The sequence below is a fragment of the Tachysurus vachellii genome, chromosome 7 (assembly GCF_030014155.1).
Source record: "Tachysurus vachellii isolate PV-2020 chromosome 7, HZAU_Pvac_v1, whole genome shotgun sequence".
Taxonomy (NCBI): Eukaryota; Metazoa; Chordata; class Actinopteri; order Siluriformes; family Bagridae; genus Tachysurus; species Tachysurus vachellii.
This window is the reverse complement of record NC_083466.1, coordinates 11,034,997-11,179,175: the sequence shown is the minus strand read 5'-3', so window position 1 is coordinate 11,179,175 and position 144,179 is coordinate 11,034,997. Positions and strand designations below refer to the sequence as shown.

At 38.2% G+C, this 144,179-nt stretch overlaps 9 protein-coding genes across 17 annotated transcripts in view; 8 read left to right on the top strand and 1 right to left on the bottom strand.

Moving 5' to 3' along the window:
- The window catches only part of eml3 (EMAP like 3), a 34,072-nt gene extending 14,686 nt beyond the window's left edge, over positions 1–19,386 (top strand). For both annotated transcript variants that reach the window (XM_060874269.1, XM_060874268.1), the window contains 20 exons: positions 1,521–1,637; positions 2,473–2,501; positions 4,150–4,179; positions 5,960–6,080; positions 6,187–6,336; positions 7,826–7,895; positions 8,193–8,303; positions 8,412–8,507; positions 10,105–10,239; positions 12,074–12,212; positions 12,466–12,617; positions 12,808–12,933; positions 14,623–14,754; positions 14,850–14,917; positions 16,016–16,104; positions 16,563–16,660; positions 16,817–16,904; positions 18,046–18,144; positions 18,237–18,367; positions 18,748–19,386. In XM_060874269.1, the coding sequence (XP_060730252.1) occupies positions 1,521–1,637; positions 2,473–2,501; positions 4,150–4,179; positions 5,960–6,080; positions 6,187–6,336; positions 7,826–7,895; positions 8,193–8,303; positions 8,412–8,507; positions 10,105–10,239; positions 12,074–12,212; positions 12,466–12,617; positions 12,808–12,933; positions 14,623–14,754; positions 14,850–14,917; positions 16,016–16,104; positions 16,563–16,660; positions 16,817–16,904; positions 18,046–18,144; positions 18,237–18,367; positions 18,748–18,978 (2,212 nt within the window). In that variant the 3' untranslated portion in view covers positions 18,979–19,386. The remainder of the gene's footprint in view (positions 1–1,520; positions 1,638–2,472; positions 2,502–4,149; positions 4,180–5,959; positions 6,081–6,186; positions 6,337–7,825; positions 7,896–8,192; positions 8,304–8,411; positions 8,508–10,104; positions 10,240–12,073; positions 12,213–12,465; positions 12,618–12,807; positions 12,934–14,622; positions 14,755–14,849; positions 14,918–16,015; positions 16,105–16,562; positions 16,661–16,816; positions 16,905–18,045; positions 18,145–18,236; positions 18,368–18,747) is intronic.
- A 5,010-nt stretch (positions 19,387–24,396) lies between these two features.
- On the top strand, positions 24,397–40,016 carry mta2 (metastasis associated 1 family, member 2). Of its 3 annotated transcripts, none has more exons than XM_060874264.1 (18): positions 24,399–24,824; positions 28,740–28,807; positions 29,427–29,520; positions 32,450–32,567; positions 33,291–33,354; positions 34,063–34,180; positions 34,275–34,377; positions 35,183–35,282; positions 35,405–35,593; positions 35,727–35,801; positions 35,922–35,980; positions 36,241–36,341; positions 36,777–36,916; positions 37,006–37,234; positions 37,526–37,615; positions 37,702–37,820; positions 37,940–38,085; positions 38,226–40,016. In XM_060874264.1, exons 1-18 carry the CDS (start codon positions 24,797–24,799, stop codon positions 38,377–38,379), a joined length of 1,995 nt encoding a protein of 664 aa, XP_060730247.1. In that variant the 5' UTR covers positions 24,399–24,796; the 3' UTR covers positions 38,380–40,016. The 3 variants fall into 3 exon arrangements, with proteins under 3 accessions (XP_060730250.1, XP_060730247.1, XP_060730249.1); XM_060874266.1 differs by having other exon boundaries at positions 24,401–24,824; positions 37,943–38,085; XM_060874267.1 differs by lacking the exons at positions 37,526–37,615; positions 37,702–37,820; positions 37,940–38,085 and having other exon boundaries at positions 24,397–24,824; positions 38,226–38,365.
- Positions 40,017–41,167: 1,151 nt separating this feature from the next.
- On the top strand, positions 41,168–43,027 carry cth1 (cysteine three histidine 1). The gene is made up of 2 exons (XM_060873437.1): positions 41,168–41,355; positions 41,703–43,027. The coding sequence occupies exons 1-2, from the start codon at positions 41,344–41,346 to the stop codon at positions 42,642–42,644; spliced, it is 954 nt and encodes a 317-aa protein (XP_060729420.1). The 5' UTR covers positions 41,168–41,343; the 3' UTR covers positions 42,645–43,027.
- Positions 43,028–43,329: 302 nt separating this feature from the next.
- On the top strand, positions 43,330–50,348 carry taf6l (TAF6-like RNA polymerase II, p300/CBP-associated factor (PCAF)-associated factor). Its single transcript, XM_060874263.1, has 11 exons — positions 43,330–43,868; positions 43,978–44,064; positions 44,842–44,992; positions 45,073–45,123; positions 45,244–45,338; positions 45,421–45,495; positions 46,159–46,379; positions 47,321–47,453; positions 47,533–47,661; positions 48,814–49,304; positions 49,756–50,348. The coding sequence occupies exons 1-11, from the start codon at positions 43,719–43,721 to the stop codon at positions 50,093–50,095; spliced, it is 1,923 nt and encodes a 640-aa protein (XP_060730246.1). The 5' UTR covers positions 43,330–43,718; the 3' UTR covers positions 50,096–50,348.
- A 465-nt stretch (positions 50,349–50,813) lies between these two features.
- kcnk7 (potassium channel, subfamily K, member 7) lies at positions 50,814–54,115 on the top strand. The gene is made up of 3 exons (XM_060873436.1): positions 50,814–51,147; positions 52,845–53,240; positions 53,781–54,115. Exons 1-3 carry the CDS (start codon positions 50,814–50,816, stop codon positions 54,113–54,115), a joined length of 1,065 nt encoding a protein of 354 aa, XP_060729419.1.
- Positions 54,116–60,550: 6,435 nt separating this feature from the next.
- On the top strand, positions 60,551–99,448 carry ehbp1l1a (EH domain binding protein 1-like 1a). Of its 6 annotated transcripts, XM_060874259.1 has the most exons (28): positions 60,551–61,085; positions 69,659–69,716; positions 71,214–71,309; positions 71,464–71,517; positions 72,329–72,507; positions 73,031–73,167; positions 73,682–73,756; positions 79,902–79,961; positions 80,041–80,182; positions 82,088–82,453; positions 82,644–84,923; positions 85,024–85,092; positions 86,079–88,735; positions 88,815–88,857; positions 89,178–89,366; positions 89,935–90,429; positions 90,801–92,198; positions 92,456–92,684; positions 92,779–92,933; positions 93,030–93,078; positions 93,987–94,532; positions 95,095–95,146; positions 95,364–95,401; positions 95,523–95,634; positions 96,077–96,176; positions 96,308–96,381; positions 97,567–97,681; positions 97,853–99,448. In XM_060874259.1, exons 1-28 carry the CDS (start codon positions 60,982–60,984, stop codon positions 97,941–97,943), a joined length of 9,963 nt encoding a protein of 3,320 aa, XP_060730242.1. In that variant the 5' UTR covers positions 60,551–60,981; the 3' UTR covers positions 97,944–99,448. The 6 variants fall into 6 exon arrangements, with proteins under 6 accessions (XP_060730242.1, XP_060730243.1, XP_060730241.1 ...); XM_060874260.1 differs by lacking the exon at positions 73,682–73,756 and having other exon boundaries at positions 60,555–61,085; XM_060874258.1 differs by lacking the exons at positions 60,551–61,085; positions 69,659–69,716; positions 71,214–71,309; ... (2 more) ...; positions 73,031–73,167; positions 73,682–73,756 and adding exons at positions 76,862–77,119; positions 77,406–77,981 and having other exon boundaries at positions 89,196–89,366.
- Positions 99,449–103,446: 3,998 nt separating this feature from the next.
- si:ch73-40a2.1 (tyrosine-protein kinase receptor TYRO3) lies at positions 103,447–114,260 on the top strand. Its single transcript, XM_060874254.1, has 15 exons — positions 103,447–103,683; positions 104,077–104,138; positions 104,233–104,845; positions 106,298–106,453; positions 106,582–106,908; positions 107,158–107,311; positions 107,497–107,588; positions 107,773–107,877; positions 109,581–109,661; positions 110,630–110,722; positions 111,599–111,720; positions 111,866–111,975; positions 112,071–112,230; positions 112,314–112,447; positions 113,385–114,260. The coding sequence occupies exons 1-15, from the start codon at positions 103,596–103,598 to the stop codon at positions 113,680–113,682; spliced, it is 2,595 nt and encodes an 864-aa protein (XP_060730237.1). The 5' UTR covers positions 103,447–103,595; the 3' UTR covers positions 113,683–114,260.
- A 2,568-nt stretch (positions 114,261–116,828) lies between these two features.
- Positions 116,829–124,754, top strand: rab1ba (zRAB1B, member RAS oncogene family a). Its single transcript, XM_060874256.1, has 6 exons — positions 116,829–117,147; positions 119,410–119,482; positions 120,305–120,400; positions 120,821–120,916; positions 121,623–121,754; positions 121,886–124,754. Exons 1-6 carry the CDS (start codon positions 117,134–117,136, stop codon positions 122,078–122,080), a joined length of 606 nt encoding a protein of 201 aa, XP_060730239.1. The 5' UTR covers positions 116,829–117,133; the 3' UTR covers positions 122,081–124,754.
- Positions 124,755–125,903: 1,149 nt separating this feature from the next.
- peli3 (pellino E3 ubiquitin protein ligase family member 3) lies at positions 125,904–142,199 on the bottom strand. Its single transcript, XM_060874253.1, has 7 exons — positions 141,760–142,199; positions 134,059–134,260; positions 131,080–131,209; positions 129,890–129,991; positions 128,256–128,483; positions 126,788–126,976; positions 125,904–126,636 (listed from the first exon to the last, which is right to left on the bottom strand). Exons 2-7 carry the CDS (start codon positions 134,229–134,231, stop codon positions 126,058–126,060), a joined length of 1,401 nt encoding a protein of 466 aa, XP_060730236.1. The 5' UTR covers positions 134,232–134,260; positions 141,760–142,199; the 3' UTR covers positions 125,904–126,057.
- Between the last annotated feature and the right edge of the window lie 1,980 nt (positions 142,200–144,179).

Below are 144,179 nucleotides of genomic sequence, written 5' to 3'. Positions count from 1 at the left end.
AATGAGTTTGCAGCAACATTTGCATCTTGGACAGACTTCTGCAAAAGTGGTGTAGACTTTTGTAGAACCTGAAAACACTTGGGAATGTCTGCATGCTAACCTAATCACACTCAGAATATCTAATCAACTGTATTTGATCAATTCTTTGATTATATTTTCTGCCCTGTGTATGTGCATGGTGTTTTCTGGGTAATCTTTCTCTGAATGCATTTGAAATCATATGTGTGTGTGTGTTTGTGTGTGTGTATAGGGAAGATCTTTAGACTATCAAGAAAGCATGAGTTTTTCTCTGTAATTATTTACCCTGGGAAATCAACACAACGCAACACAATGAAATCTTTGAAAACAGATTTACACAGAGCAAGTACTTTAGCATTATTCACTGTAAATAAAAAAGAATTTCAGCTTCAAAGGTTTGCTTTGTACAATAGGCTGCATGCACTTCAGTATGTCGTGCAATCAGACGCATTAGACGTTTGCCGTTAGGTATTTTTTTAAAGAGATCACGATGGCCAGTTCTAAGACTGTTTATGATGAGGAATCTATGGATAATCGATATAAGGCTTGGGTCTCTTGACAGTGTTGAGAGATGTGTGTGTGAAAATTTAGTGGAAAATGTGACTATTTGAGACCTCAGTGTAGACTGACGCCAAAGGGCAGATCAAGATTTAGCTACAGAACATAGAGCAGGTGAGCTCATCGCTTCACAGTGCAACAATACAAAAGAAAGGAGGAGATAAATAGAGAGGTAAAACAAGGTGAAGCGGAGCAGGCAGTGTATTATGGGTGTATCAAAAGAAAAAAGGAGAAAGAAAAGAAAATATGCTGATGTGCAATGCTGTGATCTCTACCTATAGATAATTAACCCCAACAGCCTTGTAAACTGTAAACTGAAGTGTAGATTGCGGTTCCAAACGTAAGACAAACTCAGCAGTAATAAATAACTAGTATAATAATAGTAAATTACATTTTGGATAGCTTAAAAAACGCCTTTTGAGTGTGATGGACAGGAGTCAGAGCTCCATCAACAAAGTTTCACTTCTCTGTTTAGCCAGGAGTATGGTTGTTTCCTGTTTCGTATTTTTTAAATTGGAGTACTGTATGAGACGTAGAGGAACCGGAAATGGGGTGTGTGTGTCAGAGGAAACAACAGTTCAGATTCACTCACCCACACACAGCATTAAGTGTCTTCAAACACACCTACGTTTACTGAAACCGAGCAAATGCTTGTCAGTGTTAAGCTCCTCTTTTGTGTTAGAGGGAGTAGTTTAAACCATAAGCACCCTAGGGTTTGGGTTGGTGGTGTGTGGTCTGTATGTGTGTTTGTCTGTGTGTGTCTGTGTGTTGGGTTGATTCACTAGTTAAATAAAAAAAAAATCTTTTGCTTTGAAATAAATTCCTTTCAAATTCAGTGAATGCTTTAAATTCGTATAGCTTTTGAGAATGAGCCTATGCACCGAATATCAGAAATGATTCCTGCCCTTTATATCAGGTGTCATATAGATTCTTGTTGTGTCCAGGGAACGGAGGAACAGTGAAAAAGTAGGAAAGGACATGCAGGACAAAACCAAACAGCGAATGCCCAAAAAAGCAGCATCGTCTACCAACCTGCTGACCAGATCTCCGAGTCTAGAGGGGTGAGAGGGTTTACGTTCTTCTTTCAGCATCGACTGTTTCTTTTACAAACATGGACCATTTCCAAGTACTGTAATTAGCCTCAGGGTAATAGTAGGTCCTCTTGGCAGTGCTTCGAAAAACCCACGTTTGCTTCATGTTGCACTGAAAGAAACAGGCATGGATTGTACAAATCCGGCTATTTTGTGTGTTTCTATTGTTTTATGTGTTCAGTACACCGATGGGATATAATCATGTTCTTCAGCGCTGAGCTCCCAGCTTTAAGTAAAACTTATATGGATGTTGTGGTGGAACTATTGAATAAACCATGAGGAAAATGTGTACTCATAGAGAAAACCAGTTCCTTATCTCACACTGAGAATGTAGGATTCTAATTATAACTAATTATTGTTCATGAGTGAATTCATCCAGGTATCATAATTACATGGTATGTGCTTACAACAAACAAAAGGTAAAATAAATACATTAATTAATTAAATAACAAGGTTTTATTTCTGGATCAAACTTAGAGTATATATTAGAGAAAAGGAACTTGTTGAAAACCTCCACTTGGATTACTCGTGGATTTGAAAAGATGCAAAACTATAAAAAGTGAAGTAGGTGTAGCTGTAAACATATTAACTTTACATCATCTTCTTTATCTCACTCTGTGCAAATATCACACCGTCCTAACCTTGAGCCTGTTAGATTTTAGCGTGTGGTGACATGAAACAAAAGATTCCCACAGACTTTTTAAATGACGTGCAAGTCGTATTGCACAACTGAAAATTTCCCTGGACAACTGACAGTATTCTTCTTCTTTTTTTTTGTTCTTGTTTGCTTCTTTCTTTTTAATAGGCGAGCAAAAGACCTTCTCTCCAACACAGGTAATAAAACATCTCTTTCCTCACATTCTCATAAACACTGCAGTGAAACACAGTCACACTGTTTGCCTGCTCGGGTCCCGGTCCAAACTGCAATCAAAGCCATTCCAAATATTCACACATAGTAGATACACAAGTTCAACGTTACTACAGTATGTGTCTGTAGAAAAATATATGAACCTCCCTGCTTTCTTATACTTAAGTGAGAAATTGAGGTTGATGAAGAAAAAAAAATCATTCGAGAACTGTTTCATCCTGTTTCATTTAAAAACGGTGTACATATTTCTCTGACTGATATATCAGCCCCAAATGAATTTTCACAGCAGTGTTTCTTGGCAAATCAAACAAAGGAAACGCTTTATGGATTTAAAAATACAGAACAGACCCCAGTCCTCCACAAGAGTTTTGAATCTTAATGCTGCACTACAGTGAAAACAATGAAACGAAAACTTTTCATAGTTTGGTGTTAAAAATTCTGCATCTCGTGAACAGGAATCGCTCATAATCTCATCTTCAGGAGTAAAAAGTTCTTTGCCCTGGCAATGCTTAAAAAAAACCACCAGGGAGTTTCATCTTGATCTGAAAGAAACTCTGTGTGTGATGAATTTCTTACACAATACGATCACGATTTTCCACCGTAAAAGAGAAAAAAAAAAACAATTGCGCCTTAGATGTCTAGTTCTTTTATTTCTCATTATTCCCATGGGAACACGAAGCGTAGACGTAGACATGCGTGCGTATATTCACATGCACACAGACACAGGAGAGCTCGTTAGTGTTACGTGCTCCGGCTGGAAGTTCGCTCAGCGTGGTTAGTTGCATTACCACACGATTGTAAACTTTCTGACAAGAATGATAAATGTCTTCTTTTCTCTGCTACAAGAACTAGAAACTCATGGGAAATGTTTATGTTTTTGTTTTTTTTTGCTCCTCACTATTTTCGAATGCATCAGGTCATCTTGGTCTGTTGTCTGTATCCTGAAATGCATGTAGAGTAAATAAAGAGTCAGTAAACCAGCAAACTCAGGACTGATGTTTTTATTGGATTCCTTAAACATTGACACTGGACTGGTTTCTCCAAATACACTAAGCACAGTTTCAGATTATGGCATGCTATTTATACGGATTCTCTTTTTTTTGGCTATTTTATTTGTTTTGTTTGTTTTTTTGTTTAACTGAAAATCTAATTTTAGGCTTGGATGAAGCTGGTCAATTTTGTGGCTGTCATGAACAGTGTAAGAAAAGCGTACACTAACGACCCATGAGTTTCATTATTTACAAAATCTCTTTTCTGTACTTCACTTCCTTTTTGCAAACTGTTGTAAAATGCCATGTATTCTGTGATCCATCCAAACAGATTAGCATCAACGGGGTGACTCAAAGCTAGCCGACACTGCCAAGTGCGAGAGCGGTTTTTGGCTTTTCACTTTGTATTGTCATAACATTGCACTGGACACCGATGCCCTGATTTCTTAAGCATTCTAATGAGCGTTGAGGTTGAAACCAAATTCTTTTTCTTTCTCTATGAAATGAGTAAGGCCGGTGTCGGTGGGTGGGGTGTGGGGGTGTGATCTGGTTCATGGTTGAAATCAGGTGGCTGACAGATCGTGAGCTATAGACTTATGTTTATCTGTGTATTTCTCCCTTACAGGATCCCAGGGCTCAAGAAGGGGAACACAGGGTAGGTGTCACTATTCTGCAGTTTACAATTATACACAGATTTAGTACCAGCATGGAGCAATTACAAGCACCAGTGAAACAGAAGAATAGAAAGGATTGGATAGTATATAGTATCATGTTGTAGCATTAACAGTCTTCAATAACTCAACAAATACATAATCAAATACAAAAACAAGTACATCATCAAGTCACATCACCACTGGTAAGTGTTCAGAAAGGAAGTGCACACCACTGCACTAGATTAATGCAGTGCTAAAACAAAATTAGATGACAATCGGCCATGCAGATGCCAAGAAAACATACCGATGATTGTGCAATCACATGGTGCACACAAGGAAGTATTCCTATAAAATCTAACTAACAGACATTGGCACCCAGGAGTCTGAGTGGTAATAATCAACTGTCTGGAAAAGTTGAAAAAGAAACTCTGGCAGTTTGACTAGCTCGGTGTGTATTTTGGCAGAGGGATGCTGATCAAACCAAAATGGATTTTAAAGAAGATTAGAGTCCCTAAAAAAATGGTCAAGCTTTATCTAATCTCTAACAATCTAGCTGACATTTGAATGCAGTTTTTTATTAAGCTTGACAAAAGTAGGATAGCTATTTTCAAAGCTGTTGAAGCTAATTAATATAAGGGTTTTAATTCCAGGGTTCAATTCTTCTTCAATCGTATTCACTAGCATGTTAGGCAAACATCTTAACATTAGGCTATTATATACCATAAACCAAATTTGTGAGCCAGCGGTAGCTCAGTGGTTGAAATGTTAGACTGATAATTGGATGGTTTTGAGTTCAAATCCCAAGATCACCAAGCTGCCATTGCTAGGACCCTGAGGAAGGCTCTCAGTCAACTCTCAGTTGTCTAAAATTAGATAAACATGTGTCACTCTGATTAAGGGCATCTGCTGAATGCCATTAATGTGAAGGCTCACTCGTCATGACTGCCTTTCTGTTTTCATCCAACAAAAATCAAGTAGATTCTGCTTTTAAAATATTTCATATACATGTGTACTGAATATCAGCATTCATATTCAGATTTTAAGTCAAAATTTACATTCATGAGGCAGTGTATTCTTTGTTATGTCTGCTGATGATGTCACTAACGCTACTGTAGTGATGGCTTCAGTGTAAACATACTGTAGGGTGATGTGTTGTTGTACTACAGGTAAACTCCACTCCGGAACGCCAATCGTCCAAACAAATAAGTGGACTGCAACTAACTGTTGTATAATAGACAGTATAGCCTTCATGTAAGATGTTATAAATTCTACACTATAATACTATTGAGTGACTCATAAAGCCAGGATCTCCAGACAAAGCAAAAACATAAGCCAAACAAAAACTCAGATGGTTTGTAAGAATTTAAACATCTTGATTAATCCAAATTTTGTTGATCTAATAGGACTCAATATTCTGCATCTGGATTAGATCTCAGATCATGATCATATCGACAACATGATAAATTGATCCAACTTTTCTGACATCATTTCTTAGAATGTGAGGCCTTTTATAAGACTAACTTACTCTGCTTTCCTTTTCACTTTAGCAAGTAGTTAAATTCTGTGTTCAACGTTTTCTTTTTTATATAATTAATATAGTTATACTGTATATATGTTTTTGCCCCATATATTATGTATAGCCCCAGATAAATATTAATTAAAATGTAAACGTTATTATTTTTATTCTGTATTTTTGTTGTCATTGTTAAAAGTGCAATACAAATAAAATTGTACTGAATGTCAGCGTTTTATTTGACTATAACCTGTTTAATGGGATCCTAGGCCAGTCAATCAAAATGTTCATCCGTGGACGGCCGATCACCATGTACATTCCCTCAAACATCCAAAACTACGAAGAACTTAAGATGGACCTTCCTTCTGAGAAGCTCGAACTGGACTGGGTGTATCCATTTTCAATTATGGTCCTGCGCCATCTTAAGAATTTCTTTTATGTTTTAATAATGTTCATTACATTGTAATCCAAATGAAATTCCTTGACCTGCTTCTAGCTATGGATATCGAGGACGTGACTGTAGGGGGAACTTGTACATGCTTCCGTCGGGGGAGGCAGTGTATTTTATAGCCTGTGTAGTAGTTCTTTACCACGTCAGTAGACAAACGCAGCGGTATTACCATAAACACACGGACTGTGTGCGATGGTGAGTATATAACATGCACATTAACAACTTAAAGAAATTTACATCTTGCTAGAAGATGAAACATTCACTATGATATGATATATGATAAAATCAGACATAATAAACACAGTTTACTATTAAAATGAATCTTTAAGCCATTCCCTTGCACACTGGCTGAAAAACCTCAATATCAACTTTGGCTCCTGAGAAACTCGCATATGTAGAGATAGGAGAGTTTTTGAATTTTACGACATCTGGAAGGTGTTTTTGGATTTTGTTCAAAATGGTGACAGTGAAGAGACTTTCAGTATCTAGCTAACCTATAATAAGAAATGTGTGGGCCTATAGTGAGGAATACACACCATACACTGCTACGTGGGTGTTTTTTTATGCCTAGGAAATCTACACTCTGAACTATTAAATATGTTGATGTTGAAATATTTGTTAGATCTTTAGCACTTCTGGAGCTAATTTACATTCTGTATTTTCATTGTTCTTGCGAGTAGTTTGCTGTGTGCTGCGTCGACATCACAGGGAGACATCACTAGTGCAGTTACAATAACATTTAACAGGAGAACAGTTTTCAGATAACCGAAGCATAAGGACTAACAGTCAGGTTTCTCTGTTTGATCCTATTAGAGTGAGATCTTTTTAGATTTTTTTTTCTTCTCTTTCACCATTTTCCAATATAATTTCCATTTTAAAGCAACATAGCAGTAGTGGAGACAGCAAACAAAGAGAGTCAATGTTCTCAATGTTCCGGAATGCACTGTGTTTATCTATATTACACAGTTGCACTGAGGTTTAGCAGAGCAGAGCATTGTCTTAGCTAGTTAAATCTGTGCCATTCAAATTAGATGTGGACAACAGGATGTCCTCATTCAACTAAAAACAAATGCACGTACTATTCGTCAACACATAAGATATCTGTAATAATCCTCAATAATCCTTAAATTGTAGTAATCCTCAGTTATAATTTCATTTTATGAATTGCTGTCTTACTAAAAGTTGAGATTGCACAAGAGAAAGTGAAGGCAGTAGGTCAGGATGCTCAGGACATTTTTGCTTTGGCCGGTGTTTTGATTCATGTTTTAAATAATTCAAATGATGTAAATGATAACTGTGGCTGAATATGAAATACTTTTATCCAGAGGTGGGAGTAAGTCACACATGCGCAAGTCACAAGTAAGTCTCAAGTCATGAATGTCAAGTCAAAGTCATTTTTAATATTTGTCAATATTTGTCTCAAATTTGCGACTTAAGTCGGACTCGAGTCAAGTCATATGACTCGAGTCCCCCATCTCTGCTTTTATCAGACGCATCTGCTGTAATCTACCTCATCAGACAATGATTTCTCATGGATAGTTTACTGAGGCAATAAAAGTTTTACTGGAACTCATGCCTCAAGAAAAAGGGTCTAGCGACGACCTCGTACATGCCATTCAGGGTAGATTTTTCTTTAGTAGGATAGTTTAATTGAATTTCTCTTGTGGTCTGTCTTGCCTTGTAGTCTTGCAGTCCATCCAAACAAAGTGCTTATAGCATCTGGACAGACGGCAGGTGTGGATAAAGATGGCAAGGTATGTTTGGAGTGAGGCAACTGAAACCTATCACATAGTTCCCATCACCCCGCGCACATCACCCTCTGTTGTATCCTGTTTCGCTCTGTAATTTAGTGTATCCTTGTCTAGCTTCTGTTTGTTGCTTTGCCGTCCATCTTGCTGTCCATGTTTCATTACAATTTGTACGTAAACTGCCTTTGTATCCCTCTCCTCTGCAACTTTGAACTGAACTGCAACAGTTTCTTAATATGCTACATATTCCAGTACGCTTACTTCCTCCAGTCTCAGAAGTATGTATCTGTGTTCTCTCACCAGCCTTTACAGCCGTTCGTCCACATCTGGGACTCCACTACGCTGACGACGCTGCAGCAGATCGGACTGGGGACGTTCGAGAGAGGTGTCGGATCAGTAGCCTTCTCGAGCGCGGTACGTATAGCATAGCAGTCATAAAGTACATACGGCACAGCGAGATGATAGACGTGAATATTTTGATACTCTGTCAGGACATAATTATTGTTGAATGTTTTGGCACAGGACGCTGGGACATTTCTGTGTGTGATTGATGATTCCAATGAACACATGCTGTCAGTCTGGGACTGGAACAAAAACAGCAAAATTGTTGAAGTAAAGGTATGTACATGCCAAGTCAACACCCACATCACATTCACAGTGTTGTGTTTTTCATATTAAATGTTCACATGATCACCTTTCAGTTATTTTCAAGGAATGTCCTAATCATTCTCTTAGCTTTTATGTCAACACTTTTTATTTCAATCTTGTTAGTCATCAATATTTCAAGTTCTCTTTAAGTGAGGAGTGTTTATTTCTTTGTAATATCATATTATCATTTGTTTGACAACTTTTTCTCCTCTAATAGTAAATTAGTCAGTTAAATATACAGACAGCAACTTTCAGCTTCCCTTTCTCACTCCTGTCCATATATATCTGGCACAGATGTAGAAAAACCTCTCTCAGCTACTTCATTCATCTCAGAGATCTTTGACTTCCACAACAACCGTTCCATTGCAGGTACCATGGCAACGGTGTAAATATTTAAGACGTGGTAGTGAGTGAAGGAGTATAGGGGTTTACAGGAGTGGGCTAATTTTTCTTCGTTGCTTTATTTGTAGTAGTTTGTTGGAGTTGTTGGAGTGTCCTTAGAAGAATGGAGCCATTTGTCTTGATCTCCCTGCTCACTGGATGATTTTACAAGTTAGAAGACGTGATTTAGTATCTCGGTGGAACCAGGGTATACATACAAGTCTTGAAAGCTTGTTCAATTTCTGGTTGAAGATCCGTTTGTGAAGGATGGTTGTAATTATTCAGCTATTCAGGCGGAAGCTTCAGAAGGGTTGTTAGCAGTGACATGGACAGTTTAATTAGACCTCCTTTCTGGATGCACAAGAAATCTACAGTGAGAATAAAATGGATTCTCAGGGAAAGACTCCATCCTCAAGGGTATTCTTTAGACATGGCAGAACACAACGAAGTACTACGAACTACATTTACTTTGCAAAGTATTTGTGCTGGGAATAAAAGATAATTGTGCCTAAGCACATTTTCAGGTCATATAAGGGCAGTCTGAAAGGTCGGCATTATAAAGTAATACCGACAGGCCATTTTTACAATGTCTCTGCGCAACAAAAGAATACGCGTCTCCAAAAAAAATCAACAAAAGGGTGGAAGAGATGCACTTTTAATCCACACCAAGGTCATGAGAGACATGACTAATGCCTATAAAATGTTGGCCTCTGTTTTTTGTTCATGAACTTAAATAAAACTCCATAAAAAAAGCACTACCACTTTCTATAAATGCATTTCATTCATTCATTCATTCCTTCATTCATTCATCTTTTGTCATCTTCTTGGTCATGGTGGATCTTGATTCTATCACCAGCAGGTTAGAGCTGTGAATGTTTTAGAGCCAAACACAGAACAGATGAACACAATCAGGTAACAAAGCAATGAATGAAAAGGGGCGGAGACAAGATTTAAACAGGAACAAAGGCACAAGGCAAACACAAAATCAACACTAACCACATGACATGACAGCAGTGGTTAAGTTATGGGACTTCACAACAATGAGAAACTATAGCAAAAAAAACAACTATACGTTTTTTTCCACGATGCTCTGTATTATGTCACATTTTTACATTAACATTATTGTACATGTAACTGGAAATCTGGCTTTCATGTTTATATGTATGTTGTACCCTGTGATTCCCAGAGCACTAATGAGACAGTGTTCGCGGTGGAGTTCAACCCTGCAGACACCAATAACATCATCACTTGTGGGAAGTCGCATGTTTACTTTTGGACTCTGAGTGCTGGAACACTGACCAAGAAACAGGGCATCTTTGGAGTGAGTGCTGCTACATTTGATATATTCTACTTCAGGATTAATACATGAATGGGCATGCTGTTACAGGAAAGGTATTAATAAAAAAATGATGCGAGGCGATCTGAAGAAAGTGACTGGCTGCAATAGTATTATTATTTACAACAGCACGTGTTACAAGTGTTTTGTTCCTCTTGGAATTTGCACCTGTTCTGTGGTGTCTATGTTAAGCACTGAATTTCTTTATCATGTCACAGTCCACATTGGTGCTTAACGGCTCACTTGAAAGTAGACACAAAGCACTTTAAGAATATGAAGTTTTTTTTTAGAAGTATTTCTGTTTTTTTTCCACACAATTGTTTCTATCTTCTAAGTAAACGCTGATATTAAATTCATTTCTGCTCTCTGAGATGTTCATAAGCATCAAAAATTTGAAGGTGTTATTTTCAACCTCTAAAATTCAGAGAAAGGTTAACAACCTAACAGAGGTAAAAACATCTGACACGAAATTACGTGTACTGACGTTTACTGCTAGCTTTTTTATAAAGATTTGCGGCCATAAAAAAAAGTCATCTGTTTATACTAATAAGTAGATTTCCATTCATGTCAATATACTGGTTAAAAGGGCTAAATAATTACATATCAGTTTTTGCTTTTTAGTTATGTTTAACGTTGTGGACGTCGGATCCTGTCGTGATCAATGTCTATATTCATTCACTCACCAGGCGCTTGTTTTTATTCTGTTTTAGTTAATGAATGTAGCTAGATCAATAACTGGGAAACTCTCTCACAAAGCTCTCTGTCCTGAAGACTTTCCCATGTAACATTGACCCTAGAACGTTATGTAAATTTTCATAAAACAACATTTTTTTTTAGAAAAACACCCTAGCAGCAGTCAAAATCCTTTTTTAATCTTCGCCTAACTTGATTCTAGAGAAATAATAACGTGTTAGAATGTGCACATTAATAGAAACCTGTGAATGTTAATGCACTTAAATGAATAAATTATGGTTTCTATAGCAACAGCTCAAGCACAGGGACTTGTGCAACAGAGAGTCTGTGTAAATTAGGACTAATAATAAAAAACATGTTGTTGCTTAAGAAAGTGTCTCTTAATCGTTTATACGAGAAAGCTGTGAGGGAGTCAGTTGCTACTCTCTCAGTAGCAGTTACGCTTTATATTTTCTCTGTGTAATGACATTTTGGGCGTTTGCATTTTGTTTCTGTGTGTGTGTGTGTGTGTGAGAGAGAGAGAGAGAGAGAGAGAGAGAGAGAGAGAGAGAGGGAAGATAGACAGAAATAGGGAGGGAGAAAATAAGAGATACAGAGTGAAAGGAACTGAGAGAAAGAGGGAGAGAGAGACAAACAGACAGATGGGTGGAGAGAGAAAGCGAGAAAAACAGACAAAGAAAGACAGACAGAGGCAGAGAGGGAGAGAAAAAGCGCGAGAGAGAGAGAGAGAAGAATGAGTGTGTGAGTGAGCGGTAGAGTGGAAGGCTGTTAAGGGAACAACTGTTTATTCAGGCTATAACATAACAGGGAACAGGAACTTGTCTCTTGAATGCTCTACAACATTAATTATATCCATAAACTCATAAAACGTTCAACGTATGATAAATGAATGAAGCATTCATGTAATCACTGACAGATTGTTGTGGAATATGCAGAATGATGTGATTTTTATATGAAAATAATGCCTCACCCCAGTATGCATGATTTTTTACTTGTTTGCATTGAACAGAAGCAAAAGAAATCACAGTTCTGTGGTATAATAAATAAATAATGTTAATAATGGAGTTGAGATAATGACGTATGCTGTATAATTTAACTTGATTTGTGTTCTCGTTTTGTCTTACAGAAATATAAGAAGCCCAAGTTCATCATGTGTTTTGTGTTCAGCTTAACGGGGGATGTGTTAACAGGGGATTCCGAAGGTAATATCCTGACATGGGGCAAATCAGCAGCTGACATCAAGACACTGGGCAAAGGTGCAAAAGGTATACATTTCTGTCATCGTATTTATCGACATTTTTATCATCAGCCCATGGGGCAGGATCTCTAGCAGGTTGGAGCATGTACAGTAGCACTTATTGTCTAGGCAATGACTGTTTGGACAGGAAAATTCGAAGTTAATTAATGACAGGAAAAATATCTCATGTCTTATTAAAGCAGAACAGTAGTAAAGCACAAAGATCTGAAACATTTGTCTCATTCTCTTTGACATGTTCGAACTCCTCTCTGTCTTTGCAGAGACGTTTCAGATTATGAAGCAGACCCGAGCGCATGAAGGCAGCGTCTTTTCCTTGTGTGTCCTGCAGGGAGGTGGTCTGCTCAGCGGCGGTGGGAAAGACCGCAGGATCATCCGCTGGAGTGCGGACCTAGCACCCGAGAGGGAGTGTGAGGTGAGATGTGTGTGTGTTCTTATGTGTGTGTATGTGTATGTGTCTTCTGGGTAAGAGACAGACTCCTAGAGAGACACACACACACATAAAGAGAAAGATACACACAAAGACAGAGAAACAGAGATATAGAGAGACACACAGACAGAGACCTTGACACTGACACTAAAAGTTGCCCTCATGATCTGTCCAGATTCCAGAGAAGTTTGGAGCAGTCCGTACCATTGCAGACGTGGACGGAGAGGAACTGCTTGTCGGAACGACCCGGAATGCCATACTCCGAGGCACATTTTCAGATGGGTTTGTGGCCATAGTCCAGGTGAGATATGATGATCACATGGCAGCTCTGGCAAACTTTTTTTCCCTAAGGAAGCCATGATGAGGAAATGTGTAATAGATTTTTCAGATTTGTTCCATGGGAACTAGAACAAGTACATCTTCTCATCAGTCTGTCCAGCCTTAACATTTTACACATGTTATGATTGAGACATCTGAACTATTATTTGAACTCATGTTTGGATGTCTGGTCATGTGTTGTTTTTTTTAATAAGCTACATACGTCTGTATTTTATCCTGTATTCTGAAGGACATACAGAGAATTCTACAGTAAATGCACAATTCAGTGTAATAATCTGATGTCACGAGTCAGTCAGAGATGAGTCATGAGGCAGTCAGTGTGCATTTTTGATTTTTTTCATTATATTGCTTTGTTCACTCATTTATTCATCTTCTGTAAGGAATTTAGTTTGAATCACTTCTTGTTTTGGTTTCAGAGCAAATACCATGAAGCCAGTCCATATCAGGACACCACAAACACTCACATACTGTACAGACACAATTTGTTTCTTACCGATGGGCAATTTATCATAACCAATCCAGTAAACATTATATAGCGCATACATAATTTACATTTACATTTACGGGCATTTCAGATGCCCTTATCCAGCGTGACTAAAAGAAGTGCTTGTGAAGTCTCTATCAATGATTGCACCATGATACTGGTTCACTAGGTCAAAGACTAAGAATAACATCAGTCTAAAACTTTGTTGGAAGGCAATGCAGCAAGAAGAGCGCACAATTTTTTTTTTCATAAAACAAAAGTATTCCTTTTTTTAATAATTTTTTTCTTTTTATTATTTTTTCGTGCTAGTTTAAGTATTTCAGGTAAGTGTAAGATTGACAAGTGTTTACATGTCGTTTGTGACTCAGCTGTTCAGATATCTAGGTGAAGTATTTTTATATCGCAAGATTGATCCATGAATAAACAAAAAATATGGAAGTATTTTACTATACACACTTCTGAGAAAACTGTATATATGTCTCACAAGTACAAAGCATTAGACGAGAGATTTGCTAATTCAGATCCTGATGATGCCACAGCCATTCATGGAGAGTAAGAGTAATTCGCCTGTCGATCAGTGTGACACTAAGCGAGGGCAGAAAGCGTGTTCTTCATATTGTGCTGAGTTACCCTGTGGTGACTGGCTTGACATGACTCATGAAAGCATGTTAGACTTCATCCTCTCTTCTTGGCTCTCTGCATGTGACGTTAACATGTCTAAATCTGGTGTTCACATACTACACTACACAAATCATAGAGGTACGTGATTAATTGTGGTGTGAAACAGCTGCATTAGTAATACCAATAAATCAGCTGTTACAGGATGATGACATGACATGAGTGTTTATTATCCAAGATAATGAATCACTTTAAGTATACACAGCATGGCCAGTGTTCAAGTTTTTAAACAGTGTGGCTGTGAGGATTTGTGGTCACTCAGCTACAAGAATATTAGTGATGTTGGGTGAGGAAGTCTGGGCTGCAGTTAGTGTTCCAGTTCATCCCAAAGGTGTTCAGTAGGGATGAGAGGTCAGGAAAACCCGAGTTCTTCTACTCCAATCTTGGCAAACTCACTTTGTGTTTTTCTGTTTAAGTGGCAGATTCATTTTATTTAATTTTCCATGGTAAAGTTTACATTCACGATAAATTTGCTCTTTGGTTTCTCAGGGTCATGTAGATGAGATGTGGGGTCTGGCCACACACCCCTCGCAAAACATCTTTCTCACTTGCGGTAATGACAAACAGGTGTGTATGTGGAACGCTGAAGAACACAGCCTGGGCTGGTGCACCACTCTAGAGGTAAAAGAGCAAAAACAGATATGGCTTCATACAGAAATCAGGACAAAGGTCTGTTATGTAGACGTTTATCAACATTCCTCACTGTTGTGCTTTAGGAGTCGGGACTATGTGCTGATTTCTGTCCCAACGGATCTGTTGTTTCTGTCGGACTGAGCACCGGAAGGTAAAGTGGCATTTTACTTCATGTATGTCTCTGTTTATAAGCCAATAGAAATAAAGAACAATTTAGTAAAAAAAAAAAAAAAATCATTTTTGGAAATATTTACATATTAAAAATTATGTGGAGTTGGATTATCAGTTCATATTGGACAAGAAATGAATGTTTAAAACAAGGTCATAAATCCCAAGGTCTCTATAGAAGGCATTTAATTATATATATATATATATATATATATATATATATATATATATATATATATATATATATATATATATATATACATACATATATATATAAATATTTAGTTATAAATGCTGGGAATGTAAACGAGAACCTGGCACGTACTGTAGATTCATGCTCTCTAGGAACGTACAAAGATTCTGCCGTTTGAAGAAATGACTACAAAGAGGACAGTTAATCAACAGTAAATATTTTTCTGTACAGGTTATTTGTACCAATTCTCTAATATAAACTCCTACACACTTGTGTCTGAGTTTGCCCATAAACATTTCTGCAGATTTCAGGTTAATACCAGTTCAAGCATGACATCATTTATACTGTTATCACAAAGCTTTCTCCTCCATCAAAGGAAAGATGTACAAGACAGTAGTGAGAGCAGCTATGTATGTGTTGGAGACTGTAGCAGTGAGGAAAAGACATGAGGCAGAGATGGAGGTAGCAGAGATGAGGATGTTGAGGTTCTCTTTAGGAGTGACGAGGATGTACACGATTAGGAACGAGCACATCAGAGGGACAGCTCAGGTTGGCTGTTTTGAGGACAAGGTCAGAGAGGCTGGATTGAGATGGTTTTATTGGTAGAAGGATGTTGGAGATGGAGCTGGCAGATAAGAGGTCAAGATGAAGGCCAAAGAGGAGATATGTGGATGTGTTAAATGAGGACATGAAGTTAATTAGTGCAAGAGTAGAGGATGCTGGGAATAGAGTTAGGTGGAAACAGATGATTCGCTGTGGGTACCCTAACGGGAAAAGCCAAAAGGAGTAGAAGAAGAAGAAGACAAATCTTTCTCCACCAAATAATTTATGTAATCAATCTGTAATATGAATGTAATAAATTAACCACCATTACTATATGTGCTGCAGGTGGCTGGTGCTGGATCTGAAGAACCAAGAAGTGGTGTCTGATTTGACTGATGGAAACGAGCAGCTCTCTGTCATGAGATACTCACCAGGTCAGATCCCAAGGCCTAAACCCTTGCTTGAGTCGTGTTCGAGCCATTATACATCCTTTGTAAATATTCGTATTGTGGATATCCGTATTGTGATGTTATATAAAGTTATAAAGTTTGTTACTGCTTGGTTTAAGTTTAAGCCAGGAATCAAAACGGAGTATAATGACTCGGATAAGTTGAACGGATAGTATTTAATTCGAGTGCTTTTATATGATGTAATTTCCATCTAAACTTGTACAAATGGCAGAATATGCCATATAATTGTACATATAAGATGAAGTAAACGTAAGGATATTGCAGAGCCTGTTAAGTATCTATTTAATGCAAAGAAGGAGAGGATAAAATATCAATACAGTCAGAATTAATCATACAATAATGTCATACATACTATGTTTGACCTGCGAGTACTGTATGTTTTCTTTTTGCCTTTATTATTGACATCGCTTTTCTCTTCACAGATGGCAGCTTTTTGGCTGTTGGTTCCCATGACAACTTCATTTATATTTACAGCGTGACAGAGGGGGGTCGGCGCTACACACGCTTCGGAAAGTGCACGGTAAGCCAAGCATGCTGGAGCAGATGTGTCTGCACTTGTGAGTCTTTTATTTTGTTCTGGTGTATTTAACCATGTGCAATTTTCAGTGACATTTACATCATAACAATTAATGTAAACAGTCATTACTAAGCTTTTCCACTCTCTTTACCCTGTCAGGGTCATTCCAGTTTTATCACACATCTTGACTGGTCCAAGGATGGGAAGTATATCATGTCTAATTCAGGAGATTATGAAATCCTTTACTGTAAGTCAAATTTCTGTCCATCATGTAAAGAAATTGTTCTTAATCTTTATCATCTTTTTTTGTTTGTTTTTATTTCTGCCTCAATGCTGAATTCGAATTCACATTTTATGCTCTTTTAAAACTTGTCTGCAAAGCTTTTAACAGAAAGCTGTTCCTCATCTGCCACAGACACCTTAACATCTGAGACAGATGATCCTTGTACGCTCCTAAATGTTCTCCTGACTTTAGTTGCCAGTTATTAAACATAACATCTTGATGCATTTTCCCAGGCAGTAAAGAGACACCAAAACCTTCAGAATAAATAAATTCTCCAGCATTTTTTAAACTAATCTGTTTCTGCTGCATCTGTAGATGTATGTGTGATTACCATGAACAAGCCTTCAACATGTTTACTAGACTGAGGGGAAAAAACTCTTCAGTGGAAGTGAATGAGCAGGTGGTGAATTATTAAAATAAACAGTTTGTGTGTGATTCCGTGTTTGTAGAACGCTTTCTAAAGTGGTCAGTGAAAGTTATTTGTAAATTCGGGGTTTGCATGATATAATTTATCTTTATAGACAGTTGTGTAGATCGACTCAGTTGTGCAGATGCTCATTAGATGATCTTCTTGACCGACCAGAATTTTTTGTATTGCTTTGATGCATTATTGTGTAAGATTAGTCTTCTCTCTCTCTCTTGCTCTCTCTCTCTACCCTCTCTCTTTCTCTCTCTCTCGCTCTCTCTCTTTCCCTCTCTCTTCCCACTCTTTCTCGTTCTCCCTCTCTCTCTCCTTCTCTCTCTCTCTCTCTCTCTCTCTCTCTCTCTCTCTCTCTCTCTATACCCTCTCTCTTTCTCTCTCTGTCCCTCTCTCTCTTCCCTGAGCTGCAAGTCAGTTTTCCCCAAAAAAAAATTGCCACATTAAAATGCATTGTTGTTTTGATCATGTTCATCATCCAAGCTACTCTACAAGAAAGGAATGAAATAAATTATTTACAAAATACAGAAATTAAAAAAATGCAAACTGCACATTTAATTTGAGTAATTTTTTTTTTTTTTTTTTTTTGACTGATTAAAATTAACGTGCACTTGAAAATCCCAGCGCTTGTATACATGCAGCATGTCTCAGGCTACACAAATTTAACAGAGCTTGTTTTTAACACAGGGGACATTGCTGGAGGCTGTAAATTGCTGCGAAATCGCTTTGAGAGTAAGGATCGCGAGTGGGCTTCCTATACCTGCGTTTTGGGCTTCCATGTCATGGGTGAGACAGACTCACTAAAAAATGCTTAAGGTATGTTTCTGTTGATGTTATCGAATTCTTTTGAATATGTTTTGGTGTCATGTTTTCTTTAGGTGTGTGGCTGGAGGGTTCAGATGGAACAGACATCAACGCTCTGTGTCGCTCTAACAGTGAAAGACTGGTAGCAGTGGCTGATGATTTCTGCAAAGTTCACTTATTCCAGTATCCGTGCCCTAAACTGAAGGTTAGTGCAAAAGAAATAACACAGCATAATATCTTTGAATCTTTTCAGTCATAGATTGGAATTAAAAGCAAAAGTTGGCTGACACTGGAATCTGTTTAAAGCTGCCAAACTGCTAGTCAAGTGGTGAACTTTGTGGGTCTCAAAGCAGTCTGTCTGTGTATCTTTATTAGACCAAGATTTTCCTGGAAATCGGGCCACATGTACTATAATTACAGTCTAGTCTAAACAGCTTCAGTGTAAAAATAACATTCTAAATAAATAAGCCCTGGATATCTATTAGTGGTAATATTCTTCTAAATTCAATTGAATTTCTTCCATCTTTTTCTCTCGTATTTTTTTATGGCATTTTTTCTGATGCTTCTGATTTTTTTCTTTTTTAGGCACCCAGCCACAAGTATGACGGTCACGGCAGTCACGTGACAAACGTCCGCTTCACTCACAATGACAGTCACCTCCTCTCACTGGGTGGAAAAGACACATGTATCCTCCAATGGCGAGTTAGAAGGGGCGGGGCTGGGGACAACAAGGACCACCCAACGTCTACACTTCCTCCCTCCTCTTCTGCTGGCTGTCCAGAACCAGGAAGCCAAACTGAGAAGGGGATAGAATGAACAGAGAGGGGAAAAAAGACAGTGAAAAGAGAATATCAGGTTGCACAAAGTTTGACTGTGCTGAAAATCTCCTCAAGTTCTTCTGACCAACAGAGAGTGACATGATGGAGTTTTTACCAGGTTTACGTCTTATACTATGCAAATTCTATAGAAAGGTGGACCAAGACTTCTCTTTCTGTATTCTGATATTAAAATGTCAACAAATGATTTATTGATTAATGTGGCTTTACAGGGCATCATCTCAAAAGAGAAAGTTATTCAAAAAGAAGTGTTCCATTTATTATTCTTATCATAGTACATGTTTACATTACTGAACTCTTTCTCCTGTTGATTTCCTATGCAGCTTTATAACTTACTAAAGATGTTTGTGTCTTTACACTATTAAACATAAATCATTTGTCTGTGTAATAGTGACTAACTGAAGTATAACCGTTGCATTTTTTTTTCTCACTTTTTGGCATGAATATGGAAGAGCAGGAAGCATTGTCACCTCACAGCTCCAGGGACCTGGAGAACGGGTCATTATTGAGTTTGGGTTACTGTCTGTGTAGAACTGTACATATTCCTTCAGGTACTCTAGCTTCATCCTACCTCCTTAAAATACATGCATGCAGTTGAATTGAACATGTGCGTGCATGTTTTCATGGCATTCCATCCAGGGATTATTCCAGTCTCACGTACAATGTTGCCAGGAAGAAATAGTTGCTGAAGATGAATGAATGGATTTAGTTACTGTACTAAAACACAGTCCCAGCTTGCCTTCTTTGGTGTTAGCCATCCATCCATACATCGATTTTCTCTATCACAAGACACACTGGTGACAACCCGTCACATTGGCCAATCTCACACACTCACACACTAGGAACAGTTTAGAGATGCCAGTCATCTGACAAAGAATGTCTTTGGACTGAGGGAGGAAACCCCAGACGAATGGGGAGAACATACACACTGCACACAGAGGAAAATTAACCCCCAACCCCAGAGGTGTGAGGCAAACGTGTTAATCACTAGACCATTGTTCCCCCACCTAACTTGTTATATTATTGTTTACAATGTACAAGTTACAACAGTTTACAACAGCACTGAATACACCACTGTGCATTATCATTTAAATGTCAGAATGATACCAAATTGTATCATCGCTCAATAATTGTATTATTCCTAAGTTGACAAATTACTCTTATGAACAACCAAAAACGAATACTTTTGGAAAAGACTATATTGAAAATTCAGGACCCAAATTAGAAACTCAACAAAATTAATTATACCTGTGATTTCCAATTAGTCTAATTATGTGAGCATGGGTATGAAATGTCCTGTGACACATCAGAATTTTCTAAAATTTGGACGTACAGTATGTGCTGGGTCCGTCTGCATGTCTGTATAATGGAAACGAATTCGCAAAGGAACTGAAAAATCTGTGACACTTCAATAAAATGGAAAAGTATACAGGGAAATCTGTGCCTAAAAACAAAAAAATCTTTTTAGTAACGAAACAAGGCATAGTACCACTTATCAGAGTCACAGTGGCCATCCTCTTGAAATGATTCCATGGAGAGTATGCTACTTTCACAATTTAGCTCTGAAAAACAGACCTCAAGTGCTTCAGACTCGGAACAGGGGGTTCAGGGGTTCTGTGACAGCACAGACAGTAGGAAGGACATTGCATAACGGTAAGGTCTATGGGCCTTGCTTGTTCTTTGGTACAAAGCTGCAAAATTAGTCTTTGCTAAAGAACATGACAGGAAACCTGATATCAGGAGCATAAACTTTGGTCAGATAAGAGCAAGATGGTTATGTTTGACTGTAGACTCCCACAATGAATGCATAGACCTGTGCATATATAAATACGGGATGACAAGATGGCTCCCAGTCTTCAAAATCTTACAAGAAGAGGATTATTCTAGAAGGACAGCGATCCAAAGCACATTGCCAAAATTACACAAGACAACGTGAAAACTATGAGCTGGCCAAGTATGTTGCCTGACTTGAATGCAAAAGTATTTTAAAGAGCAGCATAACCCTTCCAGCAAAGAGCAGCTGAAAAAACTTGTCTCTGAAGAAAGACAGAACATCTCTCCAGAAAATTGTGCAACACTCTTTTACTCAATGCCAAGAAGGATTGAGTCTGTTGTTGAAAATAAAGGTGGACATACAAAGTATTGAAAAAGTAAAAGACTTAAAAGATCTCACTAATGAAAGGTGTTCTGATTTTTTCTGCTTTAAGTGCAATACAAGAACTAATGCAGTTACTGTAATATGGCACCATTTTGAAGTATTAAAAATGTATATGATTTTGTAGTAATAATGATAAGGAGCAATAATAATAATAATACTAATAATAATGTTCAGAATCAGATTCAGAATCAGAATCAGGTTTATTGGCCAAGTGTGTTGACACACACACGGAATTTTGTTCCAGCTGTTTGTGAATCTCAAAAGTACAGACATAAATAACATTATACTATACAAGACAGATAATACAGACTATACAAGAAAATACAGACTATACAAGAAAATGCCGATGTCATACTACTACTACTAATAATAATAACAATAATAATAATAACAATAACAATCCAAAACAACAACAACAACAACAATAATAATAATAATAATAATAATAATAATAATAATAATAATAATAATAAAATCAGGAAACAAGTGTAATTAACAAAGTAAAAGTCCTGCTATTGCACCCATATGAGGCGTCATAGCTAACAGTACTTCTGGATCATGTACTGATATAATTATCATGAAAATTGTGAAACAGCTTTGTGTAATCAAATGTAAGATTATTTAGTAGGTCTTAATGGCAACCAAACAGAAAAGAAATTAGGTGGAAATGCTCATTATTATTGCTATCATTTTGAAAGGGAGTCATTTTAAAGATCCCTCTGCTGTATGTTAGGAGAATTGCAGTATGGATATAAACATTTCTACTTGACTTGCCTACGGTATCTGTTAAAAATACATATACTCATGAACTTGGTTTTGTTTTATTATATTTATTTTTTTGGTTTGTTAAACCCTTTTTTGGTAAAACTCACTACCCAGTGCATCTCAGTCACAGCCACTTATCTTTATATTATTCAAAGCTTAAAAACACCCTTTAGCCTTTACACATAGCCCTTTAACTGATTTAAGCAACTTTAATGTTATTTTCACAAAGTGTTTAATGTATTTCATCAGCACATATTTTCAGAATGTGACCAAAATTCCCTTTGTATTTAATTGAAGAAACAGAAATGGTTCTGTACAAACAGAACAACAATGAGCTGTTTATGGATCATAAATTTACCAAACAAACATATATAATATAATATAAAAAGTTTAGATATTCAAGTGACTTGTTGGAAGTTTAATTATAACAGCAAATTGTATATTCAATATTATTATATGGGCAATAAATTGGGTGAAAGAAATCATCAGCATGTGGTCAAAGATGGTCAATGTGACTTTTCAACCAAAAGGGGGCAGTGTGCCATTAAGTTCGCTTCATAGCGTGTTTTTCCTACAGTAAATGGCTACTTAAATGTGGTATTTATATGCTATAAGCTATTCAGGTGAATATATCAGACATAGAGTTATGGAACAATGTCACATCCTCTTGAAATGAAGACAGAATGAAGCAGATTTATCCAGATTCATCCAATTCACCTCTATTTATTTACATGTTTTTTATTTACATACGTTTACAGGTTTATTATTTACATTAGAGTTTATGCTAATTTTTTTTCTTTCTAACATTTCTGTTTGAATTTTTCAGACATTGCCTTTCTGTATAGGTTTCTGTCTGTTCAGTGACACGTTGAAATATATATTTTTCACAGTGAAATAAATATTTTATTTTAACAACATTAAAAAGATTAGATTTTATTCTTATAAGTAGGCCAATTTAATAAGAGCGGCACCATGTTGCAGCAAGTCTCTGGTTCTCTTGTGACTGTGCTTAGGTGTCTGTGCTGTTCCACCCATGTGCATGAGGTTTTATCTGGGTTCTCTGGTTTTTTCCCACTGCCCTAAAAGTTTCAGCTAGTCAGACTGACTATACTAGACTGTGCATATGTGTGAATGAGTGTGTTAATATCTGTGTGCATGGTGCCTGTAATGGACAAATGTATCATAACTGGTAGAGAGAGTGTTCATTGCTTTGAGTGAATAATCCTTTACTAATCCCTAATGAAAAAAGGTTATATTAACAGGGTAGTAAGAACACAATGTCTGAGAGGGTATATAAGTAATTAACTACACTGTACATCAGGCAGTGATTTTGTTAGTATAAGTAGAGTAGAAATAAAATGGTAGTAACATGATATTTAACATAAATGGGTTCATCAGCTGTGCAAATAAATACAGACGTTTGTGAAGATGTATTCAGATCCTGAAAATACTGAAAACATTACACTGTTTAACACCAACCACATGTGCATAAAATTGATGGATAATTATATTTTTAATTGCAACTGAAATCTGATGACAGAAAACATAAGGTTAGAAAAAGAAAGAAAAATAAGGATGACAAAAATACAATAGATAAAGATTTGCACATAAAAACAGGGTGCACACTTGCTTATTGTTTAATGATTATGATTACAACACTTCCAGTGTTGAGGGTTCAATGCCATCTCTAAATTGAATCTCATACATATATATATACTGTACGTATACGTTTATATATATATATATATATATATATATATATATATATATATATATATATATATATATATATATATATATATATATAAAATAAATAGATATTTATATATCATTCTGTCTTCATTTCAAGAGGATGGCCGATGGCCACTGTGACATTGTTCCATAACTCTATGTCTGATATATTCACCTGAATAGCTTATAGCATATAAATACCATATTTAAGTAGCCATTTACTGTGTACTCCTCTGTTGGTTTTCTTGCCAGTCCACATAGTTGTATCTGACTGCCATCTTGACTGCCAAATAGATATTTATTATATATACACATTATAATTATCTATTAAAAATAAATAAATATATACGTATATATACGTGTATATATATATATATATATATATATATATATATATATATATATATATATATGTGTGTGTTTGTGTGTGTGTGTGTGTGTGTGTGTGTGTGTGTGTGTCTGTTTTCTATTTATTTTTTTATTTCTATAGTTAGTTACTTAGATAGAGAAAGTATATTAAAGCCTATTACAAAAAAATAATAATTGCTTTTTTTGTGTGGAGAAATTAGCACACTTATAGCACCCAGTTACACCATCTCACACACAGTGTAGACCGGGAGCTCGAGCCCATGTTGACTTTCTGTCTGCTCCGAATATCGCTCGTGCGCGTTAGACGAACTCCCGCGCGTGACGTAGGGATTCCGAAGATGACGTTGGCGCCGAGGAGGAGGGGGGAGGGTTGGTTGGTGAGGAAGAGGAGGATGAAGCTGGAGCGGAGGATGGGAGGAAGAGTGGCGTGAGACATACAGGCTGGCTGCCGAGGACCTCGCGTACATGCGCGCGCGCGTGTGTGTGTATGTGTAAACCCGTGAGTGACTCGGACTTTGGAGGGACTTCATTAACGGACCGACACAAAGAGACGCGTTTGAAACGTCCTGTATGCGCGCTGTAACGGAAAGTTGAAACTTTTCGGCGCCGCCACAGCTCGCGCTGCCGTGTGCCGGTCCCGGCTTTGTCTCTACACAGCGGAGCGCGACGATACACCGACATCCGCTGGGTGTTTAATCACGCAAGAAGGGAAGCCGTTCGCGTGGAGGCGAGAGAGTGAGAGAGAGAGAGAGAGAGAGAGAGAGAGAGAGAGAGAATGGCGGCCAACATGTACCGCGTCGGGGGTGAGTGATTTCATATAAGCGCCTGTAGAAATGTAGCTTTTCTGTACCAGGCTAATGCGGCTAGCGCGACCAGGCTGGCTGATTAATAGTTAACTGTAGGATTCGTTAGCCTAAATGCTAACTAGCCTGTTAGCGCGTTTTGTCAGTTGATGGGTATCTTAGCTAGCATGTTGTATTTCCGCCTTCTCTACAATGGCCGGCTTAGTTATTAGCATGTTTAGCTGCGGCTAAAGCAGGCTGCTGGAATAACACGTAAAAGTTTTGCAGACAGCCGAACTGAAGTTTGTGAAGACGTTAAACGGTTTTCTCTGCGTTTCTGAGACTCTCGTTTACTTTTACTGGGTCAAACGAGCGGGAGGTTTTTACTTTTCTGTAGCCATCGTCTGCAAGAAGATCACAATTAGCCAATTAGCTGAACGAGAGAGTAAACGGAATCGAGTGAGAGAGACGTGAGAGAAACGTGAAGTGTTTGATTCACACGTTAGTTAGTGTGTCGATTCTTTTCGGTTAGTATTTTGTTAGCTTTGCACAGTGTTATATGATCTCTACTATGTGTATAAACTCAGATTTAGACTGTAGGATTATGCCTCTTGCTGTTATTCTGGATATTCCGAAACCTGGTTTGTTTTTAATGATGAGTGATTTGTTTTAAAAAAAAAAGACCAAAGGGCAGAAATGTGGACGATCCTAACTGAGGAAAGGTTCTCAGTGATTGATGAGACGTGATGAGACGTGTGTTGTGCTGCTGGTCCTGTGGGAGCTGATGAAGTTGTTGACAGCCTTCAAAATCTCTTCTTCTCTTCTCCAAACAGGCTGCAGGTTTGCTTACTTACACCGGAGAGTTAATGTCAAATGCTTTCTTTCTGACAGAATCTTGTGTCCTGAATACAGAGATTAGAGAAGCCCAGGGTAAGATCGGTGTAAGGAGTCGTGCGGTGTGTGATGGAGTTTATTCAGCTCTATGATTAGTCTGCTGTGTTAAAGGTTGAGGTTGCTTTCTCCATCTGCAACGATCCTCCTTCACTGTAAAAAGCCACCGTTCCCTCCTGTATTCAACGAGGAAGAAGATACGATGGTGGTTTTGTTACAGTTGTAGGAAAGCTCCATGAGGAGCTTAATCAAACCAGCTGCTCTTTCATTCATGAGGATTTGAAAACTTCATTCATGCTCTGTTATGAAAGGAAAACTCAGCGTGGATGACTGAATGTTGGTATCTACGTATTTGGGTCAGGATTGAAAATAAACGTAGGCATAAGTTTGAATGGAGTTGAACCTCTCGCACTTAAGTCACTTCTGCCTGCTTCCTCTCTCCTTCCTCTGTGACTTGAGCTTCACAGATATGTGTGTTACAGCTCAGGGCTGCCAGCTGTATGTTATGTCCTGTTTGAAGCTCATCATGAGTCTCAAGCCAGATGTGTTGCAAAGTAAATCTTGTGCCACGCAGACTGAGACTGACTGCATACCCTGTTGTACGAGCCGCTTCTTATGTCACCCGAGTGCTCGTTCTCCCCGAGCATCCTAACACACGTGAGACGGGGTAGTGCCAACCCTTACATGCACATTTACAGTATTTAGGGTTGTAGGTGCTGTTTGAAAAGAAACACCAATCAAAGCTGATGTGATGCATAATACTGTTTAATTAGCTACTAATATTGAATATTAATTAAAAACATTGCTTGTAAATAATATGTAAGGATTGTCGCAGCGTGTGAGGTACATGTTTGACATTGTGCTGCTTAATATATAACGTCTATCAGCCTTACCTAATTTTTGAGCAGTGTTTGCTTGTTACTGTTACATTTTTTTATTGGACAAATCCAGCCAGCAAAATGTTGTTTAAGCATCAATTATTTTTGTACTTTATTTTTATTCGAGAAGCAAATGTCAGAAGTAGGATGTAAGGATTTGTTCCGATCAATATAGATTAACATGCAAAACAAAATGCTCACAGCTACTCGAGCTGTTCAACAAATCAGCTTGCAGTATTTTGGGAAGTGACCATGAGATCAAATACTGTTTTAAAAATGGCCTGGACAAGAAGTTATTTTTCATTAATGATACATCCGTGTGTGATCGTCTTTCCTGCAATGTTACCAACAATCGTAACAAACAAAAACAATCAAGAGGGTTATACACCATAAACTGTACTATAAGGGAAATATCACAATCATAGGTATAAAGTAAAGTTATAAAGGTGGTTGCATGCATTACTATGTTGACACTGCAGCACTTTATCAAGTTTAATGTAGGCTGTATATTGACTTTGAGGCACCTTCTTTGCTACAAACACATGCATGAAAATGTTCCTTATATTTGATGTTCGATTTTTCAGCTTTGTGGCCACAGCATGGCAGTGTAGCTACAGGCTCCTAACAAAGCTTTTCAGCAGTCACTGTGTGTGATGAAAGTGAGGAGTTATGTTTGACAAAGCAGTAATAATACCTGCTCCATGCAGTTCCAAGGACGTGTGAGCTTCAGCTGAGGGAAAGGATCAAAATCTGTAACAGGGTCGGATCCTGCAAAACCCTGTCCAAATTGGAGCGGTCGTCACTGATCTAACAGTCTGGCGGTGTTGGGTTTTGGAATCATTTTTGTTCTAAATGAGCCTTCTGAAGCAGTAACAACTGTATGAATATAGATATGCATCTCTGTCATTTCTCAGGATGTCACTGATCACTGAAGAACAAGAGACTGTCACTATAGTGTGCTCCTCTGTGAAAGAGATGATAATGTGGTTGATGTTGTTAATGGAGAAAAGTGCACAGTGTAGTGAAACAACTGCCCAAGAAATCAACATGCACCTTCAAGAGACAGATTACAGATGTGTTCTAATTAAAGTCAGATACGGGTTACAAATGGGAAATTAACTATCTATCAAATTGGACAGATCCGCAAAAAAATCTGTACTGTCAGGTTTTGTTTTTGTCGTTCGCCCTGATTCTCTACAGCGCCGTTCTGCTCTTCATGCAGTTAAAAGCTGAGATTTTTTTTGACTGAGATTAATCTTGTGTTTAATTAATAGTTGCATTTATTATGTATTACCTGACTTAACTGCAAGGTTAGGACCTTTATTACACTGGGAAATGTTCTCTTCTCTTTTTACAAGTACAGCCAGCCCCCTATGTGCCTTAGTTATGCACTCTTTTTACATCCACCTATACAGTCTCAGTCACTATATTATGACGTCAACAGTAGTCATTCCTACTACTGGTTGCCGTTGCAGTAACATTTATCAGAAGGTGGCACAACTAGCTTTACAAGTCCGTTTTCTTACATTCTCATATGGGAGGAATGAGATGCAGTGCGTGCACCTTTTAAAGGGTCCCATACGCTCTATTGTCTTCAGTCCCATCAATATTCGCTGCACTAATTTTCTCCTTATTTGCATAACATTTTCTCTTTTGTCACGTTATTGTACGCAGCTACATCTATTCCCCAACAGTCGCTACTGCTCATGTCACTGGAAGTCACCACCTCATTGAGGATGAGTGGTTACTGGTCACGTTGTTGCTGTATGTAGCATTACTCAGACAGCAGTCCTTTACTTATTTCCTTTTTCAGCACACTGAAGTACTGTAATGTTTTGGTGTGTGTGTTTTGGGTCACCAGCTTCATTACTTGTGTGTGATCCATATGAATATACAGAAAACCTAAATGCTTGTTAATGATTGTCAATAAAGTGTACCAGTTAGACTGCTTCTGAAAGCAGTTTGCTGAAAAGAACGTTCAATACGTTTAAGCGGCATTTAAAAACGTTGCTAATCTCTGCTGCATAACAAGAATATTTGCATGGTTGTGCTAAAGTCAATTCAAGAAGCTTTCGGCTTTGAAACTGTTATTAATATTTGTAGTTTAAGAACTCAGGGTACAGTACTTGAAATGCTCTCGTTATATTGCTTATATTTTCTTCTACAGATTACGTGTACTTCGAGAACTCATCCAGTAATCCCTACCTGATCCGTCGAATAGAAGAACTAAACAAGGTAAAGTGGCGTGTGTACTTTATTTTTTTGTCTTTTTTTATTAAGTGTGTTGAAGTATAGCATGTCAGTAGTGCATAGTTGTTACACAGCATGCTGAGCTGTTTGTGCTAGTGAGCTGAGGATCCTGCTCTACACAGCTCTTATACCGTAAAGGATGATCTGGACCTTAGACAGACTGTGTATATTTTAATTTAAAACGTTCCTAATGGTTTAAGCGATCTTATTTGCATTGCGTATTTTATTTCTAATACAATTAAAATAAATCTCTTCTTTGTTTGAAATTTTGTTCAAAAAAACTATTTTTGCTTGAATTTTTTAATCATTGCTGGTACTAAATTCCAGTGGGTTTGTTTGTGTTTGTGGAACCATGCAAAATTTCTTAAAATAGTCTCAGTGTGGTGTGACTTGTAGTTTTAGTTTGTTTCATGTATATTTTTTTTATTTGTATTTATTTTAATTTTTTTGTATTTGTGTCATTGACACTATTTGTGTTACCTTTTTCTGAAACAATCCAGCTCTTTGAAAAGCAGTAAGAGCATTTGGTCAGGACAGAAGCCCATGTGTTGTTGGACGAGTGGTAGACTTGGTCTGACCTTTGCCCATCAATTATCTTTTCCAGACGGCCAATGGAAACGTTGAAGCCAAGGTCGTGTGTCTCTTCAGGAGGAGAGATATATCAAGCAATCTCAACACTCTGGCTGATAGCAATGCGAGTAAGTTCGCAACATTTCTTGTCCTTTATTAAATACACTTTCATTACATCCACTCTGCATGTTTTGCTCAGAAATGTGTCATTCATTTGCTTTAATCACCTAACACAGAAACCTTACTCCTCTCAGTTAGAGTAGCCTAACTTTGTTCATTTGTTTAGAGTTGCTGCATATTAATGTTCACAGAGTTTGGCAGCTCACTCATGCCTTTAGTGTCCCCCTTTTGAAAAAAAAGTCAACGTTTCAATACTGGAAATCTTGCTTAAGCTATAGTGGTTACAAAGCTGCTTTGCTCTTTATATAGCATCTACATCTACATTTGGTTCTGAATCTTGGCTTGAGCTTTAGATAGCAATGTCCACACTTTTTTCTGTTCACACTTCAGGCCTCCCAATAATTTCCTGGTTCTGCCTCGATAGTTTGCCGCCTCAGGCTTGCTGCATTATCCGCTCCGTCTCATGTTCACCCGTAACCTCTTTCTAATCATTTGTTGTTTAATTGCCAAGCAACAGCACAGGTTCGAAAGGGGCTTTGAAGTAACATTCTGTGACTGAGAGCATGCTTACTGACACCATGTTGGCACCACTGCTGACACTCTTTTGGCAGCTGATTATCACTGTTCAGGACGAGAGCCTTGTGTGTTTGAACCTAATAGGGAAATGTAGTCAGAATTTGGCATTTGCATTTCATAATTGTCTGAGTAATACACAGCATGTAACTTCGTAAGAGATCTTTTGAATGATCGACAAATCAACGGTATTATTCTTAATGCTATTGCCAGCTGTTCATGAGAATGTGATGGGCTCAGTGGTTGGATTCTAATTTTAATCCCAAGACTGAAAGAACCATTTGCTGGTCCATTGAGCAAGAAACGTAAATGCTGAGCTGTGTGCTTAGATTGTGTCAATAAATACTGTCCCAAGTTGAAGTTGTTTAGGATCAAAGTGTCTGGGTGAAGGACAGCCGTTGAGCCTCATTTAAATGTGCATAAAAAATTGGCATAGATTATGCAAACTGAACCCCCCCCAATCTGTTGTGGCTGCTACGTTATTGTTTACACACCTAAGTGTAAAACATGCACACAAAACATAAATCATTAGGTTTTATGAACAAGAAATCGTTGTAAGATGTCTATAATAAAACTATGGCCAGTCGTTCATGAACATGTTAATCAACCAACAGCGCTTTGTTCTGGCTCATTGTCCGGTCTACCAGCAACAGCAATTCTGTCTCATTACTAATGAAAGCTGCAAAGGATGAGCAATGAGGGTACAACAATAGTAAAACAAAATCTACACAGAACTGCTGGTATTTTTGTTTATTAAACTGTTTGTGGTCACATCTTTGCTAATAGCATCAGGCTGATTGTTGTAAGGTTTTAAGGTCCTGTTCTGACTTTGTATTAAAACCCTTCTCAGGTGATCCGGTCACAGATAGATCCAATCAGTAACAGGGTTGCCAAACCAACCATTTTTTACTTAGCTACCTGATGTAATATCTTAAATTAACCATCAAAAACTCAGACCAGTCAAGTTTTATTCATGATCATCTGGCAATTAGCGTGTACTTTAATAGACCTAACACAAAAAGAGAGAGAGCTTATGCTGCAGTTATCTTAACTTTTGATCTCTGCATTTTTGATATGGAAAGTGAGGTTAAAAAAAAAAAAGAATAGAAATTGATAATTATTGGTCCAGCCAGGTTGGACAGAGTATATATAAAATAGAGTTAAAACCAGGTGTGATGTTAATGCTTTAGGCCACATTGCCATTCACACTACAAATATATGTGGCCCCATGTGTACCAGACTTTATCTGCATGTGGGCTGAGTGATCGGCTCCTGGTACGCGTTTAACCTTTTCAGACATGTACTAGGAGCTGTCCATTTGGTATAATATGCTGATATTCAAGCCCACCACTTCTTCGTTTCCTTTCTTATGTTCATCATCCTTAAGAACGCGACCCCTTACCCAACCCCCTCCACCTAATGCTAGCACAACCACTCAAGCACACTGTCTGGGCTCTTAAATGTGTCCTCCCTTGGCCTTGAACCCACAGTCCCGGTGCTGCACACTGAACAAAAGAGCCTTCATGTCACATGCAAGGCCCTGGCATAGAATGGGTTAATGCTGGCTCCTTCGTGTCTTTGTCCTGTCTGCGAGTGATTAGTGTCCTGGTATGACCGAGAGCGCTTACACACACACACACATATACATAAATACATACATATATACATACGTACATACATATAAATATATATATATATATGTATAATGTAAAGACAGAGAGAGAAACATAGATATGCACACACACATGCGCACACACACACAAACATATATACAAGAGTGTATGTGTGTGTTAGTGGGGGATGGGCGCCTCAGGTTCGATGCACAGGGTTTCCCAGGAAAATTGGCAGGGTCTGACTGGCTGAGGGGGTGGGGACACTGGAGTGGCAGGAGGCCCTTATAGAAGGGGGTGTGGTCTGATATCCCACCCATTCACTGACAGGGTTTCCTTAGTCTCACTGCAGGGGCGGAGTCCAGTCACATCCTCTGATACTCCTGACAGGTCTCACCTCAATCAAGCATCTGCTCAGAAAATGAGAAATCGTGTGGCTTCTGAGAACTAAAGAGTAAATATTGTAGCGTGAAACTATTAAAAATGGCTTGATATTTTTGTCGCTGTTCTGCATCAGTTTTAAACCAACCCTGTGTGAGTTTGTAACAGGAAGTCTTCATGGAAGTAAATACTCGCATATAACCAATGCTTTGTTGTTAGAGTTGATTATTTAACTTTCTCCAAATTTTTAAAATGGCTTTAAAAAGAAATGAAAGTCATAGGCCATGCTCAATTAAAGTAGTAAGAGCAACAAGAGTAGGAACACGAACTGATAAATGTGAGTTTTTTTTTGTTTTTTTTTTTGCATCCCCAGGAGATTTTGAGGAGGAGTCTAAGCAGCCACCAGTCACTGATCAACAGAAACACCAGCTTAAACACAGAGAACTGTTCCTGTCCCGGCAGTTTGAGTCTCTTCCTGCCACACACATACGGTACAAGTCTGTCTTTTTCACACATGCAACAAGCTCGGTGATTTCTTCATGCACTGAACAAGTCGTATTTCTTGTTTATGTTAAAGTAGTTTGTGCTTTGTATACCAAAAGTCAGCCTTAATTTCTGAACTCATCTTTGTTTACGTTATATCTACACTTAAGTGGTCAAAAGTATGTGGACACTTGAGAATTACACTCGTATGTGCTTGTTGAACATCTTATTGCAAAGGCAATAAATAGACATTTAGTCCCCTCTTTGCTGTTATTATAGCCTTTACTCTTCTAAAAGGCTTTCCAACTAGACTTTGGAGTGTGCCTGTGGGGATTTGTTTATTCAGAACATTGTGTGAGGAAGCCAGCGGTGCAGTCAGTGATCCAGTTCGTTTTAAGTGTTCAGTGGGATTGAGGTCAGGACTCTGTGCAGTACACTCAGGTTCTTCTACAACAAACCATGTCCCGGAGTTGGCTTTATGGACAAGGATGTTGTCCTGACTGAACACTTGCACCCCTTAGCCTAAGTTTTCATGCTACAACATCTAGAGATATTTTGGACTTTTATAAATAAATTTTATATATTTATTTATGTGACAACAGTTTAATGAAGACCCTCATATGGAGATCACAGTCCTCAGGTGTCTACAAAATTTTAAGTGTGTGTGAAAATGTAAAAAAAAAAAAGGCGGGGTTCAAGGGGGTCTGACTTGTATTTGTTTTTCTCCACAGAGGGAAGTGTAACGTCACACTGCTGAATGAAACTGATGTTTTAACAAGCTACTTGGAGAGAGAAGTAAGCTTTTTTGCTTACCTGCTTTTTTTAAAATATAATTATTAACAATGTGGGAATCTGACTAGCATTGTACCATGATTAGCAATTAGTTTAATGGATCTGTATTAGAGGCTGGCATTTTTTCGGGATTTCCGCGGGTCACAGGAATCCCGTGGGATGGGAAACAAAATCAATATTAATCACGTGACTGGAACAGGACAGGAAAAAAATGGTCCCAGCGGGAGTGGGTGGGACTGGGAATACACAAACATACCTTTGATATAAATAAAAATATAATCTGTTTGCTTTGGTATGGCTGGTTAAATGAATGACGTGCTCCACACACCCGTGACAGTTGGTGGCAGTTATGTATGCCAACCACCAATAATATAAGAGAAGGTGTCTTCCCCATGCGCTCTCTAGAAGCCGCGGAAATTAAAAATGGAGTCGAACCCGAAACTCACACTGCAACGACTACTCTTGGGGGAAAAAATGACTTTGTCGGGATCACTTCTAGAGGCTGACATTTTTTCGGGATTCCCGCGGGTCACGGGAGTGGGAGGGAATGGGAGTTATTCTTCTGGTATTGGGATGGGACGGGATTTTCCCCAGTATTTTTTTGCGGGATTGGGATGGGATGGGAATTTTTTTTTGGGAGTGGGACGGGAGAGGTTTGAAAATCCACTCCTGCGTCACCCACTAATCTGTATGTGGTTTTGTACTCTGCAGGACTGTTTCTTCTACTCGTTGGTGTTTGACCCGGTTCAGAAAACCCTGCTTGCTGACCAGGGTGAGATCAGAGTGGGCTCCAAATATCAAGCTGAGATACCTGACAAATTACCAGAAGGTAAGACGTAAATTCTGTCGAATTGATAAGTTTAGCTGTAACCTATTATTGTAGCCAAGCATATCCTGACACACTTGTTACTGCCTGATTAAAGGGGACTCGGACAATCGAGTACAAGAAAAACTGGAGACGAAGGTATGGGATCCAGATAACCAGCTGAAGGACTCTCAGATAGATCAGTTTCTGGTGGTGGCCCGGTGAGTCACAGCATTCACACCCACCATCTGTTCACAACTTGCTTGTTACCACAGAGAACATGGCCGAAGCTCAGAAATTCCTCAATCTAGTACATTCCATGATTAAAAAATATTAAAGTTGTTAGGGTTAATTGGTCTTTGAGGACAACTAAAGTCACCTCAGACTTGCTCATTGTGGATAAATACAAACACGCTTCAATATATCTAATATTAATCTTGAATTTTTTGTATTATATTAATCTCTATATTAACCTTTTGTTTTATATTTTTCTGTAAAGCTGCTTTGAGACGATGTCCATTGTTAAAAGCGCTACACAAATAAATTCGAATGAATGAAGCAGTAAAGAGAGAATTAAAATGTGACCCATTTTGCGTTAAAAACGAAAGGTTTTAATGGCGCTTCAGTACATATTATTGTTGAATGTTGTGTTCTGAAACACACTGAACATTGCTGCTTCAGAGTGTAGTACAGAAGATTGTATTGATGAGTACAGTGTTTGTAGCGTTCTAGTTAGACCAAGCCGGTTTCTCATTTAGTAACTGGCTTTTTGTTTGCATACTACGTATTGTGTTGATTTGTTTCAAGCGATTTGAGATTAAAAAGGGAAGTTTTTTTTGGGGTGACCATATTAAGGCCTGGTGTGTATCACAGCAGTAAATTCACTCTTAACCACAACGTGTAAAGTATTTGTTTCATTGATTCCCTGTCAAGTATTGAAATAGGGCTGTGCAAACTGCACTGTTTCTGCCATACTACATTAGGTACTTGTAAAGATATTATTTACGAATGGTATTATCTTTGCAGGGCTGTGGGGACATTTGCCCGTGCCTTAGATTGCAGTAGCTCCATCCGCCAGCCAAGTCTTCACATGAGTGCAGCAGCTGCATCCAGAGACATAACCCTGGTGAGAGGACATGCATGCATACACATACACACGAATGTGCTATACACGCATGTGCCTTTTATTGAAACCTTTCATGCAGGTGTTTTTCATTCAGCACATAAGTCATGTTTTTTGCTTCCCAGTTCCATGCCATGGACACACTGCAGAAGAATGGTTATGACTTGGCCAAGGCCATGTCCACACTGGTGCCGCAGGGCGGCCCTGTGCTCTGCCGCGACGAGATGGAAGAGTGGAGCGCCTCAGAAGCCATGTTGTTCGAGGAAGCACTGGAAAAATACGGAAAGGACTTTAACGACATTCGCCAGGACTTTGTGAGTTCACAAGCTCCTATATGTTTGTCTCTGCCGTCTTGATACGGCACCGGAAATTCTGAAAGCGATTTCCATTGGTACGGAGGAATGCTTTTCTAGTGTTGCCTGTTATTCATTCCTTTTGTTTTCCTAGTTGCCTTGGAAGTCTTTGGCCAGTGTTGTTCAATTCTATTACATGTGGAAAACCACAGACCGTTACATCCAGCAGGTGAGCCTTCAGTATTGTTTGCTTTTTTATGACTGTCTTCTTCTGTTCTGTTTTGCATTAACTGAATCCATTTTGGATCAGTTATCAGCTTAATGCGTTTTTTGCTTCTTACGTTTTTAGAAAAGACTGAAGGCAGCAGAAGCAGACAGCAAACTGAAACAGGTTTACATCCCCACCTAGTGAGTATTTACTGAAACAACATCTGTTTTGGTAAAGCGAGTGTAGCGAGATGTTTGATTGATGAAACTTGCTTTTAATCTAACTTGAAGTTTTTCTTCTCATCTGCTTATAGGTAGTTTATTTTGATTAAATTTTCATATATTACAGATTCATCACTTTAGTGTTGGTTGATTCAGAATAGACAAGAATATGTTGCTTCTTTAATATGATCTGAATTTGATCTTGATTTGAAAACTGGATGGAATTTTGTCATCACTAGCACCAAGCCCAACCCTAACCAGATCATGGCTCCTACTAACAAACCCGGTATGAACGGAGCTGCGGGATATCAAAAAGGCTTGTGCTGCGAGAGCTGCCATAGTAAGTACCGTTGAAATTCCCCTTATGCAACTTTTTTTTTTTAAATTTTACTTAACTCCTCCTTTTAAACTCTTATTTAGTGTATTATATTTCTATATATTTTATTAAGGCTGGATTACCGTTTTACTAATGTTCAGTGTTTAGAATTTAAAAACCTTTTAAATATTCTTCAGATGTACTGAAAAGTCACTTTTGCATACCAGTGTAATCTCGATTAGTAAATACTTTTGAATAGAAGTGTTTGAATTAGGACTACCTAATGACCGTAGAGACCCTGATGTCTCGGCTCTCAAATGCCATTTAGTGGAATTCACTATTGGATGCACCTAAAATAATGTCCACTAATCATATTTACAGATGTGTTTAAGATGTGCTATTATGCGTGCCTGCATTTAGTTGAATTAGGAAGTTGACATTTTCTCCGGTCTGCTACAGCCGCGCAGTCTCCTCAGTGGTATGCTTGGGGTCCTCCTAACATGCAATGTCGTCTCTGTGCCTCCTGCTGGATCTACTGGAAGAAATATGGTGGGCTGAAGACACCCACTCAGTTAGAGGGGGCTACAAGGGCTGGCTCGGTATGCCATATACACTGATATTACTGTAACATTATGCACAATCCAACATCGAACCATTACCTAACTGTGACGTCTGATCTTTGTGATAGGACGCACCCTCACGTAGTCACATGACTCGACAGGAAGTGCAGGGCATGTCCCCATTCACCAATAGCGCTGGTAGAGCCAAGCTTTTGGCTAAAAACCGGCAGACGTTTATTCTGCAGACCACCAAGCTAACCCGCATCGCCCGTCGCGTGTGCCAGGACATCCTGCAGTCACGGCGTGCCGCCCGCCGCCCTTACGCATCCATCAACGCCAACGCTGTCAAAGCAGAGTGTAAGTGTACTGCATTCACCACACCTCCGTCTCTGTACTGACGAGCAATGTACACATCAAAAAGTGTGCTGCACTTCTAGAAAGGCCTAAATTCTATAGAGGTATTGCATTATATATTGATATAGCCATGATGGATTTACATCATATTGATTTTGTAGAGGCTTTCTATCATTTTATTGTGAGCAGTGGATACTAGTTCCATTTCTAGTCCAAATGCACAGAGCAACATTTGTAACGTTCAGATTTACAGTAAGATTTTATCTACACAATATTGTTTTTTCTGTCCATTAGGTATGATTAGACTCCCTAAAGTGGCAAAAAGTGCTACAAAGAACCGCACTGTTCCACGAGCATCTCTCGTTAACATAGTAAAAGAATTGGGTGAGTTTTGCATTGACATACATGAACCAGACATCTTTGAGTTTGTAATATGAACCATGTACTCAGTTGGTGTTTCTGGCCTTCAGCTGTCCAGGCTCCCCTTAAACTCAAAGCTCCTAGAGGTGCTCCCACCCCAATCAACCGTAACCAGGCCAACCAACCGCGCAGTGCGACTGCCCTCCTTGGCAAGAGACCCTTCGATAGTGTAAGCTCTCACTTTCTTTGCTTTTGTCTTTCTCCTTCTCTCTGGCTGTCTCTGTTTATCTTCTACATCTTACACATACTACACCACTGAGCCTTTGATAATACTCACCCTGTTTCCAGCAGGGGGGAGGACACTCGTTCTCCACCAATGGGAGGCCGTTTATGAGCAGTATGAGGACAACTGCCCAGTCAGTCATAAAGCGCCAGAGAGTTAGTCAGGCAGATGCCCCAAATCCAGTAGTTTTTGTGGCTACTAAAGAAACCAGGTGTGTTCAAGCAGTGCAGCGCACACGTACACACACACTCTCGCACTCTCTCTCACACACACACACACATGCTCAGTCAACCGTGTCCATTTTAATTTGCTGCTTGGGTAAAAGAATGATTGTGTATGTGATTGTTTCAGGGCCCTGAGGAAGCATCTTTCTCAGGCTGAGATGAGACGAGCAGCTAGGAAACCCAACATCCCCGTCAGAGTGAAACTTCCTCTACCACCACGGCCAATTCCTGTCCCTGTTCTGCCCTCTAGCACCAGTGAGCCGATCGTGCTGGAGGACTAATGACATTTCTTTTAGGCTGCATCACCTCACATCTCCCCATCTTTACGCCCCCCTTTCTTTTTTTACCCAGTTTATTCCCAAAAAAAGTGTGTGCTGTCTTCCCCTCTAGTTCATTATCTTATAGATATTCTCAGTTTCTTTTGGTCCATATCAATTTTCTAGCATCCTTTGTTGTTAACTTTTCTATGCGGTCATTCAGCCTATGAGCTTTATGATGAAACATGTACACACAGATGAGCTATTGCCCCACATAATCACACAGCAGCACACATCAGGCTTTATCATAGACTTTGTAGTGTTTTATTCCTGTAGTGTAGTTTATTCCCAAACCCCACTCTTCCTTCCTTCCTTCCTTCCTTCCTTTTTTTTTTTTTTTTTTTTTTTTTTTAAATGCTGAATATTTTTAACTGTGTAATTTAAATCTGATGATGCGCAACATGAAATGGTGGTGATAAAGCACACTTTATTTTTGTCCTCTAGGTATCTTTATTTGTGTAAATATTAACATTTTTCAGGAGTGATATCTTTAATGCTGGTGTAGTAAAGGGGTGGGGTTTTAGGGTGGGTCGGGTGGGGGGTCTGGCATGTCTCTTATTTGTTCTTTCTCTTTGTTTAAACAAATTCAGTAAGTGCTCCTTTTCTTCATACTATCTAATGGTTGAAACCTGTAGTGTTTCTTTTAGTGGCTTTGTTCTCCTTACACCATTCTGAATATCCCACTTGACTAATCCTTAAAAGAGCTCAACTAGACCACAGGGTGCAGGACGGCATCAGGGTCGGCTCTACAGCACATGACCTGGTTCGGCGGAATGAAGTTCAAGACAGCTTTTATTTATGTCCCTGCTCGCTTCTCTTTTGTGTTTTCTTGTTGAATATGTGATTTTTCTCTGTAATCAGAAATCATTTCAAACCACACATTTGATGTATGCAGATGTGTGCAAACAGTGTGTCAGACAGAATGCTGATAACCCCATATCAAGGCAAAAAGGTGTTAGTGTAAGTTAATGGAGTTGTGGGAGGGAGCTGGGTGGGTGGTGGTTGGTCCCTGTGGCAGCTTCTGGTTCCTTTTTTCCCCCTCTTCTTTTTCTTTTATGGTTTTTCTTACCAGTAAATGGTCTTACAATCTGTTCAGCCTCTGCCTCATTTTTGTTATTTTATTTCTTGCCTTTTGTATCTGAAATAAACAAAGCCATGCAGTTTTAATTTCCAGTGACGTGTTTGCCAAGAGGGTCAGAATTTAATATAATGCCCTGGCTTGGCTTACTTACAAAATGGCACTGCCTGTACGGTTATGTAGTGACTAGAAAAAGTAGTTAGAAAAGCGAGAGAGAAAGGAAGTTTTTCTTTGCGTATGATTATAAGATAGGGTTCGGATTAATGGCTCTAATAGGTTGTAGACTGCTATAATATTGAATCTTGTCCTCATTTATGGTTTCATTTGTGCTTCTTAATGAATGAATGAATAATTTTCTCATTCACTGGGTGATTTGTCATCACCGAATGAGCTCCACACAATAATCCCTTGTACATTGTTTTTTTTTCCTCTCCCCCACTGTTGGGGTTTTTTGTAAGGTTTCTTAAACTGAGCGTGCACCGCACACTAAAACTGAAAATAAACGTTGATCTGTCCACCGAAATGACTTGCCAGTTTTATATACAGGGAGCTGGCTGTGTCCCAACCTACATACTGCATTAAATAAAGTGTCAGTATAGGACAGCTGCGATACCATAATATTCATGAGCATGGCAGTATGTGATGTGGGATGAGGCCTGTTTTAATACCTGTCCACTAGTGCAAAGGGCTTCGCTGTTTATGTCTGACTTCTTGTCACCTGTATTTCATTCAAATATGACTTTAACGCATCCTGTAATGTTATATATATTAATTTGGAGGTCATGTCATGCCCTTTTCTAATCTACTTAAGTATGTATGATTAAGTACTGGCCAATATAATTATAAACATACAAACATCAATAGTATTTAGTCTACTGTTAATTATAAATTAGGAAGGGATTTTAGTCCATTTAAGTATCTTCTATATATAAAATAATCTAAATTATTAAGATCTCTGCATTAAGACCTTAAGACTGTAGTCCACTGTATAACTTTGTTTATTTCTTTTTTGTCTTTCTTTTTTCCCTACAATATGTAGCTCACATAGCAACGTGCTTCTTGTGCACTTGTGTATTGTAGAACACCTGAAAAAGAAATCACAGAGAAGTTTGCCATAGCTACAATTTCAAAAATACATTTGAAATATACAATAGACTGTAAATCATCATCATCATCATAAAAATAAATAAATAAATAACCATTTCCTGTTTATAAGATAAAAAAAGATGTCAGCACATTAGTTAGGCAAAGAGCAAACGTTTATTAAAAAATACACCTGAAAAGGTTTTCTGATGATCTGCAGTTCACACAAACAACTGAGACGCCTTTGACCTCCTTCACAGCTCCTCATTCAATTAACAAACGAAGGTGAGACGCGGTGATTAACACAGGATCGTGTGGACTATTGAGCTCTTTAAAAAAAATGTTTATTGCGCCGATCGAAGCTGCGGGTGTGAACAAATTCGATCATACATCAAACCCAGCAGGCAGGAAACACCCCGTAAATCAACAGAGGAAATATTAACATTAGCACAAATTAAATTGCCGGCGCATCGCGTTCCGATTGGTCCGTTCGAACGCGCCGGTGACGTATCAGCGTCTCAGCTGATATCAATTTAAAAAGGGAAGGCGGGAAATCAAAGACGCTTTATAATAACCAGGGGACGCAGGGTTCAGTACGTGTGACTTGCCTTGTTCAAGGTGCAAGCATCGTCTTATCATTTCTCATTTCTGCAATAATCAGCTCTTTCTAAAGGTTTATCCGTTTATTTACTTTATTGCTCGTCTTTGGAATCGGTTGTGAAGACGGTGCACAACAACAAGCTGTGGAGTCACTAAACAAACACACAATGATGCTCGAGGTAGGTTTTGTGTTATTGTTTTGTGTCTCTTGCATCCCAATTAAGCTACAAGCTGATGTGTTGGAATTGATTCTGCTCATGGAGTTCAATTGTATTTTAAAACTCTTGTTTTTGTAATTCTGTGCTTAATGACTATTATTATTATTATTATTATTATTATTATTAATAATAGAAAAAGGACAATTTTAGGAACACGTACTACACGTGACGTATTGGACTCCAGCCAGGATGCTGGTTCGCCCCTGATGTTATGAGTGACTAGTATTTATTGGTGTATTTCAGGATATTTAACTAGTTTTAAATGGTTTTGTATTAACGGTTTGTAAATGTGTTTAATTTGACCCCAGACCAGCAAAGATGACCTGCTGCTGTTTCCGTCAGAGGGCAGTGATGAGGCCTTTTTCCCAGCAGAGAGTTTGGCTAGTGGTGGTCAGTCCTTGGCTGACGCTTTGCTGCCTTTGGTTGCGTCTCCGTCTCCTCCTCTGAACCCGTGGCTCTGCTCCACCCGCTACAAGACGGAGCTGTGCAGCCGTTATGCGGAAAGTGGCACGTGTAAGTATGCAGAGCGATGCCAGTTTGCTCACGGCCTTCACGATCTCCACGTGCCCTCACGCCATCCCAAGTACAAGACGGAGCTGTGCCGCTCCTTCCACGCTGCTGGTTTCTGCATGTATGGAAGCCGCTGTCTCTTCGTGCATGGCTTAAAGGAGCAAAGACCAGTTCGGCACAGACGTCGCAATGTTCCCTGCCGCACATACCGCGCCTTTGGTGTGTGCCCCTTTGGCACACGCTGCCACTTCCTCCATGTTGAAGGTGGTTCCGAGTCAGATTGTGCTGAGAAGACCTGGCATCACCCTTCCCGTGCCAGTGAATGGAAACCCCGTGGTGCCCTCTGCCGCACCTTCAGTGCTTTTGGCTTTTGCCTGTATGGCACTCGCTGCAGATTCCAGCACGGCCTCCCCAATACAGTAAAGGGCCTCGACATGAGCCAGGCATCCTGGTCGCCACAACTGCCTGGTAGGGCGCTTTCACCTGCCTCAGATATGCAGTCCTCCTCTCCATCTTCCTCAGCCTCCTCATCACCTCAGTCATTGCTGGCATCACCTGCGTTCCCTGATGACTCTGGACCTGTCACACCCCCGTCTGCAGAAGTGGTGGCCAACAATGCTTTCACTTTTAGCAGTCAGCACCTGAACGACCTGCTGCTGCCGCTGGCCTTCAGACTCCAACAGCTGGAGCAAGCATCTAACCTCCGTGCTGGTTTGCTGGACCAACCACTGCTGCCATAACGTTAACGCATGTCAATCCTTTTGTAAATTAATGGATTTTTGGTGGCCTTTATTTTTTTTAAATTTTTTTTTTTTTTTTAATGGCCTTTGAGATTTATTTTGTGTGTGAAATTTAGATGGCTTTTACTGCTACTTCAAGTCTGTCCATTGGTCCAAGTCTATTAGTGGCGAGTCTAATTTGATGCATTAGGCTGCTGTAAATTGTATTTTAACCTGTTGTATGTACAGTATATATGGAGCCTTTGGGACATGATGTGAATGTGTTATTTATGGATTTTTAATTTAAATTGTGCTACTTAAATTATTGTTTCAGGATTGGCTTCTTCTGCATCCTTTGATCTTAATAAAACCACTGACTATCGTTAGTGCGATTCTCAACAAAACTTGTGTCTTCCTTATTGGTCCTGTATAAAGAACTACTCTGAAAATTATACTGCATTTTCTCCAGTCCTTGACTAGGGCTTTTTTTATTATTATTTATTTTTTTTGTTTTAAAAATTGGCTTCACCTGCTCTAACGACCCCATCAATGCGGGCTGGACAATTATAGGCGTTTTCTGAGTGCTGAACATGGAGCTCACTGGGGTCACTCCACAACCACCCTCTGGCGCTTCATTACGCGCGCGGTCTCTGCGCATGTGCCAGCTTTTAACCCATTAAGACTTTTATTTTGAATACTGGAACATGGCGCATGGCAAGAATACATTATGAGCACCGGAAGATAAAATGTATCGAATAATTTGACCGATGGACACAAAGTTAATATTTTCTAACACACGAACCCGGGTTGCTGATAGGCTCGAATAACCTGCCTGATTAAGTCGGCTTGCCAAAAGCAGGGCTTTTCTCAGTGTAGCTATATTCTCGCTCGCTTGTGGTACAGAAGTGCTGTTTTGCCTTCTCCTTTTAAAAAAAAAACAAAACACTCCCCTTAGGTCTTTTATTGTAATCAGCTCTATTATGTTAAAAACAGCCAGGTTCACGAATGAGCTAAAAGCGCCTGCGCTCCCCATGTGAGCCCTCACATTAGGCGCTGTATTAAAGTTGAACTTGTGTTTGGACGCTTATTACGAAGATGACTGAGACAAGAGAAGAGCGTCGCTTCGCAGAAGTATCTCGTGACTCCATCAAGCTGATGGCTGAGAGCGCTGGTGTTGAGATTGGGGATGATTTAGCCTCGATGCTCTCAGAAGACGTGTGTTATCGCCTCAGAGAGGCAGCACAGGTAAACTTCCATCCTGAACGACACCAGATCTTACACACGTAGTTCGCATGATACTCAGGACAAACCTAGTTTTGGCAGTGCATATAAATTTCACACGTTCTTCCTCTAGAACAGCTCACAGTTTATGAGACACGCCAAGAGACGAAAACTGACTGTAGAGGACTTTAACAGAGGACTGCGGTGGAGCAATACAGAGGTAAACTCTCACAACACACCTCATACACTCTGCTTTAAACTATTACATTATATGTGCATACAGTGTATTTACCTTGAGTCATTGAAAACAGTTTATCTTGATATGAAGTGCAAGAATAAGACACAAGTTTGGAACTAGTGGATTTAAGGGATGTTTTGGTTACGATGTTTCACATTTCAAGAGATATTTTCTAGCCTCAGACCTTTATTTGTTCTTGTACCAAACCGACATGACGGTACCATGTCGACAAATACAGTTTACAGACATCCAGGTTAGTCCAAATCCAGTTTATTCCGATTCTCAGCAGTCAGCAAACACTGTCTGTGCGTAGACAAGCTGTTTAGTGAAAATAACATGATAAAGTACTGAGTAATTATCAAACATTTGCTGGTCTGTTTAGTCATGTAATAGGAAAGCTACTGTATATATTTTATTTATAATAAAACATATCAGTTGTCAGCGGTGGTCTCTGTAATGTCTTTTGGCAGATGATGGCAGATTTTTCAGCAGGGATTTATGCAGCACCAGACACTCAGATATTTCATATGCAGTATGTAATTATAATACAAGTCTCACAATTATGGCTCTATTAGCAGCTTATATCTGCCATTGTCAGCCCCTTCAGTTTGATGACACAGAAATCACATGATTAATTGCACCCACATAGATTTAAAATTCACTTAGTTGTAATTATAGACCTAATTTTCTGTACTAGCCTTGATACAAGTGCTTCAAGGTTTTCTTCGGTTTCATGCATTTTTTTTTCTTTCATTTTAGGTTGTTTGTGGCTACGGTGCCCAAGATGCTGTACCGTTCCGGCCTCTAAAAGAGGGCGAGCTTTTCTTTGTTGAAGATCGGGAGGTGAATCTGGTAGAGTTGGCTCTTGCCACCAACATTCCCAAAGGTTGTGCTGAGACGACAGTGCGAGGTAAAACACTTTGACCCTTTCCGGTCTCAAGATTCTGGAGGATGTTTCGATTTGTGTTCACATTTATGTATCTTTGCTAGTGCACGTGTCTTATCTCGATGGAAAAGGAAATCTGGAACCTCAGGGCACAGGTGAAATACATTTTAATAGTTTTCTGCATTAGATATCCTGAAGAATAGATTTTAAGCCTTACAGTCTAGTAATAAGTAAAGTGTGGTTTTATGGTGGCATGACTAGTGTTTCCTTCTCAGTCCCTAGTGCTGTGCAGTCTCTGTCAGATGACCTCCTCAAGTATTATCAGCAGATCACTAGAGCCATTTTAGGAGAAGATCCACATCTTATGAAAGTATGAGCTGTTGATCAGATTAACTGCTGAGCTCTGATTAAAAAAACAAAAATTGCTAATTTCTCTCTTTTGAAAACACCAGGTTGCTTTAATGGATCTTCAGTCCAACTCTAAGATTGCTGCTCTTCTGCCTTATTTTGTTTACGTCATCAGTGGGGTATGTGACCTTTCCTATTAAAACATATAAATTGTAAGATGGAGAAAACTGGACAATCTGATACATTAAGTTAATAAACTGTTGATCACCTGGTTTTTATTTTTTTTTCACAAATAACTGTCTAAACTTAACTCTAGATTATTTCTAAATTGTCCATATTGTGTGAATGGGTGTGCAAGTGTGTGTATGTGTTATTGTGCCCTTATCCCCTGGTTAGCCTCCAGGTTCCGCATGACCCTTTAGGATAAGTGGTACAGAAAATGGATGGATGTTGTAGGGTAAAAAAAACAAAAAACAACTCAGAGTAAGCAGTAGTTCTGTGATTGGACACACCTTGTTAATGAGGGGTCAAAGGAAAATGGACAGACTCATTCAAACAGGAAGGGCACAGTAACTCATACAATCACTCGTTACAACAGTTGTGAATAGAAAAGCATCTCCAAATGCACAGTTATCTACTTTTAGAATGGGGTTCCTAATAATGTGGTTGTTAGTGTGTATTCATTCATTTTGTGTTGCTAAGTTTCTACTGATCTTGTGGTCTTCCAAATATTATTGTCAGTTAGATGTCTCCACTTACTAGGTACAGCAAAAGTGTGAGTGAACATGGTCTACGATTAGTCTGTTTTTTTTTATTAATAAATCATCATGTACCCTCATTAGGTGAAGTCGGTAAGTCATGATCTGGATCAGCTGAACCGGCTGTTGCACATGGTGAAGAGTCTGGTTCAGAACCCATATCTGTATCTTGGCTCGTATGTGCGCAGTCTGGTCTCCAGCGTCATGTATTGCATCCTGGAGCCACTTGCTGCCTCTATTAATCCACTCAACGACCACTGGACCCTGCGGGACTACGCTGCTCTGCTTCTCAGTCACATTTTCTGGTATATATCATATACTACTACCACATTAACATTAAACATACACACATAGTCCAGGGTATTGGATACTGTCAAGTTGATAGCCAATAATCTTGAACATGTGTTTTTATCACAAAATGCTAATGGTCTGTAACTGTAGTCAAGTGGGGCTTGGCAGTGATGTCTTTTTGTTGCCATGACAACCAAGTGAACAACTTCTGCTAACATAAGACATGCAAAGTACTGAGAGTTTATGACAGTAACAAGTAACATGACCATCATACTATGGATTTCAAGCTTATGGAAGTAATTTTACCAGCTATCTGAAGGACTCGTATTGTTGACGTATCGTATTGCTAAAAATCATATCAAACTGCTTCCTACTCAAAAAAATATACTCAATAGGATATACAGATTAAATCTGTACAACAATACAGTTTTGATAGTTTGGACTATTAATATTTTTATATGTTAATGTTTCTTTAGTAACAAACACCGGGACTTGTATGGTACAGGGTCTCTCCATTAAACACATAAAAATTTTGTATAATATATAATTGTTGATATTCTGAAATATGCTGAGGAGGTGTTTATTTAGCTTTTTTTTTTCTTAGGAGTGATCTATTTCAGCTCACTGAACAGTAATAGGCAAAGCTGTATGTTTTCTGCTATGCATTTTTGTCACATTTACTTGAGCCTGAAAAAAAAAAAGGTTGTGATGGAGCAAGCGATTTATAGCTGCTAAACACAATTTTTTTGTGAAATGGTTCTGCTCTCATACTGTGTGGATTCAATTATGATGATGTTGAATATTCTGTCCAGCTCATGGTAAAGTAACAAAATTAAATGTGGGGAAAAAAGTTTTGGTCAATCAATGAATGCCGAAGTATATGCATTGTTAATGCATTGTTTGGTATTTTTGTATCTGCTTTGATTTTGAAGGCTTTGTGTGTTTTTTGGTATAGGACCCATGGTGATCTGGTGAGTGGACTGTATCGTCAGATTCTGTTGTCACTGCAGAAGGTCCTGTCAGACCCAGTGCGTCCTCTCTGCTCGCACTATGGAGCGGTGGTCGGTTTACATGCTCTCGGCTGGAAGGTAACTCACACACATGAAGATAGGCTCGAGTAATGCTCTGAGCTATGCATGTACATGAGTGTATTTGTGTTTACTTCAGGCTGTAGAGCGCGTTTTATATCCCCACCTGCCTGCATACTGGGCGAATCTGCAGGCCGTGCTGGACGATTACTCTGTCTCGAATGCACAAGTAAAAGCAGATGGGCACAAAGTCTATGGAGCAATTCTTGTAAGTTTAGTGTATCATTATTTCAGTTTCAGTTTGATCCAGAAATGCTTGGAATAGAAATTTATTTAAATTTATGTAAATGTATATTTATGCAGATTTCATAAAATACATGTCAGCTATGGTATTGAAGATGGTGTATTATTTGGCATATTATTTGAGTGATGCTGTTTAGATTTCATGTCTATTTTCTTTAAAAAATATATCTCATTCTCTTAAAGTGTGATATACACGTAAACTCATTGAGCACTTTATTAGGAAAACCTGCACACCACAGGTTTTTTTGTAGTCAAATGTGTTCTGGGCAGTACATGGATAAAATCATGCAGATATGAATCAGCAGCTTTTGGTAATGTTTTCACATCAAGGGGAACAATAAAATCTCATTGATTTTGCGAGTCAGTGCCCGATAGGCTGGTTTGAGTATTTCTCTTTCTGCTGATTTCTTGCAATTTACACACAACAGCCTCCAAGCGTTCTCTAGAGTAGAAAAAACATTCTGTGAGCAGCAGTTCTGCAGAACTGAACACCTTGTGGATGAAAGAGGTCAAAAGAGAATGGCCACACTGGTTTGAGCTGGCAAAGGCTACATAGATGCAGATATCAACTCTGTACAATTGCAGTGAACAGCATCTCAGAATGCACAGCATGCTAAACCTTGACTCACATGCACTACAACAGCAGAAGACTCATCAGGTTCAAATTTTGTCAGCCAAGAATAAAAAGCTGAGGCTACCGCAGGCACAAACTCACCAAAACTGGACAGTTGAAGACTTGAAAAACAAAACTTGGTCTAATGAATCTTGGTTTCTGCCAAGGCACATCGATGGTAGAGTCACACCAGCCTGAGTATTGTTGTGAATGTGCATCCTTTTATGGCCACAAATGACTGTCATCTAATGATTAATTCCATTGTGATAATGCACCATTCCACAAAGCTATTCATCTCCATCTGGTTCCTACATGGTGTAGAATCTATGCTATGAAGAAGTTCTGCTTTTTTAAGAGCAAACAGATGCAGCGTTCCAAATAAAGTGCTCAGTGAGTTGAACTTGTAATGTCTTAAATTCACATTTGCATACCTCATAGGTTTCATCTATGAGACGCCTCTCTTGTACTTCCTGAAACCTTTACAACTCTCATCCTGTCCACCAGGTGGCAGTGGAGCGTTTGCTAAAAATGAAAGCTGTGAGTTTAACTGCAGAAGGGAGTCCTGCTGCTCTTCAGAGTTCTGGGGGTGGAGGGATGTGCTTTAGAGAAAGCTCACCAGGCCTCAGTCCACCTCCTGAACCCCTCTCTGAAGCCCCTCTGGGTATTGCAAGCCACTTGCAGGCAGCAGGAACAGGATGCCAGTGGGAAGACTGGACCCCTGTCTCACTACCTGCTATGTACTGCGAACTCTACTCCTTCTTTGGGGATAGTTTGGCTGTGCGTTTTAGCACAGGTCCTGCATTAGGCAGTGCACCAGCTGCAGCTCCAGTGCAACCTACTGATGCACGAAAAGAGTCAGGGAGTGGCACAGGCAGCATGGAAAGCACACGCAAGATGCCACAGCTCACTGCCAACATGAACCTCAGTCCCAGACCAGATGGAAGCCCACGTACTGAGACTGTACCACCTACTCTAGGTGCTACAGCATCAGGGAGGTATGTACAGGTCAAGGTCTAATGCAGCGCACATGTTGAATATGATTTTTTTTTACATTATGATTTATTGCTTGATATTTTCTTGGAGATATAGGGTGATTTGTGTTTTGCCCTGCTTTACATACATTAGGTCTCATAGTGGGGCCCCTGGGCCCCAAGCAGAGCATTTTTTTTTTTACTGGTGGAAATCACAAGGTTAATTATCTGTAACATTTCAGTCACAATTATTAACAGGTTAATGTGTAAGCGGAAGGTTTAAGAATTATAAAGCTGTATAGCATCAATAAATATCCAAAATATCATTGGGCACACTTAAATAATGAAAGTATTTGAAAAGGTTTGAGGATGCCTGTGTTTGAATTTTGCATCTATATATTTATATCATTTTTGATTTCATGAAAGGAGCAATGATGTCTGGGGATCAAATGCTGTTTTTGCTTTTGACGCACAGGTCTCTGGCTCGTTCGTCTTCCTCTTCCTCATCCGCAGCCCCTCGTTCGAGGTCCTCCTCCCGTCCAGGGCGTTCTGCCAGCCAATCTAGAGACATCTTCCCAAAAGCTCGCTTCCTGCCTTCCCAGTTGGGGCCTCCAGCCTTCTCCTTTTTGATTGGTGGCCGTCAGATGGGCCGGCGATGCCAGGGTCGACGTTTCCAGACGAGCTTTACTCCAACTTCATCCGTCAGCTCCCTTCCTCCTCGGGCCTATGCCCACAAACTACCGGTTATCGGGAGAGTAAGCAAACCAGTTAGACGCTGGACCTGCTCTCATTATTCACTGTATCTGCCTCTTTAATGCACACAGAGAAACTGGGTTGGCTGGTTGTACCATGTAACCAGCTACATTAGCTTCCTCATGAACCTTATAATTTAGATTTAGAACAGCTGCAAAACTGAAGGTTGACCGCAGCCATGTTTTTCTCAATACACACCAGAAACTAACACCAGCTCTTTGATTTCTTTTTGAAATACCATTTTGTTGAATGTTTTGTAAGTGGATGTTATGTAAGTGGAAAATTGTAAAATAAAGCCAAGCATCTGGAAGCCTACATATTTTGTCTCATACTCGGACCAAGCGATTCTTAAAGATGTCTATTCTTTTTTTATAGGTATTGTAACACTGAAATAATTCAATCTTTGGCTTGTTGAAACTTACGATAGTATGTTTTAGAAAAAGGTTAAACCCTTTAGAAAGCCAAAAAATCTAAAAAAAAAAAAAAAACCTTTGCAGAACCCATTTCTAAAAGTGTCATTTAAGGCAGTTCAAGACTTAAAATCACAATTATATATGATATACTGCATGTGGTCTTATACAGAGTATTTTTATAAACATAGATATTTAAGACTCTAGATCTGGATTCTTGTACAGACCGCACCGACTCTGTCAAGGTAATCCTGATCTGCTATATGCTGCCGAGTTCATTAAATATTCAACACCTTGCTGAGAGATTTAGACTGGATTTGGTTACATTCAGAACAGAGCAGTACTAACTGCCTGTGGATCAGATCGGATTATGGCTAAAAACATGGAATCTTTGCTGAATTTCTGTCGAAGTTACGCTTTCTTCTTTTTGCTTGTTGGTTATCTCCTCTACATGATTATCGGTGCAGTTATTTTCATGTTGCTTGAACAACCTGAGCAGGATTTGCTTGTTGCTGAAGTCCATGAACTTCAGGTGAGGTTTTTAGAGAACCATGGATGTATGAAAGAAAGTGATTTGGATCGTTTACTGAGGAAGTTGCTCCATGCTGGTAAGCGTGGGGTAACTATAAAGGCCGACAATAACGAGTACAACTTTGACTTCACTTCATCGCTGTTTTTTGTCATAACCTTCCTCACAACTACAGGTGAGCCACAGAGTACAACAAATAGAATTATGGCAAGTGAATTTACTTTAATTACTATGGCATAGTTTCTTTAATTCTTTCTTTAATTGATGGAAACAGGCTTAATGTTCTAGTGATACACATTTCCATGCAAAGAATGATTGCATTTTAAAACAATATTGTAAGCTAATAGAACTTCTTCCACTTAACATACATACGCACAGACTCATATAATATATATATGATGGCTTATGCACAAACTCCTGACTGTACTCTTTCTATACCTATCGTTTAGTTCTCATTTAGTATGTGAAACATTAAAGTTACATTTAATCCAATTACACTTCAAAACGTCTGTTAGCTTTGCTAAGAGAGCAAAGCTAAACTCTGAACCTTAAAAGATGTACTGTAACTATATACATACTCACTTTAGGCAGTGTGTTTACCATCACCTTCCCTTACTTTAAATATTATTTTGAATTTTACATAAAATAAGGGATGGTTAACAAAAAAGTGAAAAAAACCTAAAGTGAGTATGTATATATTTACAGTACATCTTTTAAGGAGAGGTTCAGAGTCTGAGGGGATTAGGGACAAACACCTAGGAGATTTTATTTTTTAAATGAGTTCAAAATATCTGTTCTGAATAATATTTTGATGGCGTAAAATCCTTCAAAATGTCAGATTTATGTCTGCATTGTATGTATTCAACATATATTAAGTAATTAAACACTCCACAACTGTACAGAGACCTTAGAAGTGACAGAAGATAGCAATCTATCCTCTATACACACATATACTATATATGTCTGAGGGGAAAAGAACAAAATGGACGTTAGTCATATGACAGGGTTTTTATACCAAATGTTACGTCACGCGCAGTCATAATTATTAGAGGGATTATTTGTATGTGTGCGCGCGTGTGTGTGTGTGTGTGTGTGTGAGTGTGTGCGTGTGTGCACGAGCACAAAAGAGGTTCCCAGGTGTTTCTCACCGCTCCAGGGGCTTACAGGTAGTAGCTTACTCAGGGTCCTAGTGCCCTACAGACAGTGAATGCTTAGCAAGCCAGGTCTGCAGTTGGTTTGAAAAATCTCGAGACACTTTGAGTTATTATACTGTAGATTCACAAGTGAGATATATATATATATATATATATATATATATATATATATATATATATATATATATATATATATATATATATACTTTATCATCTGAATTTAATAGCCAGTTGTAGAAATGCTTTACACTGGAGACATAAAGTAACTGCTGTGGAAAACAGCTTTTAGCACTGCAGCCACAGCTGAGAATACAGTCTCCTTTTTTTTTTTTTTTTTTTTTTTTTTTGTTATTTATTGTTTGTATTTAATGGATTCTGCTTCAAAGCAGAAAAGCTCAGTGGAAGGCATTTGTCTTCATGGTGGTGTGTAGTGAGTTTGGACATCCTGTTTTCCTTCAGTGCACAATTTTGGAAAAGAATCACTTTGGAAGTTTATGGGGTCCTTAATATATAATAAGTTTATTGTTAAGGATGCTTTTTTCCTCCAGGTTTTTAACACCATTAAAATCAAATGACAAATCAGAACACTACATAACTTATTTTAGTATGATGTCATTGTATATGTGTGTGTGTGTGTGTGTGTGTGTGTGATCTACAAATATTCATTCTTAGAAAATAAAACCAAAGCATTGCTAACAGTTGTGTTGTGCATGTACAGGTTATGGTACAACTGTTCCACTGTCGGATGAAGGAAGAGTGTTTTGTATGCTTTATTGTGTCTTCGGTATTCCTCTCACCTTCCTCCTGCTCTCCTGTGTTACCAAAGCCCTGGTGCCTAGAGTGAGTCATGCTCCAATACGCCACCTTCACATCTACTGTGGTCTGTCTCGTAACAATGCTGAGCTGATTTACTGCGGAATATTAGCAGTGTGCACTGCGACACTGTTCTTCCTGCTGCCTGCTGTCATCCTCTGTCTGGTGGAGAAAGACTGGAGCTTTCTAGAATCATTCTACTTTTGCTTCATTTCACTCAGCACCATTGGATTGGGGGATTATTTGCCTGGTCAGACACACAATCAGGCTGCACGGCAAGCACTGGAATTCGCCACTTCTTGTGAGTCCAGGAAGAGTATTGTTTAAAAGCTAGGCTTTATTACAACCCCTGTGAAGCTCTCAGTTAATCCAGGTTGATTTCCTGACACCCAAAATACATAGCCATGCTCTGATGCGCACAGAACAAGCCTAGTCTAGTTACATCTGGACTAAGCTTTGTGTGTGTGTGTGTGTGTGTGTGTGTGTGTGTGTGTGTGTGTGTGTGTGTGTGTGTGTTTAGCCAATTGTCTGTTTTTAAAGAGTGCGGATCCTTCTTGCAGCCCCATCAACATTTTAGTGATATATTTCATTACATATTATATACCACTTGGAATTTAAGAATGTCTGTGTTAGTATCAGGATCCGGAATACAGTCCAGTCATGTAACATTCATAAGCATTTAATTATGCATAAGCACTTGTTATGTTCAGCAAGAACTTTATGCATTTATTTTTTACAATTATCATTAACTTCATATAATGATTAAAAAATCCTAGACATCTTTAAAAGCCTACAAAACATATAACTTGTATAATTTTATTAGGCTGCATCTTCTCCTCAGGTTACTTGGTGCTCGGTCTTATCGTCTTGCTTGTTGTTATGGAGAGCTTCTGGCAGCTACAGCAAGTGCGGGACGTGGTGCGCCTCTTTGCTGGACCTGCAGCATCTGCATTAACAGAAGATGGACTTGATGAGCTAGCGCTGTGTGAATGGACAGACAACCATGATAATCCAACACAGGATGTACAGTTCATGCCTCCTATCTCCATCATCTCACACAACATGCCTGACTCACCAACAACCCCTTGTGTTGAGGATTCATGCTCACCATTTACACCACAAGTGGCAAGATATAAGAAGACTCAGCCAGACACTGATCCAGATCAAAACAACTGATTACCAAAGACAAATGCTGTCTTTAAACATGGAAAATTACATTTTATTTCCAAGAATGAAAAAAAAAAGGGACAGAGCTTAGGTTACTTATTCTTGGGCTTTAAAACAAACCCTGTCTGATATGCTACTGATACCTTGATAACCTAAGGATTTATTCGAAACGAAAAACCATACAGGAATTTCCAGAAATCAGTTTTGTTCACATCAAAATCAGTTCCCCAATTTTTACTGTATTTTTCTTTTAAACTTTCAACCTCTTTATAGGCAACCATCATAAAAACATGAACAACATTCTTCAATATATTGTTAAATTAACTGCATAAATATACAGTAATATATCAAAGTAAATTTGTTCCAATATTTTCTTTTAGCATTTAAATGTTTGTGGTTAGTCTTTTCATAAATTGTGCTTAAGGCTGTAAGAGTTGAACTCCAGCTCATTAGAGATGGCAATATGAGACTCTATCAGCAGTGCACAAATCAAGGCATTTAGTAAAGGCCTGCACAACGATGTTTATGACGGTTGTCAGATGCCAAAACCACGTTAACAGCTTATAGTGAATAACAATGGTTTCTAACAATGGTTTATAAAAGCAGCAACAGAAAATAAGTGTTGCTTTACTGAGTACTGTACTATTTTACTGTACTGTTGTTTTACTGTCATGCTGTACCATGTTTTTTCCCTGTAATGGACTCAAACTCACTTGGAACACTTTAAATAAACAAATTGCTATGCTTTGTTGCAAGTGTATAAAGTATGCCATTCTTTCACCATTTTAGTCTATAATTAAATATTTTTCTGAGTTTTTTGTGGTGAGTTCGAAAACTCTTAGCCACTAGATGGAAACCTGTTCTCAGTGTTCAGGCTAAAGCAAACTTTTATATGAATGGAACATGTTTAAAAGATGTTGCATATGTTACAGAAAATGTAATATACAAAAAAGAGCTAAGGTCATTTATAACACTTGTATGAGGAGAGGAGAAGAAATGGAATGATGACTTTATAGCAAATTAAACAATATTAAATGTCAGATGGTTATTACATTATATTTTTGGCTGTTCGTTTTAGATTAGATTATATTAGATTAGATTCAACTTTATTGTCATTTTGCAAAGTACATTATAGTGTTAATTTCGTCAGACGAGACGAGACGAAATATGTTCGTCAACAACCTTTTTTTTTTTCATGACTAAGACGAGACGATGACAAGACTGCACCACTGTCCAAAAACGCTGACTAAGACTAAATTAACATGCATTACTCACTCACTCATTTTCTACCACTTATCCAAACTACCTCGGGTCACGGGGAGCCTGTGCCTATCCCAGGCGTCATCGGACATCAAGGCAGGATACACCCTGGACGGAGTGCCAACCCATCACAGGGCACACACACACACACACACACACACACACACACACACACACACTGATTCACTCACGCAATCACACACTAGGGACAATTTTCCAGAGATGCCAATCAACCTACCATGCATGTCTTTGGACTGGGGGAGGAAACCGGAGTACCCGGAGGAAACCCCTGAGGCACGGGGAGAACATGCAAACTCCACACACACAAGGTGGAGGCGGGAATCGAACCCCGACCCTGGAGGTGTGAGGCGAACGTGCTAACCACCGTGAGCCACCGTGCCCCCCCCCATACATTATTGTTGAAAAAAGACGAGGCGAAAATGTTTTGTATAAAATAAAAACTAAGATAAAATCTCTCTTCATTTTCGTCTACAATTGTCTCTGCTTTTTCATCAGCTGTTACGCCTTTAAAATATTCAGAACGAGTTCGCGGCTTCTCGCTGCTTATTGTGTGCTTAGAAACAATTCGTCCGAGCGCAAGTCCACCCCTGGTCTAGGCTTTTTGTGTTAAATTATATTTCCTGTCGCTGCGCAGCCTCTTTTATTGTACATGACAGCTTATGTCCCGATGACCGGTCTTTGCATTACGATTAAAAGCAGTATCAATAAAGTAAAAAATGTGATGTGCAGTCAAGTTCGAGTGAAACATATGTGAAACACTTTTTTTTACTGAAATGTTTATCAGTAATAATCTCAGTAATAATGTGTTATATTAAAAAAAGACTAAAATTTTTTGACTAAAACTAGACTAAAATTAAAAGACTTTTAGTCGACTAAAACCTGACTAAGATACCTTGAGTTTTCTTTTGACTAAAACTAGACTAAAATGACGAGACTTTTAGTCGACTAAAACTTGACTAACAAAAAAAGATATGTGAATGACTAAATATGACTAAAACTAACAAGGACATTTGGCACAAGACTAAGACTAAGACTAAATTAAAAATAGGTGACGAAATTAACACTAGTACATTATATATATATAAAAGGTGTTTGCCCCCTCCCACGTTTGTCACACTTTAATGTTTCAGATCATCAAATTTAAATATTAGTCAAAGATAACACAAGTAAACACAACATGCAGTTTTTAAATGAAGGTTTTTATTATTAAGGAAAAACAAAATAAAAATCTATATCTATATCTATATCTACATATATCTATATCTATATCTATATCTATATCTATATATATATATATACACACACAGAGAGAATGAAATGCACTAGATGACTCAGATACAGATAGTTTACCAAATATTGTGGTACTTCATGTCGTAGTTAATTCTCATGTTGCCCTTGAGTGACACAGTAGATTGTGGGCCAGCGTGTGCGTGATGAGGCTGCATGGTGACTCAGAGTCTGTGCCCAGCACTGTTGGCTCTGCCTTGACTCATCCAGGCTGACATAAACACTCCTGTCTGTGTAATGAACACATGAGATCACATGCTCCTAAAATGGCATGCTGTCAGCTCGGTCTGTGCCCTGGAAAGCTTCTGGACTCAACAGTGAATGTTGTCTGGAATTAACTTTCATTTTTTGTTTAGGATTAGGATTGTTTTTCCTGTTTCCATTGACAATATCAAGATCATTTTTTGGCTTCAGGAAGTAATCAGGGACTGCAATAACAGCCACTAAACACAGATATCTACACAGATGTTCACAGTAATCGATCAGTACAGTGGTGCTACCACTTCACAGCTCTAGATTCCTGGGTTTGAAACTCTGATTGATGACTGTCTATTCACACAGGTTCCTCTGAGTTCTCTGCTTTACTCCCACTGTCACACGTCTTGGCTAGACTAACGTTTTGGATTAGTATTTGATTGTGGGTTTGTAAAGACTGCTTTACAGTGAACTCCCTTTCCATCTGGGGTGATTTTTCCTGCCTCGTGTCTGGTGTTGCTGGGATTGACTTCAGATCCTGGATGAAGCAGTTACTGAAGATGAATGAATAATCAGTTAATACTAGCAATCTCTATTTTATACACTTCTTTTACTTGTTTATGTATGTCTTTAACTTTACTTTGTTAGATAGAAAAACCCTTTGTGTAAATTCCTTAAGAGGTGATTCAAAGAGATCTCTGTGAGACTTTAATACACAAAATAATTGAAAACCAACTTTACAATGCATGCCTTCACCATTCCTGAATGCAAGTACACAGTGTTCAGGATGGAATCCATTATAGAGATTTGAAAACAGGGATGTTATTGGTCTTGTGATATGAACAACTGTCAGTCATGAGGGAAAGTTTTAGAAAGGCATCTCACTAATGCCTTCTTGGCCAGAAGGGGGTTTTCCCAGCTCGACTGCATGATATAGTATAATTAAGATTAGACCCATATATTATTTTGGACACACACATTGTTTCTGTGGAGATACGAGGATCTTATTAACATCTGACAGATGAGACTTGTCATTTTGATGGACTGTTAGCAGGTGCTCCTGTAATGCATGTCTATATTTATCAAGGTGGCCTAAATGCAAGTTCTGATCTTTCAGTTGTTGCAACACGACCACAGCATTAAAATCTCTCACAGCTTATTGAAGATTTCTAAAACAGACCATCTTTGTAGTTTGAGACAAAAGGAGAATGTTCAGTGTATGTTTTATGGATGCAGAGAATTACCCTGATTTTATTCTCAGAATAGGAGCTAAATGGGAAAAACTTGAGACATAGATAAACTTTACTTAAAGTTGATACCCGTCTTCTAAGTAATTTAGCATTGAGCTCACTATTTAATTTGCAGTGGCACAAAATATAATCCTTCCAGGAGCAGGATTAAACACTAACACACACACACACACACACACACACACACACACACACACACACACACACACACACAAAGACATTATATGGACTTATATGTTTAAAAAATTCAATAAAATATCAGAACATTGCTGAATTTATTTATACAGATGTACAGAAATACAATATGCTTTCGGGTGGTTAGACCATCATTTGTAATTGTTATTTTATTATTAATTGTTTTTTTTGTATTGTATGGCAGTTTGGGATTTGATTGAGTTTCTGTGTGTTCTTTTATTTCTGTTTTATTTTTATGTTTTTAAAATGACCCATTATATTGTTTAATAAATCCATATATAGTATATAGATTTTTCTACTAAGTTTTACATATTTAATATATATATATATATATATATATATATATATATATATATATATATATATATATATATATATTTTACACATTTACATTATCAAAAGCATGTAAAAACAAACTGTGATAAAAAGCAAACTACCAAGGTGAAGGCTATCCTCTCTTATTGTACTTCCTGTTTGGTTGTTTTAATGTAAGTAATTCAGCCTATATAATAGCAGGAAATGCTAAAACCTATACACTGCCAACTCAGAGGAAGTTAACTGGCAGGAAAAGTGACCTTTCACCTCAACCTGACCGCTGAATCCCTTCTGTGTCTCCCTCTCTCTCAAGCCTTCTCCATTGTGTTATTCTTGGATCAGGGAATTTACCAACTTAAACCTATTTATACGACTTTAAACGGATTAAAGGTCAAGAATTTTTGTAAAAACATCTATATTTACAGTGTCACATATTTGGCTCTTGGGATACTTATTTAATCTGAAAACAGATAGGTTTATTTTACTTACTTAAAGCAGACATTGAGTCCTATCTTGATTTGGCTTATGAAAGTAAATCAAGTGATGTTTGAAATATCACACAGTAATTCTCTTAAAGAAGGAATGACAGATTTGCTTGGATGTTTTGGTGGTTAGTGGGTGACATCCAGCAGATCTCTGATGAACAGCAACAGACAGATGACCTTGTGAACAGCTCGCTGAGGTCTTTAAATCATCTCCCAGGAGAACACTGTTATGAAAAAACTGATTCATATCATCCAGTACCAGAGTGAAATAGTCAATCAGTAGAATGAACATAGTGTTTTTATTCCGGAAATAGCTATTTTAAGGCCATTTCCTTTGTGCTTAAAATAGCTGGGAAACAGGACTATGGAGCAGTGCTTATTAAACTGAACTTACCAAACCCATTTACTCTTTAGTTCGCCTTTATTTTCTCATACAGCTGTTTCCCAAAGCTTCTGATAAGCAGGCTTAATTTCACCAGGGAATAATTTCACCAAAGTCGACTAATCTCCAATGAAGATACTATAATTTTTATCTTTTATCTTTTTATCTATAATTACTCATCTGAAATTGCAGGACATTGGAATTGGAATATCATATCACAAAAACCTGGTATTTACATTTTGAATTTGACATAAATGTACATGCATCAGCACTGTTTAAAATAACTAGTCATATTAGTGATTTCTTCTAAATATCACCAATGATTTATTTTGGCCCACTGTCTGACCATAGATAAAATAATAATAAAATAATATATATATTTATATTAATTCAATATTAATATATAATATAATATATAGAATTATTCAATAATTCTGCAGTTCTTATGATTTTCTCTTCAAAATGACTGGTCCTATACCAGGCTAGTCATATATTTGTACATTTCATGCATACATTTTTTAAAGTTTTGATGCATTCATGTTGAAAGTAACTCTAAATATATATTTGACGTTGCAGCTAATGATATCTTAGAATGATACAATTGATGATTAAACAAATCCCCATAGCTACACTCCAAAATCTAGTGGAAACCCTTCCCATAAGAGTGGAGACTACTGTATAACAGCCAAATCCACATGTTTTTGGAATGGGATCTTCACCTAGCACATATGGATGTGATGTTCATTTGCCACAAACCTTTGTCCATTGTAGTGCACTTAGGCAATGTGTCTGATGGCCTTATTTAGTCATGAATACACTATATGGTAGACTTCCAATCATTGTATTGCTAATGTAGCATATTGCTTATTTGTTGGACCTAAAATGTCTATTTATGGTTAGCAAAATAAAAGTAAAAAATAATTTTAAGATACAGTTAATTACACTAGAACAGTAAAGACTAAACAAAACGAAAACGATTACTAACTGTAATATTTAATGGAAACATTTGGCTGTATCTTGATGTATATCCAAAACTGTAAACAAATCCCAGTATAAGATAAACAAAACAGTGTGTAAGCCACCTTTATTTATTTATTTGTTTGTTTGTTTGTTTGTTTCTTTCTTTCTTTCTTTTAAAACTCGAATAAATTTGTTTTTTTTTTCTCTACCTGAAGGTGGTAAAATATCAGTTTATTCAACACTGAAGGGTTTTCTTCCGTTTAGAAATCTTAATCGTCTCACCAATAACTAAAACTCGACATGACACACTGCTGCCTCTTCTTGTGTAGTGCGCTAGTGCGCTTTTGTGCTGTTTGTGACCGAGCCTCACTTTGACATTTGGCCCATGTGAGTGGAGGAAAGCGAGAAGAGGACAGAGGAATAAAGGAGTCACTTCTTTCGCTCAAATGTAGACTCTTCCTTGTTGAACAGACATTTTCGTGTGTAAATAAGAAGGAAAACTAAGCGGTTGGTACCAATGCAGCCATGACCTCCGTGTGGAAGAGACTTCAGCGCGTCGGCAAGAGAGCGTCAAAGTTCCAGTTTGTTGCGTCCTTTCATGAACTTACCGTCGAGTGCACCAAGAAATGGTATGTAGGCACTAAACACTGACATGACTTAAAGATGTATGAACGGAACAAGATATAACGTTTTTTTAGGAAAGTTTGTGTAAAGAGAAAAGGTCTAATTCTTTGGCTATCCGGTGTCCAGTGTTTTACAGAGGCTCCTTGACCAGAGCAGTCTGTCAGTAAGGTGTTTGTGGTGCTTTTCTTGTACACCAAACTGCCATATCAATGTTTAATACGATACAGACACGTTTTTGGGGGAGAAATGTGTGTGCCAAGCTCACATTTAACTATCACTTCCGTGTTGTTTTTCCCATGCCCTAACCCATGCTGTAGTGTTTTCTCACAGCCGAGACGCAGTATAGAGGATCTGAGCCATTGCTCTTGCAAATGCTTTCTCACAAGAGCTATAAAGACTGCACAAGCTACATTTAATGAACCCCTTCTGTATTTGTCACAAGTTAAATGAGCTGGAAGTGTAAACTGAAACTGTTTCTTTATACATCAGTGACTTTTCTTGCGCTTGTTCGTGGCCACATGGTGAAAAGTTGTGCATTGCACAAGTTTACTTTACTGACAGTTTGGCTAACAGAACTACAGAAATGAATCATATCTATCTATCTATCTATCTATCTATCTATCTATCTATCTATCTATCTATCTATCTATCTATCTGTCTGTCTGTCTGTCTGTCTGTCTATCTATCTATCTATCTATCTATCTATCTATATATTCATTTATTTATTTTAGAAAGCAACTCCACAGATATATCATGGTTATTATAATGTTGTTATTTATAGTGTGTTCTAAAGCCAGATGCTGTACATAATGTCTGTCAGGCTATAACAGAGAAGCCATTACTTTTATCATATTTACAAGGTGGATTTACTGCTGAATCTGTTGTAAAATTTAATCCTCTTTAAATGTGTGGGATTTTCTGTCATGATTATTCACATTTAAGTCATAACTGTAACTGTTGTGTTTAATATTTATCGTATTTATCTTTATATACACACAGTACACATTATTTTAGGTATTTGAAATGACATTGACTTTCTTTACGTAATAGCTGACGTACTTCACTGTATTGGTGTCTTTCAGATAGAAAATTAAATATATGTTGATGAAGGTGGCATGGGTGTAGCTTTGCCAACCCAGCTCTGGGGTCCTCAGTTTGATCTTTGGCTCAGGTTACAGTGTGGTGTTTTATGGGGGCTTTCACACTGGGAGTTTAGTCTTAAACAGATCACGGTTCGTGAAAAGTTGGTAATGTAAAAGCTGACATGTGGAGCAGGAAGCACACAGTGGTACTCAACACAAGACTACTGGCAGGAGTTTGTGTGAGTTCAGCTGCACTGGAACTGTGGCAACTCATACTCGGCTTTGCACTTCAGGAAGTAAAGTAAACTGCGCATGTGTTTAAACTGATGATGTGATCAGTAGTTTCCTCAACACACCATTTAGCTTTGAGGAGCCGTTGTGGGATACAGAAGAGATAAGAAGCCTTGCTGTTCATAATAACACCAAAATAAAAAACAAAACAAACATGGTTAGTCACGTTATGTTTTTCGTGTGCGTTTACGATGATCTATGGTGAACACAAATACACAGAGGTTTAATAGTGCTGCAAAAACACTCGGATTCACACTGCGGCAAACATGCCCAGCGTGAAAACCTGATAAACTGTGTGGGTTTCCAGCTCATTCATTGGTTTCCTCCTCCTGTCCAAAAGCGGGTGGATTGGCGATGCTAAATTGTCATGGTGTGAATAAGTGTGTGTATGTGAACTTACCTGCATTGGTCCAAGTGTTCCTGAGTTTGGCAGCAGATCCAGTGCATCCTGGCCTAAAGTGGTTACTCTTTTACTTATTAATATAAAAGTATATTAGCTAAGATAATCACTCCAAATAATGGATTTGTAAAAAGAGAACAAAATACAGAAAGTTATAAAACAAGGACCACATTAACTCGAAAATAAGTCCCTGTCAGTACTGTTGAATTTATAAATGCAATTCAATTTATAGGAAATTTAAATGTGTGCTGCAACATTACTTCCAACAGATCACATTAGGTTTAAGGTGAAATAATTCAGAGGACTACTTGTTTTTGAGGTATTGGGGTCTGGATTAAATTCATTTAGTTGTCAGCAGTCAATTACAGTTATATCTGTAGGAAGTCAATAATAAGGCATTTTATTAGTGGCAAGTAGTGAATTTCACCACTGTAAAGAAAGAAAAATAAAACAAACCCATAGTAACGCTTCATGGATCCACGTGTTAAAAACACAGATTTTAAAAAAGGCAAAAAATAGAATGGAACCAGACTGAAGCACAGCTGTATTCTGCCTTACTTCACACATCTGACTAATGGCTAATAAATGCAGAGCTGTGGTTTAAAGATTTGTGTACATAATACAAACATTATAATTTACTTTTATTAGTCAAGAAGGAGAAACTTTTTAGTGACAGCAACAACATTCGTGGATGCCAAAGATTTATAGCTTTGTACACCACTGTGTACGTACTTCTAATGGCCTCATTTTGTATTCTGGAGAATGATCTTATTGCTGTTTTTCATGGATCGGTAAGATTTGAATAGTTATTTTGTAATAACAACAAATTAAATCATTACAATATAGTACATTATGTTGCAAGAAAAACAGATCAGGATTTATTGTGGTATTGTGAACATTTGCCCTATTATTTTCATGTTGTTATCATTTTCATTGTCAAAAATGTATATCATGGCAACATTATTAATATGCAAGGATTTTTTGACAGAGGATTATTCAGCAGTAATAAATTAGCCTTAGCATGGCTCCAGCCGCTGTCTGACATTCTCTGTGTCACACTTTCCCGTTTAATTGTACAGGTGAAAACGCACAATCTTGATTATTTTGTGTATTTTTTTGTTAGAAGGCTGTGTGTAAGCAGCAAAACACTTATCAGGAAAAGCCTTCTTTGTGTTTAAGCCCTCTTATTTTGGCACCATGTGTTGGCAGTCATACATATCTTTCCTGTAGAAGGCAGTCTAATAATTGTGTTTACTGTATATCTAAAAACATGCGACTGATGTGACTGATGGGTGACGACATGTGACTGATGGGTGTCCAATCAGCATAGAGCCACTGTAAGTGCAGGTTTCCATTCTAATCGAGCAGGAGCCATACCTGATTTAATGGAAGACAAAATAAATATATATAATATCAGGGGGCTGGCTCAGTCGTGGTATTGCCGGCCCGAGACTCGAACACACAACCTTAGGGTTAGGAGTCAAACTCTCTAACCATTAGGCCACGACTTCCCCAATGGTTGAAATGGTGCAAATGACTGTAATGAAAAGACAAGGAAATACTTAAGTACACATAAGACAATACACTGCATAATGGACAGACGAATGCACTGCTCGTGTGGACATACGAGACATGACATCGTGCTGGGATTATCAGATTGTCTATGACAACAAAGCATTTTAAAACTTCATGCAGATAGTGCTGTGCATGTTGTATCACATTATATCATAAAACTGACTGGTAAATCCAGCCATGCTGCAAAATATTGTTACGAAATATTGTTATGGCATCCTATTAATGTACAGTGCAGATACAGTGCATAGCTCTTGCATGAAGAATTATGTAAATTTTATTTTTAATAAATTTGAAATTAAATTTTACAACATTGTGTGGTAAGTTGTTCCAGTCATCTTGCAGTGCTCTTGTTCTTGTTTCCTCTCCTCTGATTATCAGGGGATAATTTTTTTTTATTACGTTCTGCAGTCACAGTATTGCAAAAACTGTAAAAAGTAGTCTGTTACTTGATATCTTTACTTTTTCAACAACACACACATGATTTCCTTAATCATTTAGAAATGTTTGGGAATTGAAGTTGGACAAACAAATGAAAAATAATAAAAAAAATTTAAACTAGTTGCCATTAGTCACTAGTGTAAATTTGCCCCACATAGCTGTATGTAAAAAAAAAGAATAAATATAAGCAAATAAGCATATAGGTCAGTTGCATCAGTTAATTTTTTTCTTTCGATATCTGACAGCATTTTCTGCTGATGCTGAATCAGTGATACCACTAATCCTTAGAGAAATATATAAACTTGCATAAATATTATTACTTGACTTTTGTTTTTCTGTTTTCTGATCAGGTTAGTTAGCAAAATTTGAAGAAAAAGAAACAGCTAAAAATCTAATGCAAATGACATTCAGAATAAAGGTTACTCGCTGAAAGGTCAATGTATGTATACGTATGTGAATTTTATTTGCTGTTTTGAAATTCCCTTTCATCCATTACGTCTTTGACCCAGCATGTTTATTTACACTCCTATTACTATTATTGTTGTCCCATATGTTTTAGAAAGGATTTTCAGGGCTTAATAAGCTCCTCAATATTCACTTGGCTGCCATTTTGCCAGTCTATTTTGGACTCCGTCGTCATTCTCAATTCTTTTCACATTGGTACAGCTGCTGTTCAGTGTGACCTGCAACATGAGACCCGGAGGCCGCTGCTGCGCTTAACTTCACCCTTTCCTTTAATCTGGTGCCCAGCTACACACAGCTAGTGACTTGTGCTCCTGTGCTGAGATAAAGTACTGTGGGGATGCAAAGAGTGTCCTGGTAGATTGAATCATCATCATTTTCTCCACTTTTTTTTAATGACTGATTAATGTGGAATGAGGTCAACAGTAGACACCACACAACCAGAGATGAATGTAGTCCAGGTTTTTTTTGCAGTACAATGAATCAGATTTGTGAGTTTATCATTAGATAAACTGGAAGTAGGGAAAACAAAAACTTTTTATGACAGTGTATGACTTATATTGCACTTAAAAAAATAAATATATGGCAAGTCAGATTTAAAAAAAAAAATACAATGGATAGTTTATTTAAAAATATTTAAAGACGATTGTTAATTAGAAGATTGATTAATGCTGAGTGAGCCTGATCAGTTCACATAGAGTATTGACATAAACACGTTACACAGTAAAATATCCCACAGATGTTGCCAGTGATATGAATTAGATGGCTATTGTTGTTTAGGCAGGTTAATGCAGAGTAAAACAGCAGAGTGAGATTTTCTTTGCAGCAGAACACCAGCATTGGAGGTGTGATTCTAAACTCAGGTGTGAACTCAGTGTTCAGTTTCATTCAGGGCTTTGAAAATATCCGATCATATCATGTTGAATATGCAAAAACTAACAGTATTAATATTACTCAGTTCAGTTATGTAGAAACAATGGAAACATTCAAATGTAGAAACATTTGAATGTAAAATTCAGTTTTCAGTGGGATAAATTCCTTTTGTCAGCTGCTTTAAATAAAGTGTGTTGAAGGTGTCGGTGTGTGTGTGTGTGTGTTTAATGATGCAGTGTGAGTAAAGAAGAGCCACACCCATCACACAAAAGACTGCTAGTGTAGTGCTATCTAATATCTGTTCCTTCTGTTTCATACTTAGCATACTTTCTCAGAATTTACCTTGCAAACTGCTCCACACACACACACACACACACACACACACACACACACACACACACATTACCTAGTTTTGTTATCTAAGTAAAGGTTAGTACTTTTGGAGTGTCACGAGTTTGGGAATAATTCATTACAGTTCACTCCATTATGGTTTGCCTCATCATTGTTTTTAAATAATATTTGTGTGTAAATTTACAATAGCGGTGGCTGGTGGTTTGTCTAACAGGGAAGCATGTGTGTCTGTAGTGTATATAATAACACATGACAGATGTGGGGGTTGGGGTAGGGGTGTGATGCTGCCCCTGAGAAGTCCATTAGCTTTGTACGACAGCATGGACTGGAATCTGCAATCATGACACACTGCAGCGATTTGCCAACTATTACGATGATTACTTTATTAATTTACAAAACATTTTCATCTTAAAAGTTAATAGTTAGATTTAATCTTGTGGATCATTCAAGAGGCAAGTTAGTTCTCTCTTATGTTTTAAGCCACGATAACCAGTTTTTCTCTTACCAGCCTCATTCTCTTTTCTCTCTTTATCTCTTTATCTCGTGTGATCTGATTGCTTGTTCTTTCTCTTTCTTTAAAACAAACAAACAAAAAAATCCTCACAATGCTTGTCATTTTACAAAGCGTTTACCACAAGAGACTCCTTACGTAAATGTTAAATAGTCAAAAACCTTAACCACATCAGTGATTATAGGTTTCTCCTCATTAAATAACCACACGTTTTTATTAAATCCATTTATTATTAGTCCTATATTATGTGGATCATCTTCAGTACAACTTTCTGTGTATGAGCTGTTACTATAGAAACAACAACATATTAAAACCAGCACATTAATATTAACCTATAGCTCATGTTACAACCAGAACTGTTTTTTTAACTGTGCGGTTAGATGAAAATAACGTACGCCTTCTAACCCATCAGAATTGAACATGAAGTATATATGTGTTCTGTTTTGTTTTTGCTCATGGGTAAGAATATCAAAAATCTTTTCCAAAATGATGTCAAAGAAATCAGCTCTGAGATGTTAAAAAAAAAATTGAAGGGTCAAATCTAATCAACCCAATAAATAAACAACATAATTCCTATATGAACGCAGATTATAAAGCATAACTTTGTACTTACAATTCATAAAATTTACCAATTACAAAGAAACAATGGCAAGTTGTACTAGTATACTGACCACTATTGCAGCTTCGACCATGGTCTGGTTCATCACCACTTCTCAGTTGGGTTCTCAGTTGGTTATGTGGTTCAACCCTTTTAAGAGGTTGCTTGGTCATCATATGGAGAAGCTGTGCAGAACAAAGATCACACTGTCCATTAAATATTTAATAAGTATATTCTTTATGCCAAATTAACCCACATATACACGCCTTGACTCTTGGACCCAAAATACTTGTTTTCTTTTATTAAAACACGGTGTATTTCAGTCTGTAATAGAAGCCCAGTGAAGCTGTGTGTCAGTGGAGTTGTACCATCAGTGTATGCTTCAAAGGAGAGTTTCACACAGGCCAATGCTAACGACTGAAGACTGTGTCTATTAAATAAAGTGACAGAATGGTGGTGAGACTGAGCTTCCTTTGTAAGTTTAAAGTAATTGTAGTTATATGTTTGTACATATCCTGCTGAAAATATAATACTTTAGCCTATTTTCTATGATGCATTAACAATGACTTATGCATAAGCTATATCTGTTGTCTCATAATATATTAATAATCCTATACAGCAGAACTTAGGACATCAAAACAGCCCTTTAAAATCATGCAACAGGCCTACAAGAGAAAGATAAATGAAAGGATGTGATCTTTATTTTGCATATTTACTAGTATATGCAATTCACAACTTATTCCCAGATCAGCACTGGGAAGGGTCACTACTGCCTTGAGAGACAGCAGAGATTAATTCTGTTCTGGATTTGGGGCACGAGGCAATAACTGAAAAGTGCATGTGTTATGATATCGCTTATTCTGCCCTCAAGGCAAAATAATTCCTCCTTAGTGCCAGCAACATGTTCTATCTGGAATCTCTGCATACTGAACATGAATGTGACCCAGTGTGTTGTTAGTGTTTAGTTAATACTGGGAGGGGTGGATTTGGTTGTGAGTGTTTGTTTGATATCTGTTATCTTTACTAGATATAATTTGACAATCAGCTAGCAAGCAGATTAACATTAAACTACAGGAAGAAGGTTTAGCAAGTCTGTTGCTCTCTCCCCCTTAACCTTGTAACCTTGAAAAGTAATCTTCAATCTTGACTTGGTCTCACCTTCATTTGGACTTGATCTTGACTTGTCTTCGGCCCTGTTAAGACTCGGTCTTGACTCTGACTTGATCATAGCACAGTTGATTACACTTATGCAGTGTAAACCTTTGTCTAAATCTTTCATACTGTGACAAGCCAGCACAGAGAACCAGTGGGTAGTGATGCTGTCTTACAGCTCCAGGGTTGCTGCATCTATCTAGATTGAGTTACTTTCTACTGTACGTAGATTTATTTGGAGTGTTTTCTACACATTTGTGTGGGTTTTTCCAGGTTCTACAGTAACATACTAGTAGGTGGACTGGCCACAGTTTATTGCCTCGGGGTGTATTCTCTCTCTCCTTGTTCCCAGTGTATGTATGTTAAAGGATATGACAGCATTGTGCCAAACAAGTGAACTTCTCCATCCCTTCTCTACTAATCCCTCTATCACTTTCCTAGACTAAGACTAAATTTCACCTCATTATCATGTGCACAGCGGAATACAGAAATAATCAAGTACAGAAATAAGCAAACAGTTAAAAAAAACTATATAAAGAAGTAAATTCATAAACATGCAAATGTATAAGGAATACAGAATGAAGAAAAAAGAATCTCAGTAAAAGCAAACATGGATAATACATTTATAATTTATTTTTTGTTTTAAATATCTTGAATATTAAATCAATTTTTATTTTCATTCTTTCAGAGTGGGGATGTGCAGAAAGTGTTGTGCAATTTCATGGACAGTGCATATTTAATAAACATGGTGCTTTTCAGTAGATAAGGCTAGACTTCATATAAAAACGCAGTTCAAAGTTACAGTACATTATGCTGATGTTATTTTTTACATGCTGTGTCTGCAGGCAGCCAGACAAACTGAGAGTGGTTTGGACCAGACGAAACAGACGAATCTGCACTAAGGTAGGAAAGAGGATGTAGATAATTGTACATTACTGTTTTTGTTTCACTCTCTGCGTACATGAGGTGCAATAAGTTTACAGTGTACAGGATGTAGTGCAGATGTTTGCAGATAGCAGTTGGCCCAACTGCAATCAGATGTTTAGAATGGAGAAAAACTGTTACATTAGTACAGTCTGAGTGTAGACCACGGACGTCAGAGACAGTTTAGAACAAACTAAGTCCAATGTCATGAGGGCTGTGCAAAAAAAAAAAAAAAAAAAAAAAAAATATATATATATATATATATATATATATATATTTATATATATATATATATAAATGAAACATCAACATCACTGCTTTAGCTTTACTTGCGCTTTATTAAGGTTTATATCTTTCAGATAAATGCTGGTAAATTAACACATTGTTAGATTCTTAATGGGGGAAAAAGTAAAACAATTGCTTAAGCATTAGAGATTAATATATTAATAGTTTTCAAAAATGAATGAAAAATATGGTATCAATGTTGTGATTGCAAATGTATTCACTTCCCCAGTGCTGTTGTGAAACCCTTACAATCATACTTTCCAACATCACATTTTTAGCTAGATAGTTATTTCATTAACCATATTTTTACACATCAATTCATGGAGTATTCTGTATTTGAGTTTACAGCCCTGGGTTTATTGCCCCCTAGTGCATGTAAGGGACATAGCAGAATAACAGTAAACACCAGAAACTAGTTAATTTTTTTTACATTTCTGTTCCAGACATCAGTCCCAACCATGTTGAGATTAGGGCTCTGTGGAGCTTGTACTGTCTGCTCCATGACTTCTGTTTTCTAAAGTTTATTACAATTTAAAAAGAATGTTTGAAACACAAACTATGGGGCCCAGTTTTAAGAGCGCATAGTTATCAACATTGCACATCAGCTATGACTAAGCTATGATATGACATTAAACGACAGTGAATGTTTTAAACACAATTCTGTAATTCTAATACACAGGCAGTGCTGTGTTTGATTAGTCAGATGGGAAAGTTGTGCACATATGTCAGATCAGATTTAACAACATCATCATGCACTAACTTTAGACACGAAAAAAAGTACAACTGCAAGTTGAAAGACAAGAGCTGGCTGCCAATTAATGGAGAGAGAACGTAAAGCTCGAGCCAGAGTGTGGAGTCACCATGATAACAAGTCAGTAAAAAGCAGCTGGAATTTGTAATAAAAAGAAGTTGGAGAACCCTTGAAAAGCAACCAGTGTTTGTGTCTGTTTTTGTGTTATATACTCAGTTTTTGTGCTGTTTATTTGGTCCAGACCACCAGAGTGGATTCCTTTGAAGCTAGTGGAGTTTTACTGTTTTAGTAGCAGATCCCAAACCACATAATACTGGACTAAATAGTTTGGCCGTAAACATTGCATGTATGTTTACATCATGTATAAATATTTCGCACACTATTACTATTCAAACCTATCACCTTTGCAATCTTTGCTTTTATTTGACTCCTATGTTCAGCTTCATGGCTGGCAGCCTGGCATCAAGAATCCGTACAGAGGGACAGTGTTGTGGCAGCTGCCTGAGAATGTGGATATTACAGTCACACTCTTTAAGGTAGACTATCACAAAAAATCTATAGACCTGGTACTATTCATATCTTACATTAATAATGTGATATCTTTAATAAGTAAGGATTACTTGATTACCATATATCATGAATGCCAGTTATACAACTAGTTACACTGCTATATATATTACTTTTTTACAGGATCCAAATGCTGATGAATTTGAAGACAAAGATTGGACACTTATCATTGAAAATGTAAGTCAGTGTCTAACATAGGTCAAGTCTACCTCTTCAGTCCAGTATAAAATTCAGTCCAGTATAAATCTGTATAGCTTTGAACTTTTTATTATTTCATTTTGTTTTTCTGTTAAGCTTATTATAATTATTCTTAGACATTTTTAAGTGCTCCTAAGAGTTTTTGAACACCAAACCCGGTCAAGTTGTTCATACAAAATTACTGTCTTCCCGGTACAGAAGCTCAAAGCTCAATTTTTCAATCTATTTAGCCTATCTATCTATCTATCTATCTATCTATCTATCTATCTATCTATCTATCTATCTATTCATCCATCCATCCATCCATCCATCTATCTAGTCGTACAATATTAGGTGGAATTATGTCACGTGCAGCTCGATCCCCAAAATAAGTGGAATCACAAAATTACCACAACATACACATATCAAAATGCTCAGAACTATAATGAGAAGCGGGTGTATTCTAGTGACATCATATGCACTTGCGAAAAAAGTATTGGCACCCCATCTATCCACTTGCCAACATGTCTGTCCACTCACCTCCAAAAAGCATTGGACATTACAACTACTCGCTTCACCAATCCAACATCAAAGTTTGTTGTGACTTTTTTTTTCAATAGTATTCTGATAATGGCCGGTCTCTGAAAGTTAATAAGGAGAGTTTGTATAGTTTGCAGTTCATTACTATGCATCATGCAGTGAATGTGCACTTAATCTTCTGTTAAAACCTTTCATTAGTCCTGTAGCAGTTACACATTTGCTGAACACAGTTTAATTACAGCAATACATGTCTCTCGCCCAAATTCTACAGGAGACAAAGGGTCATCGAAAAGTTCTAGCATCAGTGGATGTAAACATGAAGAACTATGCCAACGCCACTTCAGCCACATTTGACCTGACGCTCAAACTGAAGCCACTCTCGGTGAAAGTTGTGGACGCTACACTGAAGCTTACCCTGACCTGCATCTTTCTTAAAGAGGGCAAGGCCACGTAAGTGTTTCATCATCAGTTCCAAATTGTGTTGTAGACTGAAGTGTTTGTTTATAAGACACAATTTTTGTTGACTGTTGAAGTTTGCTGGATGATGTTTGACATATATGAGCTGGCTTACGTTGTGTAAGTACATGTTTCCCATCCTATTAAAAAAATCTGATTATTTTCTATTAGTCTGCAGTCTTTTAAATTGTAAATGTACATTGTGACAAAATATTGATGTCTTTTTGACACAAGAGATTTGAAAGTGAATATACTGATAGGATTGGATATTGCAGCAACTGCAACTTCTGTCAATTAACAAAAACCCATTTATCTATTTTGAGTATACTCTGTAATTGATATACTCTATAATTTAGGTATAATTTATATTAATGCTAATTAATATAAAGCTCAATCCATCAATAACAAATGTAACATAACATTGCATTATGCTTTATGGTGCTGCTAATACTACTTACAAATGTTAGTAGTAGGTGTTGTAGTAGAAATCAGCTCTTTCAATGTCCTTTTCTTACAGTGATGAGGATATGCAGAGTTTAGCTAGTCTAATGAGCCTTAAGCATTCAGACATCGGAAACCTGGATGACTTCAACGACAGTGATGAAGAGGACAAGAGGACGAGTACAGGAACGAGCAAAAGTGTGGCAGCTACAGGTAGGGAAATACCTATATGTGCACCTGCGCCTCAGATAAACCTGATTTTCAAATTATAGCTGCATTTTTCTTTTGAAACGGAATGCTTGTTTCTCACAAAGGGTTAAAAAAACGTGCTCAGGCACATGTACACACATGAAACATAAAATCAGAATCGAATCAGAATTAAGCAGCTCTGTAGTATTGATTTATTTCATAAAAACCATAATAATTTAATGTGTCGATAAAGGAACTACATGTAAATCTCTATCCCAGATGGCTTTTTTCTGGATCTTTTTATGTTTATGGGCCTTTGGTTCCTGTTTAGATTGAAACAAAAATCAAAACGGTATCAAAAACGGACATTTAACACTAAATTCAACTGATACATCATGTAAGTTGTCTGCTGCCCTTTGCACAGATACACAAATGAGTGAATCCATGAATATTTCCCGCAAGGTCGTTGTGGCAGTTTTTTATTTAATAGGGTTTTGTGAACGAGTCGCTTTTCTCATTTGCTCTTTTTCATGGGCAGCTCCTCTTCCTCCTGTCAGAAAAGATCATGATGAAGCATGGAGGCCTGCTGTAAACATAAACCCTTTTGTCACAGGTAGCTTCCTGTCTGTTTTCTCTTGTCTGCCTAATTTTCTTTCTCATTTCATGAATGTTGAGCACATCAGTCTTTTGTCATCACATTATTGTTAGAGTTAATCTGAAATAGAGGTCATTTTCTGTAATAAGCACACAACATGCATTCTAGTAAAATTGGCAGCATAAAATACCTTCCCCTTTCCTTGTTAGGACATGGGACTTAATTTTAGAATTCTGTATTTTATATGTGGATAAAATATAGTATATTACTCTCTTATAGTATATTACAGTTTAAATCATTATTTAACTAGAACATGCCAACATAATGATATCCAACATAATGATTGTTTGTTTTAATGTATAAAAACAATGGTACTTATTTATTCATAAATAAACTGAAATTGGTTTTTGTGTTAATGTTAACAGAAACATAGTGTTCATTAATGAAACACAGAGTTCATAGTAGCACAGACTCCAAGCTCTTCCTTATTCTTTTCTTTCATTTTCTCTATCTAAATCACCCCTGCTGTATATTTCTCATTTCTCTGTTTCCCTCCTTTTCTGGGTCTCTAAGTTCATTCTGAAAGGGATTTAAGGAGTTCATCCTCATCATCCTCTGTTCCTAACCTGCCTCATCAAGCCTGTCACCTGCTCCAGACCTCTCTCAAATCTCCTCTATCATCACATTATACTGCACCCGCCCATCTCCCTGACCTTTCTGGCTCATCCCAGCCATCACGTCCCACTCATTATGACTTTACTGTACCGGCATTTACTCGCGCTCATCCTCCTGCCCTGCCCAAAATCTTCCAGCCAACAGCAGGCTCAGGTACATGCATAGGAGTGTAGTAATAAAGAACACCACAGAGGGGTGCTGCTCACTGGATGGGAAGTGCACACAGTACACGCAGCTGTCATGCAATGCTGGAAAACCTTATTTTTTCTAGTCCATTGGGTATTTACTATGGTCAACCTTTTACTTAATGGTGAGACTAGAATGAAGGGAAATTGCTGTGACTAAACTGGGGCCTCAGCAGTAAGAGACTCCTTAAATAGAGGCCATGTGTTTGTTGATAAACTAATCATGGCATAATGCACTTTAGAAAGTTGTGTTTTCTATAGTAAGGGTCTCATAAACTGTCTGTTCTGTTCAGATTTAAATACCAATGGACGGAATTTATAGTCTTTGCATTTAAAAGCCTTTGTCTGAATCCCATGGTAACCTGGAGAGCATCCTGTGATTTTGCAAAGAAGCAGCCATATATTCTGCACTTGTCTTTTTTATTCTTTATGAGAAGGTCTTGAACATAAGAGTAACATAAGTACAAATCAGAGTAAAAAAACCTTTGTTCTTTCCTCGTGAGATTTGTATCTGTTTTTGTTTAACGTGTACCTTTTCTGCTTTGCTTCTTTTTCTGATCCTTTTAAGTTCCTGTATCTGTTTCCCGAAGGCCCTCAGGGGGCCAGGCTGATGTTAGTATCACCAAGGTCAGTAGATGCGTTGCTTCATCTCCACGACCTCTCTCTACCACATTTCCTGGTCCCAGTGCTCCTCCTTTCTCTCTTTCCTCGATCTTCTCCTCTTCTTCTCAGCAGACTGCTCCTCCTGCTATTTCTTGGACAGGTAATAACAGTTAGGTCTTGGCATATAACATGGTGATATAACATGTTTGCTTGCAGTATTTTAACAAGAAAAGTATCTATCAGATGTGTGCATGGCTTGGCTCAGCCAATTGCCAGTGATTCTCCACGGTGCTGCTGTTTCGACCATGCTGAATTGGTGTTATCCTTCTTACTCGGTTGTATGCATGCTGAGTGTTGCAGAGCACCAGACTGATCAAAGATAGTCATCACAGACAGCCTGATAAATGTTCTCTAATGACTTGCATCTACTAGGACAGAAAGGGTCAGTCCAAGTGCACAAACAATTTTAGTGTGAGCGGCATTCAGTGAGTGGTGTTAACTTGTCTGCATAGTTTATGTACCTCTAGATTTAACAAACTTGTGCATTGTCTGCATGCGACTCCCAGTAATATTTCAAAATATTAGCACACAAAACACCTGTTTTCTTTGACTGTGAGTTTCTTATGTGACCCCATTTGTAAATTGAATCACCCCATGTGGGCTTGCTAGTCAATTAAAGTGTTATATTGACATGATGTCATTTATACAGCCTCTCTGTATCATGTGCAGTACCACATGATTTTTGATATAAATTATTATATATCAGATATACTGTATAATGAGATATTCATAGATAATATGAGATATTCCTGTTTTTTGTTTGAAATTGTTTATTTGAATTTACAGTAGTATGATATTAGACAACCCAATATCCTCCTTAGAAACTCTGAATGTCTTGGGTAGAATTGCTAAGAAAGTGATACAGAGCCCTGGCCAGGATAAAGGTAGACAGGTATCTGTTTATGAGCCATGGCAAACCTTGTTGTTTGGGAGAAAATTCTATAAACTGATCAGCCATAACATTAAATTCACCTGCCTAATGTTTTGTGGGTCTCCTTTGTGCCACCAAAACAGCCCTGACCTGTCAAGGCATTGACTCCACAATGCCTCTGAAGGTGTGGTGTGATATCTTGCACCAAGACATTAGCAGCAGATCCTTTAAGTCCTATTAAGTTCAGGGCTCCAAGGATCAGACTTGTTTGACCGGCACATCACAGAGATGCTTTTTTGTATTGAGATCTGGGAAACTAGAAAGAGGCCACTGCCATTAGGGAATATCTCTGCCATGAAGGGTGAGCCTTGAGCGCCTATCACTTTGTCGACTGTTCACTATTTGTCTTTACTTGGAGCACTTTTGTTAGGTACTAACCATTGCACACCAGGAACACTCCACCAGAGCTGTTTTGGAGATGCCATGACCCAGTCATCAAGCTATCACAATCTGGCCCTTGTTGAAGTCACTTATATGTTTTCCCATTTTTAACTCATTAAACACATCAATTCAAAAACTGACTGTTCACTTGCTGCCTAATATATGGTTCCGATGTTATGGCAGATCAGATCAAGTCTTAATTAGATGAGGGTGTGTATGGAACACCTTACACAGTATAACTCAATCATTTTGTTCACCTGTCTTTTCCAGTTTCTTTTCATCTTGCTTCCCTTTTTCACCCATCTTTCTGTGTTTTTTTCCCCATGTCAGCCACTGCTGCTGTTGCCCCAGGAGCACGGGCACCTCAGAGTATTCCTCCTTTTTCTTCCCCTATATCTGTCAGTAGCCCTGATTCTTCTGTACTTGGCCACTTCCCTCCTGGCTCTGTACCTCTTCCTGCTCCATGCCCTTTAAAAACCTGCCGTGAGTCAGAGCTAGGAGCCACCCTGACCAGGCCCACCAGTATGCCCTCAGCATCAGAGACAGGTATATAAAGCCTACAGGAAATACTTGTATTGGCTAATTTATAAAATCAAACTGAGGAGTAACTGTAGGCTTCAAATGTTATCAGTGTAATACCAGCTTGCTAACTAATTGTAGTAGTTTAGGTCAGAAGGTTACTAAGGAATTAAATTTTCCAATGTAATACTGATGTTTCATTTGATTTCTATTTCACTCTTTTTCTGTAAATGCTGAAAATCTCAATTAACCATGATACTTTTTTCCCCTTTTCCCCCAACATTCTTCCTCACTCAAACCTATGCCCTTTCAGCATCTTGGCAGAGAGAGTGGAGGGCCCCTGAAGTAAAACCTAGCCTCTGTCCCATACCCATTACCTTAGAAGAACCTGTCCATCAGCAGGCAGTGCAAAGTTCAGACTCATTGCGCAGGCCTGCCTCAGCATCATTACCTCCTTCTGCTTTAGGTCCTCCCCTTAAAAAAGGCAGTTCCTTTAAGTCTCCCATTAATACAGCCATTTCTCCTTTACCCTTGGCAGAAATAAGGCATGCCATTAATATGCCATCTTTAGAAGGTCCTCCTCTGTCCCTGTCCCATCCATCTGATGTGACTTCTTGCACTGTGCCCTCTCCTTTGCCCTGTTCCCTCATCCTGTCAGAATCCCTCTCACCTGCTCACTCTTTTCATGTTGCTGTACCTTCACCTGTCAGTCTTACCTCCATCCTTGATTCATCTGTACATACTGATACCTCCCTTGCCCCAATATCTAATTCTCCAAACACTCCTCATCCCAATGTTTCTGCTCAGCTGTCATCTGTCCACTTTTCTGCTCCCTTTTCAACTGCTGCTGTTGACCCTGAGGTTAATACATCTGATGCCGCTCAAACAGGTACAGAGCAAAGTCTTTGATACAAGTTTGCTGAAAGCTGTTGTCACTTGCTAAACCAAAGATTTACAATTTTACTTGGTTTAACATGCACATGTTTGTTCTTTGAAGGGCTGTGGTAGCTTGAGCCCTTAGAGTTAAGCATGGGTTTTGTGACTTTGTGTTTTTTTGACCGTGCATTAAAACATTTTCATAAACACTTACCTGCACACAACGTTTTCTCTTCTTTTGCAATTCTTTTGCTGCTTGTGTGTCTTAGACCCTTTCCATCAGGTTCAGACGTTGGAATGGAGACACCAGGTTGTCCCCACCGTGTTTAGACCAAACGTACGCAGACCTACTGGCCCCTTTATTGTGAACAATCCTACAAATCCCTTTTCCCCTTCTTCTCCTCCACCTGTTGTTCCTGGCTCCCAATTTCAGTCCCAAACAACCATCGCTCTACCCCTTATTGGGCACATTCCCGTACCTCCCTCTGATACAAGTAAAGGTACAAATTGGTGGCCTGAAGCTTCAAAGCTACATGATATAACACGTGAATGTGCATGTTGAAGGACAAGCTGGCACTGTGTCTTAAGAGTGTGAGTAAGCTTTATAGAAAATGCTCGCTGGAGGGTGTCTGGGTAAAAGCATATCTAATATTATATATGTGATGGTCTGGGAAAACTCATGTTTTTTGGCTAACTACTTTGACTTTGCAAATACATTCCTCCAGAATGATGTAGAACACCTTCCAAGTTTCCATAGGATTTCTCTAGACATCAAATCAGGTAGATAAGGAGCCAGTTTAAAAATCGGTCAGTTTAAGAAAAGTGGTCAGTCTCATTTGCTCTTTTTTGTGTTGGTTCTGTTTTTTTCTGTCCCATAAAGGCAGAAACATAAAACAAAATCATACCCTGGTAAAGGCTGATGCAAGTGCAAAACTCTGGCTAAATGAATCAAAATAAACACTAGGAGCAAAAACACACTCAAATAATGGATCTAGAAAGGGATACACACAACTGAAACATTACTTAGAATGACAAAAAAAGACAGGTATCCAACAGAGGCTAGGCAAAAGCATTGTGTGACAAAGGGGATTAAATTAGGTAGCTAATTATGTAAGGGACTAATTATATAACACAAAACGAGTCAACAAACTGAACAGGGAAGTGAGAAATAAAACCCAATTGCATGGAGTTAACCTCTGGTGGTCTGGCAGGGAAATGTCCCAGATCCGAGATGGATATGCCTGTATGCAAAACAAAAGAAATTAGGATATTTATCTAACAGAAAAGAAAGATGAGTCAAAAGCGATAATGAGGTTTTGGTTTGTCAAATGACTGACCTCAGGTGATGAGTCTAGAGAGCTCAAAATACTTGAAAATTTTAGTACATGAATAGTATTCCCAGGCTGCCACAAATATCTATTAACTAAATTGACCAACATTTATGATAAATTATGATTTGTTTATTACAAACTTTAACAAAACTTATTGTTTGTCTGGTGAAAGTATTCATCCCTTTTTTTATTATTATTATTTTGTTTCCTTGTAAATGTGGAGACACATGACTTGAAAATGTGAAATGTAAAGGGGTGAATAATTTTAGACACGCAGTCAGCGTTAGATCTGTTCCATGCTGTGTGAATGTAAGTATGCTGTGCCACAGAAAGAAGTCTTTGCTAAGCTGTAGGGCTAATTCATAGATAATTCTGTGTCAACGGCATCAACTCCGTTCAAGACATGGGGAAAATCTCCACAACACATTACAAATAGTGGCATGGCATTCATCAAGCTTTACATTTTTGGAAGCTCTGGCACGCTGTGGAATTTATTTTAGAATAAACATGTATGTATGTATAACTCTGCAAAGCCATGCTTGCCAACTGATTTTGCAAGTATAGCATTCGTTAATAATTTTTTTTTTTTTTTTTTTTTTCAGAGTTGCACAGACAGCTGAGCATATTGCAAGAGGAGGATTATCCTACTGCAGTCTATCCTGGTAAGAGCTGTTTTGAATGTCACTTCAGTTCCCACTTCTAATCTACTTGTACTACAAAACCTTTCCACGTTATGTTAAGGTGAGGAAAATGCAGATACCAAAACATCAAATGCTCAACAATCCGAAGACTCCAAAAGCAAAGCTGGACATATGATCATAGCCAATCATGGGTCAGACAGAGAATCAGCGTTTAAACAGCAGATCGTGATGCCAGAACCAAGGTGAGTGTCTGATATTATAACAGCATTTTGGGTGAAACAAGGAAAAGCTTTTAAAAGAAATTGAGCAAACAAACAAACAAGAGTGCAAAAGTTTCATTAGAGCTAGCTTTTGCAGCTTCTGCATTAAAAAGTACATTTTGGGATACAGATTTGAAAACACACAAGGGAATCTTCTAACAGCTTGGTACATATAGGTTTTTTCATTATTTGAAAATGTTTTTACTCCTGTAGTCTTGTCAGGTCATCTAACATCCATCAATTTCAGAAAGTTACTTTTTATAAAACTCTTTTAAAACTCTTTTCATTATATATTTCTGTTGCTGGTGATCTAACAGAGTGATTTGTCTAAAGTTGCTGGAGCTCTTTCAACAACTTCTGCCAAAGCTTTACTGTTAGTATGTGCTTTAATTCATTAATCAGTTTATTTAGTAATAAAAACAGTTTGAACAATTTTAAATGTTAATAGTTTATGATCCAAATATTTTTGACACACATGATGACTTTTTTTTTCATTGATGAGACTTTACTAAGTGAAACACAATAATATACAGTAGCAATGGTATATAGTAACACTCTGTGAAAATTTTGATTAATACTAGCACTTTTTTTATTGAACTTCCTGAACTGTGTAGCGAAGAAATGTTATGTTTGTTAATGATGACAACAAATAAAGCAATATAAAACAGTAAATCAGTTTTGTTCATAATCAGCTATCCTCAGGATCACGCTCTGACTTTTTACCTGTTTGTACATTAGGGGGAGTTCTACATTGTGTTGTCTTCGTCTTGGCTGTTTTGTGTCTCTATCTTGTTTCTGAGTTTCGGTTTCTTTTCTTTTCCCCAGTGTGTTCCATTTTTTTTTTTGTGTGTTTTTATGTAATAAATTATGTTTTTGCTATCCCTGCCTTTGGGTCTGGGGTTTTTAACACTGAAGGCACCCCTGTTTTCAGACAGCTATAGTATGTTTAAGCAAAGGTAAAATTACATCAGTGAGTATAATTCTAAAGTAGAAAGAGAGCACCAGGTGACAAAAAAGCATGAGCATTTGGTATTTATAAGATTTTGTTTGCCGGTTTTTGTTTAAAAATCTTTCTAAATCAGTTGATAACTAATAGATTTTGTCTTATGTAAACATCTTTTGTAATAATAGGTAAGTTAATATAGCTGTAGTCACCAACTCATCTCCTAGAAATGTACCTGCTTGATGAATTAAGTTCCATCCCAAATCTTGCTTATATTATCTAATCCGTTAATGGCTATTGATGATCTGGACTAAATGTGTTCAATTAGGACTGGAAGTGACATCTTCAGGATGGTAGATCTCCAGGAGCTGGGCTGGTATATAGTTTAATATAAGACTTCTAAGGCTTTGTGCTCTCTTTAGATGTACTATTTTGCCAATAGAAATAATACATTCAATAATTAAAAGGTAAATATATTTGCACTGTTTTATTTTAAACAAGTTTTACTTATGATAAGCCTTAAAAGTTTGTAATGGTAGAGCAAGCATTATATTAAACACATTCTACCTGTTAACTTGATCTTTCCCTTGAGAAACTGGTTTAATATCACAATGTCATACACAAGTATATTTTATCATTTGCCATGTGTTTTTATATTCATCTGTACTGTCACTTTATTTTGTGATGTCATCACTCCAGTAAGCCTCCTCGAACTGTGTGCATTAATTTTTGTGAATGCAAATGTTGCTCTTTGATGTTTTTATTTTATTTTATTTTTTTTTGTTATTGACAAGCTTGGAAAGCTTTGTTGTCTGATAATTATTCAGTGTTATCTTCCTATTCATCAAAGTGTTTCAGTGGTGCATGAAACATTTATCAGTTTGTAAACAGAATTGCTCGTGTCATGCATGGAGAAATTTCACTTTAGTTTTTCTCCTTCCCAGACCTGAGAGTATGGTCTCTCAAATGCAGTCTACCTCCAAATCCCCCAGTGTCCCACAGGCCCATTCACTTGAGGTGCCTAAATATGACATGGGTGTGGCTGAGAAGACACCTTGCAATACAGCTTTACAAACTATTCCATCACCTGTCATAGACAAAGAGTACATGCCCCCCTTGGCTGAAGTCAAGTGCACCCTATCACAAGAGTCAATAGCGGTGCAGGCAATTTGTCTGGATAAAGAAGAGAGCTTAAAGCTTACAAATGAGCCTAGAAATTTGCACAATATCCCAAAAGATGAAAATGAACAAGAAATAAACCTTGCCACAGAGTTGACATTTAGCCCAGATAAGACTAAAATTGATCAGGGGTAAGTCTAGCATGACACAACATGACTACATTTGGCTTTTCTATTTGCATTTACATCAACGTAGCAGGAGTGAACCGTTTAGCTCAGATTTGTTTTGTAGCATGCATTCTGTGTAGTCATGCATAGTTGCTCATTTTACTTCAATCCGTCTGCCCTCTTTGACCTGAATTCTGATCTCCTTGTCCCTCAGAGCAAACAGTATTGCAACTTTCCTTCCCTTTTGTCCAAGAACACCTGTTTCCCCTTGGTCATCAACATGTGACAATGGCTCAACTAGGATAAGAGAGGAGGTCAATAATCTCCCCACTGGCTACCAGAAATCGAATCAATACAATGAATCTGTGAAAAATATTGCGGATGTATCAGAATGTTCTGATAATGCACACAGTCCACAATTTGCACAGGTCCATAAGGCAAAAATAAAAGCAGATAATAATGAGTCAAATAAGACTGACTTTTTTATGTCTGCTGAAGCCTCACACATTTTTTTATTCCCATCTGGGGAGCATATTAAAATGGAGGAGGATATACAGTTGCCTAAAGATGAAATTTTGTTACTGGAGGACAGTCAAGAGAAAAGAATAAATACATTGGCACCTAAGGATACAGAATATCAAGACAGACAATACTTTGAAGATGCACGTGAGTCTCAGCTGAGCAAAAGTACTATTCCGGACATCGCCTTACTTCAGAGGTCAACGGTTGATAATTCTAAGATATACAGAGAGCCATGCATGGTCAGTATTCATCCATCCTGCCCAAGAGCTGCAATTGTACCTGGCTTGCCATCCTTATACTTGCAAGAAAATGCTATCAAATGGCTGTTACCTGAAGATACAATAAGCATAATATCATGTAAGAAGGAACCAGCTATGCTTATTCACCATTTGGGAATACAGTATAATGACATTAAAACACTGAAAAAAATGATTTTACTGAAGCCATCTTGCCCAAAATCTGTCAGCGTTCCTGGATTTCCGTCTGTAGCCCTTGATACTGTGGACATACCAAGCAGCGTTAATTTCCTACCAACTTGTTCGAAAGCCTCAAGCATTTCTGGCCTACCTTCAAGACTACCATTAACAATCTCAGACCCAGAAAGCTGGCTCAAAAATAACATGATTTTATGTGAAAGAAAAAAGAAGGAAAGTAGGGTGCAGATCCTACACTCATTTAAAGAGAGCTCAGATATGTATAAAGCAATGATTCTTATAAGACCATGTTGCTCCACAGCATCTAAGGTTCCTGGATTTCCATCTCTTCCAAGGTCCATACCACAAGAGCATCAGAGTATCATAAATATGTTACCATCTTGTCCAAAAATGTCCAGTATTGCAGGGTTTCCTTCAGTGCTTCTCAGTATTGAGCAAGATCTCTTACTGTACCAATCTGACAACACACCACTATTTGTGATGCAAAGTAAGAAGGATAAAGTAAGTGTTATTCATGATTTGGGAAAGCCATATGATGATATTAAACAAGTGAGAAATATGTTGTCACTGACATTAACATGTCCAACAACTGCTGCTTCTGGTTTCCCATCTGCACCAATCCATATTGAAAAAGCCCCTAATGCAGTCAATCTATGTCCAACTTGTCCCACAACTTCAAAGATTTTTGGCATGCCTTCAACATTGCTTGCCATTGAGCCAGACGATAAACATAAGCATACAGACAGTGTAATATTATGGAGAAGAGAACTGAGAAAAATTGAACCACGCATTCTTGTTATGTTTATATATAATGCAGAAACAACCAAATCAATGAGTCTTATAAGATCTACCTGCTCATCACAATCAAGGATCCCTGGATTCCCATCTACCACAAAGCGAAGTTCCAAGAAACACCCAAATATTGTAAATATGATGTCGTCCTGCCCAAATAATTCAAAGACTGTTGGTTTCCCATCTGTAACAATTATTAGAACAGATCAAGATATTCAGCAATGGAGATTAAACAGTGAACAATTCATTCAAATACCAAAGAAGAGAATGTCAAACATTATTTCGAATCAGGTTTTAGACACATTTAAGGAAAACGTTGATTTTGTTAAGACTATGGTGGCCTTTGTGCCATCATGCCCCAAACAAGCATGTTCTCCTGGCTTTCCCTCCATAACAACACCGAATTATGAGAGCTCATGGTGCTTCCCATCTGCACCACTACCAAAATCAGAAAAGCATTTACCATCAACCAGTGTTATAGAAACCTATACCCCAGTGAGGTTCGAGTCATCTCTCACATCAAACTTTTCTATGACACATCATCCTATTACAGTTCTAACAGAAGAAAACAAATCTTCAAAGGAGTGTTATGTTGCAATGCAGCATGTATCAAATAGTTCAGATGCAAATGAACTGACTCATATCAATGAAACTAAATTGAATGCTAGTTCCCTGGAAGAGACCAAAGAAGATATAGGAGTCTGGACAAAAAGTGAGGAAGGAGAAAAGGGAATTCTGGAGAGTGGGTAAGTTTGGGACATAGTCCTGCAATGCAGAAAATTTAATTTCTCACCTTTTAGTCAGCAGACAATGCACAGAATAATTTTTCATATACTCTGTATTTAGCAAAATAGACTGCAGAATGTGGCATTCCCTACCTCCAGACATGCCATTATTACTCACTGCTGCAGAAAGGTGAGTTATAGTTGTAGTATCTTGGACTAATGCTATACAGGATAGTTTTTGATAACAGCTTCATTTACCACTCTATTTTACTACTCAAAGATGAAAAGCATTTGCTCTGTATCATATGAGATGCAAGGCCTCTCGAATCAAATGACATGGCAAATGTCTCTTCATGCTGCACTTTCACACCTAGTCTGTCTGATTCTCAATTAGGGTGGACCTTTTGCTTTGCCTGCTGTTTGGTTTGGTTTGAATTTACATCAAGTGCAATTGAACAAATCTAAAAATGTTGGCTGAGGGTTGTGCAGGGCTGAAAACGTATTCGTAAAACTCATTAAAAGATAAAATGAGCTTCACAAAGTATGAACAGAAATCATAAAATTCACCCCAGCACAGAGAACACAGACCCGGCACTCAGTAAATTACCTAGATTAAAACATTTTGTTTATCTGTTGTTTATTTTTGTGTTCATTAGTCCAGATATCCAGAAAACATTTAATTTCTGTAGCACAACAACTCCGTCATTTGCTTAATTTTGTGCATTGTGGCTAAGTTTAGTAGCTTACATCTACAGATAAATGCTCCCCACATCCCAAAATACACTGCATGTTTGGTTCATGTCCTGAAGTTGATATCACTTTTTGGTTGCATCACTTTCTAACTGCGATTAAACTGTGCTTGAGTTGCACCCAAGTGTGATTCTTGTGTTCTAACCTGCCTATATGAATCACAGCAAAGAGGAAAACAAACCAGTATTACATTCAAACTGACTTACCACTGCATATCCGAATGTTCTCTCAGACACTGATATAGTGCAGAGGAAATTGTGAGAGTTTGAATTATTAATGCTGTTTGTATTTTTGTGGTATTTCTTGGCTCTGTTGTTTACTGGAGTTTGCTGTATGCTTAATACTGGGTGTACATACAAAATTAAGTCCATCAATGAATACCATCTGTACTTGCATACCTTTATGACAGTGTTTTACTTCCTTCAGAATTGAACGCACAGATGCTGATTGCCAAACTACAGATGAATACACACACAGGGAACACTCTGCTTATGATGAGTATACATTTGAGAACCTGACACAAAGACCACAACAACTCAGATCTAGATATGAGGATGAAAAAGAGACAGTGGAAGACACATGTAATTTGGAGCCTTCTGTTTGTAATGCTCAGTCCAGGCCACTGCATGTCCAGTGGCTACCCAACATGGCAGATCTCTTTCCATCATGTCCAAGAATTTGTAGCGTTCCTGGGTTTCCATCTACAGCTATGACAAATGCTTATGAGACAGAGGGAATGGACTGGCCTAGAGATGTAAAGACATTGTGGAAAAAGGGACCAAAAACAGTAGAAAACCTTCAGTGCATGGCGATATCTCAGTTTGATACAAAAATGATTGGAAATATCGTATCACTGGCCTATTCATGCCCCCGTGAAACAAGTATTATAGGTTTTCCTTCTGCCATTAGTGGAAAAATAGTAGAAATATCCTCCAAAAGTACACCTTGCAGCAAGACATCCAGAGTATCTGGTATACCCTCAAGCTCCGTAATTCAAGAGGATAAGCCGGATGTGGAGTGGTTAAACAGCAAAGGGTGTTTATGGGACAAACAATTAAAGGAAAAAAACGCCTTCATCATAAACACACCAGTTCAATATACTGAGATTTCCAGTATGATAGTGGCAATTGTTCCAACTTGCCCTGAGCGAACAATCATTCCTGGTTTTCCATCTGCACCTTACTCCAAAGAAGGATGGAAGTGTGAAACCATGGAAAAGTGCTCAACAGTATTTACTGCATCTGTAGTGATTGGGCATACTTTGAGAAATTCACCAGCAACTCAAGTAGATGGATTTGCCACTACATCAGAACCTCAAGCCAAAGTTGTTCCAAGTGTGTCAAAGCTTCATCCAACATGTCCAATGATCTCTAGAATTCCTGGATATCCATCTAAACAAGAATCTATCAATGTGGAATGGATCAGTGATCAGACACTAATTTTAAGCAAACAATTCAATGGAAAAACATTTCACTTTACAGAAAATTCTAAGGATGCAGAGTACATAAATAAAAATATGACTTTATTATCAACCTGCCCTCTTGCAGCACGCATTCCAGGTTTTCCTTCTGCACAGCAACGTAAAAGTCAGGAGCCAAAAATGCAAAACTTTCGCCCGTCTTGCCCAAAGCTCTCCCACATAGCTGGATGTCAGAGCATACAGACCCCTAGATCATCAAATTGGCCAACCAATCCAATGATTCTGATGGATAAGCAAACTAAGAAGCCTACAATTATTACAAAGAAAGCAAAAGAGAACAAAATCTTAATTGAAAGAAATGTTGCTTTGCTACCAGTGTGTCCATACAAAACCTGCATTCCAGGTTTTCCATCTGTTCCAGAACCAAAAATGGAAAATATTCTTCCTGCTTGTCCAAAAAGGTCTAACACTGTTGGATTCCCTTCTAAAGAGGGAACAATGCATTTAGACTTGTTAGTTGATAGTCTAAATACAATTCAGTTGTGTTGCAGTGCACCAAAACAGAAGTTATTTTTTATTAAGAACAAAACAGACGATACCAGAGACTCACTGAAAAATATGTTTGCCTTAGCACCAACTTGTCCAACACAGACATTAATAGCAGGATTCCCATTTGCACTAAAACCCAAAGTTTTTTTCAATATGGTGAATCTTCAGCCATGTACTTCAAAAACATCAATGATTGTCGGGCTCCAATCAAGAGAGAGAACCTATACACATACATGGTTTTTTGAGAAAAAATCTTTGTGGGAGAAATCATTAAATTCAAGATCAGATATTCATGATCAGTGCTACTTTGTATCTCCTTGTGACCAATTAGACCATGACAATAGGAAGAAAATTATTGCTTTGGTGCCAACCTGCCCAAGAGAAGCTCAATCCCCTGGTTTTCCTTCTATACCTTACATCAAAGTTAATAAATTCTATTTACGTAAAGAGCCGGACATGAGAAATTTACTGAATTCTTGCCCAGGGTTTGCTCGTGCTTCAGGCTTTCCTTCAGTAAATTCAGTTATCTCAGTTGAGCCATCATGGGAGGTTCTAGAGACGCCAACATGGGTTAAACCTGCAACAAAGAAATCGGTTTTAATTGCAAGTACATCCCAACATTTTGACCAATATGTAAAAATTGAACAGCTTGCACCAACATGCCCTGATAAAGCTAGAATCCTTGGATTTCCATCTGTAAGAAAGTTTATGTATTCTATGACTGCTCTCTTACCATCTTGTTCATATGCATCTGGTATAACCGGAATGCCATCTAGGGACAATATAACTCAAGATCTTACTCAGTTAGACAGGGTGTTACCTGCTCGGCCACTATTTGCAGAAAAACCTACGAAGACAAATACACTTTTGGTTTTTGATGATCTTCGTACAGTTGAGGAAAAAACAGTTATGTCCTCTTTGGCCTATTGTTCCCCAAGCAAAGCAAGAACTCCTGGATTCCCATCAATGCCTGCAATACCTTCCACACAAATCAGCATGTCTGTAGCAAACCACAATCTAACCCAGACCCAAACAGAGCCCTGTCAAATGGCGCTGAATGTTACACCTCATAAGATAGACAAATTGGATCTAAATATGGATGTCAAATTATCTGGTAAGACATACTGTCAATGTGTGTTTTACTTAATATGGCTCTTGACAGCAGAGGGAACATTAATTCCCTTTTTTTTAAGATACATCCACAGAAATAAAAAAGACAAAAGAAATTCATGAAGGGTGAGTTTTTTTTGTGCCTGTGGCATGGTATGGTGTTTTCTTTTTTGGTAATGTCTTCCTCCAGTCATCACTCACTAATACGGCACATTTTTTAAAAATTATTTGCATGTTTTATTTGTGCCATACAATAAATTTTGTATTTATTGTTCTTGTAAATATTTGTCCTTCAACTTATTGATAATAAAATAATTAAAAACTTATTTGAAGAACATTTTGTATCTGCAAAAGAGAATTTTGAATTTTCATTTGCATGAGTATACTGTGTAGTATATACTGTGTAGTATACACAGTACTGGACTGAAGCCTACCTTCTTCTTAAGACATACAATTATCAGCAGAAGTCCACTACATGAAAATCAAACCTCAGAAGAACACACTGTGGACAACACTACAGACTACTCAGAGATTGATATAACATCTGGATGGGAGGTACTGGATGCAGAGGATCCTTTTACAGAAAAAGAAGCTTCAGGGCTTGTTGAAACCATAGTTGGTGTTTTTCACAAGGGGTAAGCGAGAGAAAAAAAGTTTTGGTTAAATCTGTACACTCATTAATAGTTCGGTTCTCTAAGAAAACACATACTTGGCAATCATGGGTGTCTGATTTGAGCACTATTAAAATGCTGGTCTGTGTTTCTGTGACCTTCTAATATGATTTTTCTGCATATTGGGTCAAAATGTCGCCTTTCTAGATCATTGTTTACCTTATTTTAATTCCTTTTGCAGATATTATTTATTTATTTTTGTTTTTTTTTTTTTTTTTTACAAAAGAGGAACACAACCAATTTAATTGGAAGGAGGTACCTGAAATCCACAATTTAGAGAGCTCATTATGCTCAATAAGTCTAATCCCCTACACTTGTTCTGTAAGGATACAACTGAGAACAGTTGATCCTGAGAAGTTAGTACAGGAATAAAAGTATACAGGATTATGACTGGATGTGTAATTGATGTAAAAGATATATTTGAAAGCATGTTGCATGCATTTCTTAATATCATCTTGACTGAAAAAGATTTTATTTTAATTTGAATGATATTGCCATTTTATACCCCACACAAATTATACATTTTACTCAGTTTTGAGACAGTAGCCGCAATGTTGCAGTCATCTGGTTCTGGAGAGGATGAAGATAGGCAGTTGACCACTGATGACCTCTGTTGTTCAGTGGATCCGGAAAACAGCATTAGCGTGAAACCCAGACTGTCTCGGTGTGAACCTGCTGAGGAGCCAATCCTGCAGAAGGCATTACATGTTTCATCAACTGAACCTCAAGTGTTTAATATCCCAGTAAGTGCTGAACCATACACGTGGCACTTGGCTGACAGTCGGTCTGAGACGTCCTTGTGCTCTAAAGATGTTGAAAGCTGGCTTACTGGTAACAGAGAACATAACCAGATGAAGAAGTGGCCTCCACTAACGGAAGCAGACCTACATGAGATTACCAAAGAAGAGGAAGAAAATGTCCCACTCACTTTACCTCAAAGCAGTGAAACAACCAAAAAGAAAATTTTTGATTTTGATGAGAATACTGAAGAAGAGCTTTTAGATAAGCCATTCTTGAGCGAGAAGGGGTGAGTGTTTTCTGAGTGTCAGCATGACTTCAGCAGCATGAATCCAGTTTTCCTTTTTTTTTTTTTGTTTTGTGCCACTGAAATTTTTGTTCTGCAAAGCTTTTCCTGAAGCAGCCGTGTGTGTTTGTGTCTTGAAGTCCTAATGGATGAATTAGTTGATTTGTCGTGTGCATGTGCATTGATGAAATGCTGGATTTTTGCCCAAGGTGTTGTTTTGAACCTGCTTTGTAGTAGTCTGTTTGATAGATGTACGAGCTGCTTGTTTCTAGCTTAGATAGTAGTTTTGCTGCTGTCAATGGGAATGTTCTCGAAATAATTGGAAGGGACTGATTTTTAACCAAAAAGCAATGATTTGTATTCTCATCCTTAAGGCCACAGAATCATAGGGCTCAAGAAACCTCTGCATTTCTCCAGCCTACAAGAAGCAAGCCTCAGAGAGAAGACATGACATTTTTTGAAACATCCCAACAAAAACAATCAGCAGTTGGAAATGAAGATACCTCTGTTTTAACATCCAGTCAACCACCACCACTGAAGTCTAGCCTGAACTCCAGACTTCAAGAATGTTCTTTGACCGCAGTCATGAAAGACCAGAAAACAATTTCTTCTTGCCCAAATGTATCAGTTGCTTTACCTTGTGTCAGCAAGGTAAACAGTATTGTGACAGAGGAATCCTCACACACTAAGGAACATGTAGCTGTTGTAAACCAGGCTGAAAGTCTATCTGAAAGTCTATCTGTTGGCAAGCCCATGTCTTTAGATATTCCCCTGACATCTGCAGATGATTCTTCTACTGAAACCGTGCTGCAGAGTCCCACTGTTCAACCTGTCCCAATGCCTCGGGTAAAGAAGCGCCTTAGTGCTTCTTTACCAGATGATTACCGAGTGGAAAGTGGTACGACTCAAATAAGCACTGGTGGTATTTGCCCATCAGACAATAGTGAGGCATCAAATGTGTCTGGCATTTCTAAAACTTGTGATGTTGGAAATAAAACTGAAATGCAGAGAAAGATGTCCTCCAAAGATATCACTGATTCCAAAACTGATATAAAATCAACTACTGATACCCAGCCTGGCAATGGAAAAATAGAGCAAATTGAAATCAAGGTGAAATCAGTAGATCAAGTCAAGCTCACAGAGCCTCTACTCCCGGTGCCTCGTATGAGGAAGCGTTTGAGTGCTTCTTTTAATGATGATACTCCACCTGTGACATCCCCCACTCCATTTGTCCTTGATCAAGAACAAAAAGAAGCACCTCCACCAGTTCCAGCACCTCGTTCGAAGAAACGCCTCAGTGCTACGTTCCCAGATGAAAATCCTTCCGAAAAGAACCTAGTTGTTTCCTTTGTGGAGCAATCTGAAAGCACGCCACCTGTTCCTTCAAATAAGTCTTCATTACATTTCTCAGAAAAGACTGTCAAAGGGCTTGAACTAGAGAGTAACAAATCACTAAGTAGTCTATTAATTAGTGTGAAAAAATGTACAGCCTGTCCAGAAATGTCTTACACTAATCATGAAGGCAGCAGACAGCTGGGTGAAGACACTGTCAGGGAGAAAGTTTGTGAATCTGCTAAAACAATATGTGAGACTGACACAAGCAAGGTTCCAGACACTGTGGGTAAAATACAAAGACAAGAAAAGAGATCCAGTGAGACAAATCAGGATGTAGAAACAAATGAGAAAGATGATGGGCAGGGAAAAGGAGAAGATAAGGTTCAACTGGCTACTGTGTCTTTAGATGAAACTGCGGCAGCATTAGATTTAAAGAGGTAAGTTTTGAAGGACAGAATATTGCAAACGGGTTTGTGAGTCAATTTAAAAAAAAATATATATATATATGCACTTCCATGTCTGTCTTCTGTAAGTGTTTCTGGATTTTCATTCTGACCCTAACCATCACAAGCGTAATCCTCTGTTAATGCGGTTGAAAACGTATGTGAACTGAGCATTGTGTAGTAAATGTGTTAAAATAAATGTTGCATCAAAGTTTTAATAGGGTTTGTTTGTTTTCATTGCTGTTTCCTAGACAAGCCAAAGAGGATTCTTCAAGCCTGCCTCTCCCAAGGCCTCGTGTGAAGAAAAATATAAGCGCATCATTCCAGGATGATACCTCAGTTCCTAGTGATGAAATAACCTTTCCAGGAAAAGAATCTAGCATTAATAAAACAGTTCTCACCAAAAGGAAAACATCAACAGAAGCCATGGTCCAGCATGGTAGTTCTCCAGCAAACTCTGCTGCAGCCAATGAGGCAGAGGTATTTAAAATTGTATTCCTTCAGGATGATTTTTGATAAATGTACAGTTTCATATATATTAGCATGCATTTACATTCTTATTACATCATTTCAGACAACAAGCCTTGTAGATTCCAGTCAGTCTCTTCTAGAGTGGTGCCAAGAGGTAACAAAAGGTCACAAAGGATTGAAGATCACAAACTTCAGCACCTCCTGGAGAAATGGTCTTGCTTTCTGTGCCATCCTCCATAGTTTCCATCCTGATAAAATGTATGCATTTTATATTTATTTGAGAAATTCTATGTGTAAAAGGAATGTATGATTGTTTAGTTTATGAGTGTAATAATGTTCTTTTCATTTATCTAGGAATTTTGAAATGTTGGATCCTTATGACATTAAGCAGAACAACAAAAAGGTTATTTATTTATGTCTTTATCTCTCTGTACATTTCAGTATTTTGATTTTATTATAATTTTTGGTGACACTTACTCAACTTTATTGCTGACATCAGTAATCCTTAAATGAACGCAATATCTTTAAGCATCTTCAAGGTTTTCAATGTATTTTGAAAGTACATTGAATATTACTGCACTTTATTGTAGCATAATTGAGCTAAATACTTTTATGCAAGCTTAGTGTGATTAAGGTATCCTCCAGTTAATATACATACTCATGTGTTACTGCTGAAGTCTCACTGATGAAATTTTTAATCAGCTGTAATTAAGTTAAAGCATTTTTTTTTAAATTTTTTTTTTTTTATTATTGGTCGGTTACTCAGATGTACATGAACATAGCGATACAGTCTCAAGTATACAATAAAAAGCAATTAAAAATGGACAATCAGGTGAAAAAGAGGCCACATTCAGGCCAATAACAAAATGCACACTGTAACACAGAGGATCAAGAGAGGTTATTAATGTGGCACCAGAGAGGTGTCCATAAGTTAAAGCATTTATAACAGTGACATACGGTGTTGATAGTTGGTAAATTTGTTAGTAAGCATTAAAATATATATTTGATATTTGAATTGATATATATCTTTAATTGGTTGATATTTGAACAAAATCAAATTCATTAGTATTGCTTCAAGCTAAAAGTTGACAATTTGACTAAAATGTTTAAGTCAAGAAGAATCTAAGGAGTAATATAACTGAGTAGTATCCATATTTAAAATATTTGCATATTCAGAAGATACGTGGTGGCTCTTGTCAAAACAAATGTATTTGAGTGTCTTTTAGAATATAAAATGCATATAAAACATTTAGAGTGAAGTACTAACTGCATTTTGTTCTATTTAATCACTGCTGCACCGTTATCTCACAGGCTTTTGACGGCTTCGCTGAACTGGGCATCTCCAGGTTGCTCGAGCCTTCTGACATGGTACTACTGGCCGTGCCTGACCGTCTCATTGTTATGACTTACCTCAGTCAGATTCGAGCACACTTTACTGGCCAGGAACTCAGTGTGGTACAAATTGAACAGAACAGCAATGAGTCAAGCTATGCTGTGGGAGAGAAAATACAGAACACAGACCCTGAAGCTGCTGCACGCTATTATGCCGAGAGATTCCAGACCAGCCAGCTTGCTCAAGCGACAGCTGGGAATGTCCCTGACAAAGAGACCAAGGAGAATCTAAATACCAGTGGTAGTGTCGTACCACCACCTCGACCAAAACGGACTCAAGGGGCAAGTCAATCAGGAGGCTCAGAGGGAGCCCACGCTCCGGTCGCTCCTCCAAGAACTCACTCTTCATCCACCAAGGGCTTTTCACATTTGAAGGATGCAGATTTAGTAAAGAAGCGGCGATCACAGATAAGAGGGGAGTCTTTTGAAGAGAATGAGATGTCAGAGAAAACAACTGAAGCAGAGGTAATGTAGAAAGGCTTTAGATAAAATTAGTATTGGGAATATTTAATATAAATCACATTTTGAATATGTTCAATTTCCCCTACTTTTATATTATATTATATTATATTATATTATATTATATTATATTATATTATATTATATTATATTATTAATTTCTTTTTTAATATCAGTTAACACAAGTGATAAGAACTATATAAACTTTTGCACTTGTGTGACTATAAAAGCTCATTAATTAATACATTAAAAGGAAGAAGGCTGTGGTAACAGATGAATAAAACACTTCAGCTTGTGCTATTACTGGAAAATAATCACAACTTTCCTGGTGTAACAGTGACTCCACTGCATCACACTACACTGCTGCTGATATTTTCCCTGTAGCTTATCCCCATTTTAATGATATTATATATTATTATATTATTTAGAAATGTTGGATTTATAAATTTATGTAGTAATAGCATATACTGTAAAATTCAGGCAGTGAATCCTGTTGTGAAATCAAACCACTGATATTCCCTAGTCACCTGCTTTACTTGCATGAAACTTGTTTGTTGCTTTAACCCAGAGTGGAACAAGTTATACTGAGAGTGGAGCAGCCAAAGCACCCTCAGGAGGATGTAAGCAGTTACTTTGTCAGTTAGTTCCTATAATCAAGATAAGTGCTTTCTTTGTTTTTAATACTGGAACATATTTGTCAGTTGCTGAGATTTTTAGGATAGTGTTGATAAAAATGACCTAACGAACTATTGGTTATTTTGAAATAAATGCTGTTTTTACATTTTAAGTGTGTGTGTGTGTGTGTGTGTCTGTCTGTCTGTCTGTCTGTGTGTGTAGTGGAGTGTGGGGAACAGGGAAAAGTTGGAACTGGCCAGGTCAGTTTTTCCATTTCATTGCTGCCATTGTTTTGGATTATTATGTCCTAATAAAAAAAACATACTAATACAAAAGCCAACTATGCTTTATGTATTTAAAGGGAAATATGTCTTTGTTTAGGATGTCAGCCAGTACGTCCTGAGTGAGATGCAGGCCGTGGAGGCAGAGCAGAGGCAGATAGATCGCCGGGCTGACATTGTAGAGAGGAAACTAAGAAGAATTATGGAGTCTGGTGAGCCATATGTATATAACTGTGAATAATACAGTAATACAGCATCATATTAATATTTTTTAATGAGGAGTAATAACTTGGCCTAGTACTATCAGATTTCTTTTTGGCAATCTAAGAAATAAATGTGAAATCAACCAAACAGTGTGATAAATGGAGATAAATTTGATAGATGTGATACATTTTTTTCCAATTTCCACAGAATTTCAACTGGCAAAACTGGCTACATGTTGCTCACAAATTTAATGCATCATATTTCCAAAACTGATCATATACAGAAGTTGTAGTTTTGCCTGACTGCACAAAAGAAAGTCAACTTGTGTGTACTGTTTTCCATTGAAACAGTCATTACCATTAGTCATGTACTATGTACTGTATACACTGCAAAAAAAAAAGGAATCTTCTGGCTTATTATGGTAATTGAGTTGAACACTATTTCCTGTAGGTAGTGATCGTGTAGAGGAAGAGAAACTGATTCAGGAGTGGTTCATGCTAGTTAACAAGAAGAACGCCTTGATCAGGAGACAAGACCAACTACAATTACTGTGAGATTTTACACAAAGCATTTGATGTCATCCTCCAGGACATTGTTTGTAGGATCTACACTAATCACTGCCTGAATATCATTACATGTACTGAAAATAAGATCCTAATAAGCTTTCCAACCCTGTTACAGACAAGAAGAGCATGATTTGGAGAGGAGGTTTGAACTGCTAAAGGGAGAGCTTAGAGATCTCATGGCAGTAGAAGGTAATCAACAAACATAACTGAAAAGTTATGGTGCATGTTGAAAATTGGGTAGAAAATTCTTCATGTGGTGGCAGATCTGTACATTTTACCTTATGTCTTATAACAATAACTTGCATAGGCGGATATGAGTGCAGGTAAAGCACAAAGCCGGACAAATACAGAATTCTAAGTAATCTCATAATGATATAGAATCACAGGTCAGGCAATCAACAAACAGTGCATCTAAGTGCAGGCAGGTTTAAAAATAGAGAGCAAGGTGAAGATCAAAACAATACAAAATATGTAAGACACGAATACACTACCTTCTTCATTCATCTATTCACCTTCAGTAAGCACTTCCTCCTGGTCACAGTCTCTTTGGACCCAGAGCTTGTCCCAGGAACATTGGCTGTGAAGTAGGAATGCACCCTGAGTGGTAGATCAGTACAATGCAGGGCACCATGCACAAACACATTCATAACTAAAAACTGTTACAGACATGAGCCACCTACAGTATAGGCATGTTTTTGGGAGGTTGGAGAAGGCATGTGAAATTCCTCACTGATATTAAGCCAAGCATAGGAGTGAACTAGCTCCATTTGTCTATACACAGGTAAAGGAATGCCAGTATTTGCAAGAACAGATGTTTTTGTGGTTTAAACCTATAAATCAGGTCTGGATTTGCTGAGTGATGTAACATTTAACAGTTACATGTTAATGGCCTAATTGTTATTAACACCTGACCCTTTCAGTACTAAGTATGTCTAAGTATATCTTAAAAACGTAACACTTAGGCTTTTCATTAGTGCTAATTGCTGCTGGCCTAAACTTTAAGTTAAATATTGTTGTTGTCGTCCTTCGGCTGCTTCCTGTTTGGAGTCGCCACAGTGGTCCACATAACTGATTTGGCACAGATTTTACAATACAAGCCCTTTCGGATGCACCCCTCCCATTTTATCCAGGCTTACCATTTTATCCGGGCCTCCCCTCATTGTCTGGGTTACTACAGTTTAAATATTCTTAAAAATAAACATGTTTTCTTATCTCCAGTTCTATCCATAGAAACACTAGTCGTGATTAAATTCTGTTCTGTTTAAAAAAATACCAGTTCTCTCAAAATATACAAGACACTTCAGTTAGCAATATCTACAATAGTTCCTCCTTCTTTCCTCCCTTCTTCTTTTCCTCTCCTCAATTCTTTTTTAGAATGGCAGAAGACTCAGGCCCATAAAACCAGAGAACATTTGCTGCTGCAAGAGTTGGTGTCTCTTGTTAACCAAAGGGACGAACTGGTCCATGACATAGATGCCAAAGAGAGAGGGTGAGCTTTATATAGTACAGATCCATGTGTTATATTTCTAATAGGCATCTGCTGTACAGTTTTGTAATATGAGACCCGAGACTTAAATACACAGTAGAATCTATATGGTTTGCTTGTTTTGGTTATGCGCATTATCGCCTTCATTTCCTTTTACCTCTCCCGATGGTGCAGGGCTTTGGAAGAAGATGAAAGGTTGGAAAGAGGCCTGGAGCAGAGACGAAGGAAGTATGAAAGTCAAAAAGAGAAATGTGTATTGCAGTAAAGGAATAAGATGGTCAAAGTGATGTTAACATTAAGAGGCTGTTGGCAAACAACAAAAGTCACTTTATATAAAACTAGTGAAGAAAATGGAGAAGAAGAAGAAGAAGAAGAAGAAGAAGGAGAAGAAGGCGGAGAACTGGAAGAATCACCAAAAACTATGAACAGGATTTTGTTTTGACTGTGTGGGTTGCACATGGAGATTTGTAGTCCTTTTGCACTTCAGTAAGAGAAACTGGTTATTTAGGAGGTCACTTAGTGTCCATTTGATTTTGATGAGCTTCTTTTGTAAAATTTAAGACACTTCTACTGGGTCGAGTTCAGGATACACTTATAAATGGTTTATAAGCAGATACTGCTATACAGTACATTGTGTCATTTATACAGTCTGTTGATGCATTTGAACATTAATGCATACAGAATATAATATATTGCAGTGCCATAGCAGTGAATGTATGATTTAAAAATGTGTTGCCTTTAGTACAGGCAAATGGCAGATGATAGCTTTCAGTAGATATCAGACACTGAATACTGAAACTGAAAGTCAAAAAGAAAAGTATTTTTATTAAATACTTTATACTTAAGAAGAACATGATTCTCAAATCTATTCAAAACTACATTCTGACCTATATGCTACATACGTGTTATTCAACAGTGACAGACAAGCCTTAACAAAGAAAGGTATTAAGATGTCTGTGTGAACTAAACATTTTAAAGAAATGCAGTAAAAGAAAAGAGTTTTGGTTAATCCACCATTTTGCAAAATGTGTGAATTTATATCTGTGGTTTGGTATTTCCTGTTTCTGTGCAATTTGGTCTTCCACACAGAGCAAGAAGTTATTAAACTATGGTAAAGCCTGCTTTAAAAAAAGATTTAGAAAAATATAGTAAACAAACCCCCGTATAGTAATATAGAGTACACACACACACTGCTGCTCTATCTACTGCCATTAATTATTATCTAGTAGGTCTTTAGTGCAACTTACTGTACTTAAGTTTTATGTTAATATTATTTTGACTGGTATTTTCTGTTACTTATTTAAAATATAGTATACAAACATGCATCACAGTGCAACAGCACAGAACCCTGAACTTTTTAGCCTTCCTTCTATCCAAGCCGAAAAGATTCAGTACCAGAAACAGAAATATATTTAAACACACACACACCACTGCAGTTTGCTGTGTAACAGAATATTTGTGTTGACTTCAGCATAAATGAGTATTTCTGAGCAGTTTTTAAAAACAGTATTAGTTTTGACAGTCTCTTTCTCAAAAGCTATTTATGTATGTATTAATCTATGAGTGTCTTGGTGTTTTCTTTTGTTGCATTGTTTTAACGTGTTGAACGTTAACTGCTGAGCATTTTGGCCTCTGCCTTGCAGTGTCACTGTTTGCTATAAAGAATATAATAATATAAGTATTCTTGTTGTCTGACATCCTGCACTTTTAAAACTGCACTGTTTTAAAGAGTTTGTGGGAAAATAAAAGTCGATTCATATGTGTTTCAGATATCCTTAGCCGTTGTATTGCCTTTAAACATGTTGTCTAATGTTTCATTAGCTTTCATGAATTTTGCTTATTAGCCGACTTGGAAGATTGACCATCAGACCATCTGAAACTGACCCAATCACACCCACAAACACATGTTTTCAAAAAAATGTTTCCGTTATTGACCATAATTGTACCTATCCTACTTAATTTTACAATTAGGTCACATTCTAATTAAAATTGTGAGCTTTAATGTCCATGTTGGGTAAATGGTGTTCTGAAGTACTGCATGATCATATCATGCTTTTCCTACAGCAATTAGTCCAATCATAAAAGGAATCACAGGCTTATATTAAACAAAGTTATTGTGTTGATTAAGTTTATTTTCAAGTTTGGTAAGGTTATTTTTAGAGAACAATTGTCAACTATTTCATCCTAGTTTCAGAAAGTATTTTGCAATTTGGAAATGATTGTTAATCTGCTGTTTTCCAAGAATAGTGGAACTGCTATTTCCATGCCTATGACTTATTAAACAGAAAAACACGAAGTGAAAAAGAAATTGACTAATAACTGAAAAAACCTTCATGTCAGCTATTATTTTGCAACAAACATGGGAAGGTACTTGTACCCACTCATTATATACACTGATTGTAATGTGTTTTAGCTTGGCTCTACATTTATTACCTCATCTACTTCAGGGACAAAACACATTACTTAAACCTTATTAAGATTATAAGTTTTATAACTATAGGATCATAATGCATATGTATATTATTGTATAATCACTATGATCATCATCATTATCCACATTTGTGTTTATAGTAATTATAATATCTCTATGTTGATCATGATGTATCAGCGCTGTTCCCCATTGTGTGGGGTAAACACTTACCTCACAAGGTCTTAGACATCTTCATGTTAAACTGATTCCTTACACAACATGATCTTTGCACTTTATATATAATATATACAGATAAACATTACACATAACATACATTATTAGAAATCAGAAAATAGATGTATGGATAGGTTTTTTGGTTGTTGGTCAATTCAAATTATTTTCTGTAGAATTTGCACATTTACTGTGATTGTGGTTGATAGAGATCTGGTTGTAATTTGGGAGAATTCACTTTAATTGTGTTTATGGATTCCTTGTTGGTTTGCCACTTTTTGTCTATAACAGTTTACCTGCTATCCCTGGCAGATCATAAGTATTAAATATTATCTCTCACATGCTTCTTGAAACATGTGGCTGCGAGAGAAATGTGAGCAGTTTTTAAAATATTCCAAGAATAATCAAAAACACCTGGGTTTGATTTTTAGCCCATCTTGGTCATGACCAACTCAGGAATATCCACGTTTTTACCTACAAGCTAGGCAAAAAAACAACAAAACATCCTAAATCAGCATCCAGTTCTAACCACATTACACACATTTACATCCAAAAAACACAACAAACAACATTAGTTTATATTTTACCAACTGCTAGGTTTCCAAATGAATCCAAATCAGATCATTTTTATCCTAGTTATTTCGAGATTGCAGTAAAATATGCTACTTTAATAATAACTATTTTGAAACAGTAAACTGATGATAAAATCATCGAGTCATTCTTCAATGTGAAGATTTTATTATTTTATTATTTTAATTAGATTTTATTTAATTGTTATTATAATAATAATAATTATTATTATAATTATTTTTTTTATTGTTTTAAAATAAAGTGTTTCTTCATCTTCTGGGCTGTATTTTATATTATTTGGTTAGAATTATTACATTGGTAAGGAAAATACTTTATATTGATTAAGATGCAATATTTTATAATGAAAGTATTACAGTATTTGAAACTGCCTGGTGTAGAGCCAACAACCTCGTTGTTAACCTGATGGTTGTTGACTTCAGAGCACAGAGCGACCACTCTCATCTGTATACAGTATATCGTCAAGAGCACCAAATTTCTTGGTGTTCATCTAGCGGAGATCTTTACCTGGCCAGCAGCGTCTTTACTTCTTACAAAGAAGTGATCTTCTACAGCGGGACCATTGAGAACATCCTGAGCAGCTACATCACTGTCTGGTTTGGGAACTACACCATTTCGGATTGCAAGACCCTGCATCGGATAGAGAGGACAGCTGAGAAGATCATTGAAGTCTCTCTTCCCTCGATCATGGACATTTATACCACATGCTGCCTCTGAAAAGCCAACAGCATTGTGGATGACCCCGCACACCCCTCACACACACTCTTTACCCTCCTGATTTTTCACACACATACATTAACTGTATGGACTGCACAGACCTACACCAAATAAACACATTTCATTTGATTGCTGTTTTGCACAATACTTTACAATACCTCATGTAACTGCAACTATAATACTAATGTGTTCATTCCAGTATTTCTGCACACGCAATATTGTTTGAACATACAGTATTTACACTGGTCAGTGCTGTTTTTGTTTATTGTCTTCTGTGTATTGTCTTTTGTGTATTGCCTTGTATTTTTTGTTTGCACTGTCTTTTGTCCTGTCTTTTTGTTTTGTCTTGTCCTGCACTGTTTACACCAGGTTGCACAGTTGCACTTTATGTGGCTAGGACTAACTTACTAAGTCCTTATACTGTAGCTCTGTCTTAGTTCTATGTAGCACCATGATCCTGGAGAAATGTCTCATTTCACTGTGTACTGCAACAGCTGTATATGGTTGAAATGACAATAAAAGCTACTTGACTTGGCAAGCAGATTTACAGTTCTAAGATCAGAAGGCTTTATTTTTTATAGTCATAAACACAGAAAATTTAATCAAGCAAATTAAATTAAACTAAATAATATAACAAATAATAAATGTCATTGATATAAATCAATCTCTTAAATCAATGGTCCTGTTAAGCTTAGTTCCTGTCGTCATCCATCATGTCACGAGTTGTGTACAGACATGGGGAAGTACACCCTCTTTCAACTTTATGTTTTAATACATCAGGGCCTTAGTAACTATGACCTCAAATATGTTGTGTGATCTACTGGAGCTGGTCATGTCGTTTACATTTACATTTCTGGCGTTTAGCCGACACCCTAGATCTAGAGTGACTTACATTTTATTTCAATTTATTGAAAATAATTTATTTATTATTGTACTGTAAATCGATTTGAACTCATGACCTTCTCATCAGTAGTCCAACATCATAACCACTAGGATAACCCTCATTGTCATGTCATTGTCCTCTAACTGTAAATATGATGTTTTCACTCACAAAACTGCTGCTCATGTGATGATATTTTGTTTAATACAAAGTCTAAAGGCTGTTGTGAAGACTCATGAAAATCCTACGAAATCAGCAGTTTCTAAGTTACTTAAACCAGCCTATCTTGCAACAACAACAAGGGCAAAGAGTTCATGTTTTTCCCCATTTTCATGTTTGTTGTGAACATTCACCAAAGTTCTTGATCTGCATCTGCGTGACTTTATGTATTGTACTTCTTCTACATGATGAATAATTACATGAATGAGCAGGTGTACAGATGTTCCTATTAAAGTGTCTCATGAATGAGTACAAATAAATGCCTGGCAGGTGTCAAATACTATTCCAAGGCATGTGTTTAGTTCCTCTTTCTCTAGTGTCTTGGTTCCCCAGTTACTTGTTTTGCCTAGCTCATTACTTTTTAGTTCATTCTTTTCCTCTCTTTTCTTTTCTTCTTCTTTTAAAGAAACCCTGTAATTAATAATTAAAATTTTAAACTAAATTTAAGTCATTTTTTTAATGTACTGTATTAGAGGGGAAAAAGTCCAGAAACTAAGTTTTACGTGGATAAACGAGATTATAACTGATAGGTCAGTTCATGTCAATGGAAAATTTAAAGCACATTATATCACAGCTACTATCTCTTCCTTGTCAGTTGTCATTTAAAGTAGTGATTTAACGTAGTTAAAACCGCAGCGCTGTACAAGGTTTGTGTGTGTGTGTGTGTGTGTGTGTGTGTGTGAGAGAGAGAGAGAGAGAGAGAGAGAGAGAGAGAGAGAAAGACAGTGCGCTCTCGAACTCACATCAGAACAATGTAGAAGAGAAAGCCTGTGAATGTGAGGTGATAGTTTGATTATTAATGAATCAGATTTAGTAAACTGACAGGTTGTGTTTTTATCAGCTTTTGTCTTTAACTCCTCACACACTGGGTCATGGCGCTCGTCCACTGTTTACTGTTAAATTACATCTTGTTTTCGGTCACATTTTTGGACACGTCTGCGCTACTGAACCCCATTAAAGGTAAGACAATTAAGACAATTCAACAGTTTTAAAAACTATTTGATTTTGTCGTTAAACTGTGAGATATAATACAAATACTTGAAAGAAATCAATTTTATTATATACTGCAATAATACTTTTGACTTCATTAAAAACGCTAAAAAGACATCACTATACATTATACACGTTTTGTTATATCGTGACGTTAATTTCGTTTCATTTTGGCTTCATTTAATATCAGTAACGTTTGTGTACTTAGAATTAGAGTTCCTGTTTTTCACTAAGATATTGTAAAAAAAAAAAAATAGAATTGGAAATTAAAGCATTTAATATTTTATATTATAAAATTGACATCAACTTGTTTGAAGAAAGCATATTTTAATAAAAATAATAACTTGAATCCACAAATTGCAGAGGTCATTTTGGACTCTACTTTAGAAATAAATCTGCAATGGATATCTGAGCCCCAAAGTGCGGTATGTAGATCTGAACCCTTATCAATCTGCTGTTCATTAAGAATGCATAATTTGCATATTGAGATGATAAATTACATGTTGAAATTTATTTTAGTGGAAAAAGACCAAATTAAAGCTGGGACTGCCCTCGGCCCACTTTGTCTACCAAGGCTGTGACGCAAAACTTAAAAACACACTAAAAACACTGTGGACTAAATGGATTGCAAAGAAGGATGCCAAAGAGCTTCAGCTGGACCTGCTTTTTGCTCAAAATGACAGGGAACCTGTCATTATTTACTTATTGGAGTCGGATAAACCAGTGGAACGTCCTCGTGCTGGACAAATGAGAAAACAGTCTGTAGCTTCACAGGCATTTATTAATTCTGGTAGCCTTCAAGACATAGAGACATATCTGTATCATGCGCAGGGTCTAGACTTGGGAAAGATCACGAAAAATGGCTTTCATTTGGGTTTCTCCTACAGTGGATCGTGTATGTTTATTTCCTCCGTGCTGGTCTTCTACATGAAATGTCCAGAGCTTACAGTGAACCAGACTCATTTTGGAGCAACCTCAGCAGGATCAGAATGGATCAGAGGCAAGTGTGTGGATGGAGCAGAAGAAGTGTCTACACCAAAGATTGAGTGCAAGTCTAATGGACAGTGGGGTGGAATGCAAGGTTTCTGTGCATGTAGAGCTGGTTATCAAAAAGAAGGAAACATATGTAAAGGTCAGTGAATACTTTCAGTTTTACACACATGAATGTACAGCATACGATTAATCATTATATTTCAGATTTTTTGCTGAATTCTTTTGCATTCCCTTATTGGTCCTCTCATGATTTTTGGCTGTTTTCACAGTCATCTAAGCAGCAGAACATGTTCCTTCTTCTTCAAGCACATTCTAGCAAGGATAATATTGCTGATAATTAGAAGTTGTAAATGTCAGCATGCCTATAAAAAAACAACAAAGCATTTTTTTTGCAATTGCGTCATCATTGAGATCAGGGATTTTTCCTAAGTTTATAAATAGTAATTTATGACTTGCTCTAATTGCTGAATAGCAACCTGTCAAGCACAAGTGTTTAGTCAGAGTTTACCTTTTTCACAGTTTACTTGAGTCACAGTTAACTTGCACAACCCAGGAAATTACATATGTTCCTATGCTTCATATACACCTGGACTCATGAGTTAGCACTCTGTAATGGAAATTATCTAGCTGCTGGCTACATACAGTATATGGCCAGTGTTAGGCCCTAATGATGAATATGAAATTTATTTATATAAAATGAAGATGGGAGAAGTAGCATAGTCTAAAGTGATGCCAGTACTAGTCTAGTTTCAGTGGAGTCAACACTGAAAGGCACTGCATCTCACCTTTCCTGTAGGCAAGAATGGCTGCATTGTCTCTTCCACTATTCACATGAGGCCTGATAGAACAAATGGCAAACATTTTCACTGTATGTTGAAAACCATAAAAAAAAACACTTTTCACCAATTCTATTAAACTAGTTGACTAAGAACCCATTATGGGCTCTTGTAATTACTCTTATCTCAGTACACTTAGCTCTGCTGTACTCTTTATAAAGGTGTTTTTCAGGAACCAGGCTGGTGATCAATGGTAAAGATATGTGTTTACAAAAGTGGACTGGGAAAACCTAAATTATAAGAGTTACGTTAGTGTGTTGACAATAATATTTAAGAGATACAAGAGAAGTCAGTGCTGAAATTTGATCATCAAATATTAGTAGTCATCTCTTTGGAGATGACTAATACTGCTAATGGGTACCAAGATCTCCATGAACACTAGAAAAAGAGTATTAAAAAAGAATGAAAAAAGCACTTAGTCATTCCAGGCATGGGTCAAAACATGTTATCAGTCAATGGGTAATTAATACTTGATAGGTGATGTTTTAAGTGCTACTACCGGTCAAGGTGTAATCACATAACAGAAACACATAGATACTCATCAGGGGTGTCCAACTCTGGTCTTGTAGACCGGGTATCTATAATAGCTTGGTGTTTTCCCTGGTAAAACACACCTACTAACCCAAGAAATCAGATGTGTTGATGTGGGGAAAACCTGTAATGTTATTGGTGGTGTTATTAAGAGAAAAAGGACCAATAACAAAATAATGGTGGATGGCCACGAATGTCATTAATTTGATTTTTCTCTCACACAGCTTGTGGTTTGGGAAGCTACAAAACTGCCAATGCTAGTGGAGAATGTCTGCTTTGCCCATCCAATAGCAGAACATCCTCAGAAGGTGCTTCAGAGTGTGAATGTGATAAAGGATATGCCCGTCTGCAGAATGACCCACCACAACTAGGCTGTACAAGTGTGTAATGCATCTTTAATTTATTAATAAAAAGGCTTCATCAGTTACATCACAGCGCTTTTTTAAGAGAAATGTATAGACAGTAATATGAAGCTATAAATTGCTTTCTTTCTGTTATTTCTTTTCAGGATCTCCATCAGCACCGCTCAACTTAACTATCCATCACTTGAGCAACACAGCCCTGATTCTGAACTGGGCCATGCCTGCAGATCTGGGTGGAAGACAGGAAGTGATGTATGATGTAGAGTGTAAACAAAAAACAGGGGAATTTCATGAAATATGGGTTCCATGCAACAGTTCCTTGTTAATAAGTCCACAATCCAGGGGATTGACTGAAACGATGGCCAACATTACTGGATTACATCCACATGTGAGCTACCAGGTTTCTGTCAGAGCATACAACAGAATATCTCAGAAACTGGGCACATCTGGGTCTTCACAGACCATTACTATATGTAAGTGGTGATTCATATCAAAATATTTGATCTGGGCAATAATAAATGATTTATTTATTAGTTCAGATGATGGTAAAATATGACTGCACATGTATTTAAGAGGGGAAAAGAAATCTGATTAGCACTTTTGGGTTGTACTTTTGAGGGAATCATTGAAGGTAGTATGTAGATCACTGTACATTTTGTCTTTCAGTTATTGTCCTAATTAGCAGGCACCTATGTTCAAAATTCTCTCTGTGTGCCTGGCAGTGAAGAATCCAGTAGTAATCACTGCTGTTCCTGTACCAACCCCTGCTGCCCAGGAACAACTCAACACTCCAGTGATTGTCAGTGTGCTGTGTGTAATACTACTATCTCTAATACCAGCTGTCTTCTTTATACGCAGACGTTATAACAAATTCAGGTAAATAATGTATTTTTTAATGGAAGCAAATAGAACATCATAACATACTGTATATAACATTTTATTAAAAGAACATAGAACAAATAAGCAATTCAATAATTAATAAATACATATTTTAATTAATGCACTATTATCATTAATAGTATTAGGACTTCAATCTATTTACTAATCTGTATTGGGTTTAGAGATCATGAAGTGGACCTTGTGCCTTTACAGGATGTTGGTACAACATACAGACAGTCTGAACCACAAGCTACACCTCCTCAACCAACTAATAGTAAGACTTTTATAGACAGAAAATGACTGCAGTGAGTTTTTGTGAAAATGCTACATAACTGGCCCATTTAATTGTATGCGGTTCATTTTAATGATTTCTGTGAACGTACATCTGATTGCAGTGTAATTAAACATGTATATGTGAGCTATTCCTCAGAGCTGTCTGTGCCACTTTCTCTCTTTAGGCTCTGTTCAGATTTTGGATAGCGTGAATAAACGTTTGCTGTCTGCTATTAAAGACGTGTTGGTGGATCGCAGCCGAATCACATTGGGCAAAGAGCTAGGGAAAGGTACGCTTACATTCAGACAATAAAAATGCTGGCCAATTAGAATTAACAAGAATTTAGTTAATTCTTCATAGTCCTGTAAGTAGAATATTTAATTGCATTGCGTTTATGATACTGCAATTCATTAAATATTAGCCGGGGGCCAGGGCGGAGCCGGCAGAGCAGGGGGCCAGGGCAGAGCCGGCAGAGCAGGGGGCCAGGGCGGAGCCGGCAGAGCAGGGGGCCAGGGCGGAGCCGGCAGAGCAGGGGGCCAGGGCGGAGCCGGCAGAGCCAGCGACCAGAGCGGGACCGGAGACCAGGGTGGTGCCGCAGGCAGAGCCAGCGACCAGAGCAGGACCGGAGACCAGGGTGGTGCCGCAGGCAGAGCCAGCGACCAGAGCAGGACCGGAGACCAGGGTGGTGCCGCAGGCAGAGCCAGCGACCAGAGCAGGACTGGAGACCAGGGTGGTGCCGCAGGCAGAGCCAGCGACCAGAGCAGAGTTGGCGGCCAGGGTGGTGCTGGAGGCGCTTTGAACCTATAAGGATGGACAGGAGAGGGAGAGACTGACAGAGACAGGGAGACAAAACTAGGGACTGATAAAGCAGATAGGCAGAGCCATTCGGTATCAAGCGCTTCAGGCAGGACAGAGAGTCTACGGGGCTTGGGCGCAACCATACTCGCTGGTTCCGTCGACCCGGTCGGTTCGGCTGGTTCTGTCGACCTGGTAGGCCCGGCTGGTTCTGTTGACCCGGTCGGTTCCGTTGACCCGGTTGGTCCGGCTGGCTCGGTTGACCCGGTCAGACCCATCGACCCGTTCGGTTCGGCTGGTTCTGTCGACCCGGTTGGCCCGGCTGGTTCTGTTGACCCGGTCGGTTCCGTTGACCCGGTCGGTCCGGCTGGCTCGGTTGACCCGGTCGGACCCATCGACCCGGTCGGTTCGGCTGGTTCCGTTGACCCGGTCGGTCCGGCTGGCTTGGTTGACCCGGTCGGTTCCGTCGACCCGATCGGTCCGGCTGGTTCTGTCAACCCGGTCGGTTCGGTCGGATCTGGGGTCTCAGCGGGTTCGGCGGGTTCGGGTGCTTCAGCAGGTTCGGGCGCTTCAGCAGGTTCGGGCGCTTCAGCAGGTTCGGGCGCTTCAGCAGGTTCGGGCGCTTCGGCGGGTTCGGGCGCTTCGGCGGGTTCATGTGCTTCAGCGGGTTCAAGTGCTTCAGCAGGTTCGGGCGTTTCAGCAGGTTCAGGCGTTTCGGCGGGTTCGGGCGCTTCGGCGGGTTCGGGCGCTTCGGCGGGTTCGAGCGCTTCAGGTGCCTTCGGTGCTCCAGCCGGTGCCGTAGGGATGCCGGCCGCCCGGACCGATGCCATCGGGGTGTCCGCCAGCTTGGCGATCAGCCGGTTCCCCCGGGCCTCGCCCGAGCTTTCCGGTCTGGCACCCATGTGGACGGGTTCGGTCACTGGTGTGCACAGGTCTGGGTCGGACCGAGGTACTGTAGGGGCCTCGGGCGTCCGTGGCTGGACTGGTTCCGCAGCCCACGGACCCCGATGCCTACTGCCCCCCCCCAAAAAATATTTAGGGCCGGTGTCCGACTCTGTCCTGTGCACGGTTAGGGAGGACCCGCCCAGGAGCAACGCTACGTTGGCCAGGTCCGTGAAAGGCCCTATTTTTGTACTTGTTTACATGGTGTCTTTGATTAAGTGTATTTGAATAGGTATGAAATTTCACTTCTTTTAGGTGAATTTGGGACAGTCTATGAGGGCATATTCCTATCAGATGATAATGAAAATATCCAAGTGGCAGTGAAGACCATGAGAGGCAAGTAAATGATAAGAACAGCTTCTTAAACAGCTATACAATTTAAAAGAAGAATCATTCTAATTAACTCTCTGTTTTGTCCATAAGTAATATAACACAGAAGTTGGCTTAATTATAATATAGGCAGCTGTAAGCCGGCTGATTTCATTTTACTTTCCTAGCCTATATATCTGTCTCTAAGGCTGCATAACATTCTAGCTTTATAAGACCAGTTTTTACCCTGAGATCTGGTCTATCTTCCTTAACAAGTCACATTTGTATCTGACACGTGACAATCTATTATTAGTACTGTATGTATGTACAGCCCTCTGTCTTTAAACACTTTGTCATAATAATAATCTTTGTCATATTTAATGCAAAGTCAATGTGCATCATACACTATATGGCCAAATGTTAGCGGACACCTAACCTTCACAACCATATGTAAACTGTTTCCACAATGTTGGAAGCACAGGATGTCTTTGTGTGCTGTAAGGTTACAGTTTTTATTCACTGAGACTAAGAAGCTCAAACCTGTTCTAGCATGACAAAGCTCCTGTACACAAAGCAGACTACATGAAGAAATGGTTTGTCAGAGTTGGAGTAAAATATCTTGTCCTGAGTCCTGACCTCTACTCCTCTGAACACCTTCGGGATGAACTGGAACACTGACTGCACCCCAGACCTCCTCACCCAACATTAGTATCTGATCTCACTAATGGTCTTGAACAAAGTAGATATCCTTCCATAAAAGTGAAGGTTGTTATAACAGGGGAATAAATCTGGAATGATATGTTCAAAAACACATAGGGGGTGATGGTCAGGTGTCCACACACATTGGGTCATATAATGTATATAAATCAGAAATTATACTGAAATCAGATACACTATAATAGACTACATAGACTGTTCATCTCACTCACATTTAAAATGTTAAATATTATTGAAATCTTTAATTTAGTATATGTTATTTCTCATTGTTGTTCTAGTTGGAATTTACAGCCAGGATGATCTGCAGTCATTTCTTAAGGAAGCTGAAATTATGCAGCACTTTGACCATGATAACATTGTGAAACTTCTAGGTAAAGTACAACTTCTATAAATATTTATTTCCAGAGAAGTTAACTTTCATTGATCCCTGTGAACTTCTACTTATTAGGGATTGTTACGTTATGTTTCTAGTCACTATTTTTTATTCACTCAGTTTTGCAATGGAAAATTGACACATTTCTGGCACCTTTTTACTGAATTATGGAACTAATTTTTTTGATCGATCACTCAGATAATTTGCTGTTTAATTAAAGTTCTGAGTTACTATGTAAAACAGGGCTCTAAATTTGCTTGAAATTTTCCACCCAACCAAACCATATCCCAAAATTTGATGGTGTTCATTACTGTAGCAACAATCCACTTTGTCTTAAAACCTTACACAACTTACCCATGCATCATTCTTGGTGCTTTGTGAAAAGATAAGTATTAGCCTCTATTTAATAGAGGTTCTATTCAAAGGAAATGGACACTTTGCCATAATGCTTTCATCTCCATTCATCCCTCTCATCAACAAGGCATTTCTATCCGCAGAATATATTTATACAATGAGAAGAGGTCATCAGTTATACATTACAATACAGTTCAGCCCATCTGGCTCCAACATTCATGGCTCCACAAACAAAAACACATTTTCCCCAATTTTGATTATTCTTGTGAACATTGCCCGAAGCTGCTGGCCCGAATCTGCCACCTGATTGACTGATTAGAGAATTACATAAATGATTAGGTAGCCAGATAAATACTCCGTGAGTGTATGTTAGATTTTCACATATTGCCAAAAAATTAATTGATACTGCTTAACCGTGATCGTCAACTTGGACTCTACTGTGCCTAGAAAATAAATATAAGAATAAGTTAACATAAGAATAAAAGCTACAGAGAAAATTGGTTTTATGTCTGTCCACCAGGTGTCACACTGGAGACAGTACAGGACTCGTCCATCCCTGTTCCACTTGTCATCCTACCATTCTTGAAACATGGAGACCTGAGACGATTTCTTATAGCCACCCGCTATGGTGACATTCCTATGGTGAATACCAAAGACACACACACACCATTTCCAGACAATATTTTATATCTCATAATGTGCATTCTGAATTTTAAGCCAACTAAATAACAAATCACTTCATATCTGTAATCTGGAATCTGTACAGTAACTGACTTCTTCATTTCAGTTTGTTCCTTATCAGAGCCTGTTACGCTTTATGATTGACATTGCCTCAGGCATGGAGTATCTCAGTTACAAGGGCTTTTTGCACAGGGATTTGGCAGCTCGCAACTGCATGTAAGACCACAATCGCATTTCTGAACATTTTATTCTACAGTAAACTAGTGCTGTTTGAATCAGTTTTTTATCCCACTCTTCACCCACACATGAAGGTTGGGAGATGATCTGCATGTTCGTGTAGCTGACTTTGGCTTGTCCAAGCAGATCATGAGCAGTAACTATTACAGACAGAAGGTTGCTATTCGAATGCCAATCAAGTGGATGGCCATGGAGAGCCTTTCTGAATCTGTCTACACCAGCAAGAGTGATGTGGTCAGTCCTGAATAAGATTCTTTTTTGTGGGTTTCTTCTGAAGAGTTTGTTGAATCTTTCACTTTGTCTTTAAATGTATGCAGTGGTCCTTTGGAGTAACTATGTGGGAAATTGTCTCCAGAGGAAAGACTCCATACCCCGGCATTCCCAACCATGAGCTTCTGGAACTGCTGGAGCATGGGCATCGCCTCAAACAGGGGGATTTTGACAGTAAACTGTAAGTGTGTTTCATATGTTTTCATTCAGCAAGAGATTAACTTACTAAAAATAAAAAGATGCACTCTAAAAATGGATGTTGTAGAGATGCTTTCTCTGTATCCTATTCATCCAAACAGGACAAAGACTATTGGTACACATTTCAAATACAACCAATTTGAAGATTCATTTAGAATTCTTCATATTGGCCATGTATTAACAGTCCAGATACGATAACAGGCTGAAAATAAAATGGAATTCCCACCTTCCTACCTGAAAAATATATTTGTGACAAGCTCTACGTAGACAACAATTTTGTGATGTTTCTAACAGGTCTGATTTCTCAGACTGAATCCAGAACTGAGGCAACTAAATTAAAACATCCACAACAACAACAACAGTATTTCCTAGGACATTAAGTCTTAAAATAGGAAAGTTTGTATATATTTCATCTTAAATGTCCATATAATTATAATAAAGAGTTAAGAATACAGAATTCCAGATGTTCAGAAAATACATACAGGTGTAATGTTTAGGTGTCCATATACTTATATGCAGCACTTTGCACACTGTTGCCTAGCAATTGTAGAGTTAAAGGCAAGCCCTTTCTTAAAGGTCATATTATTCAATGTCATTATACATTAGGAAGATTAACATGCATATGCTAATGCTGGCTGATATTTGATTAAAAAAAAATACAACTGAAGATTTACGTAGTAAATAGTTTACGTAGTAAAAATAGTTTACATAGTAAATAGTAAATTTACGTAGTAAAAATATGTTATGAGGCTTTGAGATCTTTCTTTGGTGACAAAAACAGAGCCTGTACAATTTATTAATAAGTAACTGTTGAGCATGAGCTTTTAAATTCAGTATCAACCAAGGAAATCAAAAGCTCTCATCTCTAAAGCTCCTTGTGTTTCTTGTGTTTTATTCCTCTTCCTCTATCACCCTTTCAGATATGAGGTGATGCTTAGCTGCTGGCACAAAGAGCCCTCTCAGCGGCCTTGTTTTACAGAGCTGGCTCAGAGACTCAAAGCTCTACTGTGTGAGCTTCCGCCCTTGGAGCCCAGTAAAGAAAGCTACTACATCAACCAGGGCCTGGAGGCAGCCAACGCCACCCAGAGCAGTGCTGCGGAGCCTGACCCTGATGGAGCTGTAGGAAACATTTACTTGTCCTCACCAGGTGGCAAAACAACCTGTGCTACAGAGAAAGAGGAGATAAAGGAAGACACAGATGGATATTTACAGCAGTAAAATGGGAATATACACTGTCGAAAATGCAAACAAACAAACAAACAAACAAACAAAAGAAAACCCATGAGACACAAAAGCTTGCTGTACAGTGCATAGTGTTATGTTTTGTAGACTAAGGCGCTGTCGAAATATATCTCAGAATGATAAATAATACCTGAGTAAATCATAAATTAACTTAGTAAAACAATTAGTCAGCATTCATGCCAGCGTGTGAAACAAAACTCTATTTCCACTTTTACATTGTTTAATCCTTCCAGACCCTAGTGGGTATTATATGCTATTTCTTACAAACAAATTGAATGATATATACAGGGTTTCCTTGAGGTCTTCATACTGTACTTTGGAGACATGAACACAATTTATCAAGAAATATCTTCCACTGTTAATTTCCCCTTTGTGGGGAAACTTTTGGGAGACCTACTGAATGTATTTAAATGTATGTAAATACTAAACCAAGTGATTTTGTTGGTTTCCTGTTTACATATAATGGCAGCTGGACAGCGATTGGTAAATTTCATACATCTTCAATAACTGCCTTATACTGCTCAAGGGAATAAAACTGTAAAACCTGGAGGAAATACATGCAATTATTTTATTTTTTTTTCAAATGAACTAAAAACATTTTCGAGCACCCTTTGCAGTTCCACTTTCAGTGTACTCCAGCACAATGGAGCACTCCCATGACAAGCTCTTAGAAGGTTGTTATGGATGGTGAGACTCCAGAGAGATACAATTCATGATCTTGAGGTGCCTGGAAATAGCAGCACTAAGATTTTTCCCCCCTTAATGTTATACAAGAGGATGTCCTTCATTCATTCATGAGCATTCATTATTGCCCAGTTCTCAGTTCTATTCAGTTCTCAAATTCATATTTAGGTGCTGTGAAAAGGTGGATGAAGAAAAGTGTATAGTAAATGGTAAAGCCAGTCATGGGCCAGTACATCCTGACTCTTATTAACATAAAGCCTGTTCTGCACATACATAACAGTCTGGCAGAATCTGTCAAAAATTACGAGCTTGATTGTGGAGATCATTGTAAGAGCAGGTTTCATAATGTACAGAAGGACATGTGCTGATTGGGCTACTTCTTGATGGGGCAACAAAGTCAAACAAATACACCTTGATCCTCTGGGCATCAAGGGAGAAAAGAAAATTTCAGTACATATTTGAAACATCCATGGAGCTAAAAAGAGGCTGAAGTGTAGGCCTGATGACGATGTATGTAAATAGGTGTACCATCAACCTAATGCTAACAGCAAGAAAGCTAATACTAATAATGCCTATATTTATCAGAAACAATGCATTAACGCCTTATCAAAACATCATTAATGTGTCTGCATTCAGCACCCATCTGAATTTCTGCCAGCTGTGCATCACCAGTGGCTCATAGTCAGACACTGCAGCTTGTAGATGTTAGGGCCAAAGCAGGGAGTACATTGTTGTTGCATTTCTTCGACATGCAGAGAATTCAGACACTGGCTAAATGAGAACAATTCTTGCAGCTTGGCTCTTCGGCTAAACACATTGTACAGGGAAAACGAATGAGAGGTATAACCCAAAGTAAAAGGGGTCTATTGTGTCAAAAAAAAAACAGCCACAGAGCTACATATGAGTGGGAGTTAACCACAGGCCTGCTATTCGTTTATTAGGAAACAGACATAATGATATAACAGACACTGCAAGACACAGCACATGTTATGGAGAGCTGAAAAGAAAAGTGCTCAACTATATAGCCAGGTTTGAGGACACCTGACCATCACGCCTTGATGAACATCACATTCCACATTTAGTCTCTCCTTTTCTGTTGTAATAAACTTCACTCTTCCTGGAAGGCTTTTCAATAGATTTTGGTGTGTGGCTGTGTGGTTTGCTCATTAGCTTAAGAGCATTAGTGAAGTCAGGCACTGATGTTGGGCAAGGATGCTTGAGACAGGGTGGCTGTAGCTCTGGCCATTGGAAAAAGGTGGAAATGTGTATAGCTTAATAAAGTGTATATATGGTCTGATGTGTACAGCTGTGTGACAGCAGTATTTGTGTTAGGCAGATACAGTAAGCACAATAATGGGCTAAATTTGGTAAAGTAGCAAGTTCATGAAAAAATATTCCCTATGATAAAATTCCCTAGGATGAAATCCACCAACCTGAGAAAACATAAATTGAGGTATAATGTACAAGATAGATGTTTTTTTCAGGAATTATTTAATCCAGTAAACTTTGAAGGTATGATTTAGGGTCGTAAAATCCAAGAGTTTAAGCCACACTTTTCAGTTGAATTCATAAACCAGATTTCTTTATATAATGATTTTTTATTTTGCCATAAAAAGTTGAAAAGAATATTATCAATGATTTTACAAGTATTATTATTAACTGCTAAAGAGAAAGCTGCATACGTAAGTCTTGAGATACGTGTGATTATGTTTTGTGATTTCGTTTTTTCCTTGTTTTATCAATAATGGTACAAAAATGAAGAATCTTTCCTCTTCATTATTTACTATCTTAACACCTAAATGCGTGAGTTCATCTTTAACAGGAATATTACAAATTGACGCAAGACTACAGTTTTTACCAGACAGTAATTCACATTTGTTAACATTCAAGTAAAGTCCTAAATTTTTAGAAATTTATTCTGCATCTGGTGGTATCGTCAGCTAGTAATTTCAGTACCTGCAACAGTAATGCCTCTTAAAAAAGGGCTTTGCCTAATGTGATCTGCAAGAAGTTAGAAGTCAGCATTGTTAAAGTAATTATAGAGAAATGGGGCATCCCTGTCTGTCACCAATATGGATAATGAACCTGGGCTTGATATATCATTATGCAGCATGATTGAACAATTTGCATTAGAATATAACATTTTAATAGAATTTTTAAGGGCTGAATATATGAAATGAGGTCTTATAGAAGTCTGAGAAAAAAGGATGAAGCTCTTGTCTGTGTACAGGGGATAATCAACAAGGTCTAATACCAAGTGAATATTATCAGAAATATGTCTATTACGCATAAAATTGACTGCGTGTCATGGATAATAAAATCGAATGTGTTTTTTTTTTATTATTATTAATTATTATTCTAGAAGCGAATTCTTTCTTTCTTTCGTTCTTTTTTGTAATGAAGTGTTTTTGAAACACGTCCAAACTGCCACGTCATCTGATGTCACTGCCGCACCTGCGCAGCCATCTTGTACTTTTCCTGCGGCCAGAGAGGAAGGAAGAAAGAAAAGCAAAGGATAAAATAGCTGTGCTGCTTATTCAGTATAGTAATGTCCGGTTAAGTTAACAAGGATCGAACAGAAAGGTAGCGTGCAGCGTAACAGCAGCGGAGGGTAAATAGAGACACGGCAGCTTTCGCCACAGTGCCTCAGAATTACAAACGGGGGAATCATCTAGGAGTGAAAAGAGGAAGGAAAAGCGTCCGTCAGATTTCCACCTAAAATACACACCGGCCTTCACCCACCATGAATCCTGAATAGTAAGTATTAACTCGTTCTTTACTACGCGTCCGGTACAAACGATACACGTTTACTTGTTTCATATCCACTAGTGATAAACAAAAAACCACGGCATCGTTAGCGGATATGGTTTGTCACCTCGTCTGCTTAGCCTCCGTCAGCTGTCTGGCTTTGCTAGCTAACCCAGGGTTATACATTCTACACCCGTTTTGCGACTCGATCCACTTCCTTTGCTGTGATTGGCTAGAATCTAGGGCTGCTCGTTATAGTGGACTACGAGCCAATCCGAAGGCAGAACGAATCATACTACTAACCTCTCCTAGCGTCGAAGGCGTAAGCTATCGGAATACGGGTTCGTTATGCTAATTTAACGATTTTAACCAAACTAGCTCGCTAGCTAAAATAATAGTTACCGCGTAAAAAGGTTTAGTAGCTTTGTTCGTGTACTTGTGTCCGTCAAGAGAGAACCATTATTCGATTACACGTTTTTAAGCTATTGAGGGCCTGTTTTTTTTTTTATTTAAAAAAAACAGACAGTGGACTTATTTATGCTGGGTTGCTAGTCGAAAGTGACGCCATTGGTTTAAAACGGTTTCCTGACGTTTTTATTTGGCCTCATTAGGTTTATCGGGTGCGTTTTAAACGGACACGGTGTCATAAAATAAGCCAGAAGTCGACGTTAATTGACACAAGTTGAGCTTTAGCTCCTGTGTGTCTCCTGTGTGACGGGGTTATAGGCCTGTGAAGTCTCTGGGCTGTGGCTGGAGAAGGAGGAGGTCATTGGCGTTAGTGTAGAGGTGGCTGATATGCCAACAAACACACATCACGATACTTAAATACATTGTCACCATACACGATAACCGTGTTGATTAAAAACCAATAAAAGTGCATCAGTAGTATGAAAATGTTTAAACTGAAAGATGACTTCTTACACAACCTGTAATTAATGAGTCAATGATGATGATCACACCACCACCGAATCAGGTTTATTGGCCAAGTGTATTGACACACACAAGGTATTTGGTTCCAGCTTTTCATCTGAAAAGCCAGATGTGGCACTATTACACTGTCTGGTTCTTTTCTTTTTTTTTTCTGAGGATTTGCAGCAGGATTTCCTGACCACGCTGAATCAGATTGATCAGACCAATACCAAAGCGAAAGTGAAAATGGCTAGAAATTAAGAATATAACACTTTGCATTGCTGGTTGTGCAAATGAAGTTTAGATATGAGTCGGGTGTTTTTCTTGGTAACTTGATCTTTGGACCAACATGATATCAGATTTAAGTCTAAGTAAATTAGGTTGTTTATTTTGCATGTGGATTTTAATGGTTTATTATCGATTAATTTAATTTCACACAAGCACAGCATCCAGTGAAAACAATAAAAATAAGCATCAATTCACAGACTTGTCAACACTATTTTCAAGATTGGTACAGAAAAAAGCCATATAAAAACACTTGTGGCATTTGAAATGAAGCCCAACTCATGAATGAATTTATTCATTTACTTGTTTAGCAAATAAATAAATAAAAATTTCTATGCTGTTTTGTACGACGGTTTCATTTGACACTACAGCTGTTTCCTAGCTCTCCTGTTACACATTAGTGATGCATGGTATGGTCAGAAATACAATAAAATAGTCCCATTATGTGCAGTCTTGACACGGATACTACAAACTGTATGACATGCTGTATGTACAAAGTGCTGATTGCTTCGCAACAGATGTGATGTACATCATGTTGCATATGTAACTTTAGTCCTTGGCAGTGCCATGTGCCCAGAATTCAGAAAGCACCAGTAGAGCTAGTCGATTGCAACATTTAGCTAGTTAGGAGGGGACTCCAATCACATGGTGGTGTTTGTCAAGGGCATGGGTCCTGTTTTTGTTTACCATGTCATCCGGTGTTATGAGTTTTTGTATAGTAATTTAATTGAGTTAATTTTTACAGTAAACAGCCACTCCTATATCTGGTATAAACGTTAGGAATCTGTGTTTAATTATTGGTTTGATTTTTTTTTCCCCCCTTTTTTTTGTTGATATGGAACAGTAGGTCCTTAAAGCAGCACTTGTTCCAAATCCCTTGAGCTGTGGTGAAATGATGAAACACAGATGTTTTAGATCTAAAAGAATATTTGATATACAAACCTTTTTTACCCCCGAAAGAAGCTCCTGTTGCTTGTATACTATTACTTTCGTTTTTCAAATGAACTGCTCTTGAATTGTATGAATTGTAATGCTTGTTGGTGGTATTTTAGCTACAATGTGATTTATGCTTTTCAGTGACTACCTGTTCAAACTGCTCCTCATCGGTGACTCTGGAGTGGGCAAGTCATGTCTCCTGTTGAGATTTGCAGTAAGTACCATAGCTCAGTCAGTCTGTGTTGAATAAAAAATGAATAAAATTATAATGTTTTTTTATTTTTATTTTTTTTTTTGGTAAGATTTTTGGCAAATATGTACATTTGATGAATGCAGTTATAATACAGGGCTGTGTTGTGAAGAGCACAGTGATTGTGAGTGAGTGTAATATTGTGTGATGAATATATGATACTTGCAGATAGTGTTGGGACACTTTTTTAGCTGGCATTTTAGTCGGAAACAGCACATTTTGCAAGAAAAATTAGTAATGTGAGAGCTGTGGGCCGGGAAGCACACCGTGGTATCTACCCTGAGACATTTGTTGTAATTCCTGTGAATGTGAACACATCTCGTACAAAGTTCCACGCTTGTTCAGGAAGTAAAGTGTCCTGCAAATGTTTTTAGTTTCCACAGAACTTTTGTACCATGAGTGGAAGGGAACTGTTAAATTGAGATGCCCTTGTGTGCACCGAAATAATTAAAAAACAAAAACACGGTCAGGCTCACAATTAAATCAAGTGAGTTGGAAAGCATGCTAGAAATACAGGTTCACCGGGAACAATCACACTCAAACATGCCATGAGTGTGATGACATGGTAGACTTGTTCTTCTCCCTACTTATTAGAGATCAATTGAGCTTGGAAGTGGGTGGCATTTTGCACAACTGTCAAAGCACAAGGATTCATATTCACAGTGGTTCTTGAAATCTTTTTGAAAGGCTTTATTATGTAAATCATTCAGTATGTAATTGTATGTATGTAAAATACTTACTTGCTTAATATACAACAGATTGTGACAATGAATGCTTGTTGTCTAGGATGACACGTACACAGAGAGCTACATCAGCACCATTGGAGTTGACTTCAAGATTCGCACCATTGAACTGGATGGCAAAACTATTAAGCTTCAGATTGTGAGTGGTGTAAAAGATTTCATTCACTCATGTGCTCCTGGGTGGTCTTGTTTATTTCTAGATCATTTTAAGCTTCACCATGTCAGTTACTTCAAATATAGTCAACAAATATTCCAAAAGATAGATTTGTATTGTAAAATTGTTTGCATGATTAGTGTTCGCTTCTAGCCTAGCTAAGCTGTGTTTGTATTTGGGAGAAATAATAATGTTTCAAGGTCAAATTAATTTAAAATACTAGGTACATTTTCCTTTTTTTCTTTTCTGAAAGGCAATCAGGCAAGTGGCAACTAAATATATGGCTGTACTTTCTGGTTTGTTATACTTACAGTGTACTGATTAAGAATTGTTCATGCGTTTTTTAGAAATATATTTCCATTTCTAGTTTCGTTTTGTCTTACCGTCTTCTCCAATTTGTTCAAGTGGGATACTGCTGGACAGGAAAGGTTTCGCACCATCACGTCCAGTTACTACAGAGGAGCCCATGGCATCATTGTGGTTTATGATGTCACTGATCAGGTACAGAAAATAGTATCTAATTAAGTATTTACTCCATAGTGTAATAAAGCACATACTGTAACATGGCTGTAGAGTGAAAAGGAAATCTTTGCGGACACAAGGACACGGTTTATATATATTCTTATTGCGTACTCCTTGCTTCTTACTTGAATCTTGAATCAGTAGCGGATAAAAATAGTTCCAACCATTTATGGAATAATATAAGATACAAGACCTCACTCCTAATAGACCTATAGGCACGGTGGCATGCTCAGCATCCCTGTTGTCTTGTTAAATAGTCAGAGAGTCGATAATTTTTAATTTATTTAATTTATTTTTATAAAAAAAAAAAAAAAAATCCTTTTTTTAGTAAAAGACCGATTTGCTGTATAAGTCCTTGAGCCTTTTTTGTAATGAGCTTGTAATGTACCATTGAAATTTTGTAAATAGTTATGCTGTTGGATTCAGATAGGGAGAGGTGCTGTGCCCCCTATTGGCTTTGAGACAAAAAATGTTGTAGCCGTATGCATTGAGCTTACAATGCAGCTGATTGGCCACTTGGTCTTATATGTTGGTGAGGGTTTATGTAATTTATTGCACTTTACTTTTCTGTTAATCATTCTGTCGAGGTACATTGGTGCTTTATAGAAACCTTAGTGCATCTGGTTAAATCTGTTGGTGCGGTATTAGCACTGCAATTTATTTAGCCTTTTCACTCTTTTGTTAGGAATCTTACAACAATGTAAAGCAGTGGCTGCAGGAGATTGATCGCTACGCCAGCGAGAATGTCAACAAGCTGCTGGTTGGGAACAAGTGCGACCTCACCACCAAGAAAGTCGTGGACTACACAACAGCCAAAGTATTAACTTGGACGAATTGTTTTCGTTCTGTTCTTCAGATTACTTTAACATTTTTTTAAATGGCTCCCTTTGTGTTTAATTATATACAATATTCTATTCTAATCAGGGTCTTTTTTTTATGTCTTTGCAGGAATTTGCTGACTCTCTTGCTATCCCTTTTCTTGAAACAAGTGCTAAGAATGCCACTAACGTGGAGCAGGCCTTCATGACCATGGCTGCTGAGATCAAGAAACGCATGGGACCAGGAGCTACGGCTGGAGGAGACAAGCCCAACCTGAAGATCGAGAGCACTCCAGTTCGACAGTCTGGTGGCGGCTGCTGTTGAAGAGCCTCTCTTTCTCTTGCACGCCACACACACGCACATACACACACACATACACATACACACACACACACAAAAACATGCCCTCTCTGCCCTCACATATACACACAGACACACCTGCATATGTCTAGGAGCATAAGAACAGATGACGTTCTAACCTTCTTATGGGAGTAACCACTGCGTTTGAAGCCAGCTTAAGGTTTATCTTTCTCTTGGCTTCCATGCAAGAAGTTTTGTAGCTTCCTCTGAGGTCCTGGTCCTCGCCTTGGTTTTATACTCCTAGTCACACCCTGTCTTTCTCTCTCCTTCTTTGTATTTTCAAACCTTGACCTGTTGTACTTTAGTCTCACCTGCATTCAATTTCCACCCTTAACCCTAATCCTCTACAGACACCGTGTTTTCTGGGTCCCTAGAAAGCTACCTGTCCTATGACCGATGGGTGCAAATTCAGAACAGATAAGTAATTGGCTTTTGGAGGACACCTTATTTATTATATGCAGAGCTGAGGGATTCAAGTGAGAAGGGGAAGCTGTACTCATGTTTGTCATGAAATCTCTCTCTCCAGTTTTGCATTCACAAATCCAACACACAAACCCTTGTTCACTTGTGGAAGTTTTTCTTTTGTTGTTGAATGTATAAAGAATGAAATATAAAAAAAAAAAAAAAAAAATAAGAAGAAGAATTTGGCAATATTATATTTCATATTCTGATCTTACTAGGATTATTATTAATTTTAAGACTTATTGTAGTTTATTCCTAATCATAATTATTGTACAATGGCTTACTGTTGTCAAATGAAGGTGTTTGGTGGGGAGGGGGTGGAAAGCTTGATGTCGGGGTTTAGGCTTGGTGACTAAAGCTACTGTTCCCTGTTACCTCATTTAGTTCCTTCCCTGTCATTTGTTTTCAGTGTATTTAGGAGAAGGACAAAAAAAATGGTAAATCCAAACTGGAACTAAAAACTGTAGTTGTGAAACAATATTCTCTTCTGTCTTTTAAGTGATAGTTGTTGTTTATCACCACTGGACACTTGGTGCATTAAGGCTGCAGTATAAGTCAAATTCATGCAAGTGTTTTGCAGAGTAATTACTTTCTGGATCGCGAGGTGAGCTTTTGTTTTTCCATTCATTATGTTATCCCAGTGTGATTCATTATGTTATCCCAATGGAATGGCTTCCACATATTCCACTCTGTAGGCCATTCTGTCTTTTGTCAAAGTTACTGTAGCTTTTGGGTTTAGTTTTGTCTGAGATGTCTTCGGTTCGACGTGTGCTTTGACATCTTAGCCTTTCAGTGAGTTGGTCTTCTACACAATCTGTATAGGCATTGCGCATGGTTCACTGTACCAGCTCTATGTTTGATGCAACAAATTATCCCTCCAGAAGTGTGTGGTTTAGAAACATCTTTGTATGTGTGCATACAGTGTAAACATGCATGTAGTGGGATTTAATTTGATGTTTGTACTGTGTGACTTTTATCAAGAAGGAGGATTTTGGGACTGACTGGTCTTGGCTTAGAGACCGGATATGACTTCCCATATCCTCCAGAAAGCAAAGTGCAGTATTCATGTTTAAGTCCCTTCTTGCATTAGTCTTGAAATGAACCTCTTTAGTAATTGAGAGGACTTTATTTGGCCAAGATATGTACAAAAATCCTTTTTGACAAAATTGACAGGTCATCAAATGAATGAGTTCAGCTTCACGCAAAACAATATGTCCCTTTACTGAATATTTTAGGTTTAGTACCCATGAGCAGCAAGAGCCTCTGGTGGACGGCAGACCATGTTTTTGTCAGAATATACAGAATGTGGCTCTAGTTTAAAACTAAAAAACAAACACAGGTGCAGATTTTCAAATTCACTGCAAGTGTTGACCTGTCTTAATCGATTCACATCAGTGTCTTTCATATTGTACTATTAGATTACTAATGAACTGAGCCATTTAAAACAACTTTTAATCCCACTTGAGCCATTGCTTACCTCAGAGTAACAACATTTTGGGGAGATTAAAAACAATGTTTAGTAAATGATGGGATTTGTGGAATGGGGTGGAGGGAGCAGTAGCAGGTTGGTGGGGGGTGTACATGATGGGATTGGGTTTACTGTATTTAGGAACATTCCTTCGATTTCAATTACGTGTCGTCTGCAAAAGAAACTATACGTCTCACTTCAGACCTGTTCTCCGTCATACACAAAATCTGAGTGCACACTGTTTCGTTCCGGCATTTTCAAAACATGTTTTTTTTCTTCTCCCCCACAAGGCTTGCTGTTCTACCGATTTTAACCTATAAATTGAGCTATTACATTGTGATACTGTGTGTCTGATTAATGAATGTGGACCTAGGGGCAATATTGTAGAGGGATTGCGTTATTAAAAGTGTGGAGGTCTACTTCTGAATGTGATGGAATTTTGCTGCGTGCTTTTTTTTTGTTTGGCTTTTACTTTTTAACATTTGTTTGTTGTTCTGTTTCTGTCATTTGCACATCTCTATGTTGCTTTGGGCGAGGCAGGATGAAGGCACAGGCGACAATTGTACTGAGCACCAGGCTGGTAGTTCTTCCCCTCTCCTTCTGCTTGCTCACTCTGGTGCTCTCTTTCATAGCTCAGTTTGACCATGTTTTTCTTCTTTCTGTACATATTATTATAAATATATATAATAAAAATGATCAATGTCTTAATTGTGGCTTTTGGGGTTTTTTTGGGTCATGAACATCTTTGATTGCCTGATTTTTTTTTTTTTTAGCAAAAACGTAGATAATATGGCTATGTGGAAAGGATGCTCTCGGTGCCTCTGGTCCTGTGGCAAAATATAAGTCGGTCATGTCCCACGCTGCACACACGGGCCATGCAGCAGCCATTTTCAGGGGAATGAAGACATTTGCATATTCATTGCGTCTGGATTACTTAATGGGTGCCAGTGCTATTTTTTTCCCTTGTCTATTAATGATTATTTTGTCACCTTATAAGGCAAGTTACCGTCTACAGTCATGGGTGACTAATGCATACCTGTTGCTGTTAAGGTATCTGTATTCTGAGTTTACAGAAATGCTTCTGTTTATTATGACTGATTCTAAATGTTTACATTCTGTTTTGTCAACTGGGTTTGCTTTAATATTTTACATGTTCCACCGTTCATCTGTAAAGCATCATCAGTTGTACTGCGTAGCTTAAAATAGTCCAGAGACATGACTGATGTGTGGGTCTAATGTACTAATCAATAAGGCCCAGTCCAACTTCAGACTAAATTCATTAAAAGAACTGCTCATGTAGACATTATTTACTTGTTAATGAGTAGTTGTACGTCAAGCTATTTATATACATGTAAATAAATCTTGTTTCCTTATGACCTGTAAATGGCCTCTGTGCTGTATGTCTTGTTCTCTTTCATTACATGCTAAGGGCAGTGTGCATAGTGTTGGTGGGGAAGCAATGATGACCTTGGGTTATTTATAGCCGGGGAATGAGCTGCAGTCTGCAGACACGACTGTACCACTCTACTCAGACTTCCCTCAGAAACTGATGAAGAGATGGGTGGTGGTGGTGGGCAGAGTCTGCTTATGCCTCTCTCTCTCCAACCTGCTGGATCATCACTGAGATTTGTCTAAAATGTGTAGTATTTATAATATATTCTGATGCAGCTTTTTACTCACTGGTTCCAATGTCTGTTACAATGCTGGTGTATATTTTGAGATCCTGGCCCTCAGCCACACACATTTCATTATCAGGGTGTTTTCAGGCACAACAAGCTACCTGCCCTAAAATCATGCTTCTAAAACTTCCTTAGTACAGTACTTTGCTTGTCCACACAAATTTGACAAAAAGCATAATCATTTGCTTTATATTCCATGACCTTTATTTACATATTCTCTCAAGAACATTTTCTCCTTTTTCAGCATGTTGTTCTCTCGGTGCAGTAACAGTTTAGTACATTTACTCCTTGCGTCCTTTTGTCCTTTTTCTTTCACATGCAGTCCTGCTGTCTCAGTCAACCGGGCCTTGGAAGATGAGCTTGACATGGCCGTGCTGCCCAGTGAGCCACGTGCCACAGAACGGGCATGCTGCGTGGAAGGCATGTGTTCCGTGGGGCAGTGGGATCTGGCTCCAGCCTTGAGCTGTTTTCTCTGAGCATACGTGACCGCAGGGGCAGAAAGCATGTGTCGGGGGTCCGGCGTCCAGATACAGGCCACCCTCGCAGCCTAGCCACAGGGGCACGTAGGGCCCCACCTTCCTGCACATAGGGCACTCCCTGTCAGCTGCCCCCACTGTTTTATCCTTCTCCCTGCGGAAGCCCCAGTTGTGGTAGCCGTGCACGTGACCGCAGTTCATGTAGACCCAAGGTTGCTTCTTGTCGACAGTGGCTCGTTGCACCAGGCTGGGGAAGGCTAGTGTGTTGAAGCCCACCGGACACTGAGGACGCGCAGCATTCAACTCTTGGCGCAGTGACTCAAGCTGCTTGAGCGTAGGTGTGTGCCGTAGGCCACTTGGGCTCCGCCACAGCAACGTGGCTCCACACAGGTCAATCAGAGAGCCGTCCTGCAGTGTGTTTGACTCATTCTCGACCTGCAAGAACAGAAAGCCCACACAGTGATGAGAATTTGGACACATCCATATGTTATCGCCTGGTTGGTCTGTTTTATTTTTTCATCAAGTAAACTGTACTGCTTTAAATTTCAAGGATCGTGCCATGCTGTGCTATCTCACCCCTACTCACCAGTTTGCCCCTCTGTTGAGCTGAGCGTGTGTCTCTCAGGGCGAAGACGTTCCCGCACACTGATATCTCCCGCCACACACCAGGAGTAGGCTCAGACACAAATTCCCCTGCAGGGTGCATCACTAAAACGCCATTGGTAGTCAGCCCATCCATCAAGCCGTCTGAGGTCCGCCATTTAGCTGCCCGCTCCTAGCACAAAGCCACAGAGCAACATGATTTTTCCTATGAAGCAGGAGTTGAGATTTGAAGCGTTCAATTTCACTCAGTAAGGTGTAAATCACAGCGTTAGACAGTATATTGATTAAAGAAAGAAATGTCATCAAGTGCAAGAGTGAGGCTTTTTATAAAACAATACTTTAAATCCTTATCTACATACAGTATTTATTTCTTATATATTTATTTCTCAGGCTTTTTCTCGCCCTGCTCCTCTCCACCTCCACAGAATGACAGTGGGCAGAGGGAGTCCATTCTGTGCCAAGGACATTAGTATGTGTTGGGACTCATGCTGTGGTAAATCACTTACCACATGAATCACTTACTGCTACAAAACCATCACCATCCTTTGTTCAGCTTACAGTTACATTTTTGTTTTGAATTAATGCCTTTTTCTAAATAAGTGTGCAATGTTTTTACTTTCACCACAGTGTTTCAGATTTGGAGGCCTTCTGTATGAAGTTAAAATTCAAAATATTATTAGACGAAACAAGTTCTGTCACAATCCTAAATATCTTTCTGAATAACTGAAATTGCTTGCAGCAAATACACATGCTAGCAATGTAATGCTAATGCTAATAATGAGTAAAATCTCTTTGCAAAGCAAACTTTATCTAGGCTGTGACAGAAATTTACCACATATTACATTTTTTTTGTCCAAAAAGATAATTATCTGAATTAATGTGATTAACAAAATGAAAATCGAATAGCTTGATGCTTCCTCAAGCAAACTTTCAAAAATTGCGCTTAGTAAAAGTATCAGTTACTTAAATTATTCCACTAGTAACTCTATTTATTTACTCTTTTTTTTAAATAAGGGTTTATATATAAATACATAATATAGTATATATGATATACAAACTATAGACAATAACATCCTAGCATATGCGAGTGCCAAAAGTCTGCATTACATCTTCTCACGCTATTACGCTACCCATGCAGAAACACTGCTCAATACACCTGTAGAAACAGCCTGAAGAAACTGTTCTCCTTTATTTCCGCAGACACAGTCATTACAGAACAACACTTGAAGGATGAAAAGTGACCGAATCCAATTCATAGAAATATTCATTCATACATTCAAGTTCATTCAATATTGCCTTCTCTGACTGAGCAGCTTGGCAGCTGTTAAAAATCAAACAGCTTACAGAATGTACAAGCTATTACTATCAATCATTTTAAATCAGTCAAATCCAGGCATGGCAGTTACTTTTATTTACCGCCCCCTACCTCAGTGACTGCTGATATGACTCACCCCGAGGAAAATGTTTTTGGAGGAGTCGAAGCCAGCAGCATAGATGCGGGCTGTGTAGGGAGCACTGCGCTCACACATGATGCGGCAAGCGTAGCGGGAGATGGTGCTCTGTGCAGACTGGCCCCCATCTCCACCCGCTCCCCCCTGACTCTGACCTTGGCACTGGCCACTGCTGCCTGCCATGTCGGTCACCACGAAGTCTATCATGCTCTCTGTGGAACGTCCAATCTTGGAACAAAACAAAAGACATGTACATGGGATTTAACAGTTAAGGTGGAAAGTAAGCTCTAGTGCCTTTTACAATAACTAAGTACAGTACTGTGCTTAAATATTCACCCACTCAACCCTGCTTCAACCTTTCCACATTTTGAAGCAACCTGAAATGGATTTAATTAGTTGCTAACATCGCGTAGAAACTTAACCTTGGCCACTTAAATTTTTCTCTGACTAATTCTCTCCTTACCTGGTCTCTGAACTTTGGTAGACAGCTTCCTCTGTCAGTTACAGTTATGCCGTATTCTTACTGTTTTTTAATCACTGATTTAATGGAGCTTCATGGGGTGTTAAAGTCTTTTCACTAGAGGCAAAAAAATAATAATTTTTGCCTGTGTTGCAGTGCTGAGATGCAGCTCTGAATGTATTTGTCACACTTCAGAGTGGTAGTTAATAGCTCATATGAAACACACTCGGGGCTTTAGGAATTTGGATTTTTTTCACAAGTAATTCTAGAGGCAATATATTCATATAAAAAATATATAAAAAATAAAAAAAGGTCATTTTTTTAAATCCATTTAACCCCATTTATATTCTTTAAGATGCCCCTGTCTTTAAGATGCCCCTGTCCCCTATATTCTGTCTTTATGACAGAATCTTAATGGTTAAAGATAATGCCTTCAAACTTTGAAGGCATTATCTTTAACCATTAAGATTCTGTCATCCGAACAGCTGCAAAAATGTCCTGACAAATTTTATATTGGACTTGTGGACATGAAATCATTTTTGTTTATGATTAAAAATTGACTGATTGAAAATATCTGATAAGTCGATTTCCATTCCAAGGGCAGAATGGAACACCAGTGTACTGGTATAGAAGATTTAAAGTGATCCCGATCTGTTATGGTGATACAGTTTCTTCTCTAACAAACTAATGGGGCCTTCCAGGAACATGGATTTATACTAAGATCACACAACTATTAAGTGATGTCCAACTGGTTGCACCAGAAATAATTTAGGGTTTTAATATCTAATTTCATGAGTACTTACACAATGAATATTATAATCAAAGCATTTATGGTTATGTATTGATTTGATTTTGAACTTTGTAGTATTGTGAGCTATTTCGTTTAGATTTGTGACATTAAAATTCCAATGAAACCCATGTCTGTTCCAGGTTTTAACACTACACAATATGAAATGTTTGAGGGATGGGTGAATTATAATGCAAAGCACAATATGTGATTAATTTGTTTCGAATAAAACCATTCCCATTTCTTAACAATAATTAACAATTTGTTGGCAAATGTGTATCCGCCCCATATGCGTTACAAAAAAAAAAAGTGATGGACTGTTTCTGAGGTTGAGATAAGATGTGTCATTTGAATAAGGTTCTGCTATTATATACAACAGTGTTTTACCTGAAACATATCTGTGTTGGAGTCATGTGTATACTCTACTATAACAGAATGACTCCTTGATAGTGTGTAGGAGATACTGTGCTGGCTTTTGTTGCTCAGTGCCTGAAACACACAGAAATATGGCAATCCATCAGATTTTCATACTTTGTTATCTCGTTCATTACACCAGTATATGGAACAGTACAGAGAGTGCTCTCAAAATCTCAAATCTTATGCAATGGCCACTGCAATGTTATATAATGGGTTTGTACTCATGGCATTTAGTGGGAGAACCAGGAGATATGCAGGTGGATATGTAGGACTACCTGTAATATCAGGTTATATTTTAAACTTTGGCTTTCATTAGCATATTGATTATATTTATATTTAGAGTCTGTGTGTTGGTCTATTTGTGGTATGTGCAGTAGGTTTGCATTTGCCATTGAAAAATATTCTGTAGCTTTGTCTCTCAAACCAGAGTGTCTTTCACCAGAGAGTCCCCACTTTTTCAGGAACAGGTGATGACATTTCACTGTCATTATAAACAGGGCACAATGTTTACTTGTTATTGTGACAAAGATATTTTTACTTTCAATCTAGAGCCTAAATGTATTTGATTGATACATATTTGGACATTGACAGTTATCGTTATTGAAGTTACTGCTATTTTAGATGTCTACCACAGCGTATTAGATTGGATAGTTCATTCCTCATTGGTGATGTGATTGCAGACAAATGCGGCAGGATGAATTCTGATGTGTATAGGGCTACATTATCAGCTCAGACCCAAACTGTACTTCCAAAATAAGACTAGATATAAAGTTGAAAGTTCTGCAATGGTCAAGTCAATCACCAAACTGAATCCATTTGAACATGCATTTCATGTGATTATCATGTGATAATACTGTGAATCCTACGTCATTCACCCAATGTAAATACATTTAGATTAAATCCAAAATAATAATTTCTTACTGAATGTCCAAATATTAATGGACATGAGCATTTTGCTCAGCAAAGCTCATTTTGTCCAAGGTTTCAGTGCATACATGGGCATGAATAGCCAGAGAGTTCCAAATGAGAGTTCATTGGAAATTATTAAATCTCCCTGTGAACTCCTACGTTCACAAGTACCACTGTGTAATGAAAAACAAAGTACAGGCTACAGACAGTTCTTAATAGACTTAATATTAGGTGATGCCATGAATTCTCACCTTTGACACCAGCGGTGTGGATATGTTGTGGATGACATCAGGTTTGACGCCATTGGCTTTGGGTCTTTTGTAAAGGGCTAGTCGACTCCTCCTGCGCCCTTTATCACCACCCGCAAGTGAACCGTTATGTCTGCATATAACAGAATGAAAGGAATTGTGATGAGTAGTTTAATGTTGTAGGTCAAACTTGTTGTAAATGGGATGAATTTCAGGAATGCTTCATAAGGTTCACCAATAATTGCTTCTACAATATACATTATTTTTGATCAACAATTATGTGTCTAATGTATTTTAGTTTGGTCAGGAGTTTCTATTGGCAATAGCAATGCCAAACGTGATTAACAGGATTAATGTTTTTGTCATTCCTGTTACTTAAAATACAAAATAAAATATATAGGAAAATGCCTCAGTTACATGTCATTGATGGGGTTTCTAGTATTGTTAATAAATGATTTCATCATATATACTTTTAGAATTGTTTTACTTAAACCTTAATTCTCATATTTTCACTAGGACAATAAGCTTCTGGAGATGATTATCTATATATCTATATATCTATCTATCTATCTATATATATATATATATATATATATATATATATATATCTATATATCTATATATCTATATATATATATATATATATATATATATATATATATATATATACAGGAAGTAGAGGAAGTTATCCTGAACTTTTAATATTGGCACAAGACATTTAGTAGAAACCAGATTAGAAAAACAGAAAAAAAATTTTTTCCTTCTTTATGCGTATTCTAGAAATGAATTAATGTGTTTTACATCCACAGCTGATATCTGAAGGTAAGTGAATGTGCACCACTAGTAAAGCCTGAAAGATGTTACATTCTTTCTTCCAAAAGAAAGGATCATAAAAGGAGGCCTATTTATTGTCAGGTAATTTTTCCCTTGAACTCCCTCTAAACTACATTCAGCAGAATATTAGTGACACGCAGCTCTGTAAAAATGAATCCTGTATATTTAGAATATACATTTGATAACTATAATGTAATAACCTCCAAAATTTGTCTTATATTTCCACAAATGACCAAATAAACATCGCAGCAGATTCCTGTACAATCAGCCATGATGAGATAATAATATATTATAAAATTATTATAATAGGTTTTGTCTGATGAAAAATCTAAAAACCAACTTCTTGGGAACAGCCTACAATTATACAAAAAAATAAATAGCAAAAACTAAAGCTTAGAAATGAAATATTATGGGATGTCTGTGTAGAGTTCTTCAATAATTTAAATGGATTGTAGACAGCAAACATAGAAATACAGTTTTCTTGCAGTAGATCACAGTGAACACACGCCTCTTTATTTTTCTAAAACAAGGCCACTATGAATATCATGTATCATGCTGTCCAAATATTTGAAGTGTGTAAATATGAATTTTCTTAGTTAAACTGTGAAAGAAGAACTTTGTGAGCCAGGAAACACATTTTTCCTCATAGTTTCTTTCAATATGTTAAATTTCCAATTCCCAGTCAATAGCTAGTTTTCCCTTATTACACCACAGTTATCGATCAGGGAGGGTGAAGACTCTTGCTTGCTTCCTCTCAAACATTTGGAGCCAGCCAATTGGATCTATTTCAGCTGCTGTTCATGCCATGTCATACGGCATCTGAACAAATGTGCTATAAAATCCCTCTTCTTCCAACATGAGATCATATTCACCCCTACAGGTTAGTATTTTATGGTTGTGAGGATGGCTGCGGCATTGTCAGGATTTAAATAGTTACAAAGCATTTCCACTAAGCCGTAGGAAACTTTCCATGGATGTCACTTTACGACCCCTCAGCCCATCTCTAGATATTATTTTTGCAACACCTTATTTTATTAGCTGTGGCTCTTGTCTAGTCCTTGCCTGTGCTTTGATTTTCCTGTATCTGCTGTGCCAAATAAAAAAAGGTAATTAAATCTCCTTTACATTGAGTCTGTGAGCCGACTGTATGCAGTTGTATACAGTGGACACACATTGCATCAGCGTGTTCATTAACAGGTTCTCTGATAACCTGAGACACTTTCCTGTATACAGAGCTAAACTTTATAAAAACAAAAAACTGTGCAAGAATATTCTTTGCCACACAGTTCGTTTTTTGCTTCGTGTTAGGGAAAGACTTGAATATGATGCTCAAAGAAAAAGGATCTGTTACCAAAATGAACCTTTTAAAATAAAACTGAAGACCAATATTAGTTCACAGGTAAAGTTTGACTACTTAACTAATCCATTTACATTTTCAGGTTGTGTAAAGATCACATAGGATCCATTCATCCACTTAGTTGACAGCTTATTAAGAAAAAGTTTGCTTTAACTGCACAGAACAAAGAGGGGAGGAGAGAGACACAGTTTTGATGGAAGCCAATGCACATACTACTCTCACCCTCACTCATTTTCTACCGCTTATCCGAACTACCTCGGGTCACGGGGATCTCAGGCGTCATCGGGCATCAAGGCAGGATACACCCTGGACGGAGTGCCATCTCAGGGCACACACACACTCATTCACTCACGCAATCACACACTACAGACATTCTTCCAGAGATGCCAATCAACCTACCATGCATGTCTTTGGACCGGGGGAGGAAACCGGAGTACCTGGAGGAAACCCCCGAGGCACGGGGAGAACATGCAAACTCCACACACACAAAGTGGAGGCGGGAATCGAACCCCCAACCTTGGAGGTGTACTACACATACTAGTTAAATAAAATGATTGTGATTTATTCAAATCTCATCTATGGGTATGCTTATATTCCATATAGTATTTAGAGAAAGTGAAAACCATGAAAAGTAGAGAAAAATGGCATGTAGATCATGACTTATACAAAGCATTGTATTATTTTGAAGAAATAAACATTCAGCCAATTCACATAGTTAAGTAACTCTAGCCTTCCTAAAACTATCAAATGAATTGAATGTTGGTGTTTCTGAGGCTTCAGGAAGTTCTTACCCAAGTACGATCAACTCTCCATACTTGATAGGCTCCTTGTCCCCAGGAAATATGGCATCATGGGATTGTGAACCTGGATCTAGAGGGGGCGATGTCTGGCTCTTGTTGCAAGATGGGCGCAGCTCCAGGGATGGAGGAGGGCACAGGGCCTCAGAGCTTCCTTCTAGAACCATGTCTGTGGGCCACGTGCAGGGACTCACAGCTGAGAGAGAAAAGGAGGAGATTGTTTGGTAGGTGTGATGTGTTGCACTTTGCACTTTTATTGTACATATTCTCACCTGAAGTCCTAGGAATAGAAAAAAAAAACAACAACAACAAAACACAAAGTTCTATCAACTCAATACCTACACAGTTATTGGAGGCTTATCAGTATCGGATATAATTTTCCTATACAATCTACAAATGTGTTTTATGCAGCAGGCTTATTGAAAATAGATCTTGTACATAAACAGTCGTTCTTTTTTCTGTTTTTTTTTTTTTAAATGGTTATTACAGTGACAATCATAAGGGGGTGTAGTATATCAGTCCAGAATTCTTTATCTCCAGAGACAGGTTCTATCTTCTTCTAGGACATCCCTGTTCATTCTCAATTCAACTTGGAGACAGAATCTGTCTGGTGAGGCCTGGGTCTACCCTGGAGTCTCCTAAAAGGTCTGTTACAGTTTTACCACTGGGCATCAGTGTAAGCTGCCCAAACCACCTCCAATAGCCAGCAGTTCTACTTAAGAATAAGCAGGAGACCCTGTGGAGGAATTTCAATAATACAGCCAACTGACCACAATTTGTGACTATAGATAAGGGTGAAGATTAACTGATAAACAGCAAACTTTACCCATGTTATCTAATATCATGCCAACAATATTTCCCCAAACTTGCCAACAGAATCCTAAAAAGGGCTAAAATCATACTCAAAAATTGGTGCATTTACTGTATATTATTGATAATTGGAAATATAGGGGTGGTATTACAGACCAAAGTGATGAGGTTTTTGTTTAAAAGTTTTGTTTGCTTTAACGTTAACAACCAGCTAACTATCAATTAACAATGTGCCAGACTTACTGGCTTTCTGTCCAGTTGAATTTACCATTCAGTCCCTATTTTCAAGACTTAGCAGTTCACATGGCACGACGATATCTAAGACTATTGTATGCCTATCTGTTAAATACACTGGCTGGCCACTTTACACCTGCATAAGCATGCTATTATCCAATCCACTAATCATGTAGGAGCAGCACAGCGCATAAAATAATGCAAATACAGGCCAAAAACTTCAGTTACTATTCACATAAAACATCAGAATGAGGAAAAACTGTGATCAACAGTCACTGTGGCATAATTGTTGGTGACAGATTGGCTGGTTTGAGTATTTCTGATACTGCTGACCTTCTGAAGTTCCCCACACAGCAGTCTACAGAGTTTACAATCTGTACATCGATGTGTTGAAAGAGGACATGACGGTAATTGATGCGAGATTAGATGATGCTGAGGATAAAGTTAGGTGGAAACAGACGAGTCGCTGTGGCAACCACTAACAGGAAAAGCCAAAAGTAGAAGAAGACAACTGCGGTGAGCAGAAAAGCATCGCAGAACACATACAGCACGTCAAATATTGGGGTAGATGGACATTTTCTGCTCATCATGAGCGCCAAGACTGCATATTTGAGTTACTGTATTAACTGTTTGTAACCAAAAGTGGTTTGAGTTAACGGTGTCTTTCTGTCAGCTCCAACCAGTCTGGCACTCACTATTCTCATTCAACAAGCCAGTCAACAAGCCATTTTCACCCACAGAATGGCTGCTCACTGAACGTTTTTGGAGAATGGCTGCTCACTGAAGCTTTTCTGGAGACGCTGACACAGGCAAATCCCTGGAGATCATCATTAATAACCATGCATGATCAAAGTCAATGGAAATGATATTTTTCCCCATTCTGATGTTTGATGTGAACATTATCTGAAGCTTTTGATCTGTTTTTGCTTGATTCTAGGCATTGTGATGCTGTCATCTCTCTGGCTAATATATATATATATATAACTGCATGAATGAGTAGGGGTATTAATGTGGTCATGGAATATACAATACGTCTGGGTTTGCTTTAAAATATTTGACTAGATCTTAATGTACCCAAAGATAACACATTAGTTAAAAGGCATTGAATTAATGAAAATTCTATCACTCCTGACATATGCACAATGAAACACTAATATATACATTTGAATCATTCATTATGCATAAAAAAGTAAAATAAACAACATAGTGTACATCAAATATAGAAGCTTTGTATATGGCTCTTTTGGATTATGCAAAACTTCTATGTAAGTCTACATAATGTTGAAATGATAAACAGCACAAATCAAGCAGCAACAGTACTGTTATGGTGCAGCATGATTTGCGGGGGTGTGATGGTGGGAAAGAACATACATAGGGTAAGGGGCACACGAGAGACAGAGAGAGAGAGAAATGAATTGCGAAAAGACAAAAATAGAACTGTCTTGCACTTGCAGGTGATGGAGGATAGAGAAAACCATACACTGCACAGTGTGACAGAGTGGTGAAGGCTACATCGAGCTACACCATGCAGACATGGCTGGAACAAATGTGTGCGTGTATGCGTGTGTGTGTGTGTGTGTGTGTGTGTGTGAGTGTGTGTGTGTGTGTGAGTGCGCACGTGTTAGAGGATTATATATGCTTGTGCATGAGCTTTTACGTGGTGATGGATTGCCTACTCTGTGCCATGTACTTTCTAATCAAACCAGTGTCACGACCTGGAGAGAGAGAGAAAGAGAGAGAGAGGGAAAGAGAAAGCGATAGTAGAAAAAAAAAAAAGAGAGAGAGAGTGAAAGAGAAAGCGATAGTAGGTTGGACGTTAGGGTTAAAGATTAAAAACATTCATACAACAGAAAAGAAAAAAGCATGGGAGAATATAGTAGTAAGGATACAGGGGAAATGCTAGCTGGTATAATAAAAGACAAAAAAATAAAAAATAAAAAATAGTGAGGTGGTTAGTCCTTTCCCCCCCCATATCATGTCTTAGCTACGCCCTTGTCTTTATTAACAACCCCCTTACTCCAGTCATTATCTGACACCTTTTTCTGTTATTTCTATATCATGCCTTTCTTTAGATCCTCCTTTATCAACACCATTTGATTCTTCATCTATTTCTCTCAACCCTTGTGTTCCAATATGTGCCCCATGCTATCTCACTTTCCTCCCACAATCCTCTTTGCTGCCTCTGCAGCATGGTGTATGTGTGTGTGTGTGTGTGTGTGTGTGTGTGTGTGTGTGTGTGAGAGAGAGAGAGATATATAGAGAGAGGGAGAGTCTGTATCATCTATCTCCATCATGAAACTGACGAAGAGGGCTGCTAAATTTACACATGTACGGAAATGATCTCCAAAATAACTAGCCTATTCCAGTCTAATCTCACCAAACTTAATTCTTCATCTTCTGTACATGCTTCACAGCAGAACTATTAGTGAGCTCTTGATTTTATGTCGGTGCTGCAGTCTTTATTATATGGGGCTTATCCTGGATGCTGTTACTGTAGCAAGGCCAGAAGCACCACTGAAGTTTTGTGGCTACAATTGTGCTTACCTTTGATATAATGAGTCAAATTAATTGCCTGTAAATGTCCTGTAATGTTTATTATGCTAATGTTCTATACACAAAAATATCTGGTATATGTTAACAAAGACTAGCACAGACTTATCTACAGGCAGTCCTGGAGAAGATCTGCTGATGACGGTGATATTTTTATATTTCTGTATATTATACTGTGTAATCATATGTGTGTTTACTGTAGCCTACTATGCGTTTCACTGTCAGGAAAAATTAAGTAGAGCTGCATAATGTGGATAAAAATAGCATACTGCTACACACTGTGTTGTGCAACACATGGTGATGAATCCTTGATCGAGCATGCTTAAAGAATATCTGATATTATTGGTATTTAATACATTTGACTTGTTATTTCGCCTGGTGTATCAAAGCACTCAGAGAACATATAGGCACATGCTGAAAGTTTACAAGATACAATAATTGTGTAAGTTTGTCAGGATGCACATTTGCACATTGCAGGTGCCTCTTGCAAATTTGCAAAAATGCAAAAGCCAACAAATGTGATAATGACTAACAAAGTTTCTGTACTGTAATGATGCAGTTTGTTGTGTGTGATGGTGACCTGTGTATAACCTGGTTAATGTTTCCTGAACCTGCCACAAGCTGTGAGTGTAAGATAAAGAACCTATGGAATTGTATTGTTCTTATTTCTCTTGATTTCATTCATTCTGCAATAAGAGATTAGAGCAGGTGTGTAACATGAAGCTGTATGAATCTTCACTGTACACTTAAGGCAGATTGATATTGAACTCACATGCCTGACTTTGCTTATAACATATAAAGCCATGCAGTCACAGAATCTTACAATATGGCTATCATCATGCAGCTTAATTTAAAGCAGTAAACAATATAGTCTAAATCAGACTGTGTTGAACTTCACCAAACTCAAGTGCTCATCAGCATGGTTATTCAACAGCCAACCTTTCCCACAATACCAGGATGACGCTGATAATTCTGCAGGAATTGAACACAAATACAAGAACCTTCCAAAAAGCCCTGAATCTGTATGAAAGTCAGAGCCAAGTAGTGAGCAGAAAAAGGTATCAGCAACCTCTTACACCACAGCAAGTGAATATTAGAACTTCCCTCCAGCAATAGCTTCAGCTCATTGTGCAAGATATCCACAAGACACTTGAAAATCTACTTTCCACATGAATTCACATTAAAGAACAAGTCCCACACTTGTGATTTGGTAAAACACAATAATGTTTCTGTGCTGTATGCACAGTGTAACATTCTATTCTGTGCAATATTATAAAAAACTCTGTCCCCTACAGGTCATTGTATTTTCACAGTTTATATTTATCTCTGTGCATACCAAACACATTGTCATTGTCATTACCATGACAAGATCGAGAAAATCTGCAGGACCTTCACTTCTGCACTGACTGCACCTACAACTCACAGTCAGGAGTCCCCTACTCCTTCGCTGTCGCATTTCTCAACCGTAGCAGCAGAAGAGATTCTACAACTCATCCGGTCTTGCAATCCTACCACCTGCCCATTAGATCCACTCCGTTCCACTATGCTCCAGACCATCTTGCAAGACCTTCTGCCCTTCATCACCACTTGAATGGATCCCTAACATCTGGTCATGTACCAACTACTGTCAAGAGAGCAAAGGCTATTCCCATCCTGAAGAAACCTGCTCTGGATCAAACAGACATCAGTAACTACAGACCGGTATCACTTCTCTCTTTTTTTCAAAAATCCTTGAAAGCATTGTCTACAATCAACTGTCTGTCTATCTCTCACAGAACAACCTCCAAGATCCCAACCAGTCTGGCTTTAAAGCAGCATATTCAACTGAGACAACCCTTTTGGATGTCTCTGTGAAACTACATGCTGCTAGATCAGCCAAGCGGTCATCTGTCCTCATCCTCATCAACTTTTCAGCAGTGTTTGATACAGTCAACCACAAGACTCTCTTGTCCACACTCAGGAGTCTTGGGATTTGCAGATCAGCATGGGAATGGTTTGCTTCCTACCTGGAAGGACGCTCATATCAGGTAACATAGAGGGGAGTGACATCTGTTCCATGCAGACTCTCCACTGGTGTCCCACAGGGCTCAGTACTTGTCCTCTTCTTTTCTCCCTGTATACTTACCCTGTATACTTGCTAAAGTTATTTCCTCACACAGGTTCTCTTAACACTTCTATGCTGATGATACACAACTTATTCCCCTCAGATACCACAGCTTCTGTTAGCAAAACTGAACTGCTGATCATCCCAGGTGATCCACCCCCAGGTTATGATCTAGCAATATCCCTGCATAACGATCTGATCTCTCCTTCAGTCACAGCTCACAACCTTGAGGTAAATATGGACACTCAACTGTCCGTTTCCTTCAATGTGACACGCTCATGTCGGTTACTCGTCTACAACAATAGAAGGATTCTGCAATTTTTGTACACACAGGCTGCTCAGGTACTTATTCAGTCTCTTTTCATCTCAAGACTGGACTACTGCAACTCACTGCTGGCAGGTCTACTTACGAACTCAGATGGTCCTCTACAAATAATCCAAAATGCAGCTGCACGACTCGTTTTCAACGTGCTTAAGTTCTCGCATACCACCCCGCTGCTCTGCTCCCTCCGCTGATTTCCAGTAGCTGCATGCACGATGACTGAAGACCTACTTCTTCATGAAATACTTAAAATAGCATTTTCTCCCGTTTGTTGTGCAAGTGTATTTATTTTTTAAAAAAAACCTTGTTCTGAAACTTTGAACAGTGTTTCAGGCTCATGGTATCTTAAGTCTGTACCCTAGTGAACCAGAGTTAATGTATTCAATGATGGGACTTAAAAGCACTTTTGTACATCGCTCTGGATAAGGGCATCTCTCAAATGCTGTAAATGTAAATGCGATCAGATATAATATGTAATGTCTACTTGTTTAATGTCTATAATCTCTCAACAGCTAAGAATTCCTTGCATACTGTACTGTGTGAGCAACAACTCAGTGCTATACTAGCGCTACATTTCTCATAGGCACAAATCAAGGTTGTCAAAGTCATGCATAATACTCTGAAGAAGATTATGTGCTGCGTGTTGAGGTCCAGATCCTAATAGCCCTGCTACCAGTCCGGATGTAGCACTAATCCTGTAAGCTACAGCAGGATAAAATCTTTTCTCAACTCCAGAGATGTCACAGGTGGATCTCAGAACCACATCCACACCCAGACACCCACACACTACAGACATAGAAACCAGTAATAGTACCACCAAAAAAAAACCTAAGTAAATATATTCAACAGTTCTCTGTGCCTAAAAAAAATTCAGCACAGGCTGTGCTGAGTCATTGTGCCATACATACAGCCATATGTCAACTTGCATGTCATGTCTGGGTGCCTTTATGTCCTGCATGGGTTTGATTCTGCAAGTGATTCATCATCATCACTGAAATCTGGTGGAAATCACACAAAGATAACAAACCTGACGTTGACATCAGCATCGTTATAAAGACACGATGGAAGTTGATACGGTTAAAACATAATGTTGAGGGTCAAAGCAGCATGCGACTGCCACCTTGTTGCCACCTTCAGAAAAAAAGGGCCTTGTAACAGAAACTTTCTTCAATTCCAGGACATCATTATGTAACGGCATATTATGGCTTTTACAACCCTGCTTAAAAAATCCTATGCTTTTAGATGATACTGCATGGGGTTTATGCGTCTACAGGAATTGCACTCACACAGACACTGTTGACTGTCCGTACAAAACCCGGACAATTCGTACATTTCTCCATCTCCATCAACCCTTTCCGTCATGATGCACCTTAAATCATGACGTCTGAACACACATTGTGCTTTAGTTACAAGCATAAATCATGCATTGCAGGGGGGTGAAATCGTTATAAGATGTGCTTTGGCTGCACGGCTCGAAATAGTGATCAGTCCAGAGGAAAAGCAAGCAGTCTGGGAGTGACGGGAGACGCGCGAGACACGCCAGGGGTTTGTAGTCACTGCGCACAGACAGTAAACAACCATCACCATAAATCATCTAAAGACAAGAAACAGTGCGGTGCTTGAAAAATAAAAGCAAAACCACTAAAAGATGAAGAAATAAAAGAGGGAAACCAACCCAACACAATCGCTGATGTTTGCGTCGTCAGTCCTGATTTCTGCTTTAATCCGCGCGTGGCGTCAGAAGGTCGCGTGGCGCTGCTGGTGTCCTCGCGCTACGGTGATTGAGACGACGCGCTCAGCGCCACATACACACACCAGGGTCATTACGGTACACGTTAAAACGGCACAAGGATGTTAATCCGAAACAGGGATTTCGCTCCGAACACGACATTCAGTTGACACGCCCATCGCTCCTCTGCATTCCTGTTTTTTTTTTGTTTTGTTTTTTTGAAAAGGAGAAGAAATCCAACAGAGAACGTGTTTCACCGTCGCCTCCGAGTGGGTGTGTTTGCACGGTTTGGATGCATCGACTCGTTTTAAGACACGCCTTACATGCTACAGATAGCGGGGAAAGCACAGGTTCCGCCCACCCGTGGTTTCACCCCACGAGGTCTGATGCACGGCACGAAACGAGCGCACGAGCGCACGGCGCCATACGGTGTACACAGAAGGACATCCTCAGACCTCACAGTCGGTTCTCAGCCATGACAAAGCGGCATCGCGCCTCATATTACACGTGTCCGGTCTCGTACAGTTAATCATTGGGCACCTCAGACTAAAAGTCATCGGAAAAAATAAACAGCCTCAGGTGGAAGATTATCATACCTGATCCCAGGTGACGTCATGTCTGCACACCGCTCGAGCGCAGTACAGAACGTTCTATTGCGTTGCAGACACAGACAGACAGACAGACACACAGACAGACCTATTACTTTATTATTATTATTATTATTATTATTATTATTATTATTATTATTATTATTATCATTATTAACTATGACTAACTATTAACGAGGACCTAAAATGTGATATTCTATAAATAAAGCTTTCAAAACGACAATAAATTAACCGGCTACACAGCGTTATACTCATAAGCAACTAACTTTGTAGGACAAGATAAGTCTAACTTGATCTGACATGATTGTACATTGCAATGCTTTATGGGAGACATTTTACAACAAAGCAATTAAAAAATCCTTTAGATGAAAAACACTTGCATGAAACAATAATATAATAAAAACAAACGTATTCCACACATTTTGCCCCTTGGTAAATATGGGCAAAACCAGCTGTCAAAAATGAACTTATATATAAACTTTGCTGTTTACTGTATAATGTTAGTATTTAAATAAACATTCAGCTATCATTTTGCGACGGCCATCACAACCCTTGATCTAAACTTAATAGTAAACCCATGGGATGGTCTGAAGAAGAGTGAACAATAGTGAACTTCAGAATATGAAGTATCTAGAGAGATGTTATAGGCAGGAATATTCTCAGATCCCTTTTAATGCATTATACAGAAGATTCAGAGCTGTTATCTTGTAATAATAGAGAGATAAGAGAGAAAGGGAGTACATTTACTCTCTGCCAAGCTGATGGTACAAGGTGGACAAAGAGCTGTTTTACAAGGAATATGGACCTGTTTCAGAGATTCCAACCCCATGAAAGAAATTTCTTTACATTGGACATAGATAAATGAGTATTGCAGATACTGGAAGAAAATCGAATATGTTTGTGTTATGTTCTTGTCTTAATACAGTAGCAATCGCATATGTTGTATCTACAGATGTCATCTGCCATAGTTTATTATCAGGTATGTATGTATGAAGTTTTGGTGACATAATTGAAGTCGTATGTATGTTATACTGAATAGTTGTTCATTAGTTATTTATTGTATATTCCATTTATTTATGTATTACTTCTTTTCCAAGGAATCAGTGAAAGTGGAGAGAATGTGGTAAAAGCATTAGATTGACTAATTTTTTATTGTTTGTATAATTGTCTTTATATGCAATTTTAGTAAAAAGTAGTCTTTACATTTTAAGATGTTTGATAGGTCATGCTGCTTAATGTTTTGGATATTTAAATAAGACTAATGATCTTGATGCTTTATGTTGGATTTCCATATTTTTTCAAGATATCTGGATTTGTAGGAAGATCTGCGGACTCAGTGAGGTGAGGTGTGAAGGTGCAGGGAAATTCCTAGGCTCAGGTCAACATGCTGGGAGGTCAGTTATTGGAACTACAGAGAGAGCCCCAAATGCTGATCAACGTCCAGTTCCAGGGCCAGAAGAAACATAGATAAATCCGGAAGTGCTCACCCAAATTTAGAACCAGATGCAGTGATATCCTATTGTGCTGATCAAGGTCCTGGTAAATCTTTAAAGGGATAATTCACCCAGGATTAAAATTTTATTACATAAATCACAATTTATAGTAACCATGTCTGTCCAGCTCCAAAAAATACCATAAAAATATTACATATGTCCTGTGCACTATAATTCTAGTCTTCCTAATCCATGAAAACATTCTATAAATTTAATTTTAAGGTGAACTGATTATTTCAGATCAGAAAGGAGGTATACACCTCCA

Bases quoted from the DNA above. Each gene is read 5' to 3' on its own strand.
- kcnk7 (XM_060873436.1), top strand. From the start codon at position 50,814: ATGGCTAAAAACATGGAATCTTTGCTGAATTTCTGTCGAAGTTACGCT. The intron at 51,148-52,844 runs GTGAGCCACAGA...GTGCATGTACAG, and splicing joins AACCTTCCTCACAACTACAG to GTTATGGTACAACTGTTCCA. The intron at 53,241-53,780 runs GTGAGTCCAGGA...TCTTCTCCTCAG, and splicing joins ACTGGAATTCGCCACTTCTT to GTTACTTGGTGCTCGGTCTT.
- taf6l (XM_060874263.1), top strand. From the start codon at position 43,719: ATGACTGAGACAAGAGAAGAGCGTCGCTTCGCAGAAGTATCTCGTGAC. The intron at 45,124-45,243 runs GTGAAATACATT...TTTCCTTCTCAG, and splicing joins TCTGGAACCTCAGGGCACAG to TCCCTAGTGCTGTGCAGTCT. The intron at 45,339-45,420 runs GTATGAGCTGTT...TGAAAACACCAG, and splicing joins AAGATCCACATCTTATGAAA to GTTGCTTTAATGGATCTTCA.
- rab1ba (XM_060874256.1), top strand. The intron at 119,483-120,304 runs GTAAGTACCATA...CTTGTTGTCTAG, and splicing joins GTCTCCTGTTGAGATTTGCA to GATGACACGTACACAGAGAG. The intron at 120,401-120,820 runs GTGAGTGGTGTA...AATTTGTTCAAG, and splicing joins AAACTATTAAGCTTCAGATT to TGGGATACTGCTGGACAGGA.
- mta2 (XM_060874264.1), top strand. From the start codon at position 24,797: ATGGCGGCCAACATGTACCGCGTCGGGG. The intron at 35,594-35,726 runs GTGAGTTCACAA...TTGTTTTCCTAG, and splicing joins ACGACATTCGCCAGGACTTT to TTGCCTTGGAAGTCTTTGGC. The intron at 36,342-36,776 runs GTAAGTACCGTT...GGTCTGCTACAG, and splicing joins GTGCTGCGAGAGCTGCCATA to CCGCGCAGTCTCCTCAGTGG.
- si:ch73-40a2.1 (XM_060874254.1), top strand. From the start codon at position 103,596: ATGGCGCTCGTCCACTGTTTACTGTTAAATTACATCTTGTTTTCGGTC. The intron at 103,684-104,076 runs GTAAGACAATTA...CACAAATTGCAG, and splicing joins GCTACTGAACCCCATTAAAG to AGGTCATTTTGGACTCTACT. The intron at 104,846-106,297 runs GTCAGTGAATAC...TCTCTCACACAG, and splicing joins AGAAGGAAACATATGTAAAG to CTTGTGGTTTGGGAAGCTAC.
- peli3 (XM_060874253.1), bottom strand. From the start codon at position 134,231: ATGGTTCTAGAAGGAAGCTCTGAGGCCCTGTGCCCTCCTCCATCCCTG. The intron at 129,992-131,079 runs GTGAGAATTCAT...TGTGTGTTTCAG, and splicing joins CCACACCGCTGGTGTCAAAG to GCACTGAGCAACAAAAGCCA. The intron at 128,484-129,889 runs GTAAAACACTGT...TTTTGTTCCAAG, and splicing joins CCAACACAGATATGTTTCAG to ATTGGACGTTCCACAGAGAG.
- ehbp1l1a (XM_060874257.1), top strand. From the start codon at position 76,897: ATGTCAGCCACTGCTGCTGTTGCCCCAGGAGCACGGGCACCTCAGAGT. The intron at 80,183-82,087 runs GTGAGTGTCTGA...TCTCCTTCCCAG, and splicing joins ATCGTGATGCCAGAACCAAG to ACCTGAGAGTATGGTCTCTC. The intron at 85,093-86,078 runs GTGAGTTATAGT...TACTTCCTTCAG, and splicing joins TTACTCACTGCTGCAGAAAG to AATTGAACGCACAGATGCTG.